Genomic DNA, 134,141 nt, shown 5'->3' with positions numbered 1-134,141 from the left:
ATCATCAAATCAGGTCAATGAAAGAAAACAAGAGGAAAACACATTTTCTAAATTTGAGATTTACTTCCAAACACCAACCCAGAGTGGAAACATCTTCACCGGTTCAACTTGTACGACGTCAAACTCAAGACAAAATGTAAGTAAAACATTATTATGTAGAGTCAACAATGAACTGGGAGGAATGAGTTTCCTCTGATTCCTTTATGTGTTTTTCATCTAACAGAGACAAATATTTGCCTGCCAACACGCAGACGCTCCCTAACGGAGCCAAACTGGGGCATCCTTGATTAGCTGCTGATCACAGAGGGGAGAACTGTAAATGTTAATATGTAGGTCACAGTGTTGGTGAACATCAACAACACGTTTTGGCTCGATGCTGGAACCGGATGATGCGGCTCAGCATCTTTGAAGTCAAATCAAAAGAGGGAGAAATAATAAATAAAGAAAAGGCACCACCAGTGATCATTTTTTATTCTTTTTCACCTCCATGTGCAGCCTTTTCATTTTAATTGTTGGATTAATTGAATTCCCTCTGGCAAACAGCTCTGTGTTATTCATTATTCATCCCATAATGATTTTAATGTTAATTGCATGAGGTTTTCATTAATGGATTCCTGGCGTTTAGCAGAGTCTTGTGTTTTCTGGCTAATGCAGCCTGAAAGAAAAGCTTTCAAGCCGAGGAGAACGTGAAATTCCACACACTGTGTTTACGAAATGAAAAAGCACATCTAGATTCCATATTTCACAAAATTATGAACCATTCACATGGAGCCATCAGCCGTAATTGGGGAAGAGTGGCGACAGGAGTAAAGATGGCCAACGAGCCACAGTGGTTGATTGTCCGTGTTTTAGCCTCTGGATAAATGATAATGATGTGGAGCTGATCCGCTGACAGACAGGCTGCTCCAGCTGTTCCCATAATTCGACAGGTATTACACGTTGGCCCTTCGTAGGCCTGCCTCAACAGACTGGCACTTAATTAGTCGAGGATTAAGGCCAAACAGCCTCATTTGCACAAACTGTATCATGAATACAAACTGGCCGCCCTCTCTCCTTCAGGGCGCATCGGGGATAAATGGTAAAAACGCAGAGGTTTGCTGTAGAAAGGAGAAGATGCTCCGGGCCCCTTCTCTCCAGATTTCTCAACAATGAAGAGCCTGGTCCCCCTGCTGAGGGGCGCTGTGATTCTGAGCACACGCTTTAACCCCTCAAATCCAGGGAGACGCAGATGAAACAGCTTGATTTACATTTAATTCAGATTATGTAAATACACTGGTCGTGTCCCAAACCAAACATGGGGCACAAAGCTGCCTGCAGCCCCCTGCAAGATGGCCTCCATTGTCATTCAAATTTAAGATATCAAATATTTCTTTTACACGTGGTCGGGGCGTTTAATTGAACTCTTGATGAGATCTAATGTGTTCTCTCTACAAACACTGATAAGGGCTTATTATTTTCAGTTGGCAACCTCCACACACTCTGACACTGAGTCTGTTTGCTTTTCCTCTTGATTGGAGGGCGACTGTTCCCGGCATCTGCCTCTGCCACCAGGGATGTGCATCTATTTAATAGCATTATCAAGGAATATCAACTCTGCTCGCCAAGTGTAAGGGTGGAGGCAAATCCCCAGTGGGCACGTGCACGTGCACATCGAGCGAGCACGACATCCTTGCTCTGGGCGCCGGGCCTCCTTGGTGCGTCTGGAGGCTCCAGGACGTCTCCTGCTGACATTAGTATGCATCAAGGTCTGTGGTTTATCCATGACTGTGCGTGGGGGTCGTGTTACTCGATCCCGCTTCCCATGAGGATTTGCTTATTTTGCTATCAATATTTTATGGCTGGTCCTTCTCACACTGTGCTGATGATCCTGCACACGCTGGTTAAACCAGGCAGGACTGCACAGATTTACTGTTTGAGTATATCAGTCATGTACTCAGTTGTTGTTGAAGTCAAAGTCCTTTGGAGACATTCGTGTTTCATTGTGTGTATGAAATAACGAGCTCGTCACATAAATTCATTCTGCAAGTATCTGCAAAATAAGTGGGGGCTCTTTCTTCTCTAATTGTCTGGGAGGAGAAGAAAACAAAGGGCCAGACAAAAATTTGAAAAAACAGATTTTTCTTTTCATTCAGAATAAGGTCAAAATCTTGAGAATAAAGTTCAAGATTATTATAGATCTTTAAAAATACATCAAACTATCAGTGTTAGCACATTGGAAACAAGGAAAATCTTTTCGCGCCTGAACACAGTGTGGTGATCGGTATTAGGATTGTGATGAAATCTGCATCAGTAGGAATGGAGCGACCACAGCAGCTTGGAAAGGTTGAGTCAGCTCACACAGATGTCAGTCGCTCCTCTAACTTTATTCTCAACACATTCATTTAATTCTCCAAATGCAAAAAGCCCATATTGGTCCGATTTAGTTTAATTTGACATTTTTCCCTTTATTCTAAGGGGGGGGGATCTTTCTTGTCATTTCTTTCTTGTCTGGCCCCTAATTACTCATCCATATATCATTGAATAAAACACATAAAAAAAGCTGTGAATTTGCATTTCTAAAAACATCTTGCACATTTTAAAATAGTGCAACAAATCTAGTGAAGCATCTGTTGGAGGCAGTTATTCCATCTCCGATCTGAAGAAAACCATCCCACCCTCGTTTCTTTTTAGTCTCCATATGTCAGGTTTGCTGCGGGGAGGCAGAGTGGAGGTGAACACGGCCTCAGAGTCAGCACAGACACTTTAATGATGAGAAAACAGACGTGTGCAGGCAGAGTCGACGACAGGCAACAGGACGAACCGCACAAAATCAACAGGATCTGACGAAGAGCTGGTGACAGAAGCAGAGCGGGGTAATGAGGAGACTGGGGTCAGGTGGGTCAGTGTGTGTGTGTGGGGGGGGGACGTGTAGGTGACGTGGATCAGGTGAGTCTCCAGGTTTCTCCGGCTTCCTCCCACAGTCCAAATACATGCAGACTGGCACTAGGTGGAGACTGTGGATGTGAGTGTGAATGGTTGTTTGTCGCCTCTCTCTCCCGATGCCAGCTGGGATTGGTTCCAGCTCCTCAAAGGACCAGCAGGATGGGTCTAATTTCGTTGTGTTCTGAAAATGTTCCCAGCCTGAAAATTCCTCTCCTTACCTCATGTGATCCCAGTGGGGGTGTTGACTCCCAACCTATTGGGATTCAAGATGTGGATCCATGGCTGAAAATACTAAAAGGGACAGTTCACACAATTTGAGGAATATTGGCTACAAATATCGGTGTCCAGCTCTTTTAGGAACTTATTTAGTCCATCTGATTAAAACAAAAACTTTAACACATTTTGACCTGATTTACATTTTCAGGAGGATCAAGTATTCCTGAGGCAAAGACCCAGAGACTGATGATAAGTGAGAGATGGACGACACATGATCAGTTCTGGTCTTTTACTTGTTGACTTGTGTAAAAAAAAACGCTGTAGCCTCACTTCACACGTTCTCAGCTTGTGTTCTTATTCTTTTGTTCGGGATCAGAGACAAAAGCTGCCGTCTTCTCCACCGGCATCTCACTTTGTTTCTGATTCATAATTCACAAATATCGATCGGCACGCACGACCCGAGCACTGGAGCTGTCTTGTGATCTCAGCGTGAGGACAATTTGTGCTCAAATGATTTGAAAATGTGCTGTCAAGGTGCCTCCCGAGGTGTCGGGGCGCCGAGGTGTTGATTGACCTTTCGCTTCGACATGCTTACACGAGGGAATCCTCTTCACTGAGTGCTGATCGGCTCAAAGCCTCATCGATCGTCGGGCTCTTCAGCGGGAACCTGGACATTGATCTCATCCAAAGAGGAGTCAACTGGAATTCTTATTTATCAATTACCATATTCATGTGTTTTCATCATGAGGTTATTTACTGAATTATTTCCTGGTTGAGAGAGAGAGAGAGAGAGAGAGAGAGAGAGAGAGAGAGAGAGCGAGAGAGAGAAAAAAATCCTCATTTTTATTTCCTGCACAGAAAATGAAGCTGTGCTCTTTCCAAAGCCATAAAACACCATCACCGTGCTTTTGACATTGACTTGTATTACAGCGGCGGCGTCCCCCTCTGTGCCTGTTTCCCTCCCCTTCTGTCCCCAACCCACCACCACCATCCCCCACGCTCCCTGTGCACTGACCAGTGTTACTGATTGCTCCTGTATCATTGCAGGCACAGTTGTGTTGATTTATTGGCTCGGCAGAGATCTTGATCCCCCTCATTAGCTCCCTCATTACGCCGTCGATCATTTCGCGGTGGGCCATATTGTACAGATTGTACCGAGCTCTATCGAGCCGGCTCCGAACACATTCCCGTGGTCGGTGGTTACCGTGATGGATTCCTCGTTTTTTTCTCACGTTTGATCTTCAATCTGTTTTCTCGTCATTGTCAGAAATAAGTAAAAGCAGCTCAAGCACCGGACGATTTTTCTCGGTTTACTTGAAAAGATTTTTCTTTAACTCAAAGTTCAGGTTCTTTAAAAAGATCAGATTTTAAATAAATCGGGCCAGAACAACAACTGGACTATAAATCAATCACACTTTTTAACTGTCAACCTTCTGCATTATGAGATATGTCCTTCACGCACTTTTGTTTTTGCTAATTCGTGCTGTAACTAATGATTATTCACAATATGGATAAAGTCTGCCGATTACTACATTAATCATTTGGTCTGTAATTTTCTTGATTGTTTCCTAGACTGTTGTAAAATTCTTTGGTCCTCTTTGATAAGTATTTACTATAATCACTTTGATGTGTTGATCTTTCATTCAGCGCCATCATCTCATCCAAGTTAAATTTTGTCCAATACTTTGTATCCAAATACCTGGACACAGAATGTATCGCCATCAGTGTCTGTAGAGCTGTAGCCTACTCTTTGTTTAGTGTTAATGAGCAAATATTACCATGACAACACGCTAGATTAGGATGGTGAATACAGTCAACATCATACCTGCTAAACATATACAATATTTACAACATTGATTAGAGGAAACAAGTTTTAATATAACGGAAAATTGTGTCAATGTTTGAAGTTTTTATAAATAAGAAAACGTCTGATGGAGCTGAGGAGAACTGGAGGAGTTATTGCCAGTAATGGTAGAATATGTGAGTATAGGCATATTGTACATCAAGTAATGTTGTTGTAATCATAGTCCATGCTCCGCTGCCACCACCACCACAGACCACCATCCACCACCATCACAAACCACCATCCACCATCATAATCTCTAAATTTCCAACTCACTGTTATGATCTATGGTCCACGATCACATTTTACCTGCATGTGATCAATACACTGATCAATACACTGATCACATCTTGATTTCAGAATTTGAGGCCTTTAAAAGACCAATCAGACGACGTCATGACAGGAAGACTTAATAAATAAATCCTGCATTTTACTGATTGTTTGTGCATCATATGGAGGTTTTAGTTTCTAATTTGATGAGATGAGCAAAGTAAGCAGCTTTAAAAACATCTGTACCAGCTGCTTCTGTGTTCACGTTCATTCATCATCAAAGTACAACACAATGCCTGACAAATTCCAGGCTGAGGCGACATGTTCCTGTAAAATAGACAAACTGTTGTTCCCTCTGTTCAGAACTCAAATACTGATCAGCTACAGTTTACAGAAAGAAACTCATTGACTTCTAAAGGATGTAAAAGCCTGTAAACGGTATAAAGATGGCTGACACGACTGCTCCCCAAATGTGAAACGATTGCCATCTGGTGGCTGGCTGCAGTATAGCTCATTAATCCCGCCTTCTCCAGGTTAGCAGGTGGGACATAGATCAACTTAATATGTCAAACAAAGTTTCAAAGTCTCAAATTGATTTTGTTATTTGATGCTGTAGAGACAGACAGGGGAGACTGACTTGTGAACGGGTTGAGTGCACGTATTGGCCAGACCTCGCTGCCGCTGCTCCATTCCCCTGATCCCTACTGCGCTCCAAATGTGCAAGATGGCGGCGTTCGTATCCAGAATACTTTGGCTTCGTTTCTGGATAGGAGGAGGAAGTGGAGACGTTTATGTACAGTCTGTGGTCCTGCTTGAAGGGTGCGGCTCCAGTGAAATGACCTTGTTGGAATACAGTGAGGATTGTGAATCACAGGAATACAGTTTGTGAGCCACTAATATCTTTTTATGTACTTAATACATACTTTTTCTATTCATCAATAACCATAATGGGTCTAATGAACTCTACTGTAGATTCTCTCTGCTGCATTTTTATTTTCACCATGAAACATGAGCTAAGTCCATTTTTGTCACAACAGCTGTATCTTCTAATTTCTACAGCAACTCAAGTCAGTCACCCTTTAATGGGATTTCCATAAATCTACTAAATGGGTTTAAACCTCCGCCTCGCTCTGGTGTGGATTTCACAAATCCCTATATATATTTTTTTTAAATGTTCAAGATGCACACAATTTGACAGAATTAGTTCTGTCTCAGCGAGGTCCTGCATGGTCAAACACACACTGTCTCCACGGGGCCGCAGCCCGATGAAGTTAATGGGATTACAGAAGAAGCTGCTAACCCACGATTTAACAATCAAGTGTTTAAGAGCGGTGCCGAGCTAATGAGGGCACTCCTCATCACACATGAAGGGCAGTGTTATTGCTGCGGTTTATCAGATGACACCAGGGACTCGGAGGTCAGTGCTTTTATTTGCAATATTAAAGTCTGTCTCATGCTTCTCGTGCTCATAAACGGTGTTATGGAGGTGAAACGAGGATCGCGTCTGTCTGACGGGCCTGCAGAGACCAAATAAAGCCCTCGGCTCGGCTGCTCCAGCTGTTGACGAAGCTGTGAAGTCAAACCTGATGTCAGGAGATGCTGTCTTCACTTGTCATATGACACAAATTCACAGTTTACATAATCAGTCTTTTTAGAGAATAAGTCAGGTGACATTTTATGTTTTCCCATGGGGAGACTAAAACCAATAATGTTGACATGATTCTGACGCCTTGTTGAACGTTTGAGGGACTTTGTGTTTGGACCCTTAAAAAAAAAAAAGAGTCTCCTCGTGTGGGCACTGTGTTTTGTACATTTGGATTTTTGGTTTTGGTCTTTGTTTCCACTTTGTGCTTTTCATTTCCTGTTTTATTTTGAAGCCACTTTCCTTGCTTACTTCCTGTCTTTGTCCTGTTTCCTGCTCCTGTGGTTGTCGGCACCTCATGGGTTTCACCTGTGTTCAGTTGTTATGTTCAGTGTCTGTGCTCTGAGTCAGTTCTTCTGCTGTTCAGGTCTGTTTCTGTTTCCTCATCATGTTCCTGCTCCCTGTGTTTTTGTGTTTTTGTCCTTGGCTCCAGTCACAAGTTTTTTCTGTGTCGATGGAGACTTTAGTGTTAAATCTTTGTGATAAATCACAGAACTACCTCTGCTGGTCTCTTTTTGCACTTGGATCCACAAAATGTTAAAAATACATAATAATTGTATTAAAAAACTGATGTTTTCCCATCGTCCATTGAGTCAGTCAAACATTTGCTTTTATAAATATAAAGATTCACACAATTAGTTTAAATCTGAGGCTGAAAATGATCCCAACACCTTTTTTTTACCGGAAGGAAAAGGTTGAGTACTTTAAACCTTCTCCTTTGTTTTTAATTTATTAATTTATTAATTAGCACTGAACCTTAATTTTGTCAAGTTGTGCTTGATATTAATACATTCATTTACCCTCATGATATTAAGCCATAACAATGGCTCTGTATTGTCCCTGAACTGTGGAAGCAGCCGGTGCATTATTTTTTATTTATTTGATTTTATTTATTTCAATAGCTTTGCTCCTGTGTGTCGGATTAGTGTTGCAGCACTTTGCTTGATTTTGAATTCAGACCTGGGGAATATGGTAGTTTACTGATCCACCGTCATTATACCTCTGTGCTGATGAGAGCAACTCTTGTTTTAGCTTTGTTATTTAGATCATATTATATAAAGATGGAAAAGCAATGGTTAAAAAAGTGGTCATGCATAATTAACAAGAGATGCCACCTCTTTCACCATTAGGTATGTACATCGTTTTAATGTTTCCAGTGATTTCAGGTGGAGCCACATTCAGATTTGATTTGAAGAAATCAGTTTATTAGCAGTGTTATTTTTGTCTTTACTCCTTTCCCATAATGCATTTCACTCCCTTCTCTGTTAATTTGACCCATTATTCATCGGGACCATGTGATGACGAAGAGCACAGAACGATCCCTGGCACGACGGCCACATTTTACATTTGAAAAGCAACAAAGAGATAATCGTCATGACTGCGAAATGGAATTGAAATACATTGGCTCCCAGTTTCTTATCAAACCTTGGTACATTCCCAGCTGTGTCGGGATATAGGAAACGTTCTGGTCCTAAAGTCCTGGTCGATGTAACATCACGTTTTTTGGAGTTTGCCGTGTTGTGATGATTGGAGCCGCTGATTAGCAGAGTTGCAGCTGCTTGCTTTCACGCGGGTGAATGAATTAATCAAGACAACAAAGACGAGCTAATCACTGTTTTAACATTCGCCCATTAAATGAAGTGACGGCTAATTACTGTTTGTGCTTTAAGACAGGCTTTCAGGGATTTTTTTAATTACTAAGTCAAATATCGTCTCTTGATGGATTCTCAAAGATCCTATTCCGACCTCGCACTGAAGATAGCAGGGTTTTATTTTCTCTTTCATCCGCACAGAAATACAAAATCTTCATACTTTATTTCATCTACGTATTTGATATGTACATTGAAACTAACTTCTCCTATAAATATTATAGTCATGTCAAAGAATTTGCATTGGTAAAGGGTTAGTTCACCCACATTTGTATGGCACATTTCAACACCGCAATTCAATGTGCTGAACGTAAAATAAAAAAAGGCATCATGACAAAATGTAAAAGCAACATAAGACATAAATAACTGAAATATGACTATGCCTCTGCCAGCCAGTGCACTTTATATAATGTCTCTATTTTGAAGGTGTTAATTTTTCAGTCTCAGTGACAACTGGTCAAATTTTGGAGAAATTCTATAAAGACAGACTCCATGTTCAAGAGGCCACTGTGACATTGACCCTTTGAGACCCGTGATCTGATTGAATGTTTGTGCCAGATTTGATGTAATTCCCCTCAAAGTGTTTCTGAGATGTTTCGTTCACACGACTGATGATGTGTTTTGTAAGGTCACAGTGACCTTGACCTTTGGCCTTTACGCACCAAAATCTAATTCGGATCCCTGAGACCCCCCTTACCTCTGAGAATCCTTCTGTTGTATGGACTTTTTACATTATGCACTTTAGGAATTTGAGTTATTTCCTGTTTTACTTTGAGATTTCCTTCCTTGTGTCCCTCTTACTTTACATCCTGTCTGATTTTCCTACTCTTGTGATTGTTTTCACCTTTTCTAACATGATCTCTGTGTGTCCAGCATTTTGTCTATAGAGCTTCTGGTTTTACACTGCATTTCCTTGTGCCCAAGTTTCTACTAATACTCACTAACCGACAAGTTATTTTCTCTTTTAATGTACAAAAAATATAAGAGAACAGTTGTATCATTTACTCCAAATTCCTGTGAGCGACTGCTGTTATCCTGTCACACTCGGGACTCTGCCTGTGTAAACATGCAGCTCTGGTGCATGAAAGCCGTGACAGATATTGATCGGTCCAGACATGTGATATTTTCACCCTTTCATTACATTTATGTCTCATTGCAAACAAACCGAACGCCTTTCCACAGTGTGTCCAATCTACAATTGCAGCTCTCCACTATTCCCATGGTCAGGAAAGCAATAATGGGGGAATTAGGGGCGACTTAAACCACAATCATTTTGTCCTCCTCATAAGTCTCTCCATTGTAAAGACGGCCGGCCTGCTCAGTGAACTGTGAGCTGTGCACTGTGCGCTGTGTGCCGCAGCTCTCTGCTGTTACACTGGGGAATGTTTTTTTTTAACAGAACACAAAGCTGCAGGGACATTTTCAAGGAAAAGGGGAAAATACTGTGTCTTTATTTTGCAAAACAATTGTTTTTTTTAATCTTCTGTGTCCGTGTATTATTCTTTTGATCCATTTATAATCAGTTCAGCTCGTGAATTTACTGACTGGCTGGTTTGTAAAAAATCAGAACGCGTGAGAAGAGGCTGAACTAATCACAAAGAGGAGGTTGTTTTAATCAAAGGGGGAAATGTTGAGCACACCGGTGCATCAGTTTCATATTCATACATGCGTGTTACTGTACATGTCACTTCAGGTCAGGGGCAGAGTGAAACAATAATACAGGCCAAGAATTGGATTCCATCCCAGGCCACCCTGTTCATGCAGACCATCAGACTTCTAATATTTCAGGCTAACCCATTTTGTTACAGACTGGTTATGCTTTTAACCCATAAAGTTCATCTGAGAGGAAACAAGTAGCCTAAAAAGTCTGACTTCTCTTCCATTTAGTGTGAATCTGAATACTGACTTTCAAGGATGCTATGGTGATGGATGAACCCTTTAAAACTGTCTACAAGTACCATCGGTCATAGTAAATTATTCACACACATTCATTAAAACTGAATATTAGAAACAACATTGACCTATATGATGTTTTTGACTCGTTATTTACTGGCGAACATTTGTTTTGCAGCATTTCTCTGAGTCTGTGGAGAGGGTCTTTCTCTTTGTAGCCTCTCTGGTCCTTTACTTTCTGAAGTGATTGGTGGAGAAACAGGTAGAGGAGGTTTCTCTGAGCATCAGTGGTTTTATTTTCACACTGTACAGAGTGAGAATCACATTAGACGTATGATTCTGCAGAGATCCATCAACTCATTTCTCCTTGCTATGTTATCCCAGGTCCTGTTGACAGTTCAGCAGACAGCGAGTCCAATTGGGGATTGTGTTGATATATTTGTCCTAAGCGTTAGGTGATAGGTTTTCCCTCAAATGATTATTCTCTACATCGGAGGCAGAAAAGAACCTTGACATGAGATCTGTTAATGAGCTGTCGTGTGAGCTTTCGATCATATCACAGCATCACCAGATTGAACCACAGCTGTTAAGTAAACATGGATCACAAGTCCTCTCATGTGACTTCAACTTCAACTTTACAACGACCACTGTATATCACCCCCCCCCCTTTCCACCCACAGTACCAACATCCTAAACTGATAACAAAAAACCCAGAACATCATTATTGTACATCTGATTAGGATATTTAGGTAACAAGTGAAAATAAATTCTATTATTACTCATAACAGCAATAAACCAAAAATCCACAAGTCCATGGTAAGTGAGCAGGATGCAGCAGGTTATTGAAGATGATGCCATGTGATGAGAAGCACTCAAACATAAAGTGGGGCTGTACACAGGAGCGTTACTGCCGTGACCTCATGACAACAGAAAGGATCTGGGAGCAGAACTCAAATAACTTTTGGAAATCATGTTACAGTGGCGGCATTAGTCCTCCTCAAAGAGAAAAGAGTTGTTGGGGTCGGTCGTTCATATTTGGTTCGTAAGACCTTTGTTTATTTACTGTAGCAGGCATCAAACTTTAAATCTGAACCATCATGAGTTAGAGTGCGAGTTGTTTACTCCTCCGGTAAATCAACTGCCAGAGGCGAACTGAGGCAGCGTGTCGACAATGAGCGAGATTGTGTTTGCATAACAGGAAGAGATGAAGTATCTGACAATTTCACATCGCTTTTGAAATGTATTCAGAGGATGAAGAGCGGTCGGGGGAGTTCGACCTCAGCGGTTAAAAACAAAGAGCAGCTCTGTGTGAAAATCCCAGCAGATTACACTCAACAGCCCACTGCTTGTGTAACGTCTTATTCTGGATGTTATGTAAATTAATAGTGTTCTTCTACGGGCTAAAAATTCCCAGACAAAAGGATTTTTATAGTTAAACCACTTTTTCCTGTTCTCCAGTCTCTCCTTTAAACTGCTGTGTTTTTTTTTCTCTCTTTCTGTTACAGAAATACACTCCTGTCTTTTGATGTGCTAACAAGCAGGCGGCACGATGCTGAGAGCCTCATCCACTGACACACCGGGCGTCCAGATGTCCACCAATCGCTCTGCTCTGCGTAATTTTGAATGATTTGATATTCATGACCTGCTGATTTGAAAACTGCCTGCAGCCAAAATGCCTCGTGTGGAAGAAATATAAATTCATATACATTTCTATCTGCTGGCGTGTTGTTCATGCAGCAATCAGTGTCAATCATTTCTGCCCCCGCCACCTGCCATGACACCATAACACTGCAGTACAAGAAACACTGTTAATTTGACCGCTGATTTTTAAAAGAATAATTCCAGGTAATTATAAATTGTATTTTGTTTTGACATGTGTTGCAAATGAATCTGTTGGTTGCTAAATTAATTGATGTGATCTGTGAACACAGCAACGTTGTTAAAATGTCCAATTATTAACGACATGAAGTCAAACAGGGAAATAAGCATGAGGCAGGAAAACAACAACAACATTTTACACAACAACCATGTTGGAGGTAAAACCAAAATGATTTAAAAACAATACTGTTATTAATATTTATTCCTCACTCTGAAAACTGTAAATTGACTGTTTTTATGTGGCACTTTTCCAGTCTTATTCAGCACTCAAAGCACTTTAGAGTACAAGTCGCATCCAACCAATCACGCATATAAGCAAGCTTTCTTTGCACAAGGACACTTATGGAGACTGGAGGAGTCAGGGATCGAACCACCGACCTGTGTGCACAAAGTTAAGACAAGTAAAGTAGGACAAGATACAACTACTGAGGCATCTGTAGACTTGAATAGATAATTATCACCGATTGGTTGGGTTATTTACTTTACTTTTACCTACTAGATAGACATGTGTATTAACACAACCAGGATCATTGGCTAATTGCTTTTGTTTCTCGACACGTTTCACTTATGTTTGGCAAACTGAGAGTGTGTGAAATTCTTATTACCAATAGAAAAGATGGCAAAAACCCAAGGTGAAATTAATTAGAATTCTCATCTACAACTTGATCTTCATTAAAAACTGAAGTCTGTGATTTCCTGTTGTGTAACAGTTATAATACCCAGTGCACAATCAGTGAAGCCTCACACTGGTTTGATAAGAGTCTGTGTTCAAGGTGTGAAGAGCAGAAACTCTCAAATCATAATGAGAATAACGCAGTCAGGTGGGAACTTAAAAGTGATAAAAAACAAGCTGCAGAAGGTGACTGCTCAGGGCTCAGTCTGATGTGTGAATATAACACAGTGTAGCTGCTGCTGTTCAGGAGGACAATCTGTTCTGAGTTCAGTAAAGACTCAATTGGATCCAAATTGATTTAATGATTTAAAATTTCTCTAGTGTTGCCTTGACTTTTAACTTGTGCCATCATCAAATTAAAATTCTAATTTGTCCAAAACTTTGATTTATTACATAAGAAAAATAATGAAATCAGCCTAAAGCAGAACATCATAACATTTATCTAGCCCAAAGCGCCTTGTATCTCAGAACATACAGAGTATAGACTGTATATAAAGATGGACGACCTGACTGCCCCCGAAGTGAAGCCAAAACATCTTGAGCGCCCCCTGGTGGCTGCAGTGTAGCTCATAAACCAGCCTCATCCAAGTTAGTGGATGAAACATGGACCAAACATGGATCAAAAGCTTATTAAGCTGATGTATGTTCAAGTGTTCATATGTCTGGTAAATTTGGTTTAGTTAGTTATTTGATGCTGTAGAATTGAGGTGAAACATCTTGATAAACAGCTGATATCAGTGGGTCCTTGATACATCGTCTCCAGACCACACACACTCCTGCACATGACATCACCAGCACAAGATGGCGGCGACCACATCCAAGATATTTTGGCCTCATTTTTTTAACAGTGGGAGGAAGTGGCGATGTGTCGTTCATCTTTACACACAGTCACCGGCACAGGTTGTAAAGAAGGAACTGGAAATAGTCCTGAATTCAGAACAGGAACCCAAATCAGTTTTTAATCTCAACCACCTTCATTGGCCCACAGCAATTTGAATGCATTAAAGAGGACAAAGGAGTAACACAGTTATTCTTGGGGCCTATTGGTGCAAAACAATTATTACATTAAACACTGAGTGTAGAGAGGAATAGAGAATGCTGCAGGTGATGTTTGATAAGTTTTTCAAGGTGACCACAGCCGCCCTGTTCCTTTTGTTGAGACTGTACCAAATGTAGCACCTCTCTGACAGACAGGACACGTCTTTGTATGATGAGAATAGAGAGTCTATCTCCTTCCTCTGTGGTTCACTGCAGAATATGTTCACGCTGCTAAAACTGTCAGACATTTTAATGAGCTGAGCCCAGAATACTTTCAGGGATGATTAGGGTTGCAGGCTACTTTGCCACAGCTTTGGAGAGCTCTGTCCTTCAGTGTTACGTAATTAGAGCTCTTTTTTAGTTATTTCTAGTGATGTTTTTTTTGTCTGTCCTCCCTGCAAAACTGAGATATCTTTTAAGATGTATTTCTTTTAACACTCTGTTCCTGAGAAAAGCAATATGTTTTCAGTGCAGAGCAGTTTAAAGTGCACTAATCAAATTATGCATACATCAGTGCCTCCCAAATATCTATTAACACAGCGTCCTCATGGGACTAGTCGGCTAATTTCAGTCGGAGAGACAGGCAGTGGTGTATAAAAGAAGTCCACCGGCTCAGAAACATTGTTCTCATGGGAACATGGCAACTCTCAACAGATGTTATTCTCCTGCAGCCAGTGAAACATAATAAGAGACAATATGGTCAACGCTCCACAGGTTTGTGTCCCTTTCAGCCGGAGCAGACAGCGAGCAGATTCCTGATCAGAGAGTCGAGCCCTGGACCACCTGTCTGCACACAGAGAGCCACAGGGGTTTTACATTTACTCAAAGATTGATTTGTCCATAAGAAGCACGTACACGTGCTTGTCGTTATACACTGTCTTCATCGTGACATTCAAAACTGGGATGAAAAATTAAATATGTAAAAGCTTTTTCTCAAAATCGTGTTACAATTACACTACTGCTTAAATCTACATTTTGCTCGCCTGTCAAACAGTCCTAGTTCCAGTTCAACCTATTAGAGTTGAGATCAGGCCTTTCGGCTGCCCACTCAAAATAACATTTGACGCTTTATTACACAGGTTGATTCTCTCCTTGTAGTATTCGAATAGTATCTTGCTAGTTTCTTTGAAATACCTGTGTAATTTAACCACTAGAAGGAAGAAGCTGTAGTTTTAGTTGAGTTGAGTTGAGATGAGCAGTGATACCCAGTAGAACTGCTTCATTTAAAAAAGTCATGAAATGAATTTTGACTTGTGATTTGAACCTTAATTCTTGCTTCATGTTGAATTGTAAACCATGAACAGATTTCACAGTTTTACATGTTCGGCTGACTAACACTTTTGAAACCTGGCTTGGAGATTGGATGTAACCCAGTTAAACAGCATATATCTAACTAGCACATTGTTTGAGGAATTTAATCACCCATAATATAAAACCCTCTGAAAAAGGTACACAAATACATATGTGGAAGAGCAATTCCACATATTTTTGATTGTATCATGAATTTCAAACCATATGTGGAAGTCCAGAATCCCCCCTTAATTATAGTCTTTATTTTTATCTTGACCCCGGATATGACTACAAGAAATCATGTATGGGAATGAAATAGTTAAAATGTCTTTCAGGATTTCTATAATCTGTTCTTCCTCTGATTCAAATCCCAGATACTAATGTACATGTTTTTACAAAGTGTAAATGTTCCTTTGTGCAGCGTCTTATGATGCTTATGTGATGAGAACAGAAATGACCTCTGACCTGCTGCCTGTTATTTACACTGTATGACCGGAGCTGATTGTGTAAGAGGCGCTCATGAAAGCTCTCTGTCCTTTAGGAAGCTGCAGGGCTCAGCCTTTGTCTCTCCAGGGATGTGGAGGAGTAAGGTACAGTTACATAAGAGTGAATTATATATATATTTATATAATTATAATATACTGTGGCAGCTTTATCCATCTCTGATCTCTGAACAGCGTGATGTGATGTTCTGCACTCAGATTTATGGATGCTCACACAGGGAGCTTTTCTAATGCATATAAAATGTTACCGCACCTTCACAGACGTGTTCGCACATTATGTGATTTCACTTTTTCAGAACAGTGAATATTACGCTAATTTCTAATGTGTTTTTAAATGGATTTACTGGCATAAAAACTAAGTTAATCTGGAAAGATGATGCCACCAAGTTAATTTAGCTGTTTTTGAAGGAGGACGTTTCAGGAGAATAGTAGGAGACTTGAAAAGAAGACTTACTTATTTCTTTGATAAAAAATATAATGTAAATCTGTACACTGCCGGAGCTTGTGGTTAACACAGCCCAGCAAGACTGCAAGCCGAGGCTAACAGCTAACATGGCTAAATTCCAGGGTGAACAACACACCTACAATCATCTGTAATGCTTTGTTATTAACACTGTTAATAACAATATTTCAATATGTCAATTCACTGCCATATTTCAAAGTATTTAACATAAAGAACTTTTTTTTCATTTAAATTGTAGTTTGTTAAATGTCATCACCTGTGACTTTATCTAAATATTGCAAGAAGGCAAAAATATTAACAACATATCATTCACTTCATTTACGTCTTATTGGATATTCCAGGTTTCTGACTTCAGCATCAAATTTATAAGTATGACTGGAACACCCTGAAAGTCTGGATATGTATTTAAAATGGCAGATAATTATAGAGAAGTACCAGAAAAAAGAACGTTGAAGCTTAATGTAATCCAGAGTCTGACATCCAAAGTCTTTATACCTGGATTTAATGTATTGCTGTATTGTTAGTGTAGTTTTAACCCTTAAACAACTTTAAGACTGTTATTACACAGCCATGTTGAGTTGTAAACACTCTAATCTGTCCCCTCTCTGACATCCATCTCCTAATATGTGCACATAATTCAATGCATAAATGAGATTATGCAGATTTACTAACTTCACTCCTGCAAAGAAATATAAAATAATATCCCAAATGTTGGACTATTTCTTTAAGAATACAACATATGTAAACTCAACCTCCTTATTTTCCATGACTTTAGTACCTGCTCTTTTGTTCTGTTAAAGCACCTAAAGGACTGAATAAATATTTCAGGCATTAACTTAATCACTCTGTCCTGTTGTCATCACGCTGTTGCCAAAATAGCTGATGCACAATGAGTCATTCATCAAGCTCCGACCACAGCGATTCACGCTGTTGTCGGGGGGGGGAAACTGCTCTCCACAGACTCACACAGAGATAAAGGAGCACTCGAGCCTTTTAATTATTCCTCAAGACCATTTGTCATTCCACATAACGCACGGTCGTTCTTTATAAAAGCAGGTGATTTCCTTCACCGTGACCAAATTGTTTCTCGAGATTGGATTAATAGCAGAAGGTCTCCTTGACTGTCTCTAGCTGTGAGGTTCGCTTGTAAATTCACCACTAATACATGATGAAAATATATAAATTGATTCTTAGATTTAAGACTTTTATTTGATTTTATTTCTTAAAGGTACAGTGTGAAGAATTAGTCTAGTGGTGAAGTTGCATGTTGCAGCTGAATACCCCTCACCTCACCCTTCCATGAAGGAGAACCTAATAGCCTTCACTTATAGTCATAAGAAACTCAAAAGGTGTTTAGTTTGTCCAGTTAGGGCTACTGTAAAGAAAACATGGCGGCCTCCGTAGAGAGGACACGCTTGTGATGTAAATATAAAGTATTTTATTATAAAGGACTCATTCCAGGGTAAAGACAACAACTATTAGTACAATTTAGATGATTAGATAATTTCTGCCAATAGTTCCTTTTCACCTAAATCTTACACACTGAACCTTAAGGACATAGCATGCAAATTCCACTTTTGTGTTAATGGTATCTGGCATGTCTACAACCAAACTTGGAAAAACACGCTTTTAGTTCTAAGTCAAATCATGCAGTTCTGTTGTGTCAAAAATCCCTGTCTGCCCACCCGTCCGTCCCCTCTGGTTTGCTCGAGCAGGCGGTCCAAGCACGCGGGCTGTTAGGGCCATTGTCAGCCGATTCACTCTGGCATTGTGACTGAGGCAGCAGCGCACCGCTGAGCGATTGCCACAGCTGTGGGGACTTCCATGCAGCACTGACCGCTGTCAACAGGGAGAGAATGCGGGCGACTATATACAGTCATGGGCGACGCATGCTCATCCTGTGAACAGGCGCGCGAGAAGGCTGGCTGCCTGCGGTCTTCCACACTGCAGCTGTGTGGAAGACTTCCATGTTCAGCTACTATGCGACGGTTACGTAGTTCGGTTACAGTAGTTCCGGTCGGGAAGTGCCGCTGCAGCGCCGCTTCCCACAGCCTGGCTGTTACGGATGTGCATTTCGCTGGTCGCCCCTAGACTGTATATAAAGGTCACCGCTTCTCTTTCCGCTTTTTGACGTGTTGTGAAATGTGAGCCCCCACCTCTCTTTCTCTGTCTGTCTGTGTGTGCTTGTAGGATGGGCAGGGACATATGATTAAACAAACAAGAAAGTATGGATTTGATATTTATCATATAAATATGTATTTAATCGTAAATCATGGCATAATTGACAGAGTCAAACATCGGAGGGCTGTTTAGAGAAAAAGAATGAAGAGACATTTCATTACATATCTAAATAGTCCTTTAATACCAGCAGTAAAATTCAGAATAAAGGCTTTCTGTCGTATATGTATTTTCCATTGTAAGTGTGACAGCAGGGATTTTATCACATATTTGCTTCCACATCATTAAAGTATAGAGTTACTGTTATGTTCAACACTATGTATGTGGTATTTTCAGACTACACTATTAATGCTGCAGCTTTACATCTATCAGTCAGACCAGCATTCCTTTATTTCAATAGATTTTTTAATTCAACCACTGTTCATGCATGTTTTTATTCTTCAAGAGTAAAATCGCACGCTGGGATAAATCCACAGTTTAAAAAGCAGCTGCGACCTTCACCTCACACTTTGCATTGTAGAGCGTGTGTCCTATGCAGGCTCTGACCTTGCTATGCGAATAGTAAACCCTGATAGCAAGCCGCCATACATCACTGTCAAAGCACAGACTGTTCCAGCTACACACAGGTAATCTATTTGTCCCAGTAACTGTGATGTCATTACTTCCAGGTTTCTCACAAGCCCAGAAAAACAGCCACGATTTACTCTCAACACTCTTTGAATCATTTCCCAAATCCCTTATCGAATGCTTGTGAAATGAATGTGTATTTACGTATTATATGCTGCATTTTAAATAGTTGAAGGATGTAGAAGTATAGCTGATAAGACTCTAATTTGTCTTGGTTATTTCATACATTTCACACATTATGGTATGTACAGCTCCAGTGAAAACCCCCAGTGTGCAGGCATCCCAGTCGCTGACATCCCTCCTCTATGTTCTTGGCCTTCATCGCGACCTCCTCGCTCTCACACTCGTCATCCTGCTCTACATTCTGCGTATGTAACGTTACGTAACTTAATGATTTTCTGCTTTTCCCGAAGGATGAAGTCGATGGATCAGGAGGGTTTGACATCAATTCAGAGGCTTTTAGTGTCGAACGTCGCTGAAACTTGTTGTGATGTTTTGCGTTAGCTGTGAACTGACGTTATTTAACCCCAACAAAGTGTGTTATGTGAGAGACGGGAATAGAAATTGTAGCCCCGAGAGTCGGAGCGGATATGTACCAATGTCCTCTTAATGGATCCTCATGTCCGTGCTGGGTCAGCTGTGCATTAGAGGAACATTTCCTTACCCACAGAAATAGTCAGCACAATGTTCAGCAGCTTAATGGCTCAAAGGAGGGACGGGGGGGGGAAGTAAAGTTTAAACAAAGAATGTGAAAGTTTGGAGGCTACATTCTTACTTTGAATTTGAAGGCTTTTTCAAACATAAATAATCTCTGTCCACACGAGCAGTTTTAATCCGTATCAGTTTTAATCTCCCTCCATACCTGAAAACGCACACTGGGCATGTGCATACTGGTCTACACAGGAATTGCTTGAATAATAGCAAATCTCCACCGCATGTAAGTAGTGGTATCATTGTAGATTGCAAAATTGACCTGCACTACAGTTAGTTGTAGCAAAGAAGTAGCAAAGACAACAAAGTCAGTAACACTTGTAATTGATTATGTGGCGTTCTAAACTGGTGCCGGTAGTTTTCTTCTGGATTTGGACCAGTTGATTTGAGCCTGAAGAATCAGTGAAGTGTTTGTGAGTGTCTATGTCATCGTTTCCAAACATCACCGTTTCTGTGCGTCCAGATTCAAATGCAGCGCTGGACTTTTCAAAGTAAAACGGGGCCAGCAGCGTTTCCAAACTTCTCCGTTCTATTGACTCTAAAAGTCTAGTGTGGATGTAGCCTGACTTTGTTCCAGTTTCTGAGTCAAATCAGTTTAAAAGTTTATAATAGTAAGACTGAACTGAACAACCCCTACTTGAGGCAGGAGCCAAACTCTCAGATAAGCTCAGATGTCCAGGCCGGACACAGATGGATGCTGCAGAGATGTAAAGAGATACCGCACGTATACATCCGTCCTCTAGGGTCCCATCTCTGGACATGTTTGGGAAACAAGCAAATCAATCAGTGTCAATTAGAGCTGCGTTCAAAGTAAACCACATCCTGGGAGTCAGGCGCTCATTCTGCACTTAACAGCAGGCAACACAATTAGGCCTCAGCCAGCCCCTCTAAAGTGCTCGGGGTCTGAGCGGATGAAGCGGTGCATATAAAAGGCTCTTATTGTCCTTTTATCTCCACCACTCTCAGGTGCCCTCCTGAGCAGAGACTCTTCACCGAGCAGGAGAAGAGCAAAGCTGCACGGGAAGTTTCCCCATCTTTCATGTTCCTGTCAGACATCACAGTTTGGTGAATGCCATTCTACATAAGTACAACGATGCTCAAAGCCCCCCGCCGCTGTTCATATACATTGTGGTACCTCTCTGCTGAGGGTCGGGCAGCAGCACATTACAGCATCTCTCCTCATTGATTCCTGAAGGCGAGCGGGTACAGTCACTTCGTCTCCTGCTGCGCTCCATAAAGGTGAGAAGCAGCACTTTAACAGCTGAGTCTAAATCAGGCTCAGAGACGTGGGAGCATAATCACATCTGACTCGAAGTGTGAAACGCAGAAGCAGGTTGCGGATCCGTTCTCCCACATCGCCGTGTGCCACGCTGTATTTGATACTTCATTTGCATACACATAACACAACGTTCGGTTTGTGTGAACATCAAGGAGCTGAACCTTCAGACAAAGACAGAAAAAGCCTCTGTTTCTAAATTCTCTCTTGTTTATTTTATGTATTTTTTTTAAGATGGGATTAATTGCTGGTGTCATTGAATATAGATTTTTCAAATGATTGACCGGAATGATATATGATATCTGAAAGAAATGTTGTGATTCCTTTAGGGGCGATATTTACATTGTTTATTGGTTCAGGCATCATGACAACAAAGCATGTTTCCTACACAAAGGAAAAATTCAAAGTGTTCCACATAATCTGGAAAAAACACGGAGGAAAAATCCTTTAAGAAATAAAAGATATACATGCATCCTCTCAAGCGGAGCGCTGTGATTTCAAACTCTCGTTGTTGAATAAATGCATAAAACTGTTTAATCATGGAAGGTTTGATTAAAATGCAATATTCCATTTTATTAAGGAGTTCCTTTATGTTTCTCTTTATTTGTTATTTCATGACTTTTTCTTTCTTTTTCATCCAGATTAATGCTGAAAATCAAATAATATATTTGATCTGAATGGAAGCTGGAGCACCGCTCTGTATGAAAAGGTGGGTTAATATGGATGACCTCACGTTTTCCCATGGGTGCTATGTGCTTTGGCTTTCTCGCTCTTTTGTGGTCCCGGCCACGACCAGTTTCTGTGGCAACATGATTTTGAAAATAGCTCCCCTCTCTTTTCTCCAACGGCCCAATGCTGTCGCAAGTTCCTGCCGGCTGCAGCCCACTCCTGATGCATGACTCATTCATTGCTCATTATCATCCCACTCTCAGTTCATCCTAACCATGCAGCGCCCCCACCCCCCCACCCCGTCTCCCTGGCTTGGATATCTGATAGAGATGGTCGTGTGGGGGGCGGGGTGCATAGTGGATACCATACAGCCAGTGCATCCATGCTGCTATTGGCTGGTGGGATGCGTTTAATCTGCTGTGACTGCTACAGGGTCCGCCCCTGCGCTCCTCCCCCTCGCTCTGATTGCCCCGGCAGCAGCATCCGTACACAACACTGTGCCGTCTCTGTTCCAGGGAGAATATCAGCTCTGCACAGGGAGGAGAGGATTAGCGCGGCCACTCAGCTCATCTGCATACACACATTCCCAGAGAAGCACATGAGCACCCAGGGCTGCACCTCTTTTGTATAAAACCTGGCACTCCTACTACACAGGGCTCCACTTGATCCACTGTCACTGCTGCGAGAGGATTTAATAAGGACCACTGCTTTACTTTTTCTTTTTTGGACTCCAGATTGCTGTCTGTGATGTCTCTGTTTAACTGGGACAATGCAAGTAATATCGTTTGATACAGACTTGCTCTGAGGATCAAGGAGCTTCATCTTTCCTACTTTTCTACTGGGTTTGTTCCATCATCTGGTTGGGGGAAAACAACAGCAGCAGCAGGAGCAGAATGCCATCCAGAGAGTCCTACGAGGTTCACAAGGAAGAGAAGTCCCTGGTGCAAAAGGCCAAGCGAGAGGCCAATCAGGAGGATATTCTGGCTGCTGCTCTGGGGATGAGGATGGGGCCACAGAAACCTCCAGCCGCTTTCTGGCAGCCACTTAAACTATTCGCCTATTCACAGCTCACCTCACTGGTGCGCAGAGCGACACTGAGGGAGAGCGACCGGTCACCCAAATCGGAGAAAGTCCACAACTTCAAGGTGAGGCCGAATCCGCTCAAAGAACTCTTGTCAGCTGTTGCATCTCCAAGAAATATTTCATTTAATTTCGTCATGTGGGGCCTGAGGGCTGCTGCTCAGGCTTCCCTTGAGGTAGATGGAACCAGAGGGGGGGGAGAGTGTTACTGAGCGGAAGAGAGATTGAAAAACAGAGCTGTTTGGGTCTGTCCAGTGAGCCTTCATCAAAAGAAAATCTGTCGGGCGGTCCGTGGACCACTGCTGTTAGTTTTGAGCAGCAGATGGACAGATTAGGCCGAGCGAGAGGGGAGACAGTGGAGGAGTGTATCCCTGTTTGGCTCACGCTGACTCTCCTGGTTTGGCTGGTTAATGGGATGGAGAGCAGGGGGTGAAATATTACCTTCAAGGCTTTCAAACTGCTGATGCTCACTGGTTTCTCTCTGCTGCTTTGTTCCCTCACAGTGCTGAATGTTGCTCTTTTCAACAGTTCCTGTGTTTTAAAGCTCCCACAACCGAGGAGGGGTGTTACATGTGTGTGAGATTATAATAAATGTAGAATAAGACTTTAATAACATAGAATGGATGATCGTTTAACTTCAAAACTTTCCAAAGTGAGCTCCATGTCAAACACATTGATAAACATACTGAGCTTTACCATCCTCTATATGGTAAAGCATGAGACATAAATATGTAGTGTGTTGTGTCTCCTGTTTGAATTATTAAATTGGATTATGCAGAAATGGCTTTTATTCAACACTATAAAGCAACACTTCAGTTTGACTCCTACATTTTATATCCCAACCTCTTATATTAATTACTCTAAGTGAATCCACTAACCAGCTACACTTAGACATTTTTATTACCTATAAAAATGCGTGACACGATGGGTCAAAAGCAGAATAAAGAATAATTATATGATCATATGAAATTGAAAAAAGAACAAATTGACGAGATATGAAACATGTGATTTATATGTTTATATTCTGTAAACATGAAAATCACTACTTTTCATTACTGATCATTACTTTTCCTGACACAGTGGTCACATGTACAGGGTTGTGGACGACAGAAAGAGCAGTTCTATACTAAATGTCTCCTCTGCCTGTATCTGTTATTGACTTCGTGCAGAAGAACTGGGGGAGCTGTGGCTCGCTCTCGCTCCCACAGGCCTCCCTGATTGGCTGAGCTGTTGTTACCTGGCGGAGAGCGGTGGCTCCCAGCTCTGCACGAGCATCCCGGCTCCTCTTATTGTCTCCATTGCAAAATTTCCCTGACAACTTCCACCAAGTGTCAAAACCCTACTGTGCCATAATGGCCTGGCCTCCTCCTGCTCGGTGTCACCCGCCTCAGTGTTGTCAGTTTGAGGGTCTGTGAGAACAACAATCCTCTTCCTCCGCCTCATTTAAGATGGCAGCACCTTCAGGTCTTCGGGCCTGTTGTGAGGAGGAGGAGGAGGAGGAGGATGAGGTGTCTGTCGAGTAAACTACCCGCTGCTTTGACGCCGCTCTTCATCACTAACGTCTGTCACTGTCCTCCTCTCCTTTGTAGGTCCACACCTTCCGAGGGCCTCACTGGTGCGAGCACTGTGCCAGCTTCATGTGGGGACTGATGGCCCAGGGGGTCAAATGTGCCGGTACGTGATGTTCTATACGTTAACACATGTCTTATGTAAACTGCTCGATCATGTCACAACACTCCCTCCCTACACTCATGTACAAAGTGAGCATTAGACTGTATATAGGTTACTTGGTTTTTAGTGCATCTGGTGCTGGATTATTCCATTTTAATCCGAAATCCCAACAGTGTTTTGTGGATTATGGGTTGTATAATAGACTGAGGGACGTGGTGGCTCTATAGCTGTGATGCAACCGATACGTTTAGGCTGAGTGTTATTTTTGACCCACTTTTTTCTTCATGGGGTTTGTGAATGGTGTAGATCAAACACGCAGAAGAATGGGTTTTGAGCGATGGTGACTGATTATATAGGATTGTTCATTATTCTTTTTCGCAACAAGTTCTCGCATCCGTCAGACAATAACAAGCTGTATACATTTTACAGATAAACATCTGCTGCAGTATGAACACACACACACACAACATACGGCTAATTACAATCCCTTTGCATATGAAGACAGTTTTTAAGCTCCAGTCTCTTTAATTTGAGGAACGAATGGCAAACGAGCTCCACAAACAATGAGCCCCTTATTGCATAAAAAAATAAAAATACAACTACACTCAAAAATAATTTTTAGCCTTTATAAATATTTCTTTACATTGGGTGATGGATTAAATATACTCGTATCCAGTCCTGGGACTAAAATGAAATGGTCCTGTTATATTAGTCTCTTTTCGTGTCAACCAGAGATTTTCATTTCGTCGTATCCATCGTTAGAATTCCTCTCCCTTCCCAGAATAGAGCGATGATGCAGTCTGATGTGTGTTTGATGTTTTATTGATGAAACAAAGTGTGTCACACAAATCTGAGGGAGCGCTGATATCAATTATTAACGTCAGGGTTTTGAAAGCTGACAACAATCAAAATAAAGGGCCCCGTATGTTTGGAGCCCAGCTTCCTCCACTGGCAGACCACCATTCCTTCAGACTCGACCACAGCTCCCAGAATCTAGGCCAGCAAGGACTCACATGATGATCAAATTTGCATACCAAAAAAAGTCCTTTTCCGCCGCCCCCCTTTCTTCTTTTTGAATGTGAGAACTGTTTTTTGGGCCGAGTGCCAAAGAGCCAGCCTCTGCTTGAGCTTGTTGTGCCACATTTCCTCCTCAGAGTCCACCCCCCAGCCTCGTCCCATCATGCCCATGAAGGAAAACAAAGCTGGCATGTCTCTTTAATGAGGAGCAGAGCTCGGAGCGTGGGGAAAGAGCTCCGTTTCCACACACATTAGAACACAGCGGCTTCAACTAAAGAGCTGGGTCACGCAGCTCAACCCCTATTTAACTTAAATATTTGGAGGAAAAAGGAACCAAAAACAAAACATCCAACAAAAATACGAGTGGTGCTTTGTCTTCAGGTCCTGTCAGAGAGAGACCGGTTTCAACTGGTAACTCAGACACAGCGATAATGTGTTGATTAGCAGCCAGCCACCATTAAACCTCTTCTCATCACCTCCACGAAACAGAGCTGCCGCCAATAACCCCATAGCAACACAGACACAGCTGATGGTGCAGTGAAGCAGCATCCCCCTGTCTCCTGGTGTCCCTTGGGCCCCTGTCTCACCCTCACCCGCCCCACCTGGGACCCACAGGGCCTTCGGTGAGCTCACATGGACGCCAGGAGCTCAGCAGACTTCTGCGTGCTGATAGGATCTCCTCTATTATACTGCCTGTCTCGTATCCTTAAGAGAATCATCTCTTAAGGTAATTAGATTTCTGCATCAGTGAATATAAATGCAGGCCGCCTGAATTTCTCCTGGGACCCATATTAATCTAGATATTGTCTGAGGTCCTGCACAGGCAATGGATTCTTGGCGATTTTTATTCAATGTCGAAAAGTATCACTTCTTATAAGGGGTCAAAATGTGTTTTTGTTAACGGTTTTGGAATCAAACCGCACATGGCATTTGTTCAACAAAAAAAAAAACGGTTCAGAATTTGGAGAGAGCTCAAAAGATCTAAGAGCTTGAAGAGCTGCCCCATTTTAGTCTGGGAAACTAGGTCTAGTGTAGCCCGCAGCGCCTCTATTGCTGCTTCCACTGCCATTGTGAGTGAGCTTGGATCTGGAGAAGAATAGAGCGTGCGCAGCGGTGCTCACTGTCCCTCCTCCAGGCCACAGCGTTTCCACTGTTCCTCTAATTCCCTGCATGCATCTCTGTTACAAAGCAGAGCTGCAGTCTTCCCCGTGCATCTGCTCTCCACAGGCTTCTCTGTTCCCCACAAGGTGAATCCTGCCCTGGTACAGCGGAGCCTCGGGCCCTGTCCACTGTGTCTAAAGACAAAACACAGTGTGGGACACTTACACATGACATCAAGACTAAAGCGCTACTTAAAGAATTTAATATATATAACTTACATTTCTAATAGTTGTGAAAAATTGTTGAAAACTGAATTTCCTCACTGGGTTATCTCGTAATTGTTAAATTCTTTCGCCTGCTATTCAAAGTAGGAAAATAAATAACAAGATTACTGTCTTGTCATCTGGTTAATTATGATCCTTTTGGACTATTTTTGATATCTGTGATTAGTAAATAGCCCTCTCGAGGTGACTTTGGATCTATCCAGTGCTCAAGGTGACTCCAAGGTCACACGCATGGTGGAGAGAAAGCTCTCTCCAGTGGTCTCGTGACATTCAAGCGCCAAGTATTGATCAGGGGAATTAACTCTGTTCTTCAAGCCAAAACACACACACGAAAGCACCCAACCAAGTCCAAATGAACCTGATATTGAATTAGAATTTACATAATAGTCTGCAGCCGTGAGATTTAATGACTAAACCCAACAAAATCATTCTGTTGACTCTATTTTCTGGTTGACAAATTTTCACCCGCAGACAGTCATGAACTCAATCTGCTGCATCTGTCTCTCTTTGTAGATTGTGGTTTGAACGTCCACAAACAATGCTCCTCTCTGGTCCCCGATGACTGCAAGCCCGACCTGAGACACATCCGTAAAGTCTACAGCTGTGACCTCACCACCCTGGTCAAGGCTTATAACACAGCGCGGCCCATGGTGGTGGACATGTGCATACGAGAGATCGAGTCCAGAGGTTTGTTCAGGACACTTGTGTGTGTGTGTGTGTGTGTGTGTGTGTGTGTGTGTGTGTGTGTGTGTGTGTGTGTGTGTGTGTGTGTGTGTGTGTGTGTGTGTGTCTGTTTGATGTTTGTTTCAAATACAGTTTGAAACTTTGATAAATGCAGTTAAGTTAAAATAGTAATATAATTAATTTCAAGCCCTAACAGCTTTAAAACTACACTCTGATTTACTGTAATGTGCTAAATGGCTTTTCACTGAGGGGCTTTAGTTGAAATGCTGCAACTGATGAGGAGGAATTATAGAAGCAAAGAACAATAATAATCTTATAGGGAACTGAATACTCACAGTGATGGTGAAATTTAATCACACTAATACTTTATGTTGAGAGTAAAATGTCAATGAATTTAAAGCATTTAAATAATTTACTTCTATTGTCTCTTACTGGCTATTATTTCTAGCATTTCAAAGAAATGTTGCTATTTTTCACAAATTGATATTTTCTCTCGACTAAACTCCTTTTTTGGAGATCATGTGACTGACAGAACGGAACCCTGTGACCTCCGACAGACAGAGGCCTGACTGTTTATACATAGTTTTCTGAATGTTCAAGTTTAAAATGTTTATCTCAACCTTGGTGTCTGAACTTAACCGGTCCTTTTTGAACAAGCCGATTTTAAACTTATATAAAGTTATTATACAATTGTGTATTTTTAGAAAATGTAATAGTTTTGTATTTAATCACTTCAACATATATTTTTTCCAATCCCTTCAAAACGTATATGAAAATAAGTTTTAAAAATCTTTATCACTGTATTTATTATGCTTGTTATAAAACTGGTTTCGTTTAAGTTACAGTAAAAGATAAAAAATATTTACTGGGCAGGTGGAAGTGTTAAAAGCCATATTTTATTATAACTGACTAAATGTTTTTTGGTGGGGGTCGTCGGGGGGTTGACTGGGAGGACTGATGAGTTTGCTGGTAATTGTGAACCTGTAATGAGGAATACATTAGTCCGTTTCCTGCTGCCTTTGTTGATTGTATTTCATTTAAATCATTCAGCTATGTAGGAAACTCATCGCTCCCTCATTGTCTCCCCTCTAATATATGTACATCTGTGGCTAAGTTTGATTTATGTCTTTATTATTTTGCCCAGTGATGCAGAAAACTATTTGCATCTGCCCATGATGTTCCTTTGTGTGACATTGTGGACATTTTATCCTTAATTTCGTATGCATATTTAAGAGCGTTTAATGGCATTTCCCTAAATGACCCAAGGCGATGTGTGCAGGTGAATTTTTCTACATTACCCGTTGACAGCCCTGACGAGGTCTGAAAGGTTGTTTATTTCTTGTTTGTTCCTCAAGGGCTGAAGTCTGAAGGCCTCTACAGGATATCTGGATTTAGCGATTCAGTGGAGGAAGTCAAGATGGCATTCGACAAAGGTACGTCTCCCTTGTGTTATAGATTTCTGTCAGCTCACAACAACAACCCGACGATTGACGTTGCGTGCGTGGATATGTTAACGGACACAGAACATTTCAGATTAATGAAAAAGTGACACATTAGTGAAGGATTAGTGTCCATCTGGGAGAGCAGATCCAATCCTGACATGACACTCTCACGCAGGGTTTCAGTGGCAGGCAGAGGTGACTTGAGGAGATACAAACCCTGGACGTACTCTCACTCCCTCAAACGCAGCTGTGAAAAAAAGACTCCTCGGGTGGGTTGGGATTCAGTAGTAGTCTAAGTGAGAACGAGCCTGTCTCGGCCAAATGCAGTATGAATTTTAACTGTAAGAAAATCCTGCAGCAGTGGGATAAACTCTTAGCCAGATCCGCATGTGGGATATCATCCATGACAGAATGTCATTCCAGCTCACAGCACTGTGATGTTCAGTCTGCCAGCACAAGTAGGCCATGGCCTGCTCCGGAAAGCATGCATAACCGAGGGGAAGTCAGAATAAAACAGGCCAGGCGGATGATAGCAGCTACTCTGCAAAAAATACAAAATACAGAGTGAGAGTAGATATATTTTCACATTCCTCAATTCACACTGTGATGTGAAAGTGCTGATGTGAGCCACTTTAAGTGTGACAATTTTTTTCTCCTCATCTTCCCTACTCCCTCTCACATCCTCACAGATGGCGAGAAGACAGACATCTCAGTGAACGCCTATGAAGACATCAATATCATCACGGGTGCACTCAAACTGTACCTGAGGGATTTGCCCGTTCCCGTCGTCTCGTACGACGCCTACCCCAGGTTCATCGAGGCTGCCAGTGAGTCTCAACCTGGCAAATTAGCCAGAAACGCACCTTTTCTGTTGTTAGTGTGTTAGTCTTTGATGTTTTGCGTGACTTTACCTGTCAGCCCCCAAGTAAAATGTCTGCGTGAGCCCATGTGAGAATAAAGCAGGATATTGTCAGGAGCATTCACCGCTAGTGAATGGGCGCGTTGACGATGTTTCTAACATGCGACAGACACCAAACAGAGGTACCATACACGCAGAAGACACTGACGAAGATGACAACTTGGAAAGACAGTGAGATTTGAGAGCGTTTGGTGATGAGGGACGATTCCAACGTCGATGTGATGTAAACAAAAATACATTATTTCCACATAAGCATATATAAGTCACGTCCTGCCTCCTTCACGTCCGACCAGAACAATTTCTTGCTGCTTTCTTCATATGTGAAATGCAATAAAAGAAATTCCGGTGTTCATGTCTGAAAACGGCTAAAGTGAGTACAACCAGAGACTCGAGAGCAGAGGGCTAATTTGCATAAACTCTATCAAGCAGCTTGGCTTCTTCAGACTTCCACTCAGTGACTAATGGCTTTTATTACACCCACAGGAGATAACTGCATTGATTTCTGATTGCGTCCTCTGAGGTCGGAGAGTGTAGTCTTGCCTCTCTCTCTAACAGCTTTCTCTTTTCGGTTTCCCAGAGCTCACAGACCCAGAAAAGAAGCTGGAGGCTTTCCGCGAGGCTCTGGCTCTGCTGCCGCCATCGCACAGCGAAACTCTCAAGTACCTCATGGCACATTTAAAAAGGTGAGCTTAGGGACTGTGTGAAAATGATAAGAGGGAGGGGTTTAAGAAAATGTGGTTGGTTTTTAGTTTTTGTCATTTATCACTATTCTACAGCACCTTCATTATATTCTACATCTAAACAGAAAGTAGATCAACGGTAAAGTTAGAATAGCACTCAGAAGAGCACATACTGCCAAGGCCCAATAGACCAATCAAAACGCACCAAATTGCACACTTATAGATACCAGTCCCCTTTATATACCTATTGTTTTATATATTCATGCATTATTCACTGGGAAATTGGTGAAAGCATTCCTGGATCCTTCCCCACATCTAAATCTGCCCCAAAATGTAATGTTGCTTCTTGGGTCATGCCTCACCCCCCCCACAAAATTTCATGGAATTTGGTTGAGTATTACAACATAGTATTACAACCTCCTTCAATAATGTTCCAAAATGACCTCAACAATTAATATTCATACAGTCCTTAGAACTCCTTTCCAGAATTGGTGTAAGTTTCTAACTCGTATTCATATTTGCAGGGTGACGCAGAATGAGAAATTCAACCTGATGAACGCAGAGAACCTCGCCATTGTTTTCGCTCCCACCCTCATGAGCGCAGCGGACCTGGACGCCATCACAGCGCTCAACGACATCCGCTACCAGAGACAGGTGGTGGAGACGCTCATTAAAAACGAAGACGTGCTCTTCTGAACACAGATCAGGACTTTTATACAACAGCCCTCTAATCATTCTTTTGTGTATAAAGACTTGATTACTGTTTGTATTACACATAGACTGTATATTAAGATGGAGGACAAGATGGCTTCCCAAAAGTGAAGCCAAAGCGCCTCGATCGCCACCTGATGGCTGGCTGCAGTGTTGGTCATATATCCCGCTTCATCCATGTTAGTGGATGGGACATGGATTAACTAAAAATATCTGAAATAGATGTTCTCTCTCTCTATTTTTTATTTTAATTTGTTATTTGAAGCTATAACAACGGGATTAAATGTATTGATTGACAACTGAGACTGACTCACGATTACCACCCTGCAGACTCTGGCTCAAAATGCACAAGATGGCAGCGTTTGTATTCGGGACATTTTGGCTTCACTTCTGGATAATGGCGGCGAAGTGGAGACACATCATCCATCTTTAAATACAGTCTATGGTTTTACATCTATTGATACCTTTTTTTAATGCCCTGTGTATGGACTAGTGCTGACCCAACATCTGTCCTCCCCTGTGCTGGGCGTGGATGATGAACCTGACACTTGTACGTACTCTTTGTCTCCCCATTTTTGTCGGGGGATTTTTCAGAAGCTGACAGACCAGCATGCATGGTGCGAGGTCTTTGTTGCATTGTAGTGGTGACCCAGCATGTGTTAAACATCGAGTAGCGCTGTGATTTTGCTTTTGTCTGATTTTGTAGAAGTTTTAGTTCACATTCCCATCTGCCTCTGCGCAGTTATTTCTGTGAAACGTTGCATAGCTGGATGTAAAAAAAAAATGTTCTGGGGTAATTTCTATGATGCTGTATTTTTTTATCTCCTGTTTCTATGTAACCTGCAGTGCTTAGTTGAATGAGCCTTTCCTGTTACTGAGTACACACTGGTACTTTTGCCTGATTGTAACATTTCTGTTATAAACAGCATTATTTGTGAATTTAATTTTTTTAATGTAATGTTTTTTATAAACAACTTGTGCATGATCACTTTAATTTATTAAACCTTACTCTGACAAAATCAAATGCTTACTGAGTCGTCTGAACTGAAAACCTGCATTCGTTATTTTTGATGGCCACTTGGCTGCAGCAGAAACAAGCTGCATGTTTAAAGTTTCTTGCCACTTGGAAATTGTGAGTCCAATATGTCCAATCAGATTTTGGTCGACACCAACTCCTGAAGGGAAAAAAAGCCCCATGTATATGTATATATATCTGTGTTCCATCAATCTGGCAACCGCCTTCAAATTTTAAATGATAATTTATTCTATTGTTTATATTATTGATATCTAATTTAGTTTTTGAATGTCATATATCATATTTGGTAAACAACAGTCATGTACAAATAGACTCTGTCCAGATATGATGATGCAGTGATGCAGGTGTAATGCTGCCTATGAAGTCAGTTTATTTCAATATGTTTTTATTTTAATAAAGGTGAGTCTGGCAATATTTTATATTCTTGGAGAAATCGTGTGAAAGACCAAAACCAATACTAAATTTACCTCACAACAAATATTGTCTGTGCAGTGAAGCTAGAGGTTATTTTTGTTATACAGTATAACAATGGCAGTTGAATCTATGAGTGTGTAAATAGGACTACATATATACTCAGTTGTTGACCAGCTGGTTCAAAAACAACAACACAAATGAAAACTTGGGATTTTGTAATATCGGCTGTGCAGGGAAGCTGTAAAGTATAAAGACATGTTGTCGGTTTTGGTCCTTATATGGGAATTGCTGACAGACACAACACATACTCAGCCTTAGCCTTATGCTTTAAATAAAAATGAAATATATAAACATATAAAATAACTATTGTAGTTTTAGAAAATTGACATGAGCAACATATTTTTCTATGGCCACAAAATGGCCGTGACAGATAAGAGTGATAGTCCTTGAGTTCTGCATATTCATAATGACAGGTTGTGCCCAAAAGCCACACGTCATGTGATTGTACACAAGCCCCCCCGACAACACATCAGTCACACTGATTCAGTGTGTGATTAAAAACAAACCCACAATACCTGAGGCAGCAGCACTGTAGCACTGGGGAGACTGTTAATTACTGGATGTATGTGCAAACAATGTCACATCAAATTTATGCATTTTAGGTTTAATTACCCAAAGGTTATGTCTTTCCAGGCAATTTCCATAAAGCAGCCACGCACAGCCATCAGTGGCGTATTACATGATCCCTGCTGCACACTGTTCAAGCTCAATTTGATTAGTTTGGATTGTATGTTTATCATATACAACATTTTGTATTAAATCCCATTTTTTTCTCAGCAGTGAATTTGGACATATGAGTGTTTATATAGAATTATCATGGACAGAGATATATTTAGTTTTTTCTATACCGTGTTGTCTGTAGCTTCACGTTGAGCGACCCCCAGCATTTAGGTTTTTGTGCTTCAATTTCCCCACAAAGCATCTGAGTCGCAATCACTTCTTGACATTTAATCACTTGGGCTGTGTGACCACATCACACTGAGTTAATGTTCGCTGAATTCAGACTTGTCTCTGGTGATTGTGTGGCAAAATTGGATTTTCATCCAACCGTTTAGCCTCCCCCTCCATTATCGGCCATTTTAAATATATCATGCATTCATCTACATCAGGTATTGAGTGAAAAGGGGGTAAACTGCGCCAATGAAGCTATCGAGCTTTCTATCTGTGATAAAACCTCGGTGAATTAATGGTCACAAAATGTATGATGCGGTGGATGTGCCTTATTCACAGTAATGAGAGTAAATCTGAAAGGCTGTGATCCATGAGCTAAGTGACCTTTCTCTCTTGACTGGCTGGTGATGCTTTCCTCTCTGCAAACAGCTGAGCTGAATACATTTTGTACTGTTGAAATATAAAGAAAATATTCAACTCAGCCATGTGAAGTGGTAGAAATGGAAACATTTATTGTGTTTGCTTGCCAACAAAAGCTTGAAATAATCACAGTTATTTCATTTCACATAAGACTTACGTTCGTACAAGCATAACATTTACTGTAAACAGTGCATTTTAAAAAAAAAAGCAGACATATTTCCATTACATTAAATACAGCAACACTGACTCTTCATATATAGTTTAAGTGTTCAAAATGATGAATATAGGATAATATAATATAGGATTTTCTAATTCAAGGAATAATACGCAGTGTACTCAACATTTCTGTATTTATATTGGGATTTATATCATGTGGTATTTGTAACTCAACACACATCATAACCTTTTATGTGAAAACTCTAATCCTCTTAATCTTTATAAAGGCATAGTGTGTTGTCCAGTTTTAATCCAGCGCCTGCAGATATCACATCAACTCTTTCATCCACATTCAATGAGAATTTAATCACTTGCAGGGCAGATATAAACACACAGCTTTGAGTAAGAGACTGCTAGAGGTGCTTACATGGTGTAAACTCAGGTGACTGGGGAGGGAGCGAGAGGTGGGAGGTTTGAGACGAATCTCTCTTAATTCAGACGTTGCCAAAATGGTCATTTTTCTCTAAGTGAGATGAATGAGGCCTGTGGTTGAGTGACTGGCTGATTGAGCGGATTGGGGATGTGAGGAAATTGAGTTGCCTGACCCGTCACGGGCCTGACGGGGTGGGGTAGAACAGAGCCAAGGGGGGGGCATGGGTGTAACACCTGGCCCCATGGATACAAAAGAACGTTTGAATATCTGATGTTATCTAACATCATTTTATTATTCATTCTCAGGTCGGCAATTGGATGTGAGAGACAGTGTGAAAGTCATTTCAAAATATTCATCGTAAGATATAACTGCATTATATATTTTCTGGTAACACTTTACTTTGTCCTTTTATAAACATTTAACAAGCCTTATATAATAAAATTATATCCAAGCAGCCTGTGAAGCTGTATAAACAGATAATAATTGACAATATAGGGACACACATAATTTAAAATGTCCTTATAGCTGCTCACAATTATATAATAGTCTTTCAAACATTTATTAAATGTTTCATTAGGGTCTTATTTATGCTGAATGTGGGACTTAAATTAAATTGTTATCATTCTTAAACATACAGACAATTCCCCCCAAAAAATGTTTTATCGAATAATCAAACAAAAATATTACATATTCAACAAAAACATATAATAAACACATTTTCCTGCTTTTCTCTCTCATCCAATTGCCATTCATCTTCATTTAAATTCTAGGAATCGAGGTTTGTTAAATTTATCTCATCCTACTTGACTTAAATCTAATTTTAGTGTTTAGGGATTTTTGTTTCATGGACACTTTTACAAATACACATGAATATATCTTAAACAAACAGGTACACACAAATTCATACTGTTCATACATACATCTAATTTACAGTACAGTTACAGGAAATGAAAACGGCTTCAAGAGAGAAATCCTTTTTTCCCCAGTAGAACTTCCAAACAACTAATAATGAATGTGTTTATTGCTTTTTAATCTTGTAGGAGTAGGCCACCATATAGTTACATTTTGACTTATCCATTAAATCTTAAGGGTTGTAGGAAATTAGAAAATCTCAATTCTGAGTAATAGACAATATAAATGTTCATTGTACATTTAGTATTAATGGAGGTCATGTGATATGCTCCAACAGCTACTAAATAGACATTGGTATGAAATAATTCTGTCAACCACTATTTCCAGGTGAAAAAATGAACTTGAAAGGGGTTTATTTTTAAATTTAGGCTTAAAATCCACAGCTGTAAATATGTCATATAATTGGAAAGACTTTTTAAAGAGTCTAAAAATTATATTTGGACGTTCAAATCTGAAGCATAAGTCTTTAATTCCTAATACAAGAGGAACTGACGGCAGTGAGTGGTCAAGTTCACGATGGGATATTTCAGTGCTGGATTACTCTGGCATGTTGATCTTATAACAGATGACAAAGTATGTGACCCTCTCAAATGACAAGCATTCGTAGCCAGTCACTCACATCCGCTGCCACACAATAACATCAAGGTTGCCAGTGGAGGGTCTGGCGGTTGTACATTAAGTCAGTTGCCAGTGCTGAAGGAATGTTTTAGGTGGGTCGAACCTTTTTTAATTCTCAGGTGATCAACGGACAGCGTGTTGAAGTCGGATCGTGCTTTTGGATTTAGTGGCAAGGATGAATACTGGGTTTTTCATTTTTCATCTGCTCATTCTAGCAGGTAAGAACCTAACTTACAGAAAAACTTTAAAACTTAAAATGTGTGTTGATAACCTGTATAAACATATGCATTTAGATTTGAATTAGCTCTCGTGTTTCAAGTAAAGTTAAGTTAGAAAAAGTTAGAAAAGAAAATACTAACCCTTCTCTTTATTAATTGTGATCGATGAAACTGCTCCCGGGTCATTGTAAGCTGATCCAATTCAACAAACATAACTAATGAGCCAATTTTGCCTGTTGGTCTCCACATGATGAAGTCACCTGCAGAATTATGTTCAGGCGATTCCTTAGTTGAGCAAGTTAAACGACTGGAGAATTCAACCGCTCAGACAACATGTCGCTGTAAAATGACCTTCGTTTCAAGGTCAGCTGAAAATTGTAAGAGGATCCTGCTCTAGCTTGTGACGAATATGCTGCGGAGAGGATATCTCTATTAACGTCGCCTTTACTGGGGGGCCTTCACATGTTTGAATGCAGTGTAGCCAAATTTAGACTCCAGACCCAACACAGTGAATAGACATGGTTATATATACACACGGTGCATTTTAACGACAGTATACATGTTTGTGAACATGTGCTTGAATGCAGTTCACACACACACACACACACACACACACACACACACACACACACAGACGTCATACACTTGTAGTATGACACTATCACTATCACATCTATTTTCAGCTCATGGTAACTTAACTCACCTCAAGTATCACATGTTCTTAAAGGAATATTCTACTTTGGCACAGCACAAGTTTTTTTCCAACACACTCAGGAGGGTCCTTGAAGTGTCACACGCCTTCTCCCCCCAAATAAGTCATTTCACTATCCAAATGCTGCCAAAACAAATAGCCACTATATCTGAACACCTGTATGTGTCGTGTGTTGTTTGTTTTAGGTGCTGCCTGGTGCTCCACTGATGAGACAAATCTAGTTAAGATTCTCTTCACCGGATACAATAAGGTTGTCCGTCCTGTCAACCACTTCAAGGACCCGGTGGTTGTTACTGTGGGCCTCCAGCTCATCCAGCTCATCAGCGTGGTGAGGACTCGTGTCACACTCATATCAACCCTCATGCATTATTAAGATTCACTGTCACATCAACTGTCTGAATACGTTCCTCTGCACCCACAGGACGAGGTCAACCAGATCGTAAGCAGCAACGTGAGACTGAAACAGGTTCGATTAATATGTTCTTTTTTTCTATGCATCATTATTATATCACATTTATATCACAGATAGCCTTAATTATGTACTAATGAAAATGGGTGAGAAAGTCAAAAATGCATGATTATGCTTCTAACTATTAATCAATGCCTAGACATTTATATTTTTTGTTATGCTCAACATAGACTTGAAGAGTTACAAAGAAATACTGAGTCATGACAATTGAAAATAAAGAGCAAAACTCAGGTCTAACCACAATATTGAGCTTTTTGATTTATTGCGTTCAAATGCATTACATTTTTTTGGTGCCATCTAATCTATCAAGGCTGAAGTCAAAGTCGCGCGTCCTGCTCATCTGCTCCACTGATGTTTTTATTTCTCCTCATGAAGACTTTTGGTATGAAGAGACAAGCTTGAACTGATGTTCAAACTAAATCAGTAACGTTTAGTAAGATTATGATAAAAGATATGAGCTGCATCATTCTTCGTTGACTTTGAAAAGGTCACAGATGATATTTAGGATAAACCCTATTTTAAATTAAATTATAATCTTCTCTAAAGAATATGTCCCCACTTGTTGTATCTAAGTGTATATGATGTTTTCAGCTCGTATTTGCTTCAATAAAATAATAATGATTGTGATTACTGATGTACTATCTATTGCTCTGCTTGTGTTTTCTCAGCAATGGAAAGATGTGAACTTGCAGTGGAAACCGGAGGATTACGGTGGCATCAAAAAGATCAGAGTTCCCTCCAAAGACATTTGGCGGCCTGACCTGGTCCTCTACAACAAGTATGTCATCGGGCTATATTTGATCCATGTCCTGTAGCTCTTTGTTTTTGTACTGTAAGCTTTACGTGACCAGAAGCATCCAAACAATCAGCCCACCTGTCAGCAATGTTCCTGAATCACACTTTCCTAGGCTCCAGCATGGAGCGTGTGGAAGCTCGGATTTCATCAGGCTAAATCTGGCCTCTGTATTGCACCCCCCCATCACCCTCCTTCCCCACACCATATGCTGCATCTTACACACTGCTGTTTTTCCCTGACAACTAGCTCCACTGCCACAACAACTTGTGCCATCCTGAGCGCTGGTTGGCTGGGCAGTGTGACAGCAGCGGCAGCCCACCCTCCGGCACTGATATGTCCCCCTACGTTAACATTTAACTTACTGCCCTCCCCCCATGTTGATGATGCTGCCTGCGTCTCTCTGTGCCCGCAGTGCTGACGGTGACTTTGCCATCGTTCACGAGACCAAAGTGCTGCTGGAGTACACCGGGAAGATCACGTGGAACCCACCTGCCATCTTCAAGAGCTACTGTGAAATCATCGTGCTGCACTTCCCCTTTGACCTTCAGAACTGCAGCATGAAGCTGGGAACCTGGACCTACGATGGAAACCTGGTCGTCGTCAATCCTGTAATTCCCGTCACACATGTCTCAAAGGGAGTAGCTCTACATGTTGGGAAACACACATATTATCATTCTGGTGATATAGATGAGAGGATTCACACCACTCTCATATCTGTCATTTAAACTGATTGAAGCTGAGCCTAACATTTTAATCATCGATTTAACAATCCAATACCCTTGAAATGCTAAATGAATGCAAAAGAAGGCTACTGTTTCAAAATAAAATAAAAAAAAGCATTCAAATAAGAAGTGGCACTAAAGCACAATTTTTCTGAATTAATTAACAAATCGCTGTCAACATCATAGGGCGTCACCTAAACAGGTCTATTAAACAGAGGGGGCAAAATATACAACTGAGATGGCTAAACCCTCCTAAAACCCTCATGAGGCTAAATACAGCAGCCTATTAGCTGTTCCTGCCTTAGCTGTAAAATGTGCACAAAGTGTCGGATTGAGCGAATCAGTGTGAGTGTTGGTATGTTTCTAACAAGTAACAGACCCGAAACTGAAAAAGAAAAAAATAACTAAAAGAACACAAATATCTCAGGATGGAAAAGAAGGGGCCATTGCCTACACGTAGAGGATTCAGATCAAGATGTCAACATAGAAAGAGAAAGAGATCCGAGTGCTTTTGGTTCCCGCTGGCGTCGGTGTTGATGCTATAAACAAGAAGAAATACATCATGTCCTGCCTCCTGCATGTTCTACACAGGCACCACCCCCCACCTGAACGTTTTCAGAAAACACTTTGCATTTTTTAAATAACCAACATGTAAAAACAACAAATTCCAGTTTTGTGGGGAAACATGTCTTTTATTTACCATTGGACCGAGGCAGGTTACCTTTTACCTGTTGTTAAGCTAAACTAGGCTAACCATCTTGTAACTGTAGCAACTGAGTGGTATCAATCTTCTCACCTATTTCCGAGCAAAAGACACAATGAGTGTATTTCTCATTATGTCTAACTATTCTTTTACCCGTTAAAATAGTGTATTGTGAAAAACCAATGGTTTAACATGATGCCACAATATCTCAATCCTTCATCAGGGAGTGTGGGATGTAGACACACAACAAACACAGTTTCCATTTCCCTATTAAACAACCCTTTGAACCCACACACAAGTCAGAGTACAAAACCAGCTTAAGGGAACCATCACCAGGCGCAACCAACAAATATAATCTCTTTAGCATTTTACAGAGAGATTAGTGCAATCAAATCTACAGGTTACAAGATTATAAACAGTAGAAATTATTAATTTTTTTAAAAGAGGAAAGCAGCCAACTTGAACGTTAAAGAATCATCCTTAATTCGCCCTGTTTATTGTTTCTATTTATCAGGACAGTGATCGCCCAGACCTGAGTAACTTTATGGAAAGTGGAGAGTGGGTGATGAAGGATTTCCGGAGCTGGAAGCACTGGGTCTACTATGCCTGCTGCCCAGACACGCCTTACCTGGACATCACCTACCACTTCCTCATGCTGCGGCTCCCTCTGTACTTCATCGTCAACGTCATCATCCCCTGCATGCTCTTCTCCTTCCTGACCGGCCTCGTCTTCTACCTTCCCACTGACTCTGGTATGTTGACAAACCTGCTGTTTCAACTTTGTTTTCTTTCACAGGGAAATTAAGTTATCGATTGGTAGTGCGATTATGACATTACGTCTCCCAGATCTGCACAAACATGTTATGGCTTCTTCCCTGACCCGTACCACATCCTTCCACCAGGTTGAGTGGTCATTCGTTGTACACTTTTTGTGTATTTTTGCTTACAAACAAACCAACATACAAATAAACAGACAAAAGCATAACCTCCTTGGAGAAAGTCATAATAACATACCCATAAAGGGTCAAATGGGATTAAACTGTCCATCATCCTCCTTCCTGAATAGACAATACTATATAAGGCACAGCTCTCTCTCTCTTTGTTGATTTTACATAGCTTATGTCTTCATATGCACACACAGTTCATTTTCTCAGATTTTTGCTGGATGTCATAAATTGCATCTATTGCTTGTAAATCTCATTGTCTCCGAGCCAGTTACTCATTCTGCAGCAATTTATTTCTTTATTTTCCAGTTCATGAGATACAGGTTATGTAACATCTGATATAACCAGGCTGTGCTTGATTTGGCTTTACATTCTCCAGTTGTTTACAAGAACTCAAGGGAAGATGTTCTATGAAAGCAAGAGTTTTAGGAGGATTGACACCACGTCTAACAGACAGTTGGCTTAGTTTAGCACAAACACTAAAAACAGAGAAACTGCGAGCCCTAACCAAGGTAATATAATCTACATACAATCCCCTGTAAACCTCAGTGGTGGCTCATTTCTTTATTATCCATGTGCTCTTGATACTCACTGATAACATGTTCTACAAATCCTCGTCTTTAATGGAGCCCGTCAGTCTCAGTTGTATTTACACTGGCTGCAACAGGAACTGCACCGCTCGTGTGCACATCTGGCCGTGTTCCCAGTGTGCAGGTCTGCCTCATTACCCAGTGTCCCTCTGTGCTGTCATGTCTGAGAAGCAGGCCTTTGCTTTAATGTATAATACATCACTTGATCCCTGTTTCTGATATGGCCGCTGACAGGATGGTGTACAGCTGAAGGAGAAGCTTGTGCCAAAAGAAACTCTCTCAGGGATAACAGCTCTTACCGAGCAACAAAAACAACATGTCTCTCCTTTTACTTGTGTGAAATGGTGTCAGAATCTGTTTACTTCCTCTATTGTTGGTCAGGTGAAAAAAAAAGAAGTAGCCTCTCATTTTTTAAACATGATTTGCTTGTGTAGGTGCACAGTGCCGTTATTGTGTTTTTAGAGGTGGACTTATTGAATGTCGGGGAAAGTATATATTGTATGTACCATACTCATATAAACCAGGCTCGTGTAAACAGCTCTCCCATGTGGCAGCGTAATAATGAGATTGGATGTTGGAGGCGCCCTGAGAAAACTGAGAATACTGTTTGATGTGCCTGCTCCACATTTTCTACTCCATTTTCACAATTACTTCAAAATGTCGTTTCAAGCTCAGACGCTGCAAAGAAACACACAGAATGTCTTATTGAATAAGAATAAGAATAAGAATAAGAATAAGAATAAGAATAAGAATAAGAATAAGAATTAGAATAAGCTTTTAATGTATTGGATTTTTCGCAAACGTTATAAAGTGTGTCACTAAAGGATAAAACAAGGGAACAAGAAAATAGAAAAGATAAATACAATAAAATACAATTCTTCATTCAATGAAAGCTTTTTATTTAAGATAGTAAAACAATCAAATAAAATTCATATAGGGATGAAAACCTTTTAAGAGTGTTTTAAGAGGCGATTAAAAAGCAGGAACAGATGTAGCATGTCTGATCTCAGCTGGTAAGTCGTTCCAGAATTTGGGAGCAAAAAGCATGATCCCCTTTAGTCACTAGTCGGGCTCTGAGAACTACCAGACATCAATAAAATCTTAAAATCGATCCAAACACAAACAGGAAGCCAATACAGCGAGGCCAGAATCAATAAGGTCACATTTTATTGAACAATATAATACATTTCTGAGTTTCCAATCTTTTTGCCCTGTGACCCTCAAAATCAAGTTGTGACCAGGGCAGCTGAAGAAATGTTTCATTTTTGAATATAATGTGATGATTATTTATTATAATGATATATAGGATTTTTAGAGTCCCTGATAAGAAACATTATCCGGTTATGATGTTAACAGAGATGCTTTGCTGTGTCTCCCAGGGGAGAAGATGACTCTCAGCATCTCCGTCCTGCTGTCTCTGACTGTGTTCCTGCTGGTCATTGTGGAGCTGATCCCCTCCACCTCCAGTGCTGTGCCGCTCATTGGGAAGTACATGCTCTTCACCATGGTCTTCGTCATCGCCTCCATCATCATCACTGTCATTGTCATCAACACCCACCACCGCTCCCCGAGCACCCACACGATGCCAGACTGGGTCCGCAAGGTGAGTTCAGCTAGGAACGAGATTGATGACTGATCATTTTGACTGGAGAGCTGAACAACAACAAATGAATCCATCACATTTCCAAGCCTTGGAAAACTAGTCCTAACCATTTTTACCCATTGCATTACATCGCCATCTAGTGGTACAAAAACAGATTGACGTAGATCCAAATGCTCTGATGCTGTACACTCCTTGACAAATGTGTTTATCCTTTGTCTTTTTTTTTTCCTGGCAGGTTTTTATTGAAACTATCCCCAACATTATGTTCTTTTCAACGATGAAGCGCCCGGGCAAAGAAAAACAGAATAAAAGCATCTACGGTGCCGACATGGACATCTCCGACATCTCTGGCAACCAGACTACTTCTGTTCCCTACCAGTCGCCCATCACCAAGAACCCCGACGTCCACAGCGCCATCGAAGGGGTCAAGTACATCGCAGAAACCATGAAATCAGATGAGGAATCCAACAATGTGATGAATTGTCCCACACAGAAAACATCTCTAATGTATGAGTGCAGCTTTGTGTGTATTGACATGTTGTCCCTGTTCTTTCCAGGCTGCTGAGGAGTGGAAGTTTGTGGCCATGGTGTTGGATCATATTCTGCTGTGCGTCTTCATGGCCGTGTGTCTCATCGGCACGTTGGGAGTGTTTGCGGGACGTCTCATCGAGCTGAGCATGCTCTGAAGGCTCTCAAGTTTTTCCTGTTTAACCAATGACCAGTTTTCTTGCTCAGTGAGAAACAACACCTTTGTTTGTGTTCTGTTCTCTGGTATTTGATGAATGGATCTTTTGTCCATGTACAAAAAGTGTTGTTTTTCTTCTTTTTGTCAATGCATATAATATATGTGTACGATTTAAATGTTTAATTAGTTACAATGTTTTTTTCCCCTAGACATACTTTTAGGGAACAACTTAATAAAATGACTTAGTCCATTTTCAGGATGAAATGCATTCTTGATTAGTGACTGCTGCCAAACCCACTTTCCTGACAAAATTGTTACTGAGCACATTTTTTCCCATCATAATCACCTATTAGTAGAGGCAGGACTTTACTTCAGTTCTCACAATGGAGTTAGGATGTAACAGGCTGATACTTTTACACTCAGGGAAGCTGTTGGACAACACCCGCTCTCTGAAGCACCGAAGCCTCTCCTCTAATGATGCCTGTCTTTACGTAGTGTTAACCGACTCCCCACTTAAGCTGTGTAAATTTTTCTACTAACTCTATTTGACATTCAGATAAAAATGCAAATATTTGCCATTGCACTTGTAGCTCTTGTTACTACACATGACGAGTGAGGGTAGAGAAACAAAAAGAGAGGATGGATCGTTCTTCCTGGAAGTACAGACATGCAGGGAACAGTAAAGAGCAACAAAGTAGAATCCTACAGTTAGGTTAAGAATATTATTATTATGTTGAAAAAGATTCTCCTTCAGGGAAACCCTTGTACCTATAGTGGTTTTTAAAGGGCCCTCCTGATAGTTCTCAACTCACTGAAGCCCTGTCATCCATCCTGAGAGCTCCAGTCCCTGGTAGTCAGAGCTCAGTACAGGTCTGAACACATCCAGAGAACACACCTTGTTTTGGCAATAACTCTTAACCAATCTTTACTTCCTTGTAATCCTACAATTATTAACTTTGGTTTCTACTAATAATAAAAACAAATTTATATAATGGCAGTATTGCTGTATTGGAATTTTTTCTCCAAATCTCCCCAGTGTCATTTAAAATAATTACAATACAGTCAGATCATTTTTATTGACAACACGTCTGGAGCAACTGATACCCTCTGTCCTTAAACAAGGGAAAAGCTCAAGGTAAAAAGAAGAACAACTTTAAGGAAATGAAGAATTCCAGGAAAAATCATCGGCCAGTTAACAATTCAGTTTATTGGCGGTGGGGGGCAATTTGACCATATTTAAATATTGGGGGGGACGTAACTATTATAACTACTACCCTGATACAATATAGGCTATACAAAAAATAACCTTAGAGCACATGAGGCAACATCCAAATATATCCTTCACACAGTAAAACAAACACAGATAGAAGAGGAGGAGACTGATATTTGCACTTGGCAGAGCTTTAAAATAACAAATACACTGACACTAATCTGTCACACAAACACACACACCTCTACACGCACACACACACACACACGCGTGGGAAGGTCCCGCTAAGCCCCGCCCCTCTGCTCCTCGTTGAAACACGTGATTGGTGAAGTTGTGTTGACAAATCTCGGAGTACGAAGATGAAGAGTTAGTTCCGAGACACGTGAAGATGTCCGCAGCTGTGGACCGACTCCAGGGAGAAGTTTGTTAGTTTTACCATACTTTAGTTTACTAGTTTCGTCTTCTGTCCTCCACCGGCTGTTAGCGTTAGCCACTAGCTAGCCGGCTAACTGTGCTAGCAGGAACATGTGAGGGCGCCGCCGCTGTCACAGAGGTGAGGGTCACTTGAATAACTCCTGACAACATGGCTGGGCGGGTTGGACACATGTCAGCAACTTAACAACCCGTGTAAACGACTTGTTTCCACCGTATGATGTAAACTAACCGGAATTACTTAAACATGTAACGCTGCTTTGGAAGTGTCCCGTTATCTGTTTACCTTTGAACCTGCCCCTGTTAGCACCTGACAGTGTTTTGACAGCGGATGTATCCACCTTATCCTGACTACTTCAACTCCACCTTTAGCCCCGAGCCGTGATTAAACCAGGACATCCGCGTGAGCTCAACCCGGGTATGATCAGCTGTCACCGGACGGAGCGCGATGAAGCCCCCGGGCAGCACCTCCACCACCACCGGCTTCTTCAACTTCTCCTACGCGGAGGAGGAAGCCTCGGATCCCTCCGCTCTCTCCTCCAGCACCACCATGTCCATCGAGAAGCTCTTCCCGGCTCTGCTGCAGTGCTTCGGGATCATCCTGTGCGGATACATCGCGGGGAGGGCGAACATCATCACCTCCAGCCAGGCGAAAGGACTCGGCAACTTCGTGTCCAAGTTCGCCCTCCCGGCGCTGCTGTTCAAGAACATGGTGCTGCTGGACTTCGGGAACGTCATCTGGTCGTTTCTCTGGAGCATCCTCGTCGCCAAGGTGTCCGTGTTCCTGCTGGTCTGCGTCCTCACGCTGATCGTAGCCAGTCCCGAGAGTCGCTACAGTAAAGCTGGGCTCTTCTCAATATTCGCCACACAGAGCAATGACTTTGCTTTGGGATTTCCTATAGGTGAGTGTCATGGGCTTAGACCTGCTGCCACCAACACTGCCTCTCGTTCACTGCTGCAGCTGGGATCATGTTGTCTCGATGCTTGTTCATCCATCATAACAGAAGTATAATATGTACACTGTAAACTACCTTTGTTTACCAACGTTGATATTAGTGCTTTTCTTCTTTTTATATTTAAACGTGTTTATTTAGTCATTCAAAGATACTTCTTTACACCTTTGATCTCTCTCGTAAATGCTAATACGTTTTACATAAACAAAATTATGAATACAAAACTCAGAATATCAGAACAATACCCATAAATAAAGGAATACAGTTTATAGGAATAATTACCAAGATGTGTTGAAACAAATTTGAGTCGGTATCAGTGTTTGACCCAAGTAGTATTCATAATCTTGTACACACACACACACACACACACTCGTGGCTCTGTATGTATATATACCTCTGATCATGCTTACACTCCACTACCTGCGGTTGAAAAAGATACATGTGCATGATATCCTGGAATTATCTGGCCTGATTGTCAACTTATGCAGAAAAGGATAATTTTATTGTGTAGGGCTGGGCAATAATAGAATATAAATAATAACTGCAATCTAATTTTCATCAACAGCAATATCACAAAAGTCCATTGAACATTTTATCTTGATGTAATCTTTGGCGGCATCATCCAGAGTTACGCTCACAGTCTGTTTACATACTTGTCATGCTTTCTATTATCACATTTAAAAAATGAACCAACCAATGTAAGAATGAATAACTGGCAATCATGCAAATTTTAAATGGAAAGGAAATTAATAAGTTGTTCTTCATTTCTGTTGTGCATGATTTATAGCGGCATCAATTTTAGTAGTAAACCATGCTATTCTTACAGTTTTCAGTAAGTGTATTTTATTTACCTTTCACCCCACTGACCCCAAATTTCAGCAACTTTAAAATTATAACAATTTCTCCGCTGCGGGAGTCTAGTCTGAGTCATCAGACTTCTGCTCTTTATTCAAATTTAAACTGTTGCAGACTGTTAAGCCAGTCACTGTTTTGCGGTGGCTTGTTTTTTGGTGTTTGTCAAGTCATGTATGATGCAATTATGATGCAATCAATATATTTTCTTAAAGGGTCTGATATAAATACCTTTTTTGTACTAATGGTCATAAATGGGGAGGCAAGAGGCTGCATGTGTAAAGCTAGCAAATATATTTAGTCATTTATTAATCCACAACATACTGAACCACTTTCCTTCATCTGTATCCACAGTTGAAGCCCTGTACCAGAACACCTACCCAGAGTACCTCCAGTACATCTACCTGGTTGCACCCGTGTCCTTGATGCTTCTGAATCCCATCGGCTTTGCCTTCTGTGAGATCCAGAAGTGGAAGGATCAGGGAAACCACCAGCAGAGCAAACTTCAGATAGTGGGACTTGTGGTTTGGCAGGTCATAAAGAACCCCATAGTATTCATGGTTGTCATCGGCATTGTCGCCCACTTTGTCCTGCACCAGACAATTCCTGCCTTCATGGCTAACTTCCTGGATGGCTTGGCCAACGCTTTCGGGGGAGCAGCTTTGTTCTACTTGGGTCTGTCCATGGTGGGCCAGCTGGGAAAACTCACCAGATCCACAGTTGGCACACTGATATTACTCATCACCGCAAAACTGTGAGTGAGAAAAATGTCTTCACATCTGCGCATGATGGTCTTGACTGTGTGCTATCAGATGACCTTGCATTTTTCTAATGAGACATGTGGTAGGAGTGTAGAGAGAGAGTCAGCAGGTGAGAGCTTTGTGAAGAGCTCCCAATACATTGTTTAGCGTCAATGGTTTAGATGACGCAGAGCTTTCCCAGACCACAAGCCTTTTACCAAATGGATGACATGTTAAGAGATCTCAGGGGTGTGCGCCATAATAATAGCTTGTGTATATAAATATTTTAATAGCGCAGCCCTTTCGCAGAGCGTGTTAACTAACCCCTGGAATAAGGGTTTATGACACCAGTCTTTTGATGTGACTTTCAGGTTGCTAATGCCCCTGATTTGTAAGGAGATGGTGGAACTGTTGGACAACAGCAACACCAGCTCGTTGAACCACTCCAGCCTCTCCAATTATGCCTTTCTTTATGGAGTGTTTCCCACCGCGCCGAGTGTGGCTATCTATGCTGTCTATTATAACGCGGAGCTGGAAGTTGTGAGTTCTTGACGTCTACACACCAACCTACTTTCTGCCATTCACACACTGAACCTTTGTGTTTTTTCTTTTCTTTGTTGCTCACCATATATATATTTTTTAATTCCTCTGAACAGGTAACCTCCGGGATGGTGATCAGCACTTTTCTCTCAGCTCCGATAATGTATGCGTCTGCCTGGTTGCTCACGATGCAAAGGATGGATCCTCAGGTTCTGATGAATTCACTGCAGAGTGTCAGCTTTGACATAAGCATAGTGAGCTTAGTTTTACTGGTGAGTCACAGCCAGTACCTTCATTGTGATTTATATGTGCTGGTTGTTGGGCAATCCTTTATAACTGACTTTCTATTGTCGGATTTGTAGGTTTATTGTGTTTTATCTCAATTAAATAGTTAAGTCAAAATAGCTTCATGAAGCATTTGTAAAGCCTGTTTGACCTCATGAGTGAAAGCAGTTTGTCCTCATCATGTAAGTCGGTTACTATAGTTTACTGAATAAGGCGGAATTCGCACTTGATAGTTTGAGATAAAGGGAATATGCAAGAACATGGCTTCATGTTAGATGTTTGTAACACTGTCAAAGGGTAATGGAAAATGTCACCATCATTTCAGAGTGCGTGTTAATGTTTTACCGCTGTACAGACTTCCTCATTAAGTCTCACTTTTAGGTCATCTTTTAAGGAACCCGTTGATAGGAAATGCAGAAGTGATGTTCCCGAGTGTCTTCTGCAGTATCTTGTACTTCAATTGTTTCTCAGTCTTTCTGCTCCTCACATATGTCATTATGTTGAGTAATTCAAACTCTGCTTTGCTTTCAAAGTGAGCAACCAGCCAACAAAGTTACACATCAGTTGTATTTAGCGTCTGTTCTTAGGTCTGTGCTTAAGTAAACGTGAATAATTTGAAATCTGTGTTTTTTTCTGACAGGTGTGGACTATTGCCGTCATGTTTTTAAGTAAGAAATCGAAAAGGCTACCTCACATTTTCACAGTCAACCTTTTCGTGGCACAAGTGAGCACATGGTCTCTCTTCATATTTGTTTTATTGGCCATGAATTAAACAAAAACACTAATACTTGTCATGTATTGGTCTCTAGTTTCTAACTTGTATCGGGATGATCCTGTGGAACTTTGTGGTGAAGGAAAACAACTTCATTGGGCAGGTCCTGACTTTCACATTATTATGTACTTCACTCTACAGTACCTACGTGTGGCCAGGTTTGTTTGAACACAAGGTTTGGTTGTGTCACTCAAATGGGTTTGTTTTGCTAATGCTATAATCTGTATGTTGTCGTTTTAGGTTTAATAGCGCTCTCCCTCGTGCTCATGAGAAGCTCAGAGGATCTGAAAGTTTCACCAGGTGTTTTGGTAATCGCGGGCTGGGGGTAAGTTCCTTTTAAATAGTAATTTGAACAGAAATGAAACTAAATTTCGATGAAACAACAATCAAAGTTAAATGAACATCTTTACATTTGTATTGTACCTCCTCCCCCTTAGCTGAATGCAAATGATCAAACACTCATTCCTGCATGTTTCATGTACAATTCTAGGTCACTGAACAGGTTTTGATACTGTGAGTGATTTCATTGTGGACTTTGTCTTCATATTAACAGGATTCCAGCCTTGGTAACTGGTCTGTTGCTCATTTGTGGGGCAAAAATATCCGACCCGATTGACTCATCATTCTTTTATGGCAAACCACAGGTAACAACATTATGGAAATTATTATCCTGTCCTCTGTTGTCTGAGATTTGTGTGAGAACCAGCTAAGAATTACTAAAAAAGTCTGAATGCTATTAATGTTTTTGCCAATCGACAGATAATCTGCACCATAGTAGTAGCTTCCCTTAGCATACTGCTGGGAGGCAGCTCGCTTGTTTGTCTCAGTCGAGGAAGCTGGGCCCAGAATGACCAAATCCTGGAGGGAAACTCTTCGTCCGATTTTGCAGAGGATCTTGTGATGGAAGTTGAACCAGAGAATCAGACTCCTTTTGAGCCGGTCACCCCGTCCGGAGATCTCAACATCAACACCGGTACTTTTCTCTTGTGATAAACAGCAGGGGTGTAATGAATCTCCAAACCCACCCTTTGGTTTGAAAATTATATTTTTGAGACCTGAATGTGCCTCGGGGGGGGTCATCTGCTTCTTCTGGTATGAATGCTGTGTGGTGGAATGGTATCATCAGAACACAGACACAAAGTCAGTCTCGCGTTTTTCACTTTGTTATCAGCATGCCTCATATGTGACTGTGCACCGCCCCAGCCCATGCCTGACATGATCATCAGCACAAATATGAACAACACACCAGTCAACCTCACAGGTATGGTATTGATACACAAATTACATGTATTTTCACTCTTATCAACACACAACGACCATAACCCTTTAATTTGTTATAAAAAAAAAACACAAGCTTTTCTCCAAAATTCAGTTCGATTCAGTATTTTAAATCTATGTTCTGCTGCCCCCCTCAGCTCAGTGTGAGAATAGGTGCGTGTCAACCGACTGCCTGCTCGTCCAAGTGGAAGAGCTCCAACAGGTTGCAGACAGACAGGTGGCCCGTCATGTGCTCTTGTGTCTGCTGTTGACTGTCAGCTTGTTTGCTGTGAGTAAACCACCACCTTTCACTTCCACACATGAAGACCTCTGCATTATTACATCCAGTGCATCACGAGCCAAATCAGACAAATGACTGACCTGTGTAATTTCTACCCCCCCGGTCAGTATCAGTGGAAGATTTCTCCAAATAAACCTGTTCAGAAATAAGTGATACAATATTAGACTTAAAAGAAATAGCATTACAATATGTGGTTTTGAGGTTCTGTGAATCTGAAAAAAATGTTTACAAATATTTCCCCCCAAGACATTTTTGTCATTTCTGCTTTGACAGAACTTGTCCAGCTGCCTGTGGTTACTCTTTAACCGTGTTCCTGGTAGACTCTACTTGGAACTGCAGTTCTTCTGTGCTGTGGCCAACTATGGACAGGTTTGTCTCCAGTTAATGCATTACCAAGAATATGAGTGTGTGTTGTTGCACCATACCAGTGTCAAGATATTCCTTCTGTTTCCAGGGTTTCCTCTCCTTTGCTCTATTTGGGCTGGACAAGCATTTGATTATATTACCATTTAAAAAGAGGTAAAGAATATTTATATTGCAAAAATCTCACACTCTACATACATTTTTCATGCAATGTATATGTATACATTGCACTGTACTATAAAGTATACTGTGAACATGCCTTTCAATTTTGTTTTTGTGAATGTTTTTTAGGTTATATAAACTGTGGTATGGAAGGAAGCGAAAGGAGCAGCTGCAGACGGATTTACCTGAGGAAGTCAGGATGACCTGCACCAAGTTCACCAAGTACCACAAGGACCAGTGTTTTCATGACATTGTTAAAAAGAGAAGGTGAGAGCACACGAGCTGCTGTCAGACATGCACTTAACACCAGGCTTTTTCCTGTAATTTCCCAGGGGGCCTGTTTGTAAATACGCAAATATCTATGTCAGTTGCTTCTGACATTTTACGGGACTTGTCTTAGCAGGTCCCTGGTAAAATGTCCGTGAGCCCATTTGAAAATACAAAATGTTGAAATAACTAAATGTCTGACAATCTCCTGCTGTGTTCTTCATATGTGAAAAGCAAACTCCGTAAAGCTACTTATCTGGACATTTTCTGGATTAACGTATTCCCTTGTATTATTCTAGAGTCATTCACAAACCACAATATTTTAAAAACCAACGACTGTCTTTCGGCTCTGTCTGCTTTATCCTCTGCGTCTTGTAGCCACCTGTAAACAAAAAAAAGGGAACAGACATTTGGGTGAAACCTTCTTTTGACTTTCAGGTGTGGGAAGAGGGCGACGGTTGACTGTTTTCTCGGCTGTGAACTTGTGGAGTGGCTTCAGCAGGTGGGCTTGGCTCAGGACCGTGGTGAGGCGGGGCTCTACGGGACGCAGTTACAGCAGGGCGGCGTGCTCCAGCACATCAGGCAGGAATACGACTTCCAAGACAGCCAGCTGCACTACCGCTTCATAACATAAGACAAAAAGATCAAGGTTGATGGTTCTTTTTTGTCAAATTTCTGTTCATAGAAGTGATGTGGAGGAATGACACTGATCTTTTAAGAGTGCACACTGAAAAGTCAGCTTGCAGTGCCACACCCTGGTCTGCACCCAACAGCACAGTTGGGTGTTGAAAAAGACATCAGATTGGGATCTTTGGTGTCACATGAGTGCAACGTGCGTGAAACTGAAGGGCCAAGCCACTATGCATTTCCTGAAGTTGGTTTGAAAGGGAACCACAAATTAAAGGTTCAGTGTGACGGATTTAGTAGCATCTCAACAGGTGACATAAAACATGAAAGGGCCACCTTTAAACGAAAGGTTTAACTACCTTGATCTTAATTTTGCAGTTTAACATTTAACCCTAAACTCTCTAGGTTAATTTGTGAAATATGGAATTGCAGCACTGTTGTCAATCAGGGCGGGAACATGAGCTGTCAGATGATCACACTTGCATAGAAACTGGGAGGAACAGAAGTGGCAGTTAAAATCACTTGTGTGGAAAAACCAGAGCTCTAGTTTAGTCCAGGAAGTCGGTCTTCAAATTCGAACAAATCTCTAGAACAGAACAGATGCTCCTCAGATTCTCAAATTTTAAGATCTGCAGTTTCTCTTGCAAGTTAATAATCGCTCTTCACTGGTTGATCATTTACTCATCTGTGTTCCTGACTCTTGAAGTGTTGTCACTACAGCCTTTAATCTGCAGTAAAGTTTTTTTTAGTGAAATTTGAACGTAACTAACTACAAAGATTAGACTCAAGGTGTTTGCATTTAACAAGCATATTTTCAAGTTAAGCATTTCTAATCCTTTGGGGTGGAACAAGCCTGGAATATTTTTTATGTAGTAAATACACTGGAACTTACAGTACTTTACAGTACTATTTTATGGCATTATGTGAGCATTAATCCACAGGGGGGTGCAGGTAAAAACTCCTGAATCAGTATTTCCTCTATAGATTTTATTTTCGCTTTCCTACCAAAGATACTCGCCAAAGGCAAAAAGGGAAAGATGTGGTTTTTAAATCCTAGTTCATTTTTTCGAGTCAGTTTAATGTATGATTAACTTTAGTTTCCCCAGTTATTTTTTAACTGGCAATGTATGATTAATCACAAATAATGTTTCTTTGCTCCCCTGCAGCTTAGCATGACTCTGCACTGATATAAAACATTGTACTGTTAACCAGGACTGTGTGTGAGCAGTGCACAGTCACACACAGTTCCAAAAAACAAGCAACCAGTTTGAACAACAAAAACAAACGTCCACTGTATTTCCATTGCCTTGTTATATCCGTTAAATTGTTTAATAACAAGAAGCGCAAACAACATTTCAAGAAATTACAAAGGCCATTATCATTATTACATGAACTTTATGAACGTGGGAATCTCATGAAAGTGGCTTTCGTAGGAGCTGCTATAATTTAAAGTTTCACTCAGGTATATATATATATATAATGCAGTTAGAAACTTGTTTTTATTTTATAAGTGCAAATATTTGAGTTTATTACTAACTCAATCAAACATTTTGGTCTTTTTAATAAAAAAATATTTAATTTACTGTTCAGCACAAAATGTCTGTCAAAGGCTGTATATTTGTGATTTTGATTTATTTAAAAATAAAATTTACAACTGAACCCTAAAATCGTGTATGTTGTCATCTGTGCATAAATGTAATTCGAATATTGAGTCCATTCTGTACAACATTTTACTGCCTGAGTATCCAAGGCTGCTTCTTTTGTTTTGTACAATGGTGTTATTTTATTATGCATGCATGATGTTTGAATTTGAACCGGACTGAAAGGCACAAACCCCACAGACTTATACTGTCACCCTTGAGAAGTGGTATGAGGTCAAGTCTCAGGCTTTTCAGCTCTTGGTGTACACAGCCATCTCCTCCTGGACAGCGTCCGGGAACAGATTTGCGTAAAAATCAGGCTGCTCAACACCATGCGAAAGAATCTTCTCCATCCGTGACATGTTCTCCTTTTCCAGCTGCCTCATCGACTCTGTGATCTTCTTTCCTCTGTCCTTTAAAAGTCAAAAAGAAGATAAATACATTTTATGCAGACAGTGACCACACTGCACTTATCGACACATGTAGGCAAACTGCAGGCTTGAATTAAATTGTTGAACCTTGTAAGAGTCGATGATGGCAGTCACCGCTTGGTGTTTGACAAATAGTTCGTGTTTGCGGTCAGGTTTGCTCTGAAAGCGCGGTTTCTTCTTCACAGGGTCATTTGGGCCGTAACTGGGAGAAGTCGTCTCCTTCAGCGGATTGGTGTGTTTCACAAAGATAAACGGCTTGAATACAGACCTGTAAACACAAAGAAGTCATAAGTGAATCATCACAAACTGCAGTGAAACTGAATTCATAAAGACGTCTCACCAGCTGAAGTGATTTCAAGTTCTTTACCTTTCAGGGTCTGGAGTGGCTGTAAAATAGTGAACCCCTGGCAGAGCAGGATTCGTGGGGATCACTGACACCATACTTCCTGTAGTCATGAACATGCCCTCCATGTTGATGCCACTGTCTTTATCCCTCAGGATGCCCATCATCGTCTCAGCTGTGATGTGGCCTTCAGGAAATAAAACCAGCACATGCATAAACATAGATTTGCCTGATACAGTCCCACAATTCCACTATGAAGGACAAAAGAATTACATAAGTCTAAATAAATAAATGTAGAAATATATAAATACAGAAATAAATATATTTAGAAATATATGAACAAATAAAAAAGCAGAAATAAATGAATACAGAAATGTAGAAATAAAGAAATGACATCATATAGAAATATAAAAATAAATTTATAAATACAGAAATAAATCCATTTAAAAATATATAAAAACATATATAAAAAAGTGTAGAAATATATCAATGATAAATAAATTTTAAAAAGCACAAACATTAAAATTCAAATAAATGCAGAAATGTATAAACACGTAAATAAATGTATAAACATATACTTTAAATAATTAAATGTAGAAATACAGAAATAATCTCTGTCATCACTGAATTAGTTTCAATTAGTTTTAATCTATTTATGTATTCAACTATGTATTTCTGCATTAATTTATATTTATGTCGTTTTTTTGTCCCTTCATATTCCACAGTGAAGTGCACACTACAAACCTTGGCTTTTTTCCAACAACTTCTTCCCCTCACAGTAGCGGCTCCCTGAGGCCTCAATTCTGGCCGTGGTCATGAAGGAGAAGACTGTGGCGAAGTTGAACTGAGACTCTCCGTCCCACCAGCCTTTGCTTCGTGCATACTCCCTCAGTTCCGGATGTTCCTTGTCTATCTTAGATGTTATGCCATACTGGTTCGAGATGTTGCGATATCCACCTACGAAAAAAGGTCAAATGTAATGATCAGCCATCAAAATAAATACATACCTGAAAACATTTACTTACCAGTTCCTGGTGGTCAAACTATCTAATGGAGATACTTCAGTACATTATACATACTGTGTACTTGGCATTAGTGCTGCAACTTCTTGCCATTCAATGGAAGACATACACACAGATATTAACCAATATGTCTGTGGTGAAATAATAGTGATTAGTAATTTATCCGGTGGGCTGTACCTGTAATGCGTTTTAATCTTTAAACAGCCATATTTAAGGGAACGTTCTCTATGAGTGTTTACAATTTGGTGCAGGTCCAAATAAAAATGTAAATCTAGCGAATTGACTAGAGGTATGCAGAGGTATGTGCTCCACTGAATACCATTCTAGTTTATAAATCATTCCATCACTGCTTTAGATTTGAAGCAACACTATGTAACATTAACTGAGCAGCAGCGCCCTCTGCAGCCACATGTGGTGATTAATTCTGTTGAGCTCTTGGGTTTTCATTCAGAGAAAAACAAAGCCTATCAAGATCTTGACCTGAGCTCTGTCTGAGTTTTTGTTTCTACGTGGTTTCCACTTATGATTCAAAATATTGTAGGCTGAATAATAAAACATATTTTGAATTCCATTGCACAAGCAAAGCTAACAGGCGCTGATACTTGGGCTCTTTTTCTGTAGGTCTTTCTCACCTTCCACTCTCTCTGCAGCCCAGTGCTTCCCTGATGTTTCCAGCAGCCAGGCCTCCTTCCTGTCCGAGATGAGGAAGCTGTTGTGGTAGGTGAAGCCGGACTCATCCTCCATGCAAGATCCTCCCTGACCGTATTTCTCTAGCAGCTCAGTTATGACGTCCACCGCTTTCTCAGCCGTGTCGGCTCTCTCAAGTCCGAGCCTGTGTAAATTGCACGGTCACAGCTTTACGTGTTTCTCACAAATTTACTCTGAACTGACAAAAGCCATCGGAAGAAGAAAAATATATTCAGCCTGGTGCTTTGTTATTAAAGTTTGCTTTGCACCACAAAAACATTAAACTCAAACTAGACTTCTTGTAGAGAATTAAAGGATGTTTTTCTTCTTCCTGTTTCTGCTTTTACTCTCTTTTCCATTTGAAAACACTTTGAAATGTCCTATATAAATAAAATGTATTATTATATAGTGCGTTATGTTTTATCACAAATTAGAAATAGACATCTCATGTTCTTCCTCTTTACAGTTTTATTGCTGAAGCTTAAAAACTACCTCACATCTTTTCTCTCATTCAATGTGAGTATCTACATTACAACATCCAGTAGCTACTTTAGATATTTCTAATGTACACGCTAATGTTGGTAGATCTGGTCTGATCCGGATCAATCAGGGGGCAGATCCAGGAATTTTGTGAGATAGGATGTTTTTCCACATTGTCACAGTTTTCCCAGGAAAACGCTCATAGATCTTGAGGAAAAATATCTAGAAAATACGGATTACTGACATCTAGACTATGACAGTGTGAAATTTGTTGCAGCTTGGCTGAATTTAAGGACAGTGTTGGGCCTTAGTGGAGGTATTCAGTCTATTTAGTCCCATTCTAGTTGTCTTATGTGATTCTTGAATCAGTTTTTCTTAATTCCTTTATTCTTATTTGGTTGTTTATTTATTTGTTCTCAGGGCTCTCGTGGAAAAGAGATCTTAACCGTAATTTCCTACTTATGGAGTCGACATGATGAAATACAAATTAATACAGATTTGAAGAAGTTTGGCACCAACAAAGACAGCTCTGTTTACAGGTGGTTTACCTGAGAAGATCCATGCCGAGAAGAGCCTCATCACCATCAGCGCTCTCTCTGCCCCACACTGCCTCGTTCCCAATGCACACTTGATTCTCATTGGCACCCATCTCCGCCCCCCACAGCCAGGCTGGTCTGCTCAGCACCACTGCATACGTGTGGGCAACCTGGTCGATCTCTATGTACGTACACTTTGAAGACAAACAAGACACAGGGGCAGAAGTCTGTTAATGGTTGTTCGCTGAGGAAACTGAGGGTTGAAGGGCAATAACCAGCTGTCTGTGTGTCACCCACCTCAACCTTCTCCCCTGCACCGTAACATTTGGCAGGAAAATACACCACCTCCTGCACTTCATCACTGGGCCTGTCGGAGTTTTTCCCGAAGATGATGCGTTGTCCCTCAGTGGAGGGGGGGAGAGCCACAAAGGTGTCACAGGAGGACGGCTGCATTATTTGTTTTCTTTTCAGTCTCAAACCTGCTGAGAGGAAACACAGAGAACAATCCACTGGTCAGATTACATGTATGACACATGTACAAACTTATGTCTAATGATCACATCTAAAGATCTATTATCTTAGTATAAACATCCACCGCACTAAAGCACATTATGCACAGAGTTAGGTTCAGATATAGACCTAAATAATTATATTAACTGTGATCTCTGATGCCAGTTATCCGGTGTGCAGTGTTTAATATAACTACAACAACACAACAATACAATCTCACCTGTGTTTTCCAGTCAAACCGAACAGTCACTGTCAGTTTCTATTCTCGTGTATGTGTTGACCACGTGATTACGCTCTCTGACACGGAAGCACTGGAGTCACGTGACCCAGAGGAAGCCGGTTTTGTGTTCGTGGTAAAGCGAGTGGAAAACTAACATTTGTGCACGTTTCACACTTTTCCCTCACAATTTTTACACACTTACATTTTTTATATTGTAAGTTATATTGGATATATATTCAGTAGTATAGTTGTGTATTTATACTGTAATCTAAATGCTGATATTCTGAAAGTTTGTAATAGTTGCTTATAAAACAGGGCGGTTTTGCTTTTCTAGCAGTTTTCTGATTATATAAGAAATATTTTATATGTGTATTTCAATGTTTAATTTGTATTATAGAAATGTATTAGATATGTCAAATGAAGCATATTTATTCCTCTTTATCTTCATGCACAAAATAAAAACATGCAGTGTTTTATAATTTTTTTTTTTTACATGTGTAGATCTGTGATTACTGCGATACAATGCTTTTTGTATTCATGCATATTAAATTAAGTTTCTATAATAAATGCAGTTAACATTTTAATTTGCTTCATTGATTCAGCGGCTCTTCCTGTCTGTAATAACCAACGTAGAACTGACTTCACGCGGACCTGTTTGTTTACAAGCGGTGGAAGCTGCGCTAACGTCTCTGTTAGCTCAAGTTTACTCCACGTTTTTCTTCAGATAACGTTACAGGCTTTGATTCGCAGTCTGCGACCATCTCCCTCCAGCCATGGGGAAGTCGTTTGCCAATTTCATGTGCAAGAAAGATTTCCACCCTGCGTCGAAGTCAAATATCAAGAAGGTGAGCGCTAGCTACAGTTAGCTGCTGTTTCTTGCTGTTAGCTACAGTTAGCTGCTGTTAACTACAGTTAGCTACAGTTAGCCCACAGTTAGCCTACAGATCGAAGTTCTAAATCAGCAGGTTAGCCGACGAGCTAACAAGCTGTGGCTACTCGTGCTAGCCCAGGTTTCTAGCAACGACTACACAGTTACTTGATAGAAAATGTTGATCTCCGTCTTGAGGTATCATGTTCTGTATGAAAACTCAGTGAAGACAAACCATTTCAAGGATTTATGTGCCGACATAATGGAAGGAAGCTAATGCTACTGTTACTGTTAGCTTATGTTTGCTTCACCACTAATAACAAAGGCTAACCTCTCTTGTCCCTATTAAATACACTGTGTTTATTATTAAATAAGACAAATCATATACCATAATAGGATGCAATTAATCAATACACTTCTGATAGCATTATTAAATGACGTTATATTGTTCTGCTATACAACCTGCTGCCCAAGTCTTACTGGGATTTAATGTACAATTTAATTTGTGTATCAAGTAAGTAAGCTGACCCAAATGTTTGAAACGCATGGAGAATATGTGATATAATCCTCCTCTTCATTTTGATCTCACAGGTATGGATAGCAGAGCAGAAACTGACTTTCGACAAGAAAAAGCAAGAAGATCTTATGTCGGCGTACCTGAAAGAGCAGGACACCTACAACAACAGGTCAGACCAATATACAGCATGATAACTTGTACCTGATGTACCTAACAATGTGCTCTCTTACCATCACATTTACTTGATATATGCATAATGAATGTTTTATTTAATAAATAGAAAAGATGTTTTAGACATTAACTTACTAATTTGGCTAAACTGCTGAGGAGAAATCCTGTGGACTTTTACCGGAGACCTCCCCCCAAATTCACATGTTGAAAATGCTATTGTGTTTGTTATTGTTTGTAATGTTATTGTCTAACCTCTAGGGTGTTGATGGGTGATGATCGTGTTAAAAATGGCCTCAATTTCATGTATGAAGCTCCACCTGGAGCGTCCAAAGGTAAATACACACTTGACCTGAGCATCTGGGGTCCCGTCTAAATATTATATTCTGTCCTATACATTTGATTTTGATATTAACAGTTTAATGTGTGTTCTTCTTTTCATATCCATCTTCTGTCATCAAGAGGAAACGAAAGAGGTAAAGAAGAGAAAATATTAAACCCACAATCTATATACGTTCTGAGATTAAACACACTTTAAACATCTATACATTATATTAATCGTTTATCATGAAATGTGTTTATTTGTCAGGACGGAGAAGAAGAGTATAAATTTGAGTGGCAGAAGGGCGCTCCTCGAGAGAAGTGAGTGGTTGACTTTATACACAATGACAATTTCTGGGCATGTTGTCCAGTGCTCTGGCAGGATTTGCCCTATTTTTATCCTTATTTTTCTTTCGTAGATATGCAAAGGATGACATGAATATTAGAGATCAGCCGTTTGGAATCCAGGTGCGTGGTGATTTGTATTTACTTCAAGAAAATGTACATCAGTGATTTACAACCTGTGGTTAAATTTAAGGAGGTCTTGATTAATGGAATAAGAAACTGAATGAAATATAATATGTCTCTAACAAGATTGTTGTATTTTCCTTCCTTCTTTTTTTCCCTCTGAAATAATCAGTAAATGTTATTCTCACACAGGCATAACCTGTGCATATGTATAAAGTGGTTTGTATCACTGAGGGATCGGAAAATTTAAACGGTCATGATCCACTTTTTTACAACATACATTGTATTTGAATGCTTACACACTGCACATTTTCCAAAGTAAAACTAGAGCTTGTCATAAGTTTAAATTCTAAAGTATTTTTCTTTTTTCAATTTGGTGTTCCTATCAATATGTGTAGCTTATTTTTTTTTCTTTATTTAATTATCATGCATGCATCTCAAGTATTGAGACAATTGCATGTAATGTCTGTTGTTGTTGTTGACCTCACAGGTGCGCAACGTGAGGTGCATCAAATGTCACAAATGGGGCCACGTGAACACGGACAGAGAGTGTCCTCTGTATGGACTGTCTGGTATCAGCGCCACCTCTGTGGCCACAGAGGAGGCAGCAGGTAGAGTACACACAATAATTGAGTGAAAGGTCATTTTAAACATGTCGCCCTGCTGCTCCCTTGTTTAAAGTGTGATCATTTAATGAAGACATCAACAATTTATAGTACTGAACTAAAAACAAGTAATTAGCTAGAATAAACATCAGCAGAGAAGCACATGCAAATATTAACGCATAAATATTTGATGAATAAATAATCATTGTGTTGAATTGATGTGTACATTTTACCTCCTGAAATTGGGTTTACAATATGTATTTATACATTTTTGGATATGCATAAACTACCTTTGTTGTTATTTATGCAATTTAACAACAGTAGAATAATTGTAATGTGTGTAGAAAAGAGCAGAGATCCAGAATGTCCGTGCGGCTTGATATTTGTGGCACTAGACATTGCAGCTTGTGCACCACCTGTACGTTCTGCTCCCAGGCTTCAGCTCCATTCTACAGCTGATTCTGACTTCCGCAATCAGCGAGTGGAGTAGTGAAGTAATAACGTTTTCCCGAGGGAGAGTCCAGTCAGTGCATGGTGTTGATGGTGGAGTACTGTAATGGTCCCCCCCCTGTGCCGGGAGAAAAAGTGTAATTGTTGTGTATTCTGATTCCCCCTAACTGCTGCTTTGGCAGGGAATGATATTGTATGATTTGCTCAGCCGGAAGTGCAGTGAGTTGATTTGATGTCCCATTCTGTTAACAAAGCCGCCCCTGAAATTCCCACTGTGGAGATAGTGGTTGGTATGGGTTTGACATCAATGGGACTCTGAGGCTGTGATTTGTGCTAACAGGTCCGTCGATGCACCCCTCAGAGTTAATGGCGGAGATGCGAAACAGTGGGTTTGCCCTGAAAAAATGTGTCCTTGATAGGAATTCTACGTTTTGTGATCCATCACAGGTAATTGTCTGTCTCACGCTCCCGTCTTTGCACACATAGGAGAATATAGGAAAACACACATTCGCTACCCTTCAGACAGAAAAGACTAAGCATATCTATAGCACTCTATATAGATGTATGATTCTGTTAAGACCAACAATAATGACTAGATGACAGAATACAGATGAGATCATTCAAATTTTATCATTTTTTGTTGCTCAGATTTGCCTTTTGTGAGCATTCTTTTTAAAATTTCGGTATAAACTTCAATGTGCTTTATTTATTTATAGGAATATGTTGCCAGTGATGAAGAGGATGATCCTGAGGTGGAATTTCTAAAGTCATTATCGTCCAAGGAAAAACAGAAGCTCCTCAGGTAAAAATAAAGCACAGTTTACTCATAATCTAATATTAATGCTTAAATTAATTAAACTGCAGGATAATTAAAACAAAATTATACTGCATTTTAAGACAGTTTGAGCATTTTGTTTAGCTTGATGTTTGTAATGTAACCTGAAAATAATTCCCTTAAACGATCTGATGAATTACCAGAATACCACGATGTTGTCCTTCATAGAAAAACCTATTTGTTTTACTGTGTACAAAGTAAATATCAGGTTATTTAAAATATTAATAATAATGTGGTATCACATGTGCTTTCCATTTGGGTTTATTTAGCTTACATGTCCTTGATTTATCAAATTTATTTTACATCTGTCAGCTGCCTTGTTGGGAAATGAAGATTTTTTTGTTTTGTTATTATTTTACAGAAAACTTGATCGTCTGGATGAGAAGAAAAAGAAAAAGAAGAGCAAAAAGCAGAAGAAGAAAAGCAAAAGAAAACAAAAGAAAAAGCATGAAAGTAGCAGTGACTCCTCCAGCAGCAGCAGCAGCAGCAGTGATAGTGGCTCAGATTCAGACGACCATGGCAAGTTGAAGAGCCAAAAGCGAAAGAAGAACAAGAAAAAAGATTCCTGTCGGGATAAGAGCTCCAAGAGCGAGCAACAAGTCAAGAGTCAGAGGAAGGCCTCCTCCTCTCACAGGAGCAGGTCACGGAGCCCTCACGCCGGACAGACGAGGCCTGAAGAGGAGCCGCAAAATTACAGACAAGCGCGAACAGAGAAGGGAAGGAGTAGGAGTCGAGATCGCAGCCCGGAAAACAAGATCAAGTCGGAGGGAGGTCAAGAGAGACAGAGGCGCACCAGCAGGGACAGGCAGAGGCCCGGCAGCTCCAAGTCTGGTTTGGAGGAAAGTCGGAGCCGCGACAGAGGCAGGGAGGAGAGAGGTACAGACAGGCGTCGCAGCGGAGATGGAGAGAGGAACAGAAGTGGCACAGATGGAAGGAGAGGCAGAACAGCAGATGGGAGGAGCAGGAGCAGGGAAGGAGGTAGAGAAAGGGGGGGCAGAGGAAGGAGTCGAAGTGGGAGCAGGGAGAGAAAAGAGAGGAGCCAAGACCGAGATAAAAGAAAGCGCTGACTGTTGTTTTTCTATGACTTTTCTTTTCCCCAAAACAATAACAATGAACATATAATGTGAAAGAATTTTTTTTTTATCACTTCAGTAGTATTGAGATGTAATGTAAAAGTAGTTTTTCAGATTATCAAACAGTCACTCTATTAAAATTCCAATTGCAGATATTGTGCACGAGTCTCGTTTTCCTCCAGTAGAGGGAAGCAGTTGACAGTAAATATGTGGATGCAGCTCATTGCGCGCTGTGTTGTCTCGCGCCATATGAAAGGGTCTAAATGAATTGATTACCATTGGAAGCAATTTGCAGCCGTGATCTGTTGATGGGAAAATGTTGGACTCGTTTTCATGGTCAGTTGGCCACGAGAGGGACTATTTCTGTTGCTGCAGTTTTTAATCCTCATTTCATTGTCTTTTTTGGGGGGGAATTATCGACACTGTAAAAACGTCTGAACACTTTTTTATTTTGTGATTAAATGTGTAATCCTCTCATTTTAATGGCTGTATTTGTCGCGGGTGAAACGACTGTCTGCGTCATAGATTTGACGGAAGAGGGAAGATTGAGGATTAATCTGTTGATTTGTTAAGTTTTAAATGCTCTGGATGTCTGATAGTAAATTATACAATTTTGCGCATGATAAATATTTTTTATAATATATCAAAAAAATTTCCGACCGTGTCCTAGAATAACACAGAATCAAGTGGGTTTTTTTAAGTTGTGCAATGTGTCTCTGAGGTTTTGCGGGCGTTAAACAAAACTAGTGTAACTTCAGTCCAGCGCCTAAATACAAAATATACGGACCAAAGTTTTTATTAATGCAAACAAGTGTTTTATATTTTTGGGGGATAATGTATTATGTTAAATTTAAGAAAATTATTATTTTTGCAATTCACATTTTTTCAGCCTAAATTTGTATAATTTATTTGACATGTTCAGTCTCCACATTAGATTTTTTTTTCTGACAAATAAAATAAAAAAAATCAACACTTGGCTTATACTTTGTCTAAAAAAAATATAACAAAAAATTCTATCGATAGTTAAAAGCATAATTTTAACGTGTAAATTTCACACATTTTCCCCTGCGTGTTACTGCTGCTTGTATTTGAATGAAATTCAAATAGTCTAATTTGTTAGTTTTCACTATCTGGCCGTTTCCTAGAAGCTGCTGTTGCACAAAAGGAAATGGAAATAATTTCCCTCTATTGCCTTCTGGTCAATTTAACATCCTCTTCAAAAAAAAAAGAAAAGGAGCGGGTGTCTGGGTGAGATGCTTTTTCCCCCCTGACGTATATTCCAGGTCCTGGACTCAGGCTGTAATTATTCCCCGGCCCTTTTCTCCCTGACAGTCGGACGCTGCACTGGCTGAGCACAAAGAAGTCAGAGAGCATCCTTGAACCCTTTCAATGCGGGGCCACTCATATTCAAATAACATGCAGCCACCATTTGACTGCGCTGAGCAGAGACCATTTCAAATTCAACATTTGCATGTGACTGTTTGCCCTCTTCTCTTTTTTTTACCCCCTGAAGTTAAAAAAAAAAACTGTTCCCATGTAACATCTACGTGGTTTCTGGCAAAGAGGGAGAAAAAAAGGCGCATCCTTGTTCTCGGTCCATCGATTGGTATGCAAATGTAAAGCAGTTAATTTGGACAATTAGAATAAATATTCAGGGACCTTTGTCATCAAACCCCCTCGGAAACCCCCCGATAAAGTGGAAGTGAACAAAAGATGCCTCGGAGATTAATTAGATATTTGATAAGACACGAATCCCTAATCGCAAATACAAAACACATGGGGCTGCGATGTGCTCCAAGTCATAATTAATAGCATTTAACAAGATTTTCATTTAGGCATGAAATGTCTTTTCCGGGGCATTAAACATTGATTTATTCCATAGGGGAAATAAATAGTGAAAGTCAAGGTATTATAGGCCTATGGGTGATTTTAAGAAAAAAAAAGCATGTGAGTAACATTTTCAATTATTTCTTTTTTTCCCTAAAACAAATAATTAAACAAAAATAAATATATAAAATCCGCATCACACAATTACAGCCTTTTTTAAAGATGTTTTAATTACGATAAAATGAAAGCCTTATACGTGTGACTTTATACAGGTAAACATTTATATATAGATATTTTTTTAGCAAAGAAATAAAAATGGTTAACCAAAGTTGGAAAGAAAGCTGTGTACATACATATCCACAAAGTGCGTCGAAAGTAAACTCCCTGATTTCCAGGATATACCAACACGAACAAAACAATCAGAGCCAAACATTTACATGGAAAATAACACATGGATAGTTTTAGTCGTCAATATACAAGATGTCACTCACATTGTCCAACCAAAGTTCAACAGGTTTCCGCGCACCCTCAGCAAACATCCGTTTAATTTTCAAGTTGTCCCTAAAAATGTCTCCACAGGCCGGGACAGTAAATCACTGGCTTCTTTACGTGGATTTACTGTAATTTACTCGTTACGCCTGTTGGAGAATATTTTTTTCTGACTTTGTTATCGCCTCTCGACACATTTTCTCCTGTATTGTCTGTCAGATAAGACCCGTGTTTCAATGCTGTGCAGATTTTGATGTGGTTTTATTTTTATTTTGGGGGGGCGCAGCCTCATCAGGGCTCGTCGTGAGGAGACGGGTCTTTGACATTGATTCTGGGGTTCACACCGTCCAAAATAAGTTCGGGGGACTCGGACCTCGGGGTCTCCAGGTTGCTGGTGTCGGTGTCACTGTCGCTGCCCTTTTTGCTTCCACCCGCCGTGTGCGTTTTGATGTGCTTGCTCAAATGGTCACTGCGCATGAAGCGCTTGTTGCACACCGGGCACGCGAACCGTTTCTCGCCGGTGTGGGTGCGCAGGTGTCTCTGGAGCTCATCGGACCGAGTGAACCTTTTGCCGCAGAAAAGCCAGTTGCAGACAAAAGGCCTCTCGCCGGTGTGCCACCTCAAGTGCGCCTTGAGGTGAGACGTCTTTCCGTACACTTTACCGCAGCCGGGGATGTGGCAGCTGTGGAGTCCCTTTCTGCGCAGGCTGGCCCCGGCGGGTCCCAGCCGCTCGGCCTCCTGGCAGTTCGGACAGTCACACGTGGCTCTGCCGGAGTACCGCCTGGACGACCTGGAGGAGCTGCTTATTCCTGAGCTGCCCCCAGAGATCATGGCGTTGGCGGCAGAAGCGTCTGTGTACGTGGGGATGACTGTTTTGTAACCGTCCTGCGTTAACAGGTGCTGGCTGGTGGACAGTAGATGAGACGCGGAGGGGCTGATCCCCGTGGAGCTGAACGCCGAGTGGGTCAGCGAGGAGAAGTCCGGGTTGTAGCCACTCAGCTGGGAGTGGATGGCCTGGGGCGTCCCGGAGTGCAGCGAGCTCTGGAGGGTGCCTGCAGGGTTTTGCACATCGAGCCAGGACCCCGGGTTAGTGTGGACATCCCACCACGAAGACGCACCGTTGGCTACATCGCCAGAGATGGTCGAGTGGAAACCGGACTTATACCACGACTCGTACGGGTGCGCCATGCCCACCCGCGGGTACAGAGACTCTGCTGATGTGTGGACTTTGGAGATAAACGCCGACTGTCCCGAATCTTGCGCCGAGACGCTCGCGGAGTTGGAAAACAGACCGCTGTACTCTGTGGAAAACGCGGACGAGGTCGGGGAGGTGGAGGCTAAGCAAAAGGCGCTGTTACCGGCGCCACTGGTCGCTGTTAGTCCTGCTGACGCGCGGCTCGTTGCCACCGCAAAACCGGACAGACTGGATCCCAAGTTGCAGCTGGAGGAGGTTCTCTTCCACGGATGAAATCCACCTTTTGAGAACGCGCTGGAGTCAGGTAGAGTTGTGAGGGGACTGGTGTTGCCGATTTTGTTGCAGGTTGCCGCCAGCATCGCTAGAGGTGTAGTTCCAAACCGTGGCTCTTCCTGGAGAAAACACAGAAAAAGTTGGACTTAAAAAACAGGCGACAACATAGCTGGGAGTGATTCACAACAAAACACAGCTTCAACAACTCGATTGTAACAGTTTTCATTCTTAAGAGTGTAATTTAAACTGCAGTAAATGTGTTTGGAGAGAGAGGAGGCGAGTCAGGCCACATTAAATGATCTGTTTTACGCTGCGTAAAACACAAAACAAAACCCACTGAATACGATTAACATTGTAATAAACTCATTCATCAGCTGCGGCAGAGGGATCAGGCAGTAGAGTTGACTTTTAATAATAAATAACAACCCGAAACAAGAGACGCTGTGGAAACTCTGAACTCCAAACTTTGTGGAAATGTCGGCCACAACAACTTGACGCACAACTTTAGCGCACAAATCACAAACTCGGACTCACCCCAAGTATAGACGTAGCCATATCCAGGGTCTGTGCTGTGGTGAGAGTGTTCGCGGTGTCTGTGCTGCAGCTACACGGCTCCAATGTGATTCCAGACTCACCGTGTCCGACGCGGGTCACACGGTTTCTCTCTTGGCTCGCAGCTCTCGACACTACCTAGTTGTAGAGAGCGTGTTCTTTGAAGTACAGCTGGCGAGGACGCGCAGCCAATCCGAGCGCTGCATCCGTGGCCTGGGATGGAGTCAGCCAATGAGAGACTCGACCGCAGACAGAAACACCAAAAACCCCGCCGTCAATCATCTGTTGTGTGCAGCTTCTGCTCCGACTGTCATACAAGACACGATTTGGTATGTTTCTTTTTTAATGCACACAGTTATTTTTTCATGTATTCTCCCACACGAAGCTTCAATGTCTCCTTTTCATTTTGCAGAATTGAGTTCACACGCGAGTTCTCCACGAGGTAAGCGTTTCACTCATTTCACTGCGTTTGTGGGTTATGGCACAACGACACGTCTCCTCGTCCGTGCAGCGCCAGGTTTCCCTTCAGATTTTTCAATATTCAGATCATGCGCAACACGTCACGGGAGAAACTGTTGCCATTTAAATTGCAGAGAATCCTGGACGAGGTGAGAGACGCTGCTTGTGCTGATGACTTTATATATAAAAAAAAAAACGCGTCTGTAGTCAGTGCATGCTGCTGCGCGCTATATGGCACAGTTTACGCACGGGTGGGGAGGGAAACAATTTATGTGATATGCTCAAGCTTAAAAATTGAAAAGTCCTTGTGCTTATATTGGAATAAAAAAAATGTCAGATGGAGTAGTTTATTGAAGATGTCCAGAATCAGGCCTGAAAGCACAGGCGTCGCTTCTCTTGCCACGGTTATATTATTTAATCATTGTCTGAATAAAAACGATTTACATTGAGGGAAATTGACAATAGTTTACTTCCAGCCAAAATTCCTCTTGCGTCCGTGCTCGTGCTCGCTCTCTCCCCCCTGCTTACTTGTTGGGGCAGTGGAGGTGAGGGGTTAATTAAAAATGACAGCTCGCTTTATCACTGCGCACAGCAGATCTCCCCCAGAACACAAGTATTTTATAGGCGGAAAAAGTTGTAGTATCCAGGGGGCGCCCGCTGTAAGGCCGCCAGTCATCTCCATTAAACCCATTTAACAGGAGGCACGATGCCCGTCCTGTAGCTGGGGAATAAAAATTTAATGCCAACATTATTACGCATTTAATTAAACAGTGGATAGTTTGGAGGGGGCCGTGTATCACCAGTTCTCCCTAAAAACTCGCCACTCTTCTTCTATATATTTTTTTTTTGTCTTTTATTATCACCATCCAATGGACTAAGGCAGCACATAGCTTGTTGTAAATGCTCGGCGGGATAAATGGCATAATGTAAAATTGACCTGCTCCGATGTGAATCATCACCCCCTTTAAAAGTTAAAGCAATTTTCCAGAGAAAGGCTTGACCGAAAGATGCGCATTACAGTATTCAAAACGGGAAAATAATGCCCCATTATGGAGTGTGAATGCTGCCAGTCAACACAGGCGCAATTTCGTCAAACACTCTTTTTTTTTTTCTTCATTCCTTTTTTGCGTTAAAACCCCACCTTGTTGCAAAGGGTGAATAAAAGAATCCTTCTCATCAAACACTGAGCGCTGCCAGGAAAATGGAATCATCTTTGCAATCATGACAATTTGGCAGAGTGCTGTTAACAGTATTAAATGTGGGAGCTGGATAAACAAAGTTGATTGTCGCTAAAGAAGTTAAATTAATTCGTGCATTAAATGGAAATCAAGGTAAAAAATAAAAGTATGTTCTCTGCATTTACAAAAATAAAAATTGATTCACCCTTCAATTAAGTTCACACTTTTGTTTAAAAAAAACATAGTATCACAGTTTAATTTATTTGAAATTAATATTTGAGATATACTGTTTATAAATAAAAAAATGTCAGATGTTAATATTTTTAGGATTATTTGCATCGTCTTACATTTTAATAATCAGCAGTTCAGCTTGGAATAGTGATGCCCTTAAGTTCTAACAAAGAAAGCTGCATTGGGCATTTATGCAACAACTCACTATACATGTCTTTTTAAATATAAATGTTTTTGTAAGGAAATGTATTTGTCCCGTGAACCCAGAATAATACGATAATCGAGCATTTTCAAATGTTTACCTGAGACAAAGGGAGGGAGAACATGATCTTGCCTTGTCATTCAAGTGAGAATTTTGAGTCGAATCTGTAATTCTGGACTCCATTCGTGAGCCACTTCTCTGTGGCAATTAGGAGCCTATTACAAGCCATTAGATTGATCAATGTACCTTAAACAATGGGAATGATTTATATGGTCGAACAAAACGCTCTGCACCTATTGTGATGAGTCTAAGTGGGGGTGCATCCATCAACAAAAGATAAATGATTAATTCAGACCCATTCATTTGAATTCTCCCGACAAAGCAGAGCCCCACTCGCCTCAAATCCAGATTATTAGAGGCTCATTTTCTGCATGTTAAACCAGACAGGCTGCCGGATTGGGTGATGGTTTTTGGTTGTGCCCCTGTGTGTTTTAATTTGTATTTCTACTGAGGGAAGTTTATTTGAGGACATTTAACTAATTGTTGTAATTTTGTGTGCTCGTGTGGTTACACCTGTTTCTCTCAAAAGGGGGTTGGAGGAAAGTGCAAGGATGTTGTACTTTATTTCTCCGGTGCTGAAGCTGTTTGTCTGAGGAGAGGATGCTTGCTGAATTAAAAAAGTGAGTGCAAGTATGAAGATTTTGTCAAGATGCTTTTACCAATGATATCTTATATTTAGGTCATGATGGTGCACTTTAATATACAAACAATGCTAAAAAACGGTATTTATCTTCTGTTTGCTCCTGGTTTGCTTTAATAACAATGTCTCCACTGCTATTTCCCATGAGTTTATTACTTGCACTTTGCCAGATCAGGGTTTCGTGCATGCAGAGGCCACAGCAAAAAAAATAATGAATCAACATACTGTTACATTAAAGTGCAGCCTGAAATAAACTGCTCAGGAATTAGTGATTCATTTCTATATCAAGCGTAGGGGAAGTGAGAAAACTGCTTGGAGCTGTCAGCACACAGATCCAAGTCCTGGATGTCTTAAGTTAAACGACTGTCAGGCATATGATTCAAATGTTAATAGAAAGGCAGCTGTTGTCAAAGCCTCTGATAAAGATTACCTCCACTTTTGAAGCCCCCACCTTTCAAATCCTCTGCGGAATCTTACAGCAGCTCATCAACCTGCATTGATAGTATCGACAGCTAAATTTGGCAGCACAGGTCAGCTCGCCAGCTTACAGTGTTGACTTTCATTTCCAGAGGCTGCATGTTCTATTCTGAGCTCGGGAGGGAACCAGCCGGCTGAAGTGCAGTCGACTGGTTGCATTTAAGGACTTAGCTTAGCCCATTTTCTGTCAATGAGCGCGTGTGTGTTTTCCCCTCCGAGCTGGTGAGCTGTGGTCGAAAGTCAGCAAAAAAAAACTAAAAACTCAAGTGCGCGAAATGGCTCCGAAGAAGGTGCGTTTAGTTAAGGGAGCGCTCCATTCAAGAAAAAAGGAGAATGCACTGTAGATTATGTAATGGCAAGTGTTGCTTCTGACTGCGAGACGTCTCCACATTGTCTTTATTAGGGAAAAGGAAATGATGCAGCGACGCCTCCACCACTGATTGGAAGATTTGGCACCTCATTGAAAATAGGAATTGTTGGCCTTCCCAATGTTGGGTAAGTAAAAGCTTTTTTACTTGCCTATAAATCTGTAGCCTTCTTGCCAAGCACTGCATGCACCAACGCGTGCTCTGTTCACTACAAGTGCCTTCTATGAAACTATGTAAGGCCGGATGTAAACTGAATATAGTAAACACTGAAGTCATGAAATTAAACTTAAAGAAATTCGTCAGACTGCATTTCAAATTTTCTGACAGGAGTTGCTGCACACAACACTTTATACTGAAACTAGCAAAATGTCATGAAACCTGAACATCATAGCGATAAAGCAAAATAAATCCTTCTGCATAGACGGCAGGCTGTGGGGTTTTTTTTTTTATGTCCCTGAACAACCTGAGAGCTTTTCATGCAGCGTCTTCCTATGTCCTAACTATCTTTGTGTCTAAATGGTTTGAGAGTTCTTTTGTTTTTATAGCAAATTAGTGAAGGTCTGTGTAGTATGTATTCAGTGTGTCTAAATGCGGGTTACATTATTATGGCTGTGTGTTTTCAGCTGTAGTAAATTGGCACTTTTATTCTCTGTACCATCTTTTTTGTCATAATCCATCAACATTTGAATGACAGCGAGCAACAGTGAACCTTTCTTCCTCAATCTCTGCTGCAGATGGGACAGAAAACTCTTGTTATAATGCCCCTGGTGGTCATTAAGTGAACTGCACTCAGCATCATGTTTTTCGCAACCAAGTTAGCGTGTTCCCACTGTAGGCATGACCGAGCATCCTGGGCATCGGGCCAAACAGTGACATGACATATACAAGACTGAATGGGATTGATTGACATCATGATGATAAATGTTGTATCTAATGTTACACTGTCATCACAGACTGTCTATAAACTATGAGTCTCCAGTGCTGGCAAGGTGCTAAAACAAAGTGTGGCGATAACTCTGGCTGTGTGATAAAACTTTTTTATGTTTTTTTTTAGGATTTATACAGTTGTTATCAGCTTGTGAATTGAACTGGATACTCTGCCGTTCTCATGACATTGGTCACATGCATAGACTGTATATACAAATTAACTTGTGGTGTGGAAAATGAAGCCAAGTGCATGAAACCAGTTTTTTGTCGAATGACCAGCAGAGGGCGACTCCACTGATTGCAAAAAGAAGTTACTTTCTATAGAAGTCTGGGAAAGTGACCATACTTCTCACTTCCTCATTACATCATCATGTTTATTTTTGTAAATCATGGCCCCATTCAGAGTAAAATAGACGATAAAACATGGCATGCACTGGGGCGTGGATACGGTGTGATTGATAGCTAGTACCAACCAATGGTTGCAGGTCGCTGGTAGGTGGGCGTGTAATGTCCTCAAGCTCTGAGTCAGGCTCCACCCCCGCTCCTCCAAATATGGTTACTTCTGGTTTCAAAAAACCAAGATGGCACTGATCAAAATACCAAAGTCGAGGCTACAAAACAGCAGCTCACAAACCAATTGGTGAAGTCAACCAGTGGGTTGCCACGTGATCACATTCCTGTCATACCAGATGGGTTTCTCAAGATTGAACTTTTTCTGTGCCAATGTGGTTTGTGGTGGAGTCAGTTGTCTGTTGACATTATCGGACTCCATTCCTTAGCTAGTCAGCTAGACAGCCGAGGAGGGGTGCTGAATGAATGTCACATCCTTTTATTGGAAATGGTGATTGGTGATGGTGATTATTTGAACAGTGTTTTTTCTAGCAACCTCTAACCTGTTTGTATTGGTAAGGTGGATGATATGAGAAGAATCTGTACTGCAGGGCCATAGCGTGTGAGTGTGTGTGTACGTGCGTGTGTGTGATGCCGACACACTTTCTCACACTGTCTGCATGTCAGACCTGGCCGGACACATCCACCTTGTCCGCATCCACCAAGACCTTCAGCATCATCGCTGACAGGGTCTAATCACTGGGCCGCTCCTTCAGGACTTCTTTCATGACATTTAGAGAGAGGTCATCCGCTGTCCACATGACAGGTTCTCATCTTTTTCAGCTCCTTAAATTTATTTTGTTTTCAAGCAGCCCTGAAAGATTTCCCAACGTGAAGGGACAGGTAAGACCCAAGGTGACGTAACATTGTCAGTAAATGAATCTGTGAAATTGAAGCCCATGAGAATGTTTCAGTTAAACTGCAGAAAGGTTGAGATTATTTTTAAATGACCACTTTAAGTATATAGTTCCATACCCTGTATTGATAATGGCGAATAAGCAATCGGTTTAGATTGAGTTTTCTGAAGTAGTTTGTGCTTCTTCTGTCCTACCAGACTTTGGATCCTATTGCACAGAGATCACTTCAGTGGCCAGTGTCTTGATTTCTACTGTGGCAAAAAAACAAAACAATTTCTTCCCGGTCTATAAGAAGTAGAACTCATTGAGGTTGTGTGCTGCCGTACCACATTTGTGACAAACTACAACTTGTCAACCCACTTAAGGTTTCTTTGTGAATTCACGTTCACATGCCAGCCTGCTGTTAGTTGGGCGTGACTGGCCATTCTTCACAAACATGGGAAACTTGAGAGTGTGATTCAGCCTGCCCTGCAGCTATTTCTACACCATTTCTAGACCCTTTTCTGTTTACGGCCAATTCTCCTGCTTGTAGACACTAAAAAGGTTTGGTTTTGTCCATTTAACTCCTCATTCAGACAGCATACATATGGCCTAAATGCCTCGGGTCAAAGTTTTCCTCCAGTTATACACAAGACACATAAGGCTACCGGCCTTTTGTCAAGTGCATCAACACAGACCTCCTCATGAAACTCATCATTGACTGGTGTTCAAATGTAAATAAACAAAAATCTATATTCATAATTGTTTATAGTGAAAAACTTTAATATAATAAGTGAAAACAGGCATATTTGGTCCGTTTTTGGAGACGTTTTAAACAGTTCAGTTGTTGGCAGACCACAGCTGTTAATGAATTGTTGTGCTGTGAAAAACCATCGTTAAAATAACCTGGTTTTCCACATAATGCTCAGTTTGAGTCAGGAATTCTAAATATTAGAAAGTTAAAGCGATGTGTTATTCAATGCGGTTTTGGATTTGCACTGTAGCTTCTCCCAGGACAGTTGGGTCCAACAGGCCATTGGATGGGTTGCATTAAATCAGATTTGAAAGACAAAGCAGGTTGCGACAAAGAAGTCAAGGCCAACCGAGAATACAATGAGATTTTACAAACCCCTTTAGGCCCCAAGTCTGCTTTAAAGTAAACTGAGTCAGACGACTGAGTCAAAGTTATTTTAGACTGAGTCTATATTTAATTTGTGATATGAAATATTTCAATGACTATGATTAAATAAATAGTCTTTGTATGTTCTGAATATACTTTCTAATTATAAATTTCATCACCATAATTTCCTGCATGCTCCGACGAGACGCCTCGCCTGAATGTTCCTGATATTGTTCCTGTTGTTGCAAACTCACCTGACCAGACAATCTCCTGTTTTATTATTTATAAAGCAAACTCCAGAAATGTCTGCACCCAAATTTTCGGTCAGTTTCCCGAGCTCTGGAAATGGGTATTCTGAAATATGGTCATGTGATGGGCGTAAAATAAATATTTTTGTCTGCCACATTCCTAATCGTCATCGTTAACCCTGTCCATCTCTCTAGGTTTATATTGTGTTTAGTCGTCTTTTACCTAAATCCATGTTTTTATATTCGCCTTACCTCCATATAAGGCCACCACCACCACCCTGTGGACAAACACTCGTCTGATCACTTCTCCTATCACTGACCTGCATATTACACTGTAATTCACATTTTAAGTGTAAGTAATTTGCTGTGTAATTGTTCATAATATTACATTTTTAACACCTTTCAGTGGTTGCAGAGTTACTGTCGATGGTTTTAATTCTTCGCCCCAAGGTGACCCAAGAAAAGCCTTCACGTAGAGCAACGGTCTAACTTTATGTAAGGAATTAATGCATGCACTTTAGCAATCTCAAGCAATGTCATGCCTATAGGACTTAGCAAACAATCATTTCAATGTGAAGCCCCGAGTGAGGAGATAAGACGGAAAGTCCTGGATTATAGTTAACTGCCATGCCATCATTACTCTTAGACACTCACCATTGTCTGTAGATTTTTGAAGTACACTTGAGCTGCTTGTGCGGCAGAAAATAAATCTCTCTGTGATCACAACATGGGGCAGCGTTCGTCCAATCCAGTCCAACAGCTGAGGTCTATCTGGAACGTAATTTGCCCCTTCGATTCCACCTACAATTGATCTATTATGGGATTATTTGACCTTGTAATTTGGTGTAGTATTTAACAGGGTATTTTTGATTCAAGTGCTTAAATATTCAATCCGTTAAAATAACCTTTTCCTGCTTGCAGAGAGAAAGAAAGAAAAAAGCAAAACTTGCATAATTTACTGAAGTGTTTCAGGATCATTCTCTCAAACCGTCAGGCTCTGCACACTGGCTCTTTCAGATGGCCTGACCTCGCTGCTGTTTTTATTTTCAGGAAGTCGACCTTCTTCAACGTGCTGACAAAGAGTCAGGCTGCAGCTGAAAATTTTCCCTTCTGCACCATTGACCCAAATGAAAGTAGAGTGCCCATTCCAGATGAACGCTATGATTTCCTCTGCCAATTCCACAAACCTGCCAGGTATGGGGTCTCATCGTTCATGTTTTATTCACACTTCAGGCCTGTAGTCTCACGACGGTGCTCCTGCTATAGGTGTGAGAAAAATGCAATGTTGTTGATATGTAGCTGCCAGTTCTGTATGATGTATGTTCGCCGCTCTATCCCGAGGTGTTCTGTTGAAGGAAAAGCCGAAGCATCTGCACCTCCAGCCCCTGGTTGTCATACATGTTTATAGAGGCTGTTAAAGTGGACTGGATTCAGATTTGCTGTGCGACACTGACAAATTACCAGCGAGATGTCTCCTTTTTGACTGACAAGAATTGGCATGAAGAACATTTTTCAGTACGCACAGTTTAGTCACCCAGAACTCGGCTTCTGCTTTTCAAAGAGCAGCATGAATCTCACTACATCATGGTTCTCCTCCGTTCTGTCTTATTAGCAACACAGTCAGGTAAACACGTGCAAAACAGATTCCAGGTGTATAAGTAAATACACAACAGAAATAAAAAATGCATGCTGTAATTTTGGTGATATGTATTTATGTGCCTCGCGAAAAGAGCAAAAGCAGCAATGGATTGAACCTAAGCACAATATTTTACATTAACTAGAATGGCATTCAGTAGAGTGCATACCGCCACCAAGGCCCAACAGCCAGTCGCTTTTATGTAATCCTGTTGACAAACCAACCAACCAACCAACCAACAGGGTGAAAACATCCTTGGCAGAGGTAATAACACTAATGAGCCACACTGTTGCACTGGGTGACGTTCTTCTTCATAGCATTGAACATGGGCGCTGCAGTTTATTTTAGGTCCAACATATAAACTGCCTTTGAAAATAGTCCCCAACAAATGGTCAGTTTACTCCTGTTTGAATAATATGGTTAAAATCTACAGTACCCAATCGAAAAGTACCATCGCCTTATTTAAAAAAGGGAAACAATACATTTATGAACCAATGAGCGTGGAGCTGGCTGCCACACTATACAGTAATGTTGAGAGACAGAATAATGCATTATTGGTTTTGATGCTTTTACAAGTTTTCACTATTGACACTAGTGACCACTTTGTTGTACATTTTGAGACTATAATTTGTGGTGATTTTAAATTGAGTTACATAATAATGGGATTTTTTATATTTTGTTTTATGTTTGTTATTTAAATTGTTTTATTATTGATTCAGTTTAATTCAACAGCTTCACAAAAAACCCTTGAAAAACACACCTCATGACTGGCATAATGTTTGAAGTCTTAAATGTCTGACATTTGTTTTACGTTTACCTCTTGGCTTGCAGAGAAATCCCAGCATTCCTTAATGTTGTCGACATCGCTGGCCTGGTGAAAGGTGCTCACTCTGGCCAAGGCCTGGGAAATGCCTTCCTGTCCCACATCAGCGCCTGCGATGGCGTCTTCCACTTGACACGTGAGTCACAGGTGGAGGGTTTCATATCCTCAAAAATCATATATGTTCAACAACGTCAAATATTTTTTTTTATATGAGCAATTCTATCATTCAGTCGCCAGCGTTTTCTCAAGAGAAGGCAGTAGTTGTGTCGTTACTTTGCTGGTAGGACACCTTTGTGTGGTGGGAGCCAATATCAATATCACAGACAGGTTTAATGAAGTCAGAGCAAACCTAACGTTCCTACTGGGACGTTTCCTGAATGAGAATCACATATGTGAAAGGATCTGTGTCTGGTTGAGCTTCACACAATCGGTATCATATCCCGAGGCTTGGAAACAGCACAAGACGGTGGAGAACGACAACCACATGTTATTGTAACGTGATTCCTAATGTCACTTTTGATTAAGTTTGAGTACAACAGAGGTAAGTAAGTTATTAACATTCATATAATGAGAATGGATTGTATTCATTTTCTTCTCCTCTCCTTATTGTGTATAAACTGTGTATTTTCATGACAGATCTAATAATAATAGTTACAAAAAATACACAACTACTGCTTATACAGCGTAACAGTGACTGCCTACTTTTAGAACAGCTCTGGTTCTGCAAGTACATTTCCAATTCATTTTCTCCATTGATGTTTCAGAAGTCGTCATAAAAATAGTTTTTTGGCCGACCAGCTACGAGACGAATCGTGACCATAAAACATTTGATTTGGAGCAAATAAAAATTTTAAATGGGCAAAGAAAGGCAAAGGTACGAGACTATGTACATAATTTTTTACTGCAAATGATCCCTTTCCAATGGCTCCAGTGCGCTTCTACTTGGATTTAACCTCGTTGGGTTGATTTGCACTTGGACTTCCTTTTTTCATCTCTAAAAAAATGCTTATATAACACTGAACGATCTGATCGTAGCTGACATGATATTCGTGATTGTGGTAAATATTTCCATGGTAACAGCGAGCTCCACCAATCAAAGCCATCCCTATTACACCGAAGGATTGTGGGTAGTGTATTGCTTCTCCTTGGCTTTGCAGATAAAACCCATTTTTCTTCTAGAGGAGCATATAACATCATTTCACATTCTCGTAGCTTGTGGTAAGTCTACCTTGGATGGTTAAAATATTATGGCTGATAATAAAAAAATCTCTGTACAGAAAATATCCACACTGCTGTGCTCCATACTACTGTAAAATAATTACATTGATGACATTAATTGTAGTAAAAATGGTAAAAATGATGTACATTTGGAATTATTCGAAATACTGTTACTCTGAATACACTCCTGTGTCCCTCCACAAGTTTCCCTCTGTCTCAAGTTCTTCTGTGTCTCTGACATGGTCTTTGTCTCACACAATTAAAGTGTTACACGCTAGAATAATTCAAATTACAGCAACTCAAATGAATGAAGGGGCCCTTTTTTAGAAATAGCTGAATTTGTTTACTGATCGTGTACCGTTATTGACTTTCCCTCTGTGTGAAAGGAGCTCTGATTAGAGAGTTGGTGGTGGCAGGCGGAGAACAGCCACATAGAAAGGGTTCAAATTAAGGCCATTTTCCTGCATTGTTCCTAAGCTGTGTCTGTGTATCACTAACAAGTGTATTACTTCTGTTCCGGTGCAGTTTTAAAATGGCCCTTCTGCCTGATGTGTGTAGTTTGTGAGGAGTGGAAATGGATGACCACCAAATGACCGTAAGATTTGACTAGTGTTATTCTATATCTTTTGAATTGTCAACAGTTCCCTTAAAAATACCCCCCCCCCCCAATTGTATTACTCCATCTCTCAGTACTTACTTCCTCTCTGTGACCAAAGCAACATTCATCGCAAAACAAAAACAGAAATATTTGCTAAGACAACACACATACACCCAGTTACCAGTGAATGAATCCTACCTTCAGGAAGGTAATTACTCTCATTGTGCAGGCTGTAGATTGTGGAGCTGTTGAACTGCAATACATCATCAAGACAGGTATTTCTGGTATTTAGCCCTCATGGTGATACATGGAGTTGAAAGACTAAGAGAAACACCTGTCAAGACAATTCATAAACCCCAGCTACATTTAAAATGCACCCCTGCTTAAAATGAGGACGTTTGGAAATGCTGCTGGTTCCATTTCAGTTTAAATACTCTGGGGCTACATTGTTGACCGAACGGGCAAAAACAGAGAAATGATGCAACCACCTGTATTCGCTTCCTAATTCGTTTTTGTTAGTCCTGACTCGACCACTAGCGGTAAATGCGAAGCTTTTCGAACACTTACAGTTCCACCTCATCGTTGGTCCAATTAAAGAAATCCCTCATCTTACTTTTCATCATTGTGATTTCTCACTTGCAATATTTTCTGAAAGTGAGCAACCAACTGCAGAGTAAACAACCTGCTTCCTGCTTTCACCAGCACACACATGCCCAGTGTACATGAATGGTCAAACTATGGAGCTAAAACACTCGTGTCTACTGAGATTATTTTAGTTTCAAAACGAAAACAAAGTATGGATGTGGCCAAAAGCCTCTGATATGACCACAAAGTCAAATCAATACCTCTCAACAAAATTTTGCATTAATTTTAGAAAGCCATAACTTCTTTTTAAACAAGGGCCCAACAAATTCTACATTGATTCTGTATTACGTTATTCTTACTTTCGTGTTTTATGTGTTTTTATATACATTATTATGTATAAATTGGGCCTGTATTATGTTCCTTTGATATGGACTAAATGTATACAGCAGATCCTCACCCAAAACCAACTCTTTTGTTTCTACTCGCACAAAGACAATAAACATCCACAAGAATTCAGCAATCGAAAGCGTCTCCTTCTGTGTGTGTTTACGTCTATCTGCTGCGGCATGCCATTGTTTCCACTCTCCCTTAGAAACAATGTGCTATGTTTCACAAGTTAACCATTAAACATAGCTGGTTTTGTTTTGTAATTATATCTATCTGGTGTCAGGCAGACTTCATAGCTCAAGCCACTACTTTTATATAGCCTGATTATATGGTTGTGGGGATCACACTTTTCTGTGTCTGGTGTGGTGCGTTGTTGTTTGTTTTGTGTAGTAATTAGTAGAAGAGTCTATAAAGATACTACGGAGAGATGAACAGCGTTAATAACATGAAACAGCTCTGCGTGATTGTTAATGCAAACCAAGGACACAAGCAATTAACCTGAATCTGATAAAGATAAGTTTGCAATCTTGTTAAACTTCAGACATCAGCCCTAATTTTCAGCCAGATCTGTCTATGAAATCATTGAGTCCTTTATTCCCTACATTGGTTTACAGCTCTTTGTTGAGAAGGTATGGTTTATAAATTGTTATGAGAAGAATCCTAGAGAAATACATATGTTACAGATGTTTTACAAAGACATGACGGTGTAATACCCTGATTTACCTTTTTTCCAGGGAGTAGACTTACAAATAAACGATTATTTTTCAACCTCTAATGACTTGAAACGTCTGTGTAAACAGTGGATTTGCTTTCAACAATACCTCCCAAAAACTATTAGGGCACATGATGATATCCTGAAAGCTGATTCTGATGATTGCCTGGTGTTCCCTGGTCTCATAACCAAATGGTTTGCAGGCTAAGTGCTCCCAGCGCTTCTGCAGTGACTAGAGCGCGGCTGGATCCTCGCCGTCTGAGACAAGACACAGACATGTTCTACTTCATCCGCTCTTCTGTTCCCTGCGAGCAGCGCTGCCAGCTCACCTGGCCTAATTCCCAGATGTTTGGTTTCCAGCAATTAGATGTTTGAATGCTCTACTGGTGCAGCCCCCCCCTCCCCCAATTCACCGTAGGAAACCTTTAGCTCACTTCTAATGAAGACTTATTTACAGTTGCACGACACTCAGTAAGAATCTAGCCTGGAGATACTGTGGTGTAGCACATTTAATCTTGAGGGACTGGCTGTGGTTGTGGGCAGCGGACTGGAAAGTAGCTGTTATTTTTGGCGTTGCCTCTTCTCTCACTGTGATATTCAAGCTTTCAGCACCTGAACTCCTGGTTAAGTCGAGGCCCCCGCCCCCCCTCTCCTCCTCTACTGCCTGAAGGAGACACAAGTCCGTCCTCCAACGTTATAAAATAACTGGGATAGTTTTGAGGGACTTAAAATTGAGTAGTTACATGAGCAAATATTACCTGACGCTATCCTTTGTGGAGTTGAACATTTTTGTCTATTTTTCAATTAGTTAGCTACTGATTTGACAAGTAATTCATTATTTAAGGCATTCCTCAAGACAAAATGACAAATATTTGAGGACTTGCTTGTGTTTCCTGTTGACTCAACAACTTGATGCAAGACGAAAACGAATGATAGGAGGATTCAACGGAAACACTGGTCACTTACTTTGAGTGGCGTGACGTGATGCAAACTGCGTTGTGCTTCCGTTGCGTTGCCCGTGCTCGAAGATGAGCAGACTTCAACTTTCATGCGGCGGCAGAGGCAGCCAATCAAATTGTCTTTAAACAAGTACAAGCCGATCAAATCATGTTGCTGCGAATGAGGAGGCGGATCGAGGCAGTTGGTGAAGCTGGTGTGTCTTCATGTGGTCATGGGTCGAATTTCCCACGTACTTCTATTTAGTACTATTCTATTTTGTACCAAGCGTGAAACTGTGATTGTTGTCGTTATGATGATTGCGTCAGCATCAAGTATCGGGCGCGCCCACTGTCATTGCAACACATTCGAATGAGTCCTTCTTTAGACTGTTGGATCAATTAAACACTATAGGAACACACAAACTTTTTATTGAATAACTGACATACAGTTATTCAAATACGATTACAATTGTTGTCAGTTTACACGTAATTTTTTTTGTTATTTATCTTATATCATGCACTGATGGGTCAACCACACAGCATGCGTGTTAGTACAGAGCTAACGACATCCTTATATATGAACTTTTGTAATAAACGTGTTGTCTTGCCAACAGTTAGAAGATTGATGAGTATGAATAAAGCCGATACAGTCGATGTGTTATCTGGTTAGTGAATTTTGCTAACTGGTACTCGGACTGAGCCAGGCTAGCTGAAAGATGATTTGCCCAGTTGCTGAGCTAAGCTATAATACAATCAGCTTGTGCTAGGTTCGTATCCACCACACATGAAGGACAGTGGTATCAATCTTCTCCTCTTACTCTTGGCATGAAAATGAATACGACCTAATCGGTATGTATTTCCAATGCAAACACACAGTTCATTTTCACTAACTGTGAATGTAGACAAAAGGCTTGTGCCCACAAGAACTAGCACTGTGCTAAAAGCTCAGGGGGAAATGCTTGTGTTTGTTTTACAGTCTTGGATACTAGGAAAGCACCTTCATAAAATAATATGGTTGACAGACTATTCTTCAGATGTACTACACAACACTAAATTATTGTTCACATATGTCAATGATCATATCAATGCGCTTTAATAGTAGGTGAGAGTCGTCTTTTTACTTTAGGAACAAACATAACTGAATCTGAAAATGAACAACTTAGTTTGTGTATTAAAATACCTGTCAAACACTTTGGGAGTGTTACCAGAATCCCACTTTAATCATGGGTCAAGTCACCAAAATGTCAAATACACTGACTTGTTCCTTTCGAGAAAATAACCCCACTTACTCACCTAAAATGTTTTCAATTTGAAGATGTCCAATGTTGTCAGTGAGTTCCACTTGAATCAGTATTAGCTGATGAATATCTGAATTTGAGAGAACGAGTGATCGAATTAGCTCTCTTAACAGCATCTAGCGCATTATTTGTGTTTTGGAAGGTTTTTCATTCAGAAGTCATCTCTCACTCCACTAATCGCTTATAGCAAACAAATCAAACTGTGATTGTTGAGCTACAGGCGTTGAGAGCAAACTGGATCGACTATTCACTGATGATTTATGGCCAACCTGCCTCCTAGCTGACGCCGAGGTGGCTGCTGTGCAGGAATTCAGCCTGATCACTCACCAATTCACACATTCTCGAACTTGACAGACATCCAAAACACCTGAGTCAGCCCAGTGACTATGTGTGTGCGTGAATGTGTCAGCAAAATGGTTGTGCAATCCCCTGTTGCATCAGTGTCTTAAAACGACCAATATTACTATTTAAAATATGACAGATAACAGATTGTTTAAAATGGAGAAATCCTCCAAAGGCTTATGAACGTATAATATAGGCAATGCAATGCTGCACTATTGTAAACACAAAAGTGATTGTAAAAACACATGATTTAACAATAAAATGTTTATATGACTTATAAAAGCATCTGCACAGATGACCTCTGGGGTTGATTTTTACAAGAGGACATTCTCCAACAGTGAGATGATCCCAGCTCACTGCATGTATGTCTATAGTGTTAGCCTGCAAACATGCTTTCATTGTTTTTAATGCTAATCCACACTCACAGGGCATGTTTGAACAATAGGCCTAATTCTGTTCGTTATATAGTATGTGATTTTAAAATGAATACAGCGCTACAACTGTAGCGCTGTATTAATGACAAACAGATCATTTTCTGAAATATTCACTTGTATGGTAACTTACACTGTAATTTGTTTTTCTATAATTTCATCTATATTTTATTTTCTATAGTTAAATTTACTCTAAGTGCAGCTTTCTATTTATTATTGGTGACACCTGTGCTTTTAGTACAAGTAATTATTATTTGTGGTCCTTTTACATTCTTGTAGCACGTCAGATTTTATATATCTTATATAGGGTCGTAACATCTGCCGTCCTTGTGTCTTATTATCTGTTAGTAAAAATAACAATTGCCTAATAATTAAATCAAAAAAATAAGCTGCTGTCTTGTATGTGCTTCCTTGTTTATGTTACTTGTGTTGTTTTAACCAATATTGCGATTCTAAACGTTGCTCATTCAGCTGTACAGGGACCGTCCTCCTTTTGTGTGTTTTCGGCCTGTGTCGAGTTGCTGTCACAGCATTTAAATGAGCATTTTGCTTCAGCGAGAATGAAGCGTTTTTGTCAGCCTCCACTCATCATGGATGATTAGAGCAAAATGTCTACCCATCTTGACTGGAGATCGCCACGGCCCCAGATAACATGCTTGGTGATTGAAGGTCGCAATATTTTGAATTCTAATGGGGCTGCAAGATGAATTGCCTGAAATAGACTGTAGAATCTTCCTGCTTCCTCCTCGTGCCCCCCTTGCCTGTCCGCTGTGAAAAGAACCACTGGGAATGGCAAGGCCCGATGATCATAGAATTATTGGATGGTGATTCTAAACCCTTCAAAGAGGAGTTGCTATGGAGATCTCGTTCCAAACTGTGAAATGATTCACCTTTGAAAGGCTGGAGGGCCTGAAAGCTGAACACATCATTGTTCAGGTGGCGGTTGGTTAGGAAATTGCTGGTGCCTGTGCAATCAGCAGCACTATAGTAGTTAAGGATCTAAAAAGGTTTGTTCGCTGAATGATGTGGGACAACAGTGGTGTGCATACGACGGTTCCTTTCAATCACGGCACTCTCATGCGCCGCGGTTTAACAAAATAAATGCAATGACAGAGGTTAAGCTAATGATAAGGGAATTAACACTGTTGTTTTCTGTCTGAGCTCATGAAAACTGAAGCGTCACCTGCACATTCACTTTTCCCAGAACCGACTTGTCTGAACGGCTTTTCCCTACATGCCTGATTTTCAGCCAGTGATACTTCACATAAGATGCACCTTTAATACTTAGTTTGGTGCGAGACACCACAGCTGACAGCAGATTACATAGACACTTTGTGAGGCACTGATTTTAACACCATTTCACTGGGATCTATTATGAATGATGGGATCATGGAGAAAACATGGGTGAATCTCTGAAGGGCTCAAACCCACCATAAACATATGCAAAGACTGAATATGCTGCAAACTCTGTCAGCGCACTACAAATTGCTGTTGATTTCATGTATCCAAAAAAATGAATGTCAAGAAGATATTCCCTGAATGAACATAAATACCCTTGTGTGCATTGCCAGTGTTTTTATGCCGGGAAGACATCCATAATGTGCTTTTCCTGACAGACCCATAAAATAGCTTTTACTGCTCTGAATACCAGGAGAATTGCGGCACTGACTTTGCATGAACATTTTAAAAGCAGTGTGAGGAATGCACGTTCTTTAGATGTGCTCTTACCCATCTTGCATGTGAAAACATGCACAGGAAGTAAGAAGTCAATGAATACTGTAATTTAACTGAATTATGTTGACCACATATCCTCCCAGGTAGCAACATCAGAGAAAGCAGCTCAATCAGTATTGATCTCGAGTTGACTCAGATGACTGCCTTGTCTGTGTACCTGACAGATCAGTAATGATATAAGCTAGCAGGAGCACGCTTTTGGGGCTTTTAGATGTAAAACTTGTACTGCAAAGCTAATTAAAAATATTCCTGAGATGCAGAGAAGCTTGCATGGTGGGGTTAATGTAAAAAACATGAACAAAGTACATGATAGATATTCTTTTCTTTGTTCTTATTCATTTTTAAATATAATATATGAGTTTCATCTTCGCAGGCTACACCATCCTGCAGTGCCGCTGTAAGTCCATCATTTTTAGAGCTTAGCCTGATCCCTAATCAGGCCATTGAACACCACTCACCCTCTACAGACTAATCCTTTTGTTCTCTCAATAAAGGAGCACCTGTTAATAAAGTCTTTAAAACATACACGATTTGAGATGAAGCAACAGCATGTAAATCGTGAGACAGACCTGACTCCTGAGACGGGGCCTTTCCGACCTCTTTCTTCTCCCGTTTTATTGTGTGTTTTACTGTATTGCGTGTAGCTTTGTGTGGCTCTGCAGCCCCGTAAGCGCTGTCTCCACAGAGCCTGACCCAGGCCCAGTTGTTAAAAGACTAATTGTGGAGATTGCCCCTCAGATTTCTCTCCTCTCTTTCTCCTTGTGCATTTGTTCTCCAGCTCTAAGCCCTGAATGGGGCTGGGGGGGGGGTGAAGTCGATGTGAATGTTAAATTAGGCGAAATTAATTAAAGCAAATTACCTTGGAATATGTGGCAGTCAGAGAAGAGTGTCAGCTGATAACTAAATAGTGAGTGATCAGCTGCTACTGCTCCTTCTGTTTTTTTTGTTAGGACACATAACAATGGTCAGAAAACTGTTGATTATATTTTCAGAGAGTAAGAAATGTTTTTCAGGAACTATTTTCATATGGATGTTTCCAACGCTTTCATTAGCAGTGATTTATACCAATCATTAGCGGTTTATTAACCATGTGAAACAGTTTCAAACCTCTTTGCTCCTAATTAATATAAACTCTATTTTACAACAGACTCATGCATTTTCCATTGTGTATCAGAACTGTACATCATAATTGTTTATAATCTATGTATATTCTTGCGGCTAGCAAAATTATTTCATTGCATTATATGTTCTGAGCTCAAGCAGACACAATAGCAAATTTTCATTCCAATCAGTGCCGAACAGGGAACTGGTAAATTGGAGCAGCAAAACAATAATTCCACTGATTAGCCCCTTTCTGTGTGGCGTAAGTGAACTGTTTATACTGTGGAGTACCTCTGCAAGAGGAGAGGAACCAAAACAGCCTGATTAGGCAAAGAGTAATTGGATAAGTTCATTTCACCATGAGGACAACGCTCAGAATGACAGCTTGCACAAAAGTCTACAGCTTCTGTTGACTCGCATGAGTAATAAAGCCGCTGGTGTAGGACTTTTGGTTGTCTGCTGATCATGTGTGATGCTAGATTGGGAAAGCACTGTAGTTTAGTTCCTTTAGAAATCAGGTACTTTTGTCCCTTCTTAACCCAGAAACAAGATATGATGTTCATGTGGACGTGAGGGATTACTGGGGAGTTCATATTGGATCAGTTTACAATTCGTTGTCCCTAACAATTTAGAACTTGTCTCAGGGGAACTGACAGTGAACAAGCTTAAGAGTCTGCAAACATGCTAGCAGCTAAATTCAATGTTAGCATGATAACAAGCTTACAATGACAATATTGATATGGTGAAGTTTAGCGGGTGTGATGTTTAACATGCAACATATTACCATGTCATTATGATTTAACCTCTAGATGATCTAGTATCTAGTATGAATATGTCTGCACCATAAAGATGGACGACAAGAATGATCCCCAAAAGTGAAGCCAAAGCGTCTCCATTGCCACCTGGTGGCAGGCTGCAGTATAGATCATATACCCCACTTCCTCAATGGTAGTTGATGGGACATGGGCTAAACTAAAAAGCCAAAGTGGGAAGTACACGTCCAAAAAATCACATTGATATATGTTCAAGTGTAAATTCTTCTTCTTTGGTTTTAATTAGTTATTTTATGTGTATCAATGTATGTATCAATGGGACTTCACCACCGCTGCTCTGTCCCCCAACCGCTATGCATGTCAGCATTTGTACCCAGGACATTTTAGCTTAATTTCTGGATAGTGGGAGGAAGTGGAGACGCATCGTACATCTTTATAAACAGTAAATGGTCTGAAACAAATTTCATGGCAACAATTTCAATGGTTGTTGAGACCTTTGACTCTAAATCACGAATGTGAACAGTGGGGCTGGCTCTAGAGCAAACGTCAGGGGATCATATTAGTCATTAAGATTTGTCCTCTGGTGTCCATGAAAATCTACAAAATGTTGTTGCAATTCTTCCAGTTCTTCTATCAAGAAACCAGAACCCTGATCGGATTAGTGGAGTGGCAGTGGACAACTTTACTGCTGTTCAAACCGTCTTTCTATTGAGCTGCTAACACGCGTCACACGTGATGCAGCTCTGCAAACAGTTGCCTGCATATTAGTAATGCTGTTGTGCATCATTTCGACTACGCACAGCTATCTGACTCATTAATATTTTCTACGTGTATCACCGTTAGAACTTGTTGAGAGAAGATGCGACAGGCGTGATGAGTAATGTGGATCACTGTGGTGACGTTACTGCCTCGCAGGCCCTCACCTGTCAGCAGCCCGTCACAAACTCGGGTGTCAACGCATGAATGTGGATTGTTGATAACTTTTAGTGACTCCACCATGCACATTCCAAACATAGTGTCCCTCAACACAGCAATACTTAAAGCCAAGTTATCATTTGCCTGACATCCACTTCCCTGTTGAAGGAGATGGCATTCCCATTATGCCACAGCGTGATACTCCATGTCCCTTAAATCACTGTTGTTGACTGAAAAGTGTGTCAGTATATTCCAAAACAAAACAGGGTTTACATAAATCTAGCGTGAAGATGTTTCAGTGGCTGTACTTAAGTTTACATTTGAGTTAGGCCTACTAGTGCTTAATGTGAGTATTTCCACTCGACACCATTCTACTCCACTACACTTGAGGAAAATATTGTACTTTTTACTCCACTACATTTATAGACGTAGTTACAAGACATTTGATAGATTAAGAAATACCCTGGGCTCATTGTTGTGTGTGGGGAGCAAAAACTGGTCCAATCCCACAGAAGAGCTGCTATAGCTCCCATGCAGAATCCCTCCACCGCTGTAATGAAAAACATTTTCAAACAATTATGAATATTGTATTCTTCCTCCCTGAATCCAACACACTGGATCTTTAAAGTTGCGGCTGGTAGGTTTATGAAATAGTTAAAACTTGCTCCATTGGTCTGCTACAACATGGTTCTTACTCACTTGCTTCAGTATAACAATCCAATGATGTAATAATAATAATACGTCCTTTCCATGATTCATTACTTTTCCTTCATCAAGCAAATTTTTCTGACAATATGTTTTATTGCAGGGCATAAACTCGATAGAATGTGTTATATGTTTTATAGTGTAGCATTACTACTCTTACAGAATTGTATTTAATATTACAAAACAAATGGTTCACAAATTGTATGAGTTGTAAATCAAAGAGAGCACGAGAATAACATTCAGGGGAAGCGTCCACTATACTTGCCGCTGGTGATGTGAAAAGCTGTCACTCATGTGACAGATGTACAGCACCACCCCCCTCCCCCTGAGCGCTGCTGGAGAATCCTGATGGTCTGCTTCAGAGCCTCATTACCTAATCACCAGCACAGCTACAGCGATGATGCAAACGATTAGTGGAAGACTGTCCTCTGTCATTTATGATTGTGGACATTTTTCTGTTAAATTATACTCTCCTTTGTTTATTTCCCATATTTTCTAACTGAATAACTCATAGTTTTAAGGCTGTGGCGCAGACTTGAGCGGGTTGACAGAGAAGCCTGTTCTGTTGCACTTAGAGCCAGTTTTGGTAGAACTGACTTTGACACTGTAAAGTGGTTTCTTACAGCTCAGACACTTAAAGAAGTTTTAAATATAATCCTGAATATTTTATTGCATTTGTTATGACTCTCCTGTGACCCCCCCACTGTGCCTCTTTAAATAGATGTTTTTTTTCTTTTTTTCATTCTCTAAAGCTAATGGTTCACTGAACTAAATCTAATAGTTGCACAATCGATCTCGAGAAGTCCGTGTCACTCATTATGTTGCACTGCAAGTGTTCACGTGAAGCCGTGTTGTGTCCTGTCGCCGCAGGTGCTTTTGAGGACGAGGATATCATCCATGTTGAGGGGACGGTGGACCCAGTGAGGGACATGGAGATCATCCACCAGGAGCTGAGGCTGAAGGATGAAGAGATGATCGGCCCTGTTATTGACAAGCTGGAGAAGACTGCCATTAGAGGCGTTGACAAGAAACTCAAACCAGAATATGTGAGTCAATGTCCCAGCAGGCCCTTTGCTCTCCCTCACAGCAAGGCACAAATAATAACCCTCCCACACACACGGCCAAGGAGAGGGAAAAAAACGTGTGTTTTTTTTTAATCCCCCTCCAATATGTCTCACCCCTCCCCCTGCCCCATTTTTCCCTCTCTGAGATTGAAAGTGATCAGAGGTCAGGGGTTTTCTGCTGTAGAAATCATTAATAGAGAGTTACTTATTCAGCTGCTGACCCTGGGTCGCAGCACTGGGCTAATGAAAGTGTTTCCACACAGCTCTTTTCATCTAAAGTAATACTCAAATCATGGCACCGCTCTTGCTCAATGCTCATACACCTACAGCAGTTCGAGAAATTGTGTAAGGCCATACAGAGGGCGACACGTATGCCTATACCTCGCTATGAATACCGTAAATGTTTAGAATGCTCTTTGACAGGGGATTCTCGGTCATATGAGGTGCAGGGCAAAAAAAAAACGCAGGGTAGGATCAGAGAAAGAAGAAAATCCATATACTGGCTGTCAGATTTATGCTGATGAACAACACGTTCGGGTGGCCGTATTGTTAAGGTAATGAGGCTCAGCACCCAACTTTAGCAATGATTTGGCTGTAAATGTCTCATGGTGCCCTTCCATCACCGGAGCGGGATAAGATAGGCCCGCGTGCGATGGGGATCTGGCCTTTCACTGGGAGCGGTTTGCCCAATTTCGGGCCCCAACACGCCGAGGCTCTGACCACTCATTACGCTAACGAGAGGGGCTATTTCACCTGCTGTAGAGGCCCCTTGCCTGGTTGGTCCCCCCCCCTCCCCCCCTCCCTCCGTCCTTTCCAGCCAACAGCACTTCCCCACACCCCTGTAGCCCCACAGACAGGAGCCATTCAGACAAGGCAGGTGGCCGTTTACGCACATAATTGCTAACAATTTTAGGCAATGAATAAAAATGATCTACATTACTTGTCAAAGGTTGTGCACACGTCGGTGAGCGAGGATCTATAGAAGATCTCTTTAGATGGCAAAGAATGGCACTTATCAAAGGCTGCACCAAGCTTTTAGATGGGGAGGTGTGCGTGTGTGTGTGTGTGTGTGTGTGTGTGTGTGTGTGTGTGTGTGTGTGTGTGTGTGTGTGTGTGTGTGTGTGTGTGTGTGTGTGTGTGTGTGTGTGTGTGTGTGTGTGTGTGTGTGTGTGTGTGTGTGTGTGTGTGATTGTCTCACAGGCTGTGGCTGGCATTTGCCATGCTCAGCTGTGCACAGACACGTATACACATCTTTATGTCTTGTGTATACACATCTAACTCTATGCATCTATATGCAGAAAGAAACAGCCGTGCTTGCAGTTTATTTGGTATATAGCCACGTGATGATATGAAAATAATTTTCTGCAATTATTTACATTGTGATTACTTCCTTAAGTAATTTGAAATAAGATCTGATTTTCACTGTCACACTCGAGCCCTATGGGATAATATGTTGACTTTAAATTTCATGAGCAAAAATCACTTTTATCCTGTTTGTTGTAGATTTTATAAATACAAATTATTGACATTAAATTGAGAGGGAAACTTATTTCAACATTTAGAATTCTGGTTCTTATTACATATAGATAAATCTGATACAATTCGAAATGACAGTGACACTTTGAGACAGATTAGATAAAACACACATATTGTCCTATATGAGACAGTGAAAATCAAATAAGACTAAAACTAAATGTCTACATTTTATGCCTGGGTTCATCAAGTCTTAAAATAAGTCTGCCATAGAAATGTAGGGTGAGTAGGAAATGCACTGCATGTTTAGATATAGAAAGATATAGAAATAATATAAAATTACAAAATCACTATATGTATTATTACTGAATTATGCAGTATAATGTAATACCTGTAGCATATACGCCAAAAATGAATATTTGAATATGTGTGGTGTGATAAGTGTTTTGAGGGATCCTTTGATTTTTTAAAAACACACTTTTTATGTGCAGCTGAAACAAAATGTTGGGATGAGACAAAACCCATATAGAGATGATTAACATTGTAAACTAAAATGTATAATTTAGGTTATCTGTTGGGAAGTGGGCACAGTTAATTAAAAAGAAAAAAACTAAAGTTTATATTTGGTTTGAGTTTCACTTGCTCTCTGCTGCAGAATGAGCTCACAGTTAAATATATGAAGAAAATATGATCTTCAGATTTTAACAGCCAAATCAGGAATTTGGGAATTATTGTAAAATACTTTATTAATGTTCTGCTATTAGAATTAAAGAGGTGCTTTATATTTCATTGTGAATTTTACACTGATTGTATTTCATGCCGGAGCACACTGTTACATAGATATGCATTGTTTATGAAAATTCAAATCCATTTTGCTGTTGCTGTGTTTACAAGAACAGTGTTTCATCGCCTTTGTCCATATGAATCCTCAAAATCCCTATCCTTACAAAACAATAATAAGAAGCCGGCCCACCAGCGGCGCTTCATGGTGGCAGGCGTATGTGTTTGACCCCTGTGGGACCTATATGCCTTTTATTAACACCTGCCTGTTAGAGGAACGCTGCACGGCGGCTGCGAGCTGATGAGGGAAACCTGGAGCGGGTTCGGCCTGTGTCACCGGCCGTTTGCTGTTTCCATTTCACAGATGATTAATCTCTCTGTGAAGACTTGGGCCGGCGCGGGCGGAGTGTATGCAGCCCTTCCTGCGCTCTCTCCCGCTGGCTGCACTCTGGCTGCCTGACTAAAAGGCCTTTAGAATTCCTGTGGAGAGAGATGTGCAGAGAGTGAATGCAGCTGGCTGGGGGTCAGTGTGTGGAGCTTTTTCTGCCATTGTGTAATTGAGGCTCTGGCAGGATTTTTTCCTCAGTTCTTTCAAAAGGGAGTATGATTGTGAAGTGCTGCAAGGGTTTGGGGAGGGAAAAGGAGGTAGGGGGAGTGTTGCAGGGGGTGGGGGAGTTTTTATATGAAGGGGGAGGTCAAGTTGACAGGAACAAAAAGAATGTGTTCCGCTAATTTCTGTGGGGCTGGATCAACAATAATGGGCTCAATTTCTTTATTACAAATTTTATAACTACCTCCCACCCTTTTTCCCACCCTTTTCCGCTTCCAGATCCTGTCGAGGCCCAGTCTTGACTGTGGTCTCAACCCACAAGTACCTCGGAAATGAATGCAACATACATTGCTGGAAATGCTCAATATTTTCTCCAGAGGAAGCGTTTAATAATTTGTTCGCCACCTCACTAGTACTTATTCAGTATGACTGCGTTCTGCAAAGTGCCTGAGGAAGGCCCAATAATTTACACCTAACTAACCAACTTCCAATTAGTTTCCCCGCTCTTTCCAATTTAGTCTCTCTCTCACTCTATCCTTTTCATTAAACAGTCCCGATGGAATATTGATGTGTTAAACTGAGACACCCCAGAAGGCATTTTGTCATGATTTAAAGGAGGGAAGGGGGTCTCGCGCACGCTATCCCCCGTCAAAGCCAGACCACTCCTGCTTGAATGCGAGCACAGCCATTGTTCATTTTGGCATCAGGATGCCATGCATTTAGGAAATAATTACCCCATACCCTGCTGGGTTTATATTCTTTTTCATCTCCTTTAATGGTTTCTTGTTCATTCTCTTTTAACCCCAAACAGGACGTTATGTGCAAAATCAAGAGCTGGGTAGTGGATGAAAAGAAACATGTCCGCTACTATCCGGATTGGAACGACAAGGAGGTAAGCCTTTCATGTTAAAGTCAAATCTATTAATGTGATTTATCGAGTAAATCATCTTATCCAAACTAAAAAGAAGTGCAACTGCTTCCCCCTCTCTTTTCTTCCTCATGAGCAACATGTCTTTTGTGCCAATCACATGTTTTTATTATGCACAGTCTTGTGTTGTTTGTATTTTGACATTACCTTTGTGCAAGCTAATGACATCTTCCCGTGCTGATCTCAATTTAAAGGCTTTATAGTCGCTCCCCACAGAGGCTAAAACACCAGCCCTTAAGTCTGTGCTGTCCTCAAAGGCTCCTTTGGAAAAGTTTGGACTCTCAGTACATGCCCTGTCTGTCTTGATCGCAGATCGATGTGTTGAACAAATACTTGTTTTTGACATCCAAACCAATGATTTACCTTGTTAACCTCTCTGAGAAAGACTACATCAGGAAAAAGAACAAATGGTAAGTGCTTCAAAGGTGTTCTGGAGGCACCTCACTGCATCCATTAATCATTTCCGCAGAGCTTTTCTTCAACTTACGTACATCGATTTCTACAAACTTTCATTGAATCTGCATTACAGCTCTAGAAAGCATGTGTGCATGCCTCTGCATATATGCATGTGCCGGGGTGTGAGCAGTGTGGGTGTGTCAGTTGATCTACTGACTGTGGTCTCACGCTGACAGAGAGGGTCATATCCTTGCGAGAGGATCCGCCTGGAGGTGGCACATGAGTAAACCCCAACACAACATCCAGCCCCTGCAAACCCCCGAGCAGCCTCCAGACCTTGCAGTTCATTAAGCACATGCAAGCATATGGTCTCAATTTTCCATCAAAACTTCTCATTTCCATACAATATTAAAGAGCAAGGGGCTTAAATGACAAACAAAAATAAACATATGTACTTTCAAAGCCAAACTAATAATTAATATCGTGTGGAGACAGAAAAAAACGCTCCTTAAATATTTTCTGAAATTGTTTTGCACTAAATATTTGTCTTCACGTATCAAGTAGCTCCACTTTGCAGCCATAACATTCCCACAGTTGCTCTTTACTACAAATAAACAGGTATTTGTACTTTTTTCTTTGCAACCTGAACTCACTGAGAATTACCTTTAATGCACTAATAGACACGTCTTCCTTTTGTTTGTGGCACTATGATCCTCGACACTTTTAAAAGTAATGATATCATCTGGCCACAGTGAGCGATGATCTGGAAGGCTGGTGTTAGACGTCCATTACATCTGAAAGGGCTACTTTTCCACACTACCGCCGTTTTGTCAATAACACCAACTTGTGGATTGTTATCACACTTTTCCAATTGCCCTCTAGGCTTGTGGTGTCAGTTCTTCCAAAATTTGTTTTTAGTGGTTTACTTGGCAGCATTGTATTACAAGGAGGAGTTGTTTACCTACGACTGTTTGTTAAAATGTTCCTGACACGAAAGTATGACTGTCAGACAGAGGGGAGGAGGGAGAGAAGTCGTAAATCAAATGATTCATGGTATGTGGAACATCCGTCATCAGTAGGAAGAGAGGGTTTTTTTTTCCCTCCATGTTCAGTGTGTGTGTGTGATTTTTTAACTGTCTGAAATGCAATAAATCTGCGTGCGTTTTTTAAAGCAGGCAAACAGTAGTGCTCAGGTGTCCTGAGGGCTCCCCGATGAACAATGCCGACATCAAAGTGTTGATGTTTGACAAGTGATGAGTCACTTCCCTTGTCCGGAGAGGAGCTCACACCTGTATGGAGATGATTACAGGTAGATCTAGTTGGCCCTAATTGTACAATAAATGCTGCTCTCAGCCCTAATGGCAGCTAGTCTGCAGCAGAGACGCCAGACTGCCATTTGGCTGTCGCCATGCTCCCGTGTTTTTCCACCGCCACAGTTGAGATGATGATACGGTTAAGGTCTATTCAAAGCAAACAGCAAGACAAATTGCAATCTCAGCTTTAATGTGCGTAGGAAAAGATGGCGAATCCCATGAGGCAAATAAGCCAATTTTATCCGTGTCTCTCAGGACACAGCAGTCAGGCCATTTCACAGGTTCACTTTTTTTGTTGTTATATATTTGCTGTGTGTTGTCGAGTGCATGCTGCCAGTCAGACAGTAGGTTGGTGTTGTTTATTCTTGCAACATTCTTTACCAAATATGATTTGTGGGGTTTTCCTCTTTGAAGGTTATTGTGTTTTTTTATTACAGACACTTAATAGCAGGCTGCAGAGACACACGTGGGCAACAACAGTAGTTTTATCAGACTTTCTGAGCCTCCAAAAAACAGTTTATTGTTAACCAAGATCATCCTCTTTGGAGTGTGGGAGCCACATACCAGGTTGCCCTTGTTTAGACAAGAATACACAGTATTAGCTCTAGCAAGCCATCATTAATGGAGGGATCAGACGAGGAGCAAGGCCTCCTTTCATCCCCAGGTTCTCTGCTGGAGACAGTACATCATTTACTGTTGAGAGGAGCACATGGCTCCAATCCTATACAGTGTATGTGTATAAGAATGCGTACATGTGCATGTTTGAAGTCTGTTTCAGAGGCGACTCCATGCTCATTTGGATGCTGGCGTAATTGCGGTGTGGAGATCAAAGGGACTCTGGCCGAGTGATGTTCCAGAGGAGACTTTACCACACAGCCCTCTCCTCTGTGCGGATGGGGCCGCCTGCTGCTCACCGCTCCCCTCTCCCCTCTAGCCATGCACTGCCCCCTGCACATCCCCGCTCGTAAAAAATGATTAAGGCTGCATTTGTCATGTGTTTATTACTGAGAGGCATTGCATGATAGGGAATGGCATCTACAAGAGTCTATCGAGAGGCTTTCTCCTCTTTCCCCGGCGTCAGCGAGCTGCCTGGAAGACTCGGTCACATACACGTAGTTTGTGTGTTAGAGAGGGTCATTAGGACACTGGTGATGATGTGGGGGCTGCAGCCTGCACAGCATTAGTATGTTTTCACTTGTTCAAGAGATTGCTTATTAAGCATGTTGCCCCCATCATCATTATCACTCTTTATTTTGATATCAAATATTTATTTAAGAGAATGAGGAGCCGTCACAATTTGTAAAGGCAAGAAACACAGCTGAGAATCCTCCAGATATGCAGTGATGTTTTTCTTTCTTGTCATTTCTTTTCCTGATATTTTTCTCTTCTTTTGGACAATGTCTATTAAAGTAAATTGGTGCCTCTTAAGTAGATGTGTTGACCTTTAAGGAAACTAGCAAGCGTGACCTGTCTGTGAGTGCCTCTGCGGTGTGCGTTCTCCTGGTGAGTGTAAGAACTGCAGGGTATCTTTGCTTGAAGCTTCTATATATATATATATATATATATATATATATATATATATATGAATGTATTAATATAAGTACAGCTATATTACTTTCATTCAAACTTATTTATTATTTTGTCTCTATAATATATATATATATGAATTAGTTGCCTCTCAGCCTATGTGAGATAAGGTATTTTTGTTTTGGTATAATTCAGGTAAATACACAAGTAAAATAGTCAAATAGTAAAGTTGATTTTCAAGTCAACTTTGTGATGTATTAATACTGTACTGCAAAAAACATTCTTATAAACTCATCATGACTCATTACAGCAGCAGATTGTCAGGAGGAGGTTGACAAGAGATCATGTGAAAGTATAAAAAAAGAATAAGATAAAAAATGAAAAATAAAATACATAGAATATGTCCATGACTATAAAGTTGAAATGACACCTTGTTTATGGACAGCATGTAATAACGACACTTACCTCTGTTGGATGAGTCATTGTCTGATTTCTTCAAACTGAGGAAATTCATTTGTCAAATGGTAAAAGGAGAGGGCTAGAAATATTCTATATTTTGTCCTATTGTCAACAAATCTGTAAAAAGATAAAAATCCCCAATGAATTGATCCGACAATGTTGTTTGTGAACACTGAGCCTGACGTAGTTTATTCTGTTACTCAGTGCCATAGAGCTTCAATATATAACACATTAGTCAGCTATAGATCCACTTACAGACTGGTTCTATAATGCAGTGAACTGTATGAACTAACACTGTATGTTATACTGAGTCAGTCTCATATACATTGTCTTGCTGCCATAAATACTCACTAGCAGAGTAAATCTGTATCAATCTATGCCTGAAAACCAATGAACACAGTTTACTTCAGCTTGAATAACATTTGCTGAAAACTCAGCAGTTGTAGGAAATTATTTGTAATACCTTTTGTTTTTTAAAGAGTAATGTCTCGGGTGGGCGGGAGGTGACATGTTTGTAAAAGGAAATCCAGCCACGGTCACTCAGGGAGGAGAACAGCAGGGAAATGTTTCGTTCTGAGTCTGATACTTCAGTTGGCCTGTAGGAGGAGCTTTGACAATTAAATTAGAGGAAGCCCTGGCATGATTTTTCACTGTGACACTTGTGGACCCTCCTGTCTGCAGAGCTTCAGACCTACTTACACAGAACATGTGGAGAAACAGATCCTTCATCTGCACCGCTTTGGTGTTGACACGTATTTTGTTAAATTCATGTTTTTGTTTTGAAGAACCCCAGTAATAAGTTAAGCATGCCCCGTTGTTGTTGTCTGATCATTTTGACAAACAGCCTTCTTTGAGTCGTACCCATCAGCACTTTGAGACGGAGGGGGAAAACAACTGAGGTGGAGGGGCTGCTGGTGGTGGTGGAGGGGTTTACTATGACTCACTGAAAGCCACTCCATGAAAGCAGTCACTGCAGCCCACTCCAGCTACTCCAAACCATAAGTCCCATAAACACTAAACTGAAACTTTATTGAGTGCAAAACCACTGGCTCCATCTAAGATTTTAGGAACTACCATCGAGGGAGTTCACTTTTCAAAGTGCTGTGGGAAATGTACGATCACTTTTTTGTGTGTGTTTTGTTTTTCGTGCACAGCCTCGTCCACTCTCTCCTTGTGCAGTGTGAAATCCATGAGAAACACTTTCCCATGCTAAGATGTGTACCCATACCGGCCACAGTCGTTCCTAATGGATGCCTTCAGCTATAGTTCTCGATGAGAGAAAACAACAGGAGAGGTTGTGGTGTAAAACTGGAACAGATGGCGCTAATAAAAGTCCTGTCGGTCCAGTTAGCCTGGTTATTGACTGTCCCGAGTCCAGATAATGAAAGGACTTTGTTGACATGTCACACGTCACCCTGTTGTCTTTGTTGTCAAGACGCAGCGCTGCTGGTGTAACTATAATGAGACTAATGACCCTAAATCCAGGGACTTTTTCCATCCCTTGTTTTTTTCTTTATTGACCCTGCGAGAAATCATTTTGCTCCTCAAAAATCCAAGACAGACTCTCACTTCTCCCTCGTTTATCGGGTCCGAGCCCAAGGTTGCTATTTCTGAGTGAGTCTCCTGCAGTCCATAATGTATGTAGACACCTCTGTGGCAGCAGAACATGCTCGCTTTCTTCCGAGGGGCGCCGTGGGAATTGTTTCCCCCCGTAAAGCCTGTAGCCCCGGCATTGCAGACATAAAAAGACATGCGAGTTTCAAGTCCTTCTAATGACACATTTTGATTGTCGAGCTGTGCTTTTTATTATCTTTGCGATAAGGTTAAGACCGAACACACATGCATGCCACAGTGAGTAGCCTGCAGCCTTGGCAGCTCTAATGAGACAAATAAATGAATTTAGTGTTGCCACATACAGCTCCTGAATGCTTATTATCAGGATTATTGTTGAACTGTTGTGAATGGGGGGAGGACGGGAAAAAGGCGATGGAGGGGGGCATGATTGGCTGATGTTACATATGTCCTTGATTACCTTCCTTCTACTTTTATTCTAATAAGTGGCATTCTTTGTACTCCCTGGGACAGCTAGACAGTCTGACACACGATGAGAATAAATATTGCATGTGGTAGACATTAAGCTGTCATCCTGGAAAAAAAAGAAGAGACGGAGAAATCCGTGTGGCATTCTCCGGCGCTACACTTTGCCTGCTCTTGTCACAATTGTCACATCTTGATGACTCCCCCCACTCTACCCCAGCCCCCTTATTTTCTCTCGCCCAGTCAACTGCTGTAAATGACAGTGGATACCCCATATAGAGAATTATTTTGGGTGATGTAGAATGTACTTGTCTGGGTTACTGTTTGAATTTCTGATGTTTGCCTCTTTTTTTCCCCCCACCACCACCCTCACTTAAACAAAGTCATGGCTATGATAATGTGCTCTCGTAAAAACACACACCAAAAATGGAATGGTGTGTTTGTTAGGGTTTTATCCATCATGTGCAAACGTTTAAAGACGCAATATTCGTCTTTTAAAAAGAAAAAAAAAAACAAGCTTGTTACCAGCACATCCTCGAGGTTTATCTGAGGTGTGATGTGAGATGATGCTCTTAATTAAAGCTGCTCCCATTGTGCCTGCACCGTGTTTCCTTCAGCTGCTGATTGCTTTGAAGGCTGAAAGAAGTTGACAATATTGGCGATTTTGTGTGCGTCTGTTTGTGTGTGCGTCAGATCTCCTCTTTCTTCTCTCAGACACCGATGCGTAATGCCATTCCACACGGCCACGGCCGCAGGGAGCAGAGAACGTCTGCACTCTTGTCGCTCAGGAGCTCACCACTGGGAGGATGAAAAGCTTCCCACAGAGCCCCTGACTTCCCAGCCTCAAAAGACACCATGAGCTCATACCTCTCATTTCTGTCTCCCTTCACGGAGGAAGGAAAGAGGAGGGGGTTAGTGTGCGCTCTGCGTGCCACAGCATCCTCACCCCCCAAGCATGCTCGTCCCTGCAACCTGGCACCAGCAACACAGAGGGGACCCACGGGTTTATTACTCGATGAGTCTGTGCCAGGCATGCAAGGCGGCAGCGGCCACGATTCGTGATTCGGGTTCAGGTGTCGGCTCCCTGACCTGTTGGTTTTTCAGGGGATGTAGGTAGAGGATTATTCTTCGGCGTTCAATTGCATCTGAAAGGAACACAAACTGGAGGTGATGGCACCACCTTTCACAGGCTTAACCGGGCTAAGCACTCATAATAAAGGCCAACCTGTATGAATGTGTGTCAGACGCAGGCCCAGGTCATTGTCTCAGGTAGCTGCCCCTGTACTTCGGAAGCTCCCATTGTTTTCCCCCTCCTGAGCCATTTAAGCAGATCAAAGCACTGACAAAGCCCAGGGAAGCCTCAGGCATGTGAAACACAGGAATTACCCCCGGATTCCCACACAAAAAAGACAGATAGACTATAGCTCCGGAGGGTGGGCCCCTGTGGGACACCTCCATTCAGAGCCAATCTGTTGTGGAAGCTGCAGTGGTTTTTGTTTTTTTAATTTTGTCTTTTCACAATACGTTTTGCTTTAAATTGGAGGCATTGTAAATACAGCAGGCGTCAAATCTTAAGATTAGAAAAATTAAGATGACAGCTGTTAATTCATGTGATATAAACACACATGCAAAAATATTATGCTGAATAATAAAATAATAATTTTATACATGCAAAAGTTTGATTTCCCTTGCTTTGTATTGAGAGCAGCAGGCGAAAGCACAAACACAGCTCGCTCCTTGAGACTTGTTTGAGCCTTCAAGCCGGTGAATGATTAGCAGAAATAATGTCCCTGTCACCCTTAATCACATTAAAACGTGGTTAACATTTAATTTTCCCCACTTGATATGCAAAAATTTCCAGTTGATTTGCAGCAAAGGCCATTGGAATTCCATTATAAAAAGAATAAAAATTTCAGGCATCATTTGTTCAGAGAGGGATATCAAGAGCAGAAAGTGCTGAATCTTTCTATTAACCGAGCAGTGAGAGATGTGCACTTAATGCTGGGACATAATGGGAGACTGACAAGACGCGGACACATGCAAGCACGCACGCACGTTCACGCACGCACGCACGCACAGACACACACACGCACACATACATACACACACACAGTCACTTTTCTGTGCAGCTTAGACTTTCAAAACATTTTCATGTCTTCACTATAGAATTTCTCAAATGCCTGTAGATTGATATCTGTTTTCTCTTGAAACATGTTGCTAATAAGCAGAAGAGAAGAGAAACAGTAAATGTGCACAGTTGTAAACAGGCCTTGATCAAATTTTCTCTGAAATACAGATTCACATGAACGCTGTAGAATTGCATGAATGACAGAAAGATACGAACAAGATAGAAACATCAGCGGCGTGTTTTACATAAACATTTTCCCCAATTTACAACAAAGTCCACACAAATAATTGGTGAGGACATAAATGCAAGTTGCAGCGCGGCGGCCCTGAAGTTGACAGGACTGGTTTTGGGAGTCATGTTGACGGAGCATCACAGCTCTTAATTGACAGTGCTTTGTTTCTGGAGTTGGGAGAAGGGGGAGTTTCATGTTCCTGGTGCAAGGTGTTTGTCTGGTCCCGTGTCACTCAGTGCGAGGACCCGGAGAACCCCCCCATGCTCATTTGCAGCTCACGTTCTCCGTCTCGGCTCCACATTATTAAAATCATCCCTCAGCCTTCCACCAAGAGCCTCTTTGTTACTTGGCTAGCTTGGCTCGGCTCTGTCAAGTCTTCACCAATTACAGTCTCAGGTACAATGGTCTATTCAAAGGATCACAGCCCTTGACTGGTGTGGAGAGAGTGATTTGTGAATCATTATTCAGCCGCCTGTAGAGAACGCAATACCTGAGGAATGCAAATAACGTGCCACCAAATAGACAGCTGTGCTGCTAAAAGTGACAAACTACAGCTGTTATTATCTCAGATTGGATTTTTTCCCCTCTCGGAGCGCCTGCCATCTCCTGTGTTTTCGGGGTTTTGGATTCGACTAAATGTGTTTTATTTTCCTGTCCTTTGTTGGTGAGACATCGGCTGCCACCTTATCTCAGCGGCAGTCGCACACAAGCTCTGTGTCTACAGTGTAGTGTGAGCAGAGAGGGAAATATTAGGTTACGGCTCTTAATAGATGTGCATCTGAACAGACAGACCAACTGGCATATGAGGCTTTTGAAATTTACCCTGTGGCTTGTTGGGAAAAACAACCAATCAAAGCAAAACTGTGATCTTCCTGCAGCCGGTCCTCTGTCATATATTGTATATTGATAATCATTAGGTAGCTGCAGTGATATGGTGCTGTAGATGATAAAGCGGTGACATTGTTATTGGAATAGATGTGGTACAGAGGTGGTCGGGTCCCTCCCAGTCTTTGATTGTTATGGGCTTTAAACAGGAAACTAGGATTACAGATAATGACGGGGACCCCTTTCGAATCAATCCAGCCCAGGAGCTCTGTCAGGGCCGGCGTGTGAAAATGGATTTGTGTGAAGCTGTTCTTTAAAACCTGTCCAATCCCAGCCCGAGAGCTTGTGGGGCTAATCTCATAATTGCCCTAACCCCCTTTATATTGTTCTGACTGCAAGTTACCATTAAGTGTAAGGATATCTTTGTCCTGCAATGTCAGGTGTCCTGCTGGACTGCAAGACAACAGAAAACAGAAAAACACAGGCAGTTGAGAGAAGGACGTTTATAAGTAATAAGGGTTAGCTTCCTCCTGGCGGCTTTATGGTTAATGTTCAGTAAGACTCTCATTAGGTGAACAACTTTCTTTTTTCTTTTATAGAAAAATTTGGCAAGATAGCAAGATTTCTGTTAATGCTGTAAACTGTGGTGGGAAGCAACTAAGTACTTAAATACAATTCAGATGCACTTTTACTGAAATACTTCAATTCAGCGCTACGTTATATCCCTACGTAATATTCCAGATGGAAGATTTGTATTTTTTATATCATTCTCTCACAGCTTACAGTGGACATTTACTTTCCAGGCAGTTAAAACCCAAAAATATATTCCAAAAAACAAAGTATTGTCTTCCAGTTAATTGATTTTATTCAATAATTCAGTCTTCAGGAGGCGGAGTTGTAGTCCTACACACGTTCCTGTGCTCCCTTTAGATCAGTCACACATCCAAAACCCCTAGAGACTGTGTCTGCCCTCCGTCCAATTCAATTCATTAAATCAAAAATAAACAGAGGAGGAACTCCACATAAAATACTAATAGAAATTAATACAACAAAACAAGAGAATCAAATGTGGAATCTTTTTTTGTTATTGTTAAACTGTGTATGAGGCAAATTGTGATTTGTGAATATGGGATACAGAAATTAAATTTGATTGATTGACTGATTATATACAATCTACAGATGCACCATAAGAATATTACTAGTAATTAAGTCATTGTTAATCTTTTCCATAATTCTTGTGCAGCACCTTGTCTTGTTGTTTCTTTATTTTTAAGATACAGGCAATATCTAGAACAGTCGTTGAACGAGGTTATTTAATCTAAAACTGAAATGGCTTTAAGTAATACGATTTTTGCAATATATATATAATCATCTTGCACAGTGAGCACTTTAATTTTTAATACTTAGGGGAAAAAATGTCATATTGCAAATTTTCCATCTACAAGTCATGGAGGGCACATTTAATTTGTGAATCTGCCTTTTTGCAAACAGTCAAATCAAACGTATAGCTGGAAACTTCTGTGGAAACAAGAGTCAAACTCGGATGGAAAAGCCTCCTCTGGAGTGCAGTCTCCTGCAAACACTCATATGTTCAGCTGCTCTCATGAATATGCATGCCACGGGCAGATAACGAATACTTTCGTGTTAATCAAGTCTTTCAACTAGTTCTTGTGGCCGCTGTTTTTCTTTTTTTTTAAACCCAGGTTGGTGAAAATCAAGGAGTGGGTGGACAGTCATGACCCCGGGGCCTTGGTCATCCCCTTCAGCGGCGGCCTGGAGAGCCAGCTCCAGGACGCCGGTGACGAGGACAGGCAGAAGTACTGCACAGAGCACAAGACGCAGAGGTTAATTAGCATTCAGTCTCCCCACACTTATTATCAGCTGTGTCCTCCATGCACTCCTTTAATTGCATGTGCTGATAGAATAATAAATGGCAGAGTAATTACCATCATAAAGAAAAGGATCCCTCTTCTTACCGAACAACTCAGTCAAAGGGTTTTCCTCTAAATTAAGTTTTTAACTGTCATCTGTCATCTGTAGGTATAATTATAACTTGGGCATTTTGGGTTTATTGTTCCTGTGTGAAAACCTCTATGGAGAGAAAAATTGTGACAGCAGAATTTTTTTCCTCTCTCGGCGCAGGACAAGGCATCGGGTTGAATTCTTAAAAATGCTAAATGAGTCTACGAGCCTTGTAATTAATCAAAGAAACCATTGGAGAGTTGAATGTCTCACATGAAGCGAAGTGACCCATCTTATTCACTTAATGAGCTTATATTGGAATGAATGGGGCCTCGCTGCCGAAGTGAACTTTGTCTTGGCGTCAGTGGCAATAAAGAATACTTAAACAGTTCGTACCCCTTGATTCAAGCTGGATTTTCTGTCTCCACCAGCGCCTTGTGCAAGATCATCAAGGCAGGCTACGCAGCCCTGCAGCTGGAGTGCTTCTTCACTGCCGGACCAGATGAGGTCCGTGCGTGGACCGTTCGGGTAAGAGCCAGCTGGCTGCTGCGAACATACATGGCAGTGCGGGGGAGTGCACCACATGCACACACACACACACACACACACACACACACACAAAGGAATACACACTGTGTCCCACGTTCCACCCTGCTGGCACCCTCACTGATATCACACACTTTCAACTTTGTCATGGTTGTGCTTTAGCTAGTCATTACAGGCCAAGGATAACTTCAATTACTGGTGAGCTGCTGAACAGTGAAAGTGGGGGCTACATTGATTGAGGAGGGCAACAATTGATTTTGCCCATTACGTCCATGAGAATGTTTCCATCCTGTGCAGATCTGCCTGCCCTCCTCCTGCCGCTGGAGATAAGGAGCCTGTGCATTGTGCCTGCCTAATCTGTGTGACGGAGGCTGTCTGTGCCAAAATTGATGTCGCTTTTCATTCGACTGTTTGTGGGCCTTGCTGGGGGCTCCTCCTCCCTGTGTGTCTCAGTTTACTGAGCGCGGCCCGCCAAGACCTTTGTGCGGCGGGATCGCAGGACTTACATCAATACAGATGTTGGCTTTGCATGCTCTCATTGTGTTGTTGTTGTTGTTGTTTTCTTGAGCAAACAGAAGATAGATATAATCAGGTATTTGACCAGTCGGGAGTTTTATGCTATAAACCAGTGTAGGTGGTTTAATACTGCACATTTGACTTTTTGAAAAACTTTTTGAAAAAATGAAACATTTGCATTGTATCGTGTATATCATATATATTCATTCGATAGTTCAATTACTTTTAAAATGCATGGTGCACAATTAAAAAAAACAGCTAATTTCAAAGAACTTTTCCAAATCGTCTTATAAAATATGCTTAATATCTTATTTTGATAAGGAAAAAAGAAGACTGAGAACTTTATCTCAAATACTTGGTAAAATTCTCTAAAATCCAAATGACTTCTTTACTCAGAGGACATATGCACAGTTAGCAGTTTATTAGGTACACCTAGCTAAAACCAATGCAATCTGATGTCCTGCAATATAGCCTCTTTCATGAAGGTTATAATGTTCAGTTGGTGTTGAAACTTTTCAGAGAGGTGTTTATTCAGATGCATGGCCATTTCGGAGGATGCAGTTAAATGTGCTGTTAAATTGTATAGTGATTTGTACCAACGAATATCTTTCATTTTGTCCAACCCGTCCCTGTCATTAAGGGTATAGACGTAATAACACTAACAGAAAAACTGAAATAAGGTGTTTTTTCAACAGTGATCTTTTTTATGTTATTTTCATCCAAAGTGAGAAACAAACATCCGCTTTTAAAATAGTGAATTTGCATTTTCTCAATATGCTAAATCTTGATACGCAAAATCAATGTGAAAAACTGAGAATGTGTATGATGTGTGACCAGAATTAATACTACTAATATCTCAATCTACATTCAATAGCTAGTAATAAATGCTCCATAAAAATGATCTGAAACTATATTTCACATTATTCCACAGAGTACAGAATTAATGAACCATTTGTACGATAATATGGTTCTTAACTCACAGAAACGCTGAAATGAATTCACAACATCGACTGATATATTATTATGCAATACGTACAAACACACCATAACCACACTGGGTTGCAGGATGTGTTGCTTCTATAAGATAGTTGGCAAAGAAGAAATAAGTGGAGAATAGTGTGCAACTAACCCCCTGGTCAGATATGAACACAAGACATTTCAGTTATACAGTATGAGCCTCAGACCTCCTACCAACAGGAAGCCCCACGCTGCTGCTTCAGACAAGAATTCTCATTTTGATCAGAAATGCAGTGTGGCAAACTGCAACAATTGTCTTGATTCTTTTGCCACTGACTGCATCATACAACAAGAATAACAAACCACTAAATAAGGGTAAGTTGTAGACAGTACAGCCGTTTTCAGACATGACCTCTGGGTAAAATCCAGAGAATTGGCTTTGCCTTTTTGCCTTTCACACATGCACAACACAGCTGGGGATCCCCCGCTGCGTTCACACATCGGATTCTCCTGACTTCCTCTGGACGTTATTCTAGGAGGCCAGATGGAGAAAGTCCACAGAAACTGCGAAGCCTCTCACTCGGACATTCGCGTTCACACATGCACGTCCTCTGGAGACAATTCGGAGGATCTGCGGAGTTCAGTGCAAGTCTGAAAGCAGCTTGTTAAAGTTAAGGCACAGACTTTTTCTTTTATGGCCTTGTGACTGTGTTCGGGCCAGAGGGGAAGGTGAGCTCACTCCCTCTTATTTACTCAGGACACGTTACGTTTAAGCCGAATGACATCACCAGGTTGAAACTCGTCTCGGCGTGACTGATGTCCTCGCTATTTACCCCCAAAAAAGTCTCGAAAACACTTCAAAGACGTCCTCAATAACCCGCCTGTCCCCCCTCGACATAACTGATTACAGGCAGCCTTGATTGTGTGTGAGGGGCATTTAGTCAGGTAAGCATCAGTGAGTAACTATATTAAGCCAATACATCTTGCATTGTAAAAACTACACTCAGTAATGTCGTGTTCCCCAGTCCTTTAACATGGTTTATTAGGCAGCCTCGAGGTGACCATTATCTATCAACCTGCTCTGCATAGCTCTTAACTAGGACAATGTGGAGCTCCTGCAATGCGCCCGTATGAAAAAAAAATGCCTCCCTTAATCTATTTTTCTCCAGATAGACAAACCTTGATGCTGATTAATGGTAGTTAAACTCACAAGCACTCCGTCACTGAGATTGCAAAGAGATGGTAATGTATTAGAGTCATTAAATACGCATCATTCTTTTGGCATGAAATATGTTGACCCCAACCTGATTATATACATAATTAAAACTGCTCAACAGTTCCTGAGCACGGAGCTGCGGCGTGGGGAGGGAGCGAGCAGGTCGACGGGCAGGAGTCAGGAGGAGACGCAGCAGCCACGTCACTTATTTGGGCCATTTGTCATTTGGTTTTTAGTGCATATAAATTGCACATTTTATCTGTCAAAAGAGGATTCAGAGTGCAGCCAATTTATAAATCCAGTGAATTGTTATTTTGTGCTCTTAAAATTGCATGTTTGGAAGATACGACCCTTATTGTGTATTTCAAGTCAATTTAGAAAATATGCTCAAGCACTATAGCCCCGCATCTTCAACAGTGAAATATAGTTAAGTGTTTGGATTTTACCAAACTCCGGAGTGTCACAGCAGTGAGGCCTGATGCAGTCAGCTCTGTGCCACCCTGGCCTCTCACTGCAACACCAGGTCTTCTTGCTGTCATGACCAGAGAGCCGAGCAGTGACCCACAATGAGGCAAGATTGCTTGGACAGAAATCAATACTGCCACGGAATGAGAATCAGAAGGCATTGATAGCAGTGCTGGGTCCTTATCGGCGTCCAGGCCGCCCTTAGCAGGGCACGGCCGAGTGGAAAGCTATCCAGAAATCATGACTGAGGCAAGAATACCCCCGACTGAAAACACCCCGGAGTGATGCTCACGACGCTATCGCCCTATCAAACACTGTGTCGCTCGCATGCTGTAATCCATCTTCTCCAAAACAATTCATTTGTCCTCTCTTTTCCTTCCCCGTGACAGAAAGGAACTAAGGCTCCACAGGCTGCGGGGAAGATCCACACGGACTTTGAGAGGGGCTTCATTATGGCGGAAGTAATGAAATTCCAGGATTTTAAAGAGGAAGGCAGCGAGAACTCTGTCAAGGTGAGCAGTCAGGGTGCCAGAGGAGATGAGGGGAAGTCTCCTGTGATCAGTGGAGCTGACAGTCACCGCACTGCTCCGACTGCAAACTGCTCCTCACCTTTACTCGGGGGAAGAAATTACTGCAGCACACTCCAGCACGGCTCCTGACAAGCCAGCTGATTCTGGCTCTAAACACTGCCATTCTGCTCCAGCTGTGCATATCTTTATCACAATGTGTCTTAACTGGCTGATGGTGCCTCTTTCTCGTGGCTCGGCTCAGTAGCACAGAGGCAGCACTTCTTCACCCTCACCAGGCATTTAGCAGATCTATAGAGCGCGCTGTTAGCTTACTGCTCTCTCTGTTGCCAAATCCCCCAAGCCACTGCCGGCATGTGACAGTGATATAAAGCGGCAAGTTAAATAAAGTGTGAAATTCCTCATATTAGGACTGTTTCATGGCTGCGTGGCACATAAATGTGACTTGCATATCTTATTTTTTTTATGATAGCCAGTGTTTGTTTTGACCTTTTAACTGGGATGTGGGTTGTTCATGTGCACACTGCTGTCAAATGTAATAACTGATTTCATGGTGAATTTGTGCAGACAATAACTGGGCGTCTGCTGCAGCAGGTACTTTGCCAGTGATTCAAAAATGATTTTCTCTACAAGTGTTGCTTCAGCTTTAGCATCAATTTGGTGTCATATCAATAAACTGTAGTAATTGGTGATACAGAATTATTAATCAACACAACAGAATGCCTTTCATATTAGACAACATTAAACATTTTTTTTAAATAATTTAAATGTATTTTCTGTATAGACACATTTTTAAATGTAATTCTCATGGCCCTTAGTAAAGCGCCTACCTCCGCCAAGACCCAACGGCCGTCTTATGAAACCACATTTAAATTGTGTTTGATCAGCATCATATGACACACACTCATAAATATCAGACCACTAAACATGCCAGATTTGTTTTCATCATGGTCTGTGAATTTTTCTCAGAGAGATCAATGAAAATGTTGAAAAATCTGACAATGTTTCCTGGATCCGCCCCCTATCCCGGATCTGAGAATTTAATGGGTTCTTCCTTTGGTCATCCTCCAACGCTCCGCTACATATCCTGGAAACTAGTTTTTGCATAATCTTGCTTTCAGCCAAACAAACATAAAAACCAACCAACACACAAAGAGACGGGGGTAAAAAAATAAAAAACCTCCTTGGCAGAGTTAGTAAGAAAACACAACAACAAAACAACACGTTGTTGTGGTTTGTGATCTGCACTTCAGAGCTACCGTACAAAAGAGTTTTAATTTGCTCCCAGGTAAATGTACCTTTTACTTCAAACCATAAGCAACCTTCATATTTGTATTAAGTTTATGAAGGCTCGAAGTGACAGCAGACATCTTTAAGCTCCTGCAGGTCAGAGACAAAAAGGTCCCGAAAATAGGTTTTAGTTTCTGGGTGTCATGAATTATTCTCTGAGAAATAAAGGAAAAAATTAAAAAACGTTTTGCAATGTTAAAGAAATGGAAAATAATTCCTTGATCTGGAGCCGCACCTTCATTTAATGGGTTCATCCCTGAATCTTACAGCATCCGTCCACTATGTTTTGTGGTAATTCATCTTTTAATTTTTTTCAAAATCCTGCTAAATAACAGACAAACAAACAGAGACAAAAACATAACCTGGAGGTTATCAACTGAATTACAGTAGAAGTTAACCTTGCATGCATGTGTGACATTTGTTGGCAGCAGCTGTAACGTGCTGTTACAATCCCACTATCGCCACCATCAACTCCATGAGCCCACTCACAGACTCCACTAATGTGATCTTATAGTGCCACACAGGGACCTGCGGGGAGCTCTATGAAAACATTCAAATCTCTTTACTATTCAAGTCTCTTCTTTTTAAAGACGCATTTAATATTTAATGCAGCAGCAGTGTATTGTCCACTCCCCTCATAAGCAGCAAACAGAGGGTGAAACGTGCCGGTCTCTCTGGGGTTCGGCCATTGTTATCCGGGCTGGAGATCTGAGTGTCAGGTCCTTACTGCATGCTCTCTCACTAATCCCTTTTTGAGCCTCATAAGAACACGGAGCAGTTCTGACTGTGGCATTAGGGCCTGTGCTATTTAATGCCAGTTGTGGGAATAGGCCGTCTGAATAGGGCCAGTGTACGAGGATATCACATTATTAGTAATCATATCTGCTTAAGCCAAGCTTGCTGCTCCAGATGGCTGCTTTCAAGTGCAAATGAACCAGTTAGACATGTCTGGTTTAATACACACTCAGGAATCACAAATAGCCATTGATTTTCTTCCCCCCGTCTCCCTCTCCATCCAGTGTTTCTGGTGGTATTGAGCTTGGATTAAATGGTCTCCTGAGCCTTTAAAGGGACATTGATTCTTCTAATTAATTGTGCGCTGTGCAGAACCAGAATGCATAAACCTGTCCGTATTAGCACTTCAAGTCAATTATTTTTGAGTTGGCCAGGAAGGAGAACAAACACTTACTGTACACAAAAGAAATGTTAGAACTTGTTTGGTTTCCTCAAGAAGTTTGATAGTGCTGTAATCAAAGACATATTAACATTTTGTGCTTGGGTACATGAAACTGGAACCGGCAGAGGAGAGGATTATTCACTCAGTGGGAATTCAGGCGCCCCATTGGAACAAAAACATGGAGGCCCATGTGTGTGTGTGTGTGTGTGTGTGGGAGAGAGAGAGTGTGAGTGTCTTGCAGTAAAGTAATTGAAGGCAATGAAATATATTGGAAACTAATCTTGTGCCAATATTTTCTATTTCTATTTCTAATATACATTCTTATTATGGTCTCTATATTGTCTACGGTGCCAATAAATATTTTGTTAAAGTATGTAACAGTCTATAACCTGTCCATCCTAAAAATGCTTTGTTTGGTTTATGACTGTTGGCTTTTGATTCAGTTTTTATTTTTACCTCACAGGCATCTGGGAAATACAGACAACAGGGAAGAAACTACGTCGTGGAGGATGGAGACATCATCTTTTTCAAATTTAACGCATCAAATGCACCAAAGAAAAAGTGACACAAGAACAATCTGTTTGTTTACATAACTGACTTTATTGTTACCTCTCTTTTCTTGGCTGATACACACCGCCAGTTCTTTTTTCATCCGCCCGTCCTGTAGGATCAAATCCCCCCTCGGGTGCCAAAGCACAGGTTCAGTAAACTCTGACAGCTTTGCTATTTAAGATCAGGATTGGCCCCCACTCCAAATTGTAGCAGCATTTGAAGGAGCATATTACTCTCCAGATACTTCATTAATCTCCATCACGGGTGCCAGCCCTGACACAGCTGACAGCGGGGACAATGCCACCTGCTCCTCTCCCCCTTCTGCAGATAATACATGTTTTACAGTAGCCCAGATGTCTACACTCAATAAAACATTTGACAAAAACCAGTCTGTGTGTGTTTTGGGATGTCTGTATTGAGTGGGAAGCTGCATGGGGACGCCGATAGCGGTCCTGCCGACCACTGATTAGAGAATTAAAAGACACAGCTGACACTGACTGTAGCAGAGCGGGGACAGTTATAATTAAATCTGTTAAGTGATGCTGATTTTAGAAGGTCACATGCAGCATGCAGGTGTTTTTTTGGCCAAAAGAATTGGTCAGTTTAAATGATTATTTGTAAAGCTACGGAGGTAACCTTTTATTCACACTTTTTATTTAATTTATGATTGATGAATACGTGCGTCCTCCCCTTCGCTGTCGCTACAGTTCTCAGCCTCAATCTTCACATATGCACAAAAATAGCATCTTTGTTATGTTTACAGTCTTACTCCCATCCCTCAACAATGAGGAAATTACATACCTACAAAAGAAATATTAATTCAAACCATATTTCCACCCCAAAAGTCCACATTTTATCATATTCTGTATAGTATGAAAATAGAAGTTGACACAATCCACAAGCACAAGCAGAAAACGATTCCTGTTGCTTGAAGTAGTGTTTTTCTCGCCCCTATACTTTGTGTGTAAGTGTTTGTGAAGCTTTTATGCTGATGGAATTGTATGGCGGCAGCCGCAGTTCTCCAAAGTAAGATTGTGTTCTCCATGGGAGTCCCAACAACGAGCGGCAGATCAGCAGTGCTTTGCTGAATATCTCGTAACCATTAAGATTGCAGAGAACAAAATGGCCTTTTGATGGGAACAAAAAAGATTGAATAAAAATGGTCATTTTACAGAGATAGCATTGCATATCCAAGTTTTGGATGGGATGTTTTTATGGAGTCTGTGCTATAGCAGCACAGAGAACAGTGTTTGTCATGGAAATAAGGTGGATTATAGTCTTTAAGGTTTGAGATCAGTGGCAAAATATAGCATAGTGTTTATTGAGGTTCGATGGAACAAAGGACGATTGACAAAATGTGCATCAAATAACATTAAGCCTTCTTTTTAGCTTTAGCATTAACCGCTGATAATCACTTGTAAAAATTCCACGAAGTGAATCAAGGAAGTTATTACGACCAAGATTTACTACCATACAATATCCTGTGTACAACAACAGGCTGTTTTCTAAGTGAAACCATACAAATCCTCTGCAGAGCACAATGTGGGCTTGAGACAAAACTGTTTTTGCATTCTTCTCAGGATGTTGGTGGTGTTGGCCAACCTAAACCCTGCATAGAATATCATTCATCTGCTCTGTAGTCTTGAAGCTCGGGGATTGACGAGTTGCTCCCAGTGGTCTGAGTTGTGGCACATTTTGTTTTTCATAAAGCGACAGTAAATCTTCATAGAGTGAGTGATAAAGATTATTGGGCTTCCTCTCTATCCTGGTTTCACAGAGCACATACATGTGAACATGTAACCAGTGGTTAATAATACAAACAAATGGGTATTTATAGAGACTATAATGTGATGTAGGTGGATTGTAGAAGCAGTCCGACTGGTAAAGCCTCTCTGAGAAATAAAAGAAGTCCAGGAATGTGACAGATTCTCTGTTGCCTCAAATGTTCTGTCAGCCCCATCAATCAAGCGGTGCCACTGTGCCCCGAGGCAAACCACAGTGGCATCAAACCAAGAAGGGCACAGAGCGGAAAGCTCACTTTAAAACACACCATGGACATACTGCCGTAAATCACACACACACACCAAAGGCCTTTTAGGAATAAAACAAGAGTTATGTGTGAGTTAAAACAAATAAACATATAAATAATTAGAGCACTTTTCAGAGCAGTAACTGTGCTCAGGGGACTGTGTTGGGAAATTCAATGGTTCTTATAAATGTTTTGTATCATATTATTACAGAGTGGAAATGATCTCTATTTTGGATGACAATAGCCAAGTGTTGCCACGCTGTAATTATTACCATTGTGTGACTTGTCTGCCTGACATTTGTGCTATATACTGTACACAGAAGAGACATGAAATCAACATAGAATCCGGACTGGATTAAAGTAACAAATGTTCATGTATATGAGGGTTTACGCAACGTATCTTTCTTGTTTATGTTCTAGTTTCATGGTGATACTGAAGGCTTTGATTCACTGCTTTCCCTGTCAGTGGTAAAAAATTGCCAGTATAATGTTGCAAGAAGAAACGCCATTAACAGCTCTTGGAAAAAAAGAACTTCATTCATAACTTAAGGCAACAGTGCAGCAAAACATGCTGTAGGCATTGAAGTAAACGTTTAAAGTTTCTTTACACCTGCCAGTACAGGAAAAACAGGTAAATCAGCCATGTGATGTTAAAAAAACAAATCCTAAGCAACAGTCCTGCAATACCGGCTCATTTTACCATACTTGCTGTAAATAAGATATATCGCATATAGCTCAGCATTCACTGTGCACTGCTATACACCAGGCCACATCTTTCATCGTTACATAGAAACTGTATCTTTGTAGTCTAGTTGTTTATGTGTGTATATAAATACATATATTTTATAACAATTAGATTTGCATTACCTTTTTTTTACCTCATTGTATTTTATCTTGTTACGTTTTTTTGTTCTTACTCTGAATTCTTTTGTTTCTATAATAAATATGAACTTCCACAGTAAAATTACTATTTACATTATTTTTTCATTTGGTGAAATGCGACATAACATGTGAGACATGACAGAGCTAACTTTTAAAGGGGCAAACATTATATAATGTTGTATAATATGATGAAATAATATATACAGCGCAACAGGTAAAAACTAAAAAATGTAATGTAATTCAAATGTAATAGATACATGTGAGTCAGAGAGGAAATGTGTTTGTGTGTGTTCGTGTGCACAAACAAAGGAACCCAAAATGAATGAGAAGGGAGGACACTTTCATGTTACTGCCTTTGAAACCCTCCCTTATGTACAGCAGTTATAGTCTCAGTACCTCGGACAAAGAACAGTGTGGTGGTTCCTGTTCGCGAGTGCCTCAGCGTCGCCTATTACACACATTTGATATTCCACACACACTTCTTCTCTATGTAGCACCAGTTTCAATTTTCTCTCACAGGTCCCATTTACAGTGTCCCACAAGGTGCCTCCAGCAGGGCACTTTCTCTCTGTGGGGTCACTCTCTCTTGGACCGGCCATCATGAAAACAACTGTCAATATGTTAATCTGAAACACTCAAAGCCATTGTGGACTCGCTCTGTTACTCCTCTCAGCCTCCACATTTCTGCACTGTCTGCCACAACAATGACAACTCCCAGATGATATTGGGAAGAGGCTTTTTGCATTAAATAACAACATCTTTTTCTTGTAATTCCTCATCCATTATTTCATCCAGATCTGTTATTAAAGCATATAATCTGTATCACATTTCCCAGCCATAATCCTAAAGGAAAATTAAAGCTAGACGGCCTGTGCATGCGGAGCGAAGGTCATGGATGCGGCTGTTTACAGTTTTATCTATCACTGGATCCTTGTGTACTCAAAGTCCCACTGGGTAATTGCCCTCACATACATCACAGATTCCTCTCATGAGGCGAATACAACACAACGTCGATACAGTCTCATTTCCCTTGTATGCAGCTGTGGCTGGAGACAACACTCACGGGCCTGAAGACAAACACCGTGCCGCAGCTCCTAGTCTCGTGTAGGCCACGGTGTCCTGCAAGTTTGTTTTGTTGTTGTTGCTTTTAGGGTTTCTGACTTTTCCCGTTAACTTGGAGGTCTTTGTAGAATCGTTGATATGTTTCCAAGGACTCTTGGAGTAAGACAGACACAGCTGCAAGGTTTTTCTGAAGCTGCTTCCATTGGCCTGTGTTTACCTGACACTTGGATTGACAGCAGAGTGATTGGAAATATCCACCATTCACTGCTGTGAGCTCCTGAGTGCACAGAAAGTGCTTTTGTAGTCTGGCTGTAATGGGCCAAGTTTGAATTGAAGGTTGAGAGAAATAGCCTCACTGCAGTCGCTCACTGTGAGGAACTGACACACCACAAATAATACTCAGAAGTGGGGTCCTGATAGCATCACAGCCACATATCAGGTACAATAGGATGCAGGTTCTCATTTCAATGCACTTTCACAATGTCGTAATGTGCACAATCAGATGGAGGGGAAGAAATCCACTCAAATGCAAACTCCGATTGTGTCTTGATTGTGTGTTTTTTGTTCAAGTAATCGTCACAAAAGACATCTTAAAACTCAATTGCAGATCACTTTCTAATGCAGAAGAACGACAAAGCCATGGTTCGTTTTCAAAAACACAAGGCGACAAAGATAAATGGCATCGGGGAAGAATTCAGGTACAACGGGAAGTCTGATTTTTATGTAACTGTGCCATTGATCGAGTAAAGTATACTTTGTAGGCAAAAAAATTGCAATACCCTGATCTACAGAATAGATATGTGAGTATTTGGTAGTGTGGTTGGTATTTGGTTGTGTTGCAAGTGTTTGGTTGTGTTATGAGTACTAGGTTGTGCTTTATTTGCTTGTGCTGTGGTATTCAGTTATGTTGCCAGTATTAGGTCGTGTTTTATTGAGTTGTGTTGTCAGTATTTGGTTTCGGCTTATTGAGTTGTGTTGTCAGTATTTGGTTTCGGTGTATTGAGTTGTGTTGTCAGTATTTGGTTGTGTTGCAAGTATTTGGTTGGTTGGGTATTTGGAACACATTTTCTATTGGCCATTCGTTTTGTCTATTTACATATGTTTTCTAAGTTACGCTCAGAGTCACCATACTTATGTACTTTGGGAACTTTTGTAGTTGTGTGCAATATGTTATCATTGCATATGTGCAATATTTGATCAAGGCTGCGTGTGTGCAATACTTTGTCAATATTGCAATACATGCAAAAGAGAATATTAAAGTAATTCAACTTTTCTTTAATTGAATTTGCTGCACAGGAATCCCTGGCAGAAGAGATACAGTCTCTCAGTGAGACATTTCTGGTTAAATAAAGGATAAATAAATAAAAAGGAACATACGTGGTGTAATGAGTTGCAAACCAATGACTTAATGGGCACAGGTTCAAGGTTTATTGTAAATGTTAAAGGTGTGGGGTGATATAAATGGTATTTCATGGAGAAAGTCATTATGTAACAGCTTGACTAGCAAGTTGTGGACTTAAATGCTGATGAGTCTCAAGTGTTCTGATAATGTAACTGCACCTCTGTGTCTATGTCTTCAGACAACTTTTCTAAATTTTTTATTTTACACACTTCAGAGGCTACAAGTCACCTGTTCCCTGCACAGCTCTGATTCACTGTTAAACCTGCGAAAAGCCCAACTACGATCCACGATACTGTAAAAAAACTAACAATGCATAATAAACAGGAAGTGGCCAACAAAAGATGATTGGCGCGTCGGGGGACCAATCGCGACGCGGCGTGCGGAGCGAGCGACCAATCAGCTCGATGAAGAACGGCGGGACTTCCTGTGCGTGACGCAAACGCTGCTGGTCAACAGCGCAGGCCCCACCCTTTGTGTTCCCCCCTCACCGCCCGTCAATCAAAATACAAAGAAATCTTGACAGTTATCACCTGATTTTTTACGCGCATGCTTTCGATATAATCCGCCGATCATGTCCGGTGGCTTGTGACTGTCAGGACTCTCCGGTTCACGACGAGTCACGCGATGACTGGTATGTAACATCTGTCTCAGTCCTCGGAAGCTAACAGGCTATCAGGCTATGAGGCATCCTCCGGTTACATTAGCTCGCTAGCAGGGGATGTCTGTCGGTGATCATGCTAATCACCGCCGGGGTAAAATAGCGTTAGCAGCTAGCTAGCTTAGCTCGTCTATCGTTAAAAGTCAGCGAATCTGAATCCAGTCGACCCCGCACTGTTCGTTTCCTGCACGGAGCTTCGTAGTATTAGTTGTAACCGTGTTGTTAGCTAGTACAGCGACGCTATAATAGCCCAGCAGATGTTTTGCATGCATGCATGTGTGTGTGTGTGTGTGTGTAGCTAACGTTAGCTTCGGCTAACACCGCCTAACCTAAATCGTTTTACCACACAGCACGAGAACAGCCATTGAAACCAGAAGATATGGCTGCCATGGAGGTGGACAGCAGTCACAGCGACTTTCTGTCGCAGGAGGACGGCAGGGGCGGCCAGGTAAGGCGTCTCTCTCTCTCTCCCGGGGGGGCTAACACTCATTATGTCGCTGCTGCGTTGTCAGTAGCTGAGCGGCGCTTAGTGGAGTTCACACATTTCAAACTTGGGAGGTGGGAATTGTCTCAGGAAACACTTCGTCTCGGGCAGCGCCGAGAATCCCGCCTCCTACGCTGGGATCGAAGTGACAGGCCAGTTACAGACACCACCGCCAGGCTGCTAACCCCTGGGTTGCTGCCTGCGGGGCTCGAACACAGGACAAGGAAGTCCCTCCTAACTTTAGCTCTTTAGCAGCGAGTCACCACTCTCTGTGTGGTCGCCCACTCGCTCTTCCTTTTAAAGTAGTCCCCCCCCCTTCCCTCAGCCGCCCCCCCTCGACCTGCTGGCGACCACCTGCACTAGGGTTGAGTCCTGAGGTTGGGTCACCGTCATCAGAGGTGGACAGAGCTGCTGCTGGTGCTGATGCTGCTGAGGTGGAACCTTCACCCACAGCAGAGCGAGGCTGAGCTTGCTCTCGCTTCCATGGAATTGGATCCTCTGTAATTTGGCTTCAAAACAAGAAAATGTGTCATTGCTACAGCTGGAATGTGTTTTAATTATTCAAACAGACCAAGTAAGGACACCTACAGCTTTCTGGTCACATGACAGTTTTCCTTAAAGGGATAGTTCACTGAAAAATATATAAATTCACTCATTATCTACTCACCCCTATGCAGATGGAGGGGTGGGGTGAAGTGTTTGAGTCCACAAATCACTTTAGGAGTTTCAGGGCTGAACAGTGTTGCAGCCAAATCTAATACAATTGAAGTAACTGGGGGACGATTCTTCAGACGTAATAAAACAACATGAAATGCCTCCATACTGCTTTTGTGGTGTCATCCAAGGAACCGGCATTCAAATTCGACTCGAAACGGCGTCAATAACATGTGTTTTAAGCCTGTTGTTGAGATTGTATTTATAGTAAATTAAAACTGAATTATCGCAGAAGAGAATGGCAGTGTAGAGTTTAAGAAAACTCTGAGATTGTCTCTGAGATTGAAATCCCCTGTTAAATACAAACCATGGTGTGTTTACCCAGTTCTTCTGCTTAAATTAGACCAATAAAAACACTGTGCCTTCAAATCTTAAACAAATCTCAAACAGATGCATGAAATGATTTCAAAAAATCTGGCTATGACAACCAGAGAAGATAAATGGAACATTTAAGTATGTTTAGGTCGAGCATGAGCCGCGGCAGGCCATTACATTTCCCCTGTGTGTGTCTGTGTGTAGCAGCGATGATGCACAGCAGCAGGACAAGCTAATGATGTTGTCTGATGAATGAGCTGCTACTGTCGGACCTCAGTGGTGACTTCAGGTTTACAAATCTTTATTTGTTATGATTTGTAATAAATCAGTGTCGACCTTAAATGTACTACAACTAAAAGATTAAAAGCCATGGATTATTTTTTATCTTTGTTCTTGACCAAGAGAACCAAACTTAGACTGTGAATAAAACTTTACTCCATTTTTTTGCCCATTTTGCTGTTTGCTTCCCAATATTTCTGATACTAATTTTGTGAAATGCAAGCATCATGATTTATCCTCGACAATATTGGGCCATGTGTGCAGGCTATAACTAGGCTGCAACTTACTTTATCTATTTAGCTTACATCAGGGGCTTGATTTTTTTTTCTTTTTTAAATGTCAACCATTTTCTTAAGCAGACCTCTGATTCCTCTTCTCAGCTCACTGGAACTGACAAATGGGAGGTGTTGACACCCACAACAAAGGATGAATCTGGGATGATACAAATCCAAAGTCAAGGAATATTAACATCAAACGGACAGTATGTTCTTCCTCTTCAAAACCTACAAAGTCAGCCAATCTTTGTGACATCGGGAACGGCCTCCTCCAATGCCAACGCAGTGCCTAACATTCAGTACCAAGTAATTCCTCAGATTCAGACCGCGGACGGACAGCTGAGCTTCTCCACATCCAGCATGACTCAGGATGCCACGGGGCAGATTCAGATCCTGCCTGATGGTAGCCAGAGTCTCAGTGTTACATCAACTGCAAACATCCTTAATAACAACCAGAACCTCATATCACAGACTGGTAATGTCCATCAGATCCAGGGGGTTTCTATTGGCAGCTCCACCTTCAACAACCAGGGTCAGGTTGTTACTAATGTGCCTATGGGTTTGCCCGGGAATATCACTTTTGTTCCTATTAACAGCGTGGACTTGGACTCCCTGGGCCTGTCTGGAGCTCAAACTATAGCAACGGGGGTCACTGCTGATGGCCAGTTAATTATGACAAGTCAGCCTGTGGATGGCTCAGAGAGTCAGGTGAAGGCAGATGTTCATCTCACACAGACAATACCAGTCAGTGACTCGAATGCAAATCCTGACCTTTATGTGCCAACGTCTTCCTCTGAGCTACACATTTCAGTAAATGAATCAGGTCTGCTGACACAGGATTCGTCGTTGTCGTCAGTGGCTACTGAACAGGCCGACTCAAGCTCTGGTCTCCAAGAAGGCTACATCCAACAAAACCATGAGCAGGGCATCCAGGTGTCCTCAGCCACACCCATCATCCAGCTGCAGCAGGTGCCTGTTCAGACCACCAACGGTCAGGTGATGCAGACAGGCGGACAGGGTCTGCAGAACGTCCAGCTGATCAATCCGGGAACCTTCATCATCCAAGCCCAGACAGTCACGGCATCGGGTCAGATACAGTGGCAGACCTTTCAGGTGCAAGGAGTGCAGAACCTGCAGAACCTCCAGCTGCCGACCACACCACCCCAGCAGATAACCCTGGCCCCTGTCCAGACCCTGTCACTGGGGTCCAGTCAGGTCAGCATCAGCACAGGTCAGATCCCCAACCTGCAGACAGTGACGGTCAACTCAGTGGCCCAACAGGAAGGAGACACAGACACCATGGGAGGTAGGGCAGCTCTTTATTATTATACACACATTATTATCTCACGTGAGTGTGTACAATGCAAACTGTGCTTGACTGACATATCCACAACTCTCTTATTGGTGTTGATGCTCCTGGTAAGGTGGGATGAATTAGACCTTGATTATTCTTATTAGTACTTGGAGTCAAATAACCTCACGTCATTCCTCCAAAACCTCCTTATTTATGTTTGTTTAAAAAAAATCCTGTCACATCTCTCTGAAAGGTCCATCTTTATATTCTCCTACGTACGAAATGATTGCATCAATACAATGAAAGTGAATGGATTTTTCTTTGTGTTGCTCAAAACACACAATCCACAGTAACACTCGTGTAAGCTAGCACATCAAGTGTATTTGTCTTTGTGATATCTGTACTGTTGTAATGATTTGAGTTATCCCCATTATTTTAATTGTAAATTAATCAAACTTTTTTCTGTTGATCAATTAATAGATGTTTTTTTCACAGGAGACATTTAGACATGTTCAAATTTTAATTGTTGATCAAATCAATAATGGCTGAATTTAATGTATCTGCCTGGTTTCAGGGCTCCTGGTTTAGTTTGTGCTGCCTCACTGTCATGATTCAATAAGACACTTGGACAGAGAAAAGGACTTTTAATGTTATTAATCAGAACTGTGTAGTCTATAAAATCATGACAAAGGCAAATCAACAGCTGCTTAATGAAAACACATTTGAATCAATTCAAATGTAAAGTTTGAATCACGTGGAGTTTTCATTGTTAACATAGTTTACATGTATTGTATACATAAATAATATTAATAGTATATGTAAATAAGCATGTGTTGTGCACTGACAATGCATTGTCTTTAAAGCCATCTTGTGTTAAATGCTGGTGTTAAAACATTTAACACTTTTTTTTAACTGTTGCAAAGTTTATTTAGTTTAATTAATTAACTATTAAAATAAGTGATGACACTGATGTATTTTCTGTCAATCAACTAATTATTTTATCGCTGTGTTTAATATGGATACTGTGCAATTTGCCACCATGCTGTCAGCAACGCACAATCATAAAATACCTCTCTGGCTTTTTGTCGTGTTATTACCAGAGCTTGTGTTGACATTAACGCACACATTCATTTCAGACATTCAGATAAAGGAAGAGCCAGACTCTGGAGAGTGGCAGCTGAGCACCGACTCCACCCTGAACACGAGTGATCTGTCCCACCTGCGCGTCAGGCTGGTGGATGACGATGATCAGTTGGGTCAGGAGGGCAAGAGGCTGCGCCGGGTGGCATGTACTTGCCCCAACTGTAAAGAGTCAGGTGGCAGGTTAGTAATCTCCACACTCTGTGAGTCGTTTGGGTGTCGTGGCTGCCTCTGCAGGGGAAATAACGGAGCCTAACTGTCAGTGCATTTGTTTCTCAGAGGATCCAGCACGGGGAAAAAGAAGCAGCACATCTGCCACATCGCAGGCTGTGGGAAAGTATACGGAAAGACATCGCACCTGCGAGCACACCTGCGCTGGCATTCAGGGGAGCGACCTTTTGTTTGCAGCTGGATGTTCTGTGGGAAGAGGTTCACACGCAGCGACGAGCTGCAGAGACACAGGAGAACACACACAGGTGCCCTTTTTTGGATCCCTTAGTGTTTGCACATCAGGAAAACATCAGTGTAATGTTCTTGTTTTTTGCTCTTCAAAATGTGAGTCACAAAAGAAATAACAGCATCTTCCCTCCACCCTGAATTAATATGTAAAATGTCAGGTTAGGAATGAAGACCACTGTGGAAACATATCCAGATTTTACAGTCTTGATAGTAATTTTCCAGTTCAGAATGTTTTAACAGTTTATGCAGCACCATAATTTACAAGATTTGTTAACCGATTATGTAACAAACATTTCAAGAGATGCTAGTAATGAGCTGTGGCTTTTATATTCATCCCATGGTTCTTTATTGAGTGTGGACTCAGCCTCTCATCAGCTCGCCTGCTCTGTTTTGAATTTTATAGAATGTTCCTTTGTAATTACAATCGTTACTCATGGGGTGAAATGCACAACATGTTTATTTGCTGGTTTTGAGAAAACAGGTTGGCACTCAACTATGACTGGGTAACGAAAACAATATTAATAATCATCCCAATATAATTTTCATCAATTGCAATATAACAAAAGTCTAAAATATGGATTGAATGCTGATGCATTGTGCAAACAAAGTGAGGAGGTATAACACATGATTGATCTACCTATTTAAAGCAGGGATTAAAATGTGGCTGTACACACGATAATAATCTATTATTTTAACATCAGTGACAGCTCTACCTTTCATTTTCTTCTTCTTCATTTTCTTTGATATAATTCATAAATCAAACAAACTGAACTTCTGTGCCACTGTCTTAAACTTATATCCCTTCCTTAAAAACATATCCTCCAGACAGATGACAGGTTTGACCCTCTCCAAATGTATTCACCACCAAACTATTTACCCTTCAAACTGTATTTTCTCTCCGGCAGGCGAGAAGAAGTTTGTCTGCCCAGAATGTTCCAAGCGCTTCATGCGGAGCGACCACCTGGCGAAGCACATTAAAACTCATCAGAACAAAAAAGGTGTGAACTCTGGCAGCGCAGTGGTGGCCTCGATGGAATCCGCAGGGTCCTCGGACAGTATCATCACCACGGCGGGCGGGACCACCCTCATCCTCACCAACATCCAGCAGGGCTCCAACGCCGCCCAGGACATCCTGGCCAATGCAGAGATCCCGCTCCAGCTCGTCACCACAGTAGCGGCCAGTGAAGTCATGGAGTGATTTACACTCCGCGTATGAACTTGTGCAAACTCCCGCATACTGTATACTCCTACCTGCGTTTTTATTCACGTTTTGGAAGAAAACTGAAATTATAAATATATATATACATATATATTTTAACACGAAAATAGTCCGACCATGTCCGTACTCAGTTTCTAATGAGGAAAAACTAGTATCTGAGACTAAAAGAAGGTGGAAAAAACATTGCAGTAAACACACAAAGAAATGCCTTATTTTGTACAATATTGTGTAGTTGCAAATGTAGGATGCCATTATGTTTTGAATCTACTAATATGTTAATGTGTTTTTTCATGACAAATTATTGGTAAGTTGAGCAATTTTCTCCTCCGCCTTTTTGCTGGTGGTTTGTTCTGATGAGGTAAAGTATGTTCCATATTGCTCTCAGCAAAGACTCAATCTCACCACAGAGATCCTTTTATCCAGCTCGAGTTATGTTATTGCTTATGTCCTCGCAAATCTCTTAATGTAACATGTTTTATTTTCACTGTCCTCTTTTACTGTCAGTCTGCTTGCACATTAGCAAACCTCCTTCCTGCGTTTATTTTTAAAAGACAAACTCTTCACACAGACTACATTGCAGGTGAAAATGAAAAACAATCAATTTTTTTGTATTGTAATTCCTCTTGAACATAAAATGTTGATATGATATATACGTCATTTGCTTATTAAATATTTTGACCGAACCACTATTTATATCAGGCTTTACATAGAAAATGCATTTGTGATATTAAAAGTCAAAATATTTCCTACGGTTCCATTATATGTAATTCAAATGTGTTTTCCTTCTATGGGAGGATTTCAAAACGAGGAGAGAAAAAAACTTTCGTTGTTATATGAAGAGTAAAAGCCATTTTTGAAGATAATTGCCAAAATTTGACCACAAACTCAGGGTGACTTGTGACTGTGTGACACGAGTAAAGTTCATCACCCCTCGAGCTTCTTGGACAATGAGGGTGTTGTGGAGAGATGTAATCAGATGGACCAAAGGCTGAGGTGAATTAAGCTGTCACCACGTTACCTGTGCTTGTTAAATCTCACCGTCGTTTTTCTTTTTTTTGTAACCATAACCATTATGGAAACAGAATTCTTCAGCAGTATCTTGCTCCATCACTTATCTATTATGCAGTTGGGAAAAAAAATCAGTGTATTACTAAAAGCGGTACTCTTTCTATTAACAGCACTGTTCATCTTGTTTGTTGATAATCCTTTTTTTTTTTTTTTAAATGAAAAATATGTTTTGTATACTTCCCAAGAAACCACTTTATATCCATCGTCAGTACTATTGTTTCTTTCTTTGTTGATACTCATGGTTTATTTTACGTTGCATTGTCCTGTTCCATATTGTTTTTCTTTCTTTTTTTTTTAACCCCTCAACTGTTGAGTAGTGAACGTCACATGAGGATAATTGTGTATTTTCTTTAAATCCAACCGGTTGCCACATGGTCCTTTTCAGGAGATTACACTTGAGCCTTTAAGTCAGATAGCACAGAAAGCAAGATGCTTTAGAAACACTCAAACACCATCTTCCTATTATGTACTAAACACTGAAGTTTTATCTTCAATCAAATCTTCTGTATAAATATGTCAATATAACAATATAAACTCTTCTGTCACACTTGAATTTCCTTTGGATTTTTGCTTTATTTTAAAATTCAGTTTTTACATTTGTCTCACTTGTACCATGTCTGTTATCGGAGGACGGCGTGATATTTCAGACTAAATGACAATGTACATCAAGTTCTCATTTGTCTTTGCACTTGAAATGTTTGGTTTCTCATGTCATGTCATATCATCAAGCCAGGCACTGCGTTCTCTACTCCCCCCCACCCCAAAGGGTTTACACTGGGCCAGTAGTCCAGTAGATGTCACTGCAGCCAAGGGAGCAGGACGAGACGTGTGACCCCTCGACCTTCCCCTGGTGTTGTGTTCCCGGGATGGAGACAGAAGTCACCGGGGCCAAAAGGAGGTGTGGACCCTCAATTAACCACGAGTTAATGTCACACAGAAATGTCAGGAACATATTCTGCTGCCGGAGAACAAAGTAGTGTCTCATGACTTTGAACCAACCCAGCAGAGTTAACACCTCATTCTGTATGACCTGGATTCATCTACGTTTGAGTGGAACAGAAGGAAAAGCTTTTTAAATGAACTGCTCCGTCTTGTTTCTTAAACACATAGTTTAATGTCCTTATAGATTGTTAAAAATAGAACTTGTTTTATATTTTTGGATAAATGAACCTGATATTTCAGCAGCACATAAGAGCTGTATCACTTTACCTCTTTACACTAAATGGGACATTTACCTAATTATGTAATGTTTAATATGAGGCTCAAACAGCAGCATGAGAGAGATGAAATGTCTCACAGCCTTCACCTGGTTTCAGTGCCTGCATGTGAACATAATTAAAATGATAGTCTGTGAAAAGCTTTATCTGGTAAATCAGAGTGAAGAGCACATGCTTTTTGAGTCTTTGTCGATTTTGCTGAAAACGAGCGAGGAAATGTGGTCTGTGCCGTTAAAAAAAGGACTCGTCCTTTCCGTCGTTCCTTTCATTTGCATAATTTAATGAATCCAATTCATTGTAATGCAATACCAAGTGCAGCAGGAACATAGAATGACAGTTTGAGTTAATGAAATGTGTTAACGGTATCATCATTTACTTGTATGTTAATTAGTCCAATTAATTTCCCCTGCTCGGTAATCTGAATATTGTAATAATCTTTGCTTCCCTGCAGGAATGAAATCTATGATACACACACCTCCGGGGCCGTCTGCAACGAGAGCCGTGGGTTTTCCACTTGTGTGGCAGATTTGAGTGAGTGCACGGAAATGTTTTCAAATGTGAGATTTAGGAATGTTTCTGTTTTTTTTAAACATTTCCTATGTCAGATTTTTATTTATTTTATGACATTCCTGAAGCTTTTATGATGCAAATCACACCCACTGCTGGGAGTGCACTGAGGAGCGGAGGGCGAGTGTCTGGTGTCAGTGGCAGGATAACTTTGTCTTGCTTGACAAAGTGCCATCACCTCATAGCAGGAGGCATGTGTCTCCTGGCCTCTGCAGATAAAAGCTGCCATCGGTGGGCGACCCTCCCCGGCAGCTCAGCAGGTTTAAAAAAGGAGGAAGAGAGAAATCGTGCGGCTGCCGAGCGTGACTCTGTGCACGCTGTCATTTCAGATGACCACCCGGACTGGAGGCCAACTCTGTCGCACTTCTCTTCTCTGTTCTCACATGTTGATGCCATTATCAGATTAAGATGAGCATTAACAGCCACGTTAATGAATCTGGCAGCGTCGGTGTATAATTGTTAAATTAAAAGAAATACACAGAAGCAAGTAAAGCTTCCTGTGGATTTGATTTGCTGAGGCGAACACGTCTTTGCAGCACAGACTCGGTTCCTCTCCATCACTTATGTGGTTTGAACATAATGTGGCACAAATTCTTCGAACGGACAATGACACAAGGGAAGATTCTTATTTTCAGTCACGCGGCCTTAAAATTGTGTTTTTTGTGAACGACAGGTAGCGATTCAAACATTTCTTACACTACAAGTTGTTTTGTACCAAATAGCTTTGGTTCTTCTGGCTCAGTTTGAATAGCAGTGTAATTGTACACGGTGCTCAACTTCTCTTCCAATTCATGTGCAAAATGCATAAATACAATAACTCTGCAGAGGCAGAGGAACACTATAATCATGCAATAACATTTCTGAGTGTATGTGTGATAGAATTCAAAATGCTATTGGGATTATGGTTCTTAACCATTGGGAGGTAATGTGAACTGCGGGCAGAAATGACTTATTGCATTATACTGTCCCAAATATACAAAATACTTCAGGGAGCGGGCTGCTTCTTCCCTATCTCTGCCCAATTTTAACTGTTTTCCTCCGTTGTTGAAGGATAGGCCTGCAATTTTGCAAAATGACTATTATTTGCCTTTCTCGAGGAATCAACAACTTGAAAGTACAGTGCAATGAATTGTTGGGGTTCTGCAGCTGCATTCATTTACAATGTGTCTTTTCTGTGAAACATCTCACAGGCTTTAGAGCATGACGCCTTTATTTCATTTTTCTTTAGGATATAAACTGCTGGGCTCATCATAAGTGAAAAGCTCTTACCTCTCTGCTTAATATTGTGTTTGCTGCAGGGAACTAATGGTGTTTTTTCTGATAAACCATTAGAACATTTCAAACTACATTTAAAAAAAAAAAGTGGCTTGTGTTTCCACATTCCTGACACATTCTTGCCCTTGATCAACTACAGAAGGCAAACAATAGCTTAGATCATTTTCCCCAGGCAAGGAAACACAGCATGGATCAACTCAATAACCTGATATTCCCTGTCTACTGAATGTGGCCAATTTAGCAAAGGTCAGCGCCTTTTTTTTTTATTCCAGAGACAATTTGGTGACCTCCCTCCGGAGCCCCAGCGGGACCCGAGGAGACAAACAGAATCGTCGAGCTGCAAAGTGCTCGTGTTGACATTGCGTTCAGGTCTGGACTTCTCAAGGTGAACAGATACCTGGTGTGGGACAGAGGGGGCCATTATGCAAACCTGATAGCCACGGCAAGCAGTCACATGCCTGTGACCGAGTTTGTCTTGTATTTTTCCGTCGTTATTTATGGAGTCAGGTCGGGTGGTTGTTGGCTCGGCTGCAAACCGTCTTCCATCCTCCCTTTTATATGCTAAAGAGCCGTTCACAACTTCAAATTAAAAGCTCTTGTTTCAGGGGAAATTATGGCCTTACGATGGTCTTGTTCCGGTGCAGTCAATCTTTGCTGTCTTTATTGTAAAATGTCCCTCTCCTGCTGTTTTGCATCTATAGAACAGATTTTTTCTTTCTAGAACAAACTGTGAAAATTGAATCTCTAGACAATGAGACAGCTCCATCAAATTTTCCACGTCCACCTTTGCCCTCATTCACAGTGTGCGTCGGTTTTCAGTGAGGAAACAATTGTGTAAGAGGATGTTAGAGATCCATATGAGAAGATTAGGAGCAATCATCTTTAGCCATTCCCTGCAGCACTCATATAGTTGTCCCACTGTACAAAATAACTCTGTCTTTGTTGTGCACCTCAAGGTCAAACGAGACAATCGCTTCAACTTCTGTGGACTCGAGTTGGAAGGAGAAAAAAAACCCCAGTATTTTCTTTTGGTGACAAGAGCTGGCCCTCAGTGTTACTCAGCCCATTGAAAACGATTTCAGATATGAAAGGGGATGTTTTGTATTTGAAAATGTACATTAAACGGTGTCAACAACATCCTGGAGGTCAGAGAAGAGTCCCCCCGCGCAGACTGAATCCGGCTGCGGCGCCCGAAGACTCGACACCCCCCTGAGTGGCGGCTCTGTGATGGCTCTCAGTTTCTCTCGTCATGTCCCTGGCAGCTTTGACACAGGTAATATGCATGCACGCTGACAGTGCCTGCGATGTGCTGCAGAGACAATGATGTACATATCATTTTCCTCCCTGACTGATTGAAGACTGTAATCTGTGCTGGACTTTCTCTCTGATTACACACGTCTCAGGGAGCAAAACAAGGACTCTGAGCCTCCACTGGGCACCGGGCTCATCCAGGGCTTTCAGCCTTCAAGAGGACTGAAGTCTGCCTTTAAGGTGAGCTCAATTTTCGTCCAATTTACACTATTGTTACAAGTGTCGGATAGAATGCATCTGGCAGATAGTGGTCAAACAGTGGCTGTCTGAAGATGACACGGGAACAGAGATGTATCTGGCACCCAAGGTCATCCCATTCCCATCTCCGGCACAGTTGTGAATGTTTAGAGCGCCTGCGAAGAGAGAGAAACGGTATCATGAATTTTACATTCACCAGCTTTGAAACAGTATCATGAATTTTACATTCACCAGCTTTGTGCTCTCGTACAAAAGATAAAGTATCTCCTACAGCCGCACAGGCCAATACCAAACCTGTCCAAGGAGAGCGGCCATGAAGCGAAGACAGAGAATATGTTGCCGGTAGCTGTAATACTCTGAACCTTCCTCTGTGCAAACGGTGATCCGCTGGTTTAATGATGAAGCAAACCAGTGTTTCCCGTTTTTTTTTTTTATTTAATGTTAGCAAACAGCGCACTCAGACATTTAACATGCTCTTAACCTGCCTGCGTAACCTTGTGAGGTGCACTTGTGTCTTTATGTAAAACCTGGGAGATTTCTCTGTTGACAATAGGTCAATCCTTTACAGAAGGTACCTAGCACATTACAAGGTTGGTCTCGGGGGAGAAGTAATGGGTTCTGGGCAATTGACCAACCTGCCATGCTTTACTGCACCTGCACTGAGTTAGAGCTGTCATCATTACCACTTCCTCCAACGTTCACCCGCAGCAACCCAGACACTCCCACTAGCAGCGATATTTCACTTCGCTGGGAACATTTTCACTTTTTTTTTATCGCGCGTGCCTCCGTACACGAGCGGAGGCAGCCCGAAGCAGTAAGGTAACCTCTACCAGGCCTGCACTAACACATAAGACTACAACTGAGATTCCCAAGAAAAGACACAAATCTTCGAGATAGAAGGTTGTAAAATGCCTCTACTCATATTTTTATCTGTGTCAAAATATGAAGAACGTGAGTTTAGTCTTTGGATGACTCTTGGAGTTATTCAAAATGATTGCGAGAGAGATTTGGCAGTCGGAAAATAATCATTAGGCAGCTCTGTTTAAAAAAAAAAAAAAGCAGTTGAAATGGTTCATTAAAATGAATCGGAAAAGGGAGCATGTCTCTACGCGTTTGTTAATCAAGTAGCGCTGTTACGAGGAACCTTTGATCTAATTTGTATTTTGCGGCTTTCTTTAGAAAATTATTTTACATTCAAGTGAGTGCAGCTACAGCAGAGACAGGTCAGAAGTCAATGCTGTGAAGGTCACAGACGCACGCACACACACGCACTGATACTAATAACAAGGCCGTCTGAAACCTGATTTAATCAACATTTACCACGTAGTTACAGTGTCAAGACCGTCGAGTTGCACTAGCCTGAATAAATAGAATGAAAAGACATCTTATTTTTTAAATGATATCACCTTAAGGTCCATTTAGTAGCTTTCACGTTATGTCCCTTTGTTTGCTTGTTCATCCGTTTGTGAGCAGGATTACACAAAAACTGCTCGATGGATTACCATGAAATTTGGGGGAAGGGTGCAGATCCAGATAAGGGGGTTGATCCAGGATCTTTTTTCGCACTTTCTTTAACCTTGTGAGATTGGTAATTTTGCGTCATTTTCCTCAATTTCCCAGATAATAATTCATAGACCCTGATGAAAGAAGACCTCTTTGGGGGATTGATATTTATGAGTGTGTGCAATTTGGTGCAGATCCAAATAAAAATCTTCCTCCAGTCAATTTGAATGTGGTTTTCAGAAGGGGACTGTTGAAGGTATGTGCTCTACTGAGTGGCAGATTTTTTACATTTTCAAATCTTCCACTTTTTACGAGGACTTTAAGTTCAGTGTTCGACTGATGTCACAATTCTCACCCAAATAAATAGCTCTCTCTTACATTATTTATATTACTTTTGGCTTTAAATGATCCGAGCCCCCTCTCTCAGTATGTAGCATTCAGGCTTTTTAAATGGTAAATATCAGAGATGATCAAGGCCTCAGCCAAGCAAGCCTACAGCAACTTTACTGTGACTTGCAGATGTTTTTCCCTCAGTTTTCACATCCTCCTCCCACACACGTCTTTTATCAGTATTTGCCGGATCCAAAACGACCAGCTTTGAAAATGAAGGAGAGGAACTTTACATTGTGCCAGAAAAAGGAATGGAAATTACGGGCAGTGTCAGATAATTGAGCTTGTCGTAAGAGACATGTTAATAACAGACGAAGATGCAGAAGACTTGTCACTCCGTACCCTGGGTGACAGACTCTCTCTGCTGTTGATGAGCTGTTTTAGAGGGGAAATTGTTCCACGCAAACACCATCGTTATTACAAGCTGGCAAGCCGCGCGCTTGTGTACCCAATTCTGCTTGAACTGACAGAATCCAATTGACCGGCACATATTCATGCACTTTATTTTCTTTATTCTCACCAACAATGCAGATAATTACTGCACCAAGTAAAAACTGAAAATAGAATTTCACTGTGTCCCCGAAAACAATGCCGGAGCTGTCTCAGCAACACGTCTGTGGAAAGCGCAGAGACCGGGAGACTTTACTGTAAGACGAGCAGCAATCCAATATTACTTGTCAACTTCAGACCTGCTGGAACCGTATTGGCATTCTGATCTTATACAGAACAGAGTGAAATGACTGAGATTTGTTTCATGTTGTCACTGTCGTCCCTGCATTAAAGCAAGGCCACATGCAAACCTTCATTCAATAAAGCTTCATCAGAGCTTTGTGGTTTTATAGTCCTACCTTTTTTTAATGGGCCTCTGTATCCATCTCTCTGTCTCTCAGGTAAACGCATCAAAAGTTTTAAAGTTATAAAACAAAGTTATAAAAGCCTGAAATTACATTATAAATGTTTGAACTTGGAATTTTATTCATATTTCTACTGTCTTATTTTTTTGTACTCTCAGGCAACAAAAGAGAAACTGATCATGTGTGCAGAATATACTTTGACTTTTAAAGCTGCATTAAGAATGACTTATTGTGCATTGGTCACAAACTGGAAAGTGTGTGACCAATGGAAAAACATGTAAGCAAGCCTTTTTTCCAGAGGTTGAATACAGACATGTTTTAATAAAACATTTTTAAATACTGTAAAACCATCTCCTGAAGAAGCTCCCAAACTTGTTTTACATTAAATCACTGGCGTATTAACCACTGATTAAATGAAATCGGGGCAATTTATGTTTTAATCTGAAGTCAGAGTTGTGTATTTATTTTTCATTCCCGATCTTTTCAGGAGTTTTTTTTAAAACTGTCTGAACTGCCAACAGAATCGCTCAGAAAATAGTCACCTTGTTTTTTAGACTGTAACAGATATTTATATTAGTGCATGTGGCTGTCATATTATACATGAAGAGGCTTTTAAGTACTGGAAAACGTAAATGGACATTGCTATGATAAGTTTAACAAAAAATGTATAACTAAATAAATAAATATACAAAATAAAATAAAAAATAAACTAATTACCTAACTAAATGTATTTATCTGTCTAAAAATGACTGAAAAAAGATACTGGTGTGGTTAAATGGCACATTTACCCCAAATTTCACGCCTATCATGAATTCCCTCGGGAGTTAATGTAATCAGTGGTGAAGCGAATGTCTCTGATGCTGGTGCCCTCAGAGAATAGCGTCCATGGTGGGGCGGTTAAGTGTCTCCCAGGAACCAGATCACATCTGCTGGGTTCACGTCCCTCTGCCACCTCTAACACAACTCATTAGCATACTGCAGCCATGTTCCTGTCTCATGTATGTTTTATCTTTTTAACTTTAACTTTGTTGCTGGACCCACAGTTTTGGAGGATGTGTGGCGATCACACCAACGTACAGGGGGGGACCCTGGTGTCGCTGTCCAACAAGTCGTCCGTTATCTGAGGGAAATGTGTGTCTGTCCAGAGGTGAGGGCGGCTTTGTGCTCTCAACCAGGCCACCTCTCAGCCTTTGTGCCAGTAACAAGCTCAGCTCAGGCTCCAACGAAGCGAGAAATTGTAAACTCTCCGGAGAGGCCCAGTGGAGAGATAAGGGCTTAGTGTTTGCTGGAACTGTGCATGGGGATGAATCA

The 134,141-nt window shown here is 41.1% G+C and overlaps 8 protein-coding genes across 9 annotated transcripts; 6 read left to right on the top strand and 2 right to left on the bottom strand.

Moving 5' to 3' along the window:
* Nucleotides 1-22,220: 22,220 nt before the first annotated feature.
* Nucleotides 22,221-31,516, top strand: chn1 (chimerin 1). The gene is made up of 7 exons (XM_035175214.1): nt 22,221-22,886; nt 24,411-24,495; nt 27,408-27,581; nt 28,934-29,011; nt 29,710-29,847; nt 30,517-30,622; nt 31,144-31,516. The coding sequence occupies exons 1-7, from the start codon at nt 22,635-22,637 to the stop codon at nt 31,313-31,315; spliced, it is 1,005 nt and encodes a 334-aa protein (XP_035031105.1). The 5' UTR covers nt 22,221-22,634; the 3' UTR covers nt 31,316-31,516.
* A 4,719-nt stretch (nt 31,517-36,235) lies between these two features.
* On the top strand, nt 36,236-43,971 carry LOC118120367 (acetylcholine receptor subunit alpha). The gene is made up of 9 exons (XM_035175210.2): nt 36,236-36,488; nt 37,386-37,528; nt 37,622-37,666; nt 38,338-38,447; nt 38,878-39,073; nt 40,405-40,642; nt 42,804-43,027; nt 43,263-43,499; nt 43,585-43,971. Exons 1-9 carry the CDS (start codon nt 36,446-36,448, stop codon nt 43,711-43,713), a joined length of 1,365 nt encoding a protein of 454 aa, XP_035031101.1. The 5' UTR covers nt 36,236-36,445; the 3' UTR covers nt 43,714-43,971.
* Nucleotides 43,972-44,110: 139 nt separating this feature from the next.
* Nucleotides 44,111-54,140, top strand: gpr155a (G protein-coupled receptor 155a). The gene is made up of 16 exons (XM_035175208.2): nt 44,111-45,475; nt 45,727-46,256; nt 47,514-47,913; nt 48,271-48,439; nt 48,556-48,711; nt 49,365-49,448; nt 49,534-49,654; nt 49,737-49,821; nt 50,050-50,140; nt 50,256-50,469; nt 50,668-50,757; nt 50,912-51,042; nt 51,328-51,423; nt 51,509-51,573; nt 51,709-51,846; nt 52,285-54,140. The coding sequence occupies exons 2-16, from the start codon at nt 45,803-45,805 to the stop codon at nt 52,478-52,480; spliced, it is 2,490 nt and encodes an 829-aa protein (XP_035031099.1). The 5' UTR covers nt 44,111-45,475; nt 45,727-45,802; the 3' UTR covers nt 52,481-54,140.
* scrn3 (secernin 3) lies at nt 53,770-58,446 on the bottom strand. Of its 2 annotated transcripts, none has more exons than XM_035175212.2 (8): nt 58,343-58,446; nt 57,910-58,091; nt 57,625-57,806; nt 56,542-56,741; nt 55,632-55,844; nt 54,912-55,074; nt 54,632-54,812; nt 53,770-54,526 (listed from the first exon to the last, which is right to left on the bottom strand). In XM_035175212.2, exons 2-8 carry the CDS (start codon nt 58,063-58,065, stop codon nt 54,365-54,367), a joined length of 1,257 nt encoding a protein of 418 aa, XP_035031103.1. In that variant the 5' UTR covers nt 58,066-58,091; nt 58,343-58,446; the 3' UTR covers nt 53,770-54,364. The 2 variants fall into 2 exon arrangements, with proteins under 2 accessions (XP_035031103.1, XP_035031102.1); XM_035175211.2 differs by having other exon boundaries at nt 57,910-58,094; nt 58,343-58,444.
* Nucleotides 58,447-58,965: 519 nt separating this feature from the next.
* On the top strand, nt 58,966-64,124 carry cir1 (corepressor interacting with RBPJ, CIR1). The gene is made up of 10 exons (XM_035175209.2): nt 58,966-59,187; nt 59,802-59,896; nt 60,157-60,230; nt 60,358-60,371; nt 60,485-60,537; nt 60,636-60,684; nt 61,175-61,295; nt 62,080-62,186; nt 62,456-62,541; nt 62,936-64,124. Exons 1-10 carry the CDS (start codon nt 59,116-59,118, stop codon nt 63,639-63,641), a joined length of 1,377 nt encoding a protein of 458 aa, XP_035031100.2. The 5' UTR covers nt 58,966-59,115; the 3' UTR covers nt 63,642-64,124.
* A 1,567-nt stretch (nt 64,125-65,691) lies between these two features.
* Nucleotides 65,692-68,095, bottom strand: sp9 (sp9 transcription factor). Its single transcript, XM_035173769.1, has 2 exons — nt 67,966-68,095; nt 65,692-67,550 (listed from the first exon to the last, which is right to left on the bottom strand). The coding sequence occupies exons 1-2, from the start codon at nt 67,984-67,986 to the stop codon at nt 66,255-66,257; spliced, it is 1,317 nt and encodes a 438-aa protein (XP_035029660.1). The 5' UTR covers nt 67,987-68,095; the 3' UTR covers nt 65,692-66,254.
* Nucleotides 68,096-71,356: 3,261 nt separating this feature from the next.
* Nucleotides 71,357-112,620, top strand: LOC118120370 (obg-like ATPase 1). The gene is made up of 11 exons (XM_035175215.2): nt 71,357-71,520; nt 71,634-71,725; nt 76,170-76,313; nt 77,587-77,714; nt 90,186-90,361; nt 93,994-94,074; nt 94,423-94,520; nt 104,731-104,871; nt 105,421-105,517; nt 109,079-109,201; nt 112,147-112,620. The coding sequence occupies exons 1-11, from the start codon at nt 71,506-71,508 to the stop codon at nt 112,246-112,248; spliced, it is 1,197 nt and encodes a 398-aa protein (XP_035031106.1). The 5' UTR covers nt 71,357-71,505; the 3' UTR covers nt 112,249-112,620.
* Nucleotides 112,621-118,060: 5,440 nt separating this feature from the next.
* Nucleotides 118,061-126,068, top strand: sp3a (sp3a transcription factor). The gene is made up of 6 exons (XM_035175049.2): nt 118,061-118,241; nt 118,619-118,716; nt 120,441-121,641; nt 122,766-122,952; nt 123,049-123,245; nt 124,134-126,068. Exons 1-6 carry the CDS (start codon nt 118,235-118,237, stop codon nt 124,424-124,426), a joined length of 1,983 nt encoding a protein of 660 aa, XP_035030940.1. The 5' UTR covers nt 118,061-118,234; the 3' UTR covers nt 124,427-126,068.
* The last annotated feature ends 8,073 nt before the right edge of the window (nt 126,069-134,141 follow it).

Source organism: Hippoglossus stenolepis, chromosome 13, assembly GCF_022539355.2.
Source record: "Hippoglossus stenolepis isolate QCI-W04-F060 chromosome 13, HSTE1.2, whole genome shotgun sequence".
In the NCBI taxonomy this organism is placed as follows: domain Eukaryota; kingdom Metazoa; phylum Chordata; class Actinopteri; order Pleuronectiformes; family Pleuronectidae; genus Hippoglossus; species Hippoglossus stenolepis.
Note: the sequence above shows the minus strand (reverse complement) of the source record. Positions and strands in the feature narration are given on the sequence as shown.

What these genes read in the sequence shown, in the direction of transcription:
- chn1 (XM_035175214.1), top strand. Translation starts at nt 22,635, where the DNA reads ATGCCATCCAGAGAGTCCTACGAGGTTCACAAGGAAGAGAAGTCCCTG. An exon ending in AGAAAGTCCACAACTTCAAG is followed by an intron (nt 22,887 to 24,410) that starts GTGAGGCCGAAT and finishes TCTCCTTTGTAG; the next exon opens with GTCCACACCTTCCGAGGGCC. An exon ending in CAAGATGGCATTCGACAAAG is followed by an intron (nt 29,012 to 29,709) that starts GTACGTCTCCCT and finishes ACATCCTCACAG; the next exon opens with ATGGCGAGAAGACAGACATC.
- LOC118120367 (XM_035175210.2), top strand. Translation starts at nt 36,446, where the DNA reads ATGAATACTGGGTTTTTCATTTTTCATCTGCTCATTCTAGCAG. An exon ending in ACCTGGTCGTCGTCAATCCT is followed by an intron (nt 39,074 to 40,404) that starts GTAATTCCCGTC and finishes TCTATTTATCAG; the next exon opens with GACAGTGATCGCCCAGACCT. An exon ending in TGCCAGACTGGGTCCGCAAG is followed by an intron (nt 43,028 to 43,262) that starts GTGAGTTCAGCT and finishes TTTTCCTGGCAG; the next exon opens with GTTTTTATTGAAACTATCCC.
- gpr155a (XM_035175208.2), top strand. Translation starts at nt 45,803, where the DNA reads ATGAAGCCCCCGGGCAGCACCTCCACCACCACCGGCTTCTTCAACTTC. An exon ending in CACACCAGTCAACCTCACAG is followed by an intron (nt 50,758 to 50,911) that starts GTATGGTATTGA and finishes TGCCCCCCTCAG; the next exon opens with CTCAGTGTGAGAATAGGTGC. An exon ending in GACATTGTTAAAAAGAGAAG is followed by an intron (nt 51,847 to 52,284) that starts GTGAGAGCACAC and finishes TTTGACTTTCAG; the next exon opens with GTGTGGGAAGAGGGCGACGG.
- scrn3 (XM_035175212.2), bottom strand. Translation starts at nt 58,065, where the DNA reads ATGCAGCCGTCCTCCTGTGACACCTTTGTGGCTCTCCCCCCCTCCACT. An exon ending in GTGCAGGGGAGAAGGTTGAG is followed by an intron (nt 57,807 to 57,909) that starts GTGGGTGACACA and finishes TTGTCTTCAAAG; the next exon opens with TGTACGTACATAGAGATCGA. An exon ending in GGCTGCAGAGAGAGTGGAAG is followed by an intron (nt 55,845 to 56,541) that starts GTGAGAAAGACC and finishes CTTTTTTCGTAG; the next exon opens with GTGGATATCGCAACATCTCG.
- cir1 (XM_035175209.2), top strand. Translation starts at nt 59,116, where the DNA reads ATGGGGAAGTCGTTTGCCAATTTCATGTGCAAGAAAGATTTCCACCCT. An exon ending in CGTTTTGTGATCCATCACAG is followed by an intron (nt 62,187 to 62,455) that starts GTAATTGTCTGT and finishes ATTTATTTATAG; the next exon opens with GAATATGTTGCCAGTGATGA. An exon ending in GAAAAACAGAAGCTCCTCAG is followed by an intron (nt 62,542 to 62,935) that starts GTAAAAATAAAG and finishes ATTATTTTACAG; the next exon opens with AAAACTTGATCGTCTGGATG.
- sp9 (XM_035173769.1), bottom strand. Translation starts at nt 67,986, where the DNA reads ATGGCTACGTCTATACTTGGG. An exon ending in TGGCTACGTCTATACTTGGG is followed by an intron (nt 67,551 to 67,965) that starts GTGAGTCCGAGT and finishes TGTTTTCTCCAG; the next exon opens with GAAGAGCCACGGTTTGGAAC.
- LOC118120370 (XM_035175215.2), top strand. An exon ending in GTTGGCCTTCCCAATGTTGG is followed by an intron (nt 71,726 to 76,169) that starts GTAAGTAAAAGC and finishes TTTTATTTTCAG; the next exon opens with GAAGTCGACCTTCTTCAACG. An exon ending in ATCAGGAAAAAGAACAAATG is followed by an intron (nt 94,521 to 104,730) that starts GTAAGTGCTTCA and finishes TTTTAAACCCAG; the next exon opens with GTTGGTGAAAATCAAGGAGT.
- sp3a (XM_035175049.2), top strand. An exon ending in AGACACAGACACCATGGGAG is followed by an intron (nt 121,642 to 122,765) that starts GTAGGGCAGCTC and finishes CATTCATTTCAG; the next exon opens with ACATTCAGATAAAGGAAGAG. An exon ending in TGTAAAGAGTCAGGTGGCAG is followed by an intron (nt 122,953 to 123,048) that starts GTTAGTAATCTC and finishes TTTGTTTCTCAG; the next exon opens with AGGATCCAGCACGGGGAAAA.